Source organism: Pseudopodoces humilis, chromosome 1, assembly GCF_049639895.1.
Source record: "Pseudopodoces humilis isolate 2021_Gansu_Grassland_sample_001 chromosome 1, ASM4963989v1, whole genome shotgun sequence".
In the NCBI taxonomy this organism is placed as follows: Eukaryota; Metazoa; Chordata; class Aves; order Passeriformes; family Paridae; genus Pseudopodoces; species Pseudopodoces humilis.
Genome location: NC_142200.1, coordinates 132,008,046 through 132,122,523, shown reverse-complemented (window position 1 = coordinate 132,122,523; position 114,478 = coordinate 132,008,046). Strand labels below are relative to the sequence as shown.

The 114,478-nt window shown below is 37.8% G+C and overlaps 2 protein-coding genes across 2 annotated transcripts; both read right to left on the bottom strand.

The window, feature by feature from the left end:
- Positions 1-10,590: 10,590 nt before the first annotated feature.
- On the bottom strand, positions 10,591-42,438 carry LOC102107034 (macrophage mannose receptor 1-like). The gene is made up of 30 exons (XM_014248454.2): positions 42,245-42,438; positions 40,074-40,472; positions 38,657-38,830; positions 37,615-37,779; positions 37,202-37,318; positions 36,834-36,977; positions 35,264-35,446; positions 34,928-35,082; positions 33,990-34,103; positions 33,175-33,290; positions 32,226-32,374; positions 31,590-31,792; positions 31,087-31,208; positions 30,253-30,340; positions 29,408-29,552; positions 28,904-28,939; positions 28,644-28,813; positions 27,728-27,795; positions 25,976-26,076; positions 24,899-25,041; positions 23,239-23,353; positions 21,886-22,034; positions 20,236-20,338; positions 19,174-19,406; positions 17,513-17,678; positions 16,355-16,507; positions 15,989-16,105; positions 14,460-14,627; positions 12,511-12,552; positions 10,591-12,121 (listed from the first exon to the last, which is right to left on the bottom strand). Exons 1-30 carry the CDS (start codon positions 42,309-42,311, stop codon positions 11,883-11,885), a joined length of 4,344 nt encoding a protein of 1,447 aa, XP_014103929.1. The 5' UTR covers positions 42,312-42,438; the 3' UTR covers positions 10,591-11,882.
- A 2,050-nt stretch (positions 42,439-44,488) lies between these two features.
- Positions 44,489-99,709, bottom strand: LOC102107218 (macrophage mannose receptor 1). Its single transcript, XM_005518759.3, has 30 exons — positions 99,585-99,709; positions 95,477-95,878; positions 93,859-94,032; positions 89,915-90,076; positions 86,749-86,862; positions 84,379-84,525; positions 80,491-80,673; positions 77,424-77,581; positions 73,944-74,057; positions 72,519-72,634; positions 70,992-71,140; positions 69,362-69,561; positions 68,663-68,787; positions 67,478-67,565; positions 66,423-66,567; positions 64,785-64,826; positions 64,504-64,667; positions 63,510-63,577; positions 62,468-62,568; positions 61,799-61,941; positions 60,990-61,104; positions 58,408-58,577; positions 56,274-56,376; positions 55,168-55,397; positions 53,906-54,071; positions 53,412-53,564; positions 52,459-52,575; positions 50,800-50,967; positions 48,257-48,313; positions 44,489-47,885 (listed from the first exon to the last, which is right to left on the bottom strand). Exons 1-30 carry the CDS (start codon positions 99,643-99,645, stop codon positions 47,635-47,637), a joined length of 4,386 nt encoding a protein of 1,461 aa, XP_005518816.2. The 5' UTR covers positions 99,646-99,709; the 3' UTR covers positions 44,489-47,634.
- Between the last annotated feature and the right edge of the window lie 14,769 nt (positions 99,710-114,478).

The following is a 114,478-nucleotide window of genomic DNA, read 5'->3' as shown; positions in this document are numbered from 1 at the left end:
CAACCTTTTGTACTACCCTTTATCTGCTTCTCGTTAACTGAGCCTCGGCAATCACTGGAAATAATCAACATACATTTTTGGACTATTGTTTAAATAATTGATAGTGGAAGAAAAAAATAATTAGTCCAGTCATACTTCCTGGATAACAGTAGATAGTTTTAAAAATAACTGGAAAAATGCCTGTTCTTTATATTATCTCTATGGTTAGTCTTTAGTTTTCTTCCTTTTCTTTATCACTGTTTCCTTTCTTATAAAAAAAAGTATATACCACTTTCCCCATGGGCAAACGCTTCAAGGAGCATCTGTACAATGCTTTTAGTTGTATAGTTTAGTGTTAGGGTGTCCTGTAATGAACAAGGAATTGTCCTTGATGATTCTTATAAGTCCTTTCCAACTGAAGATATTCTATGATTTTGTGATTTTTTTTTTAATATTCTAAAGCCTTTTCCTTTTGTAAATTCCCTACCAAATTTAAATGCCAAATTTGACTTGAATACCTTAGAGAAACATGGTGAAGCAGGAAAGTTGGAATAAAAATATATTTAAAACATTTTGTTCCCCCACTGCTCATGGATTGGTGAGGTCCAGAAAGTGACTTTAAATATGGGTAACGAGGGTGTGTGAAAAATTCCAATACAGATTCATGGCCTGACCTATCTGTCAGTCTCTATGGGGAGAGTGACTGAAGTTTCTTTGCATCCACTGGCGAAGAAGACACTGGAGCTCTTCCCCTCCTCACAAACCTTCCAAACACAATTGTATCAAACCTATTTTCTGAAAGAGGAAGGAAATTTCATAATTAACAGCACATAAGGAGATAGAGAGAGCAGACATTCACATGGACTGTTACCAAAGGAATCTCTTAACTACAAAACTATAAAAAGATCTGTAGGGCTTAGTTTCTTTTCTTTTTTTTTTGCTTGTTTGTTTGTTTGATTATTTTTTTGTTTTGTTTTGCTTTTTTCTGATAAGCTGCACACTAGTTCAAATAAAACAGCAAAAGGAGTTCTGTAAATAGCTATAAGGGCTGGCTTTAATCCAAAATAGTTTCCAGATTTCTTTGTTGTAAAGGGAAGTTAATCTCTCACAGCTTACAGTCTAAGCGTTGTAATATCACTGCAGTGCATTTTCTTCTTTTTTACTTCCTTCTGTTGTTTGAATCACTTTCTGCTCTGTAGGAGAAGAAATCTTTACTTAGCCTGAACATGCCCTGGGCACACTGTTGGTCACACCATTTGTGTATAATTGCCTGTTTTGGAGAGAAAGGCACCATCCTTTCCCTGAATTAATCCCTATGTAGGAAGACAGTCAACTGAGTGGTAAAGAGCTACAAGAGTGATGGTCATGGATGGGATTTATAGTTCAGATCCCTTTTTCAGGACAGGTTTTGTTTGCCTTGTTAGTGCTGACAGTGCAAACTACACGTGCTGCAGGGAGCCAAGGCCAGGCATGTGCTAGCCCAGCCAGCAGCCAAGGGGCATCCAGCAAGACCAGCCACCCCCTAACTCCTCTCTCCCTCTTCTCTCACCTACTCCCTGTTGTATGGACACAAAAAGAGGGGTGGGGAATGATCTTTGATCTTACCTGAGGTAAACCAGGTACCACATTCACATTCACATTCATATTCACTGTTCACAGTCAGGAATTCTGAAAGAATTAGGTTCATCTTCCTTTATCCATTGCTAGTACTCCACAACACCTTGACTGCTGTGAACAGGACAGTCAGTAAACTGCAGCCACTGCTAGCACCTTAAAACCACCTTAAAAAATTCCTCATCAGAACCGAGCTCTACCCAAACCCATCCTGATTTCAAATTCATGCAGGAACAAAACGAAAATTCTAAAGGTTGGTGTATCTGTCCCTAGCTCTGCCCTTGTGCCACTTATGAGGTGCTCCTCCCCTCAAGTCAAACCATAAATCCTCTAATTTTTGCATCTGCACAAAATTATGGTGCTGTGAAGTCTGTATGACATCTAGGAAAACGTTTTTAATTCTTCAGATACAAGACCTTGTGCCATGGCACACCACACTAAAAACTGCTAGGATGGTCTGAATTGACTCTAGAAATCTGGTAAGCCTTGGCCAAGATTCAAATTCAAGTCAGAGCCGACTCCCAACTGAAGGACTATCCATTAGCCACATTCTCTGCAGCCAATGTCATTATTTTTTCAGTCACCTCTTTTCTCTAAATATTTGTCTAAGTAGGCACATCATCCATCAAAGTACATTTTTTTTTGGATGCTATTCAGATCACTGCATGTACAGAGTACTCTTAATTTAGCTGATTTTCCATATTATGAAGCCAATGTGCATTTAAAATGAGTTTGGGCTCCTGCCCACATTTTCAGTAATCTCACACTTTTACTTGGCAGCATCATAGTCTATCACACGTAAGTCTGCTCTGGAAAGCTTCAGTGCAGAATACATTTTTCTTCTCATTTTACATGAGGCAGTGTTCCTGCACCCATGAGTTTAATGTTTATGGAAACATAGCATGCACTGTTTAAAGCCTGCTCTTCATTTCCACAGCATTTTGTCAGACACTTCATTAGGAGGCATGTAAACAATGGAAGATAAGGAAGTATTTGCAAGACCATTGCCTATACCAGTAGCATTGTTTAGTTTACACAAATTGTGTCCAACTCTGCATAAAGCAACAGGATAGGTTAAAGATGAAAACCTAATGTGATGTTTGGGTTGCAAGACAACACTTTTTTTTTTTAAAGGAGATAAATTTGATAACTTTTAATTCTTAGAGACAAACTGTAATACTTGGAGAAATTTGCAGCTCTCAGTAAACATTATGGGAAGCCAGGCAAGGTTTGAACTCATCCAAACACCAAGGAATTATAAAACAGGTAGATTAACTTGAATTCCAGAAAAAGCAATAATAGTTCTTAATCACGAGATGATGATGAGATAATAAGGAATAATAGTCCTAAAAAAAGAAGAGCAATTAGTAGCTTATATTGGGTTGGTAGATGTACTGACAAGGGGTTTATGGAAAGATTTAGCGCCATTCTGTATGTTAACAGCTCAAATAATGGGAAAGTATTCTTAAGTGTACTTAATATTTTATATAAATATTTAAATATATAAATAATATTTAATTATATGTACTATATATAATATAGTATATATAATATATAAATATAAAAATAGATATATTTTATAATATATAAATAATATTTAAATCTAGAGTATATAATTTTATATATAATGTAATGTAATGTAATGCAATGCAATATAATATGATATAATATAATATAATATAATATAATATAATATAAATATATGTTTATATATTTATATAAAATGTTTCATGGTTTAAGCCCAGCTGGTAACTAGGCACATTTAATTAATTTAAATTAAATAGTACTCAGGAAAAGGCAATATTGCAGGGCTGTATTCAGCAAGTGAGTGCAGGCATGTGTCCTTTACCCTTACAGTGAACACTTCCCCAATGGGATTTCTAGGTCCAGTTTGGCATACCCAGCACTCCAGGGACCATTCCCATGAAGCAGGTTGATCACAGCTATTGCCAGCCTGCCCTGGAGCAAGCAAGAGATTATTACTGGGACACTCCAGCCCAGCTGTCCTGAGGAGCCAGTGACACACCAAAGCACTCCAACGTTTTTAGTACAGAAGCTCTGACAAGGCTGCCCAGGAAAGAAGTGAAATCACAGTTGCTGTTGGAAACTTTAAAATAGGTATTGGATCTTTCACCAGACAATCCGTTTTAGCTGACACTGCTTTTGGGCAGGACCTTTTCAGTTCCCTATCTACTATGTATATGATTATAGGTTCCTATTCACAGGATATATAAAATTCTAAGACTTTTAAGCTTTAAATTATATCATGTCTTCTATTGTTTGCTTTAGCATTTGAAAAAAAAATGGCATTCCCACTTCTCTTCCAGTGACATTCAGAACTATATAAACTTCATGCTTATTCAAGCAACTTTGAAATCCCTCCTAAATTTAAAATAAGGTATTTTGAAGTTTAAAAATAAGAACTGAACATTGTTTCACAATACAGTTAGTGTGACATGGAAGTGACACATTCCAGTGAGATAACACACTGTGTCTGTGTACTGAGGATTTATATAATATTTGTTTTTATAAGAATATGGAGCAAAGTGTAACTTGACAGTTACATCATGGCAACAGATTGGCACAATGCTCTGTGTTAAGGTGAAGCATCTTCTGTGCTTTTCTCTCCTCTGCTTCCTCTGTCTATTCACACAGACAGGAGTGATATGAAGAGATTGGCTCCATGTGTGCTCCTCCATGGCAATTTGCTTTTGCAGGGACCAGTAAGTAGTGGGTGATCATTGAGGGACCCTGCACATCTGTCTCATCATGAAGAGACTGAGGAAAGCAGACAATTGCAGGGGTTAAGGTACTAACAGGAAGCAGAGTACTGAGAGGCAGATAGAAGTCTAGGAAGAGAATCTGATACTAGGAGACAACGTAAGTGACTTCAGAAAGATAATCAGGTACCCACAGCCACTCAGAAACATGAGGATGAGGAAAATAGCTGCTTTTAGCTCCTATTTCCTTAATTTATTTCACAATTGTTTTCTTTAGATTGTTTGATTGTTGTGGTTTTATTTCACACTTGCAATATAATTGATTTCCTGAAGAATTGGGACCCCAATTTCTTGAAAGCTCACATCTGGTTTGGACCTTGATTTGAAATGCATCTTTTACAACCTTCTGGAAGCACTCATCTACTTGACAATGGGAGCTGGATATATGGGAGCATCAACCTAGCTTTCCAAGTGGGTTCATGTAGTAATCACAGCCACAGGAAGAGACTCAGGGTGAGTAACTGATATAAGACATTATCAAAAGAAAGGGCCACTGAACTATAATGAGTAAAGATACATACATTTTGAAATCATTATTGTTTTATAAGCACCTCTCTCAGTTGTTAAACAAACAAACAAAAAATTCTGTATTAAATACTTGGTAGAAACTGTATTTGACAATGGTGCCAAAAGATTTTGTGGTAACCTGATGACAAGCCTAGCACGCACCCACGCCCTGAGCAATCTCGCTGTGATGCCAGGCTCAGCTTCACTGACAAGCTGCTCTGAGCAAAATGTCACAAAGCAATTGGGGAATCCAGACTTGCACATCTGTAGACTTGTTAAGGACTCCACTCAGTGGTAAATAAAAGATGCTGCATCTCTAAAGTGCAGCAGCATGTCAGGAACATGCTTGGGGTCCACATGCAGAGCCATTGACCCGAGTTGGCCTGGGATCACCCCAGTCCTATCAGCAGCCAAAGCCTTGTGCCCAGGCTGACCTGCTTCGAAGAGCAAGAAAGATGCCAGAGAGATCCTCCTGTGCTGTTCCTTGCACCTGCCTGCCTCTGAAGAAGCTGATATTGTCCTTAACTGAACTTGTGGGCATCTTAGAGCTACAGCAAAATCACTCACTAATGAAGAGCAGAGAGACAGTTTACCTTGAACACAGTAAAAATCATGGGAATATTTCAAAGCATAGAGTAAGGAATTCCTTTCCTTCACTACCATCTCCATTCCTATTTCAGCAATTCAGGAATTTTTCTAAAGCATTACCAGTGATACAGGACCTTTAGGTCATGTCTTCTACAGATTAGTTCACAAAATAGGCTGTCACTCCCAAGCTTCTTTCATTCTTACTCTTCATCAGTAACTGTACCTAATAGTCACACCTGCATGAATGTGGTTTTCATTTCAGGCATTTTTACATACAAAAACATATGTGGACCATTTTCATGCTGTTTAGAAGACATCCAGTCCTGCAGTTTCTGGGCATGTACACTTCCTGATGAAGTCCAAATAGTGGGGCACGGAGTGGCAGCAGGAAGTATCCAAAGACTAAAATAGAGAATGAGCTTCATAAAGAATAGACGGTAACTGGCTGGGGAAATTAAATGCAAAATTCAAGATTCCAAAGTAAGGAAAGACTGAGATGTTTCTTTTGGAAGTCATCAGTTGAAAAACTATGAGTCAAACTTGGTTGGCATGAGAACAAGAGTAGAATGTCATGTTATGCTGAACACACCAAATGTGAGAAATAGGCAGAAACCATTTACGAAATTCACTCTGAATGACACTTTAGTTGTCTGAACTATCAAACACCGTATGAAAAAAACAACTTATGAATATTTGGAGTTATAGAAAAATACTAAACTTCTGGAATTGAAATTATTATAACAGCCAATGCCGTTTTAGTCAAATTATAAAAGCACACAAGAAGCAATGGAAAATTGTTAAAGGAAGAAAATTCATAGACTGTGCTTTTCTCTTATGATTCTTTAGGTGAATGCAAACATCTTTCAAGCAAAATTTAAGGATTTCCTTCCTTTTTATCTTGCATTTTCATTTATTTAAAATCCCTTCCCAATTTGTGTCACTACGATAAGTTTCTATGTCACTGAATTTCACATATTCATTGACCATAATATAGCCATTTCTTTGTGGCATAATCAATTCCTTTTCATTTGTAATCCAACTAACAGCAGACAATTTCAATGTTATGTGCACTAAATGAACCTGCTTTGGCAGAGATAAATGGCCTCTTCTTTTCCAGACTTTTGTTATCTTTGCAACACATGGAGATTGCATATTTCTAATTTCCCACTTCCTGTTAAAATTTTGTTGCAAATAGATTTCACTCTGAATAGACCCTAAATTTTGTGCGCTTTTCAATGTATCATTAAGCCAATGTACACAGCTAAGGGTGCCTTTAACAGAAGCTTACTTTCAAAAGCAGCCTGACAAGCATGAGCATCTCATGTGGTAGCTCTGAAATGAAAAGTTCTATTGCTAAGAGCAAAGGCTACTGTTTCCACTCATCAGAATTAAAAAAAAAAATACATTTTCTTGAAATATGGGGTGGAGGAGAAATCTTTGTGCAGATGGGAGTTGTGTAATCAAGCCTCATTTTTACTATTCCATTTTCCCTTTGACAGATTATTCACCCCCCTCACTGAAGGCAAATAAACCTTTCTTTTGCCTTTTGTTCTCGCTTCCCAACACCCGCTGTGAACCCCAAGGGGGACAGATCTAGCAGGATCTGATTGAAGTTTCAGCACCTTTTCTTCAAACGAAACTTGTTCCAGAGGGAACACCAGGGGGTGTTTGTTCTCTAACAAGTTGTTTAAAAACAAACCTCTCCACTTTGCACAGTGTCTTTGCAGAGAAAGTGCTTGCTGTAAGCTTTCTCCCAGTGGCTTCTTGGGTTGCAAAACAACCCACGCAGTTCCTCTGTAGCACTCTAGCAAAAACCTCTTCCTTTCCATTGTCCCAGAGGCTTCCCCACAGGTCCATTTTCTGTTCCTCTTAGGAAAACCCCGGGTTCCCTCCCACCCTCTGCACACTAGCACAATGCTCTGAAGCATCAGCCCCACCCTTTGCACACTCACCGCTCTCAAGAAAGAAACCATTTCCTCTGTACAGGCTCTGCCCTGTGAAAGACATCAGGAGCCAGGGCAAGGTGGAGAGGCAGCCTGCCTTCATCTCTGATCCCCAGCTGTGGCCTTTCCAAAGAACACAAGAATACCCAGGCAAACAGGAACATACAAATATCTTACACACTGCAGCCCTTCCCCATCCACACACAAACTCATTTTCCTGGTCTGAACAGCGCTCCTGAGGCCACAGTCCACTTTAGATACATCAGCTTTTTTCCTCAAATCTCATATGCAGAGTATATTCAACCCTCTATTCCTTCCCCACAACCTCCTGGTCTTATCCTCCTGCACGTCTCCCTGCAGCATCTGCATTTCCCAGACCTCTGTTTTGCCATGCTCAGCCTTGCCTGTCTCTCCTAGAAATGGGCAGCACTTCTGGCTCAATTCCACTCTTTCATTGCTATTTGATCCTTTCCTTTCAAGATCCTTTGTTTGGAAACTTGGCTTTGTATTTTTGTTTGCCATCCTCTTACCATCCTCAGTCAATGTTTCTCACTGAACAAACTTATTCCTCCAATTACTGAACATAATTCTCTCCTGTGTCTAGAACCTCTGTCATCAATTGCCTCTTCTGGTGGGCAACAAAACAACTGCAAGTCCTCCATATATATTCCTAATAATCAACTATAAAGCAAATTTATGCCAGCCAGTTCTGAAAGTAGGTGAGATAGATTTCAGCTAGATGTCTAGATCAATAGTCAGTGTAATGGTTGCGCTATATGAATTCTCCAGAAATGAGAGGAAATATATCCTCAGAGGAACCAGAACCACTAACCACATCCTTAAAACACAAACAAAATCCTTCAAAAGATTATATTACAGATAATGAATAGTTGTGCACAGCAAAACCTTGTGCCCAGAAAGCTGGATGTGTCAGATAAGGGCACAGCTGAGAAGAGACAAAAGGAACACTAACTCTTCCTCTGTCCAGATACAGTGACATCAGGACAATGTTATGCTTATGGAGCAGTTTACACCTTTCCTATTGACCCCGGAAAATCTGGCTCTTGCCCATTGGAATCTGGCCTAAATGCACCAGCTCATTTCACAACTATCTATCTATCTATCTATTCTCTTTGTATTTATAGAACTTCCTTACATTTTGCTCCAAATTACTCTTCATTTCCTTTTTCAGTCCCCTAGTTTCAGAAAATTAAATGACAGAAGCACAGACTTTTAATTCAACAGTTTCTTTTTAGACTTGTGTTTAGCCAGGGGCCTGAATCTAATAGGTGATATCACTGATACTGATATTAGCAAAATTTCTCTGTAAACTGGTATTATTTTGGAGAAGGAGGAGGATGTTCCATTCTTCTTTGTGTATCTGTCACAGTCTGACTTTAGAGAAAGTTACAATGGTGAATTTTTCCACAGCTTTTCCTTCCTTAAAGGCAGTTACTACTTCTTACATTATAATAAGTTCAAGTATAGCATGAACTACATTTTCATCCATGTTACAGGCTATGGAAATAATGAAAATAGTGAGAACAGGCAGGCCATTCTCTCTAAAATACTATCCTAATATAGAGACAGCAAGGGCAAGCAACTGAGAAAGTAGGTGTCAACATCTTTTCTATGTGGAGAAGTATTTTACAAACACTATTTTTTGCTTGTAAGACCAAATCCAGAATTTATGTGGAAGTGGGACAAGTTGTCACATTGTGTTTCCCACATTTCTGTTTACAGAAGTGTAACATCAAAGGTTCCTAGGCCTGGTAGAAAAATTGCTTTTACGACTGAATTCTGTGTCCAAGCATTTGATGAGTACTTGTGTGGAGGTAGGAAAGAGATAGTCTTTAAACTAGGTACTGGACCTGTCTTGTCTGATGAGCATTCTTGGAGCTGGTCTGTTAGCTAGGATTTGGTATGAAATAGTGGCAATGACATCTCTCCTTCAGAAATCTAGCTGCAGGAGATTAATCTGGAATAAAAACCTACAAGTAACCATTCAGGTTAAGAAGAAAATCCATCATATTAAGATGTACAGAAAACTCAATTTTCTTGTAAATTCCTATTTTACTGATCGGGAAGAAATGCAGACCATAAACTGCATTTCTTAAAACAAGTTGTTCTGTTTGTTTGGGTTTTTCTCTAACAAGCTGTTACTATGAATAGAATAAAGAAATAAATATTCACGTGACACATTCACTTCCTCACTCACAGAGTTCACTCACAGGCAATCACCAATATTGGTTGGAGCAATATTCTGAAAATAATCCCAGCTGTACACTCAGTTTCAAAGAGCAATACTGGCACTCCAGGGAATTCTCAGATGTCTGGAAAGTTCCTCGGAGGGTCTCACTCTTCCCCACCAGGCATCAGCCACTGCTGTCTCTGATATGGTCCAAGATACACAATCCTCTCTCTGCTCATGCCCATGGGCACTAGAAACCCTGTACAGACATGGTGAACTCTGGGTTCAGTTCTCAAAAATACAACAGGACTGCTAAGGCTTATCAGTCCTTGGAATCTTTCACTAATTGGCTTCTCATTAGGCATATTTCCTGGGTTTGGCCTATTGTTTTCTGGTAGCCACTTCTTTCTCCAAAATTATACATCCTGTGGAATGAATTCAGACAAGCCAGACAGAAGGGTCTTTTATGGAAGATGTTACAAGAATGGATTAAATCTTTTTTATCTACTCAGTGCTGCAAGGATATCAGCTGAAATACCTTATCTACTGGGGCAGTAGACTACTAGAAGTACTTACCACAGCACAGGGTCTAGGAGGGAGCAGAAAAAGGGATGAGGGATTTGGAAGACATAGCCAGTGAAATGCAAAAGGAAGAGCTAGTGTTGCTATCAGCAAATACTGAGAGGAGATATGAAAGTGCTATCAATATGTGAAATCTGTGTCAGAAACTACTGAAGCAGAACAGCACAGAAGTAGTCTTAAATTACAACACTTTCATTAGACAATTACTAGGGTAAAAATGTTATAAATAAATGTTATAGATAAAGAAGCAATGAGACACAGTTTCACAGGTTGGTAAAGACCATTTAAGAACATGCTAGACCAGGAAAAGTGGATGTTCATTTGTGTATAAAAGATTAAGAGCCCCACCCCTCCTTCCTCTTTTTACTGTTATGATAAAATTTTCTATTTAAGAAGAGACACACACTTTTCTTAGAATCAGCCTTTTAATTCCCTTTTAGTGAACCAATGCAGAATAAAAACATATTTACATGTAATTCATACACACAACAAAATATTTTAACTTAAACACATTTAAAACCTGTCAAAAGATTAAAATATCAAAAAGTATCAAATTAAATAAAGATATCCACTGTGCTAAGATCTTTGAGCCATTTGGTTGTTTGCATTTGGCATAAAAGACACCTGGAAAGTGAAAATTAAAAACACCTGTACGTGAGTCTATTTTAGGCTTTGTGAAGACTGAGATTATACCAGTAGACCAGTATGAGATGCAATGCCATCATGATGGAAGTCTAGAATGAGACTCAAAGGTTTAAAACAGACTTGGACAGGGAGAATTTGGTTAGAAATTACAAAAGACTTTCTAAAGTTAAGTTGCATTAGGCTTTGAAAAAATGGCCTAAAAATTTATGAAATCTACACTGGCATTGGAGACATCAAGAATACTTCTTATGTAAATATTCAGGTGTGAATTAAGTATAATTCCTTTCCTTCTTGCCCTTTTGCAGCATCCTGTGAGATCCCTACTTGACTGTTTAAATGACAAACCACTACTATTCACTATACATTCCCACTTCTCATCATAGTAGGTCTTTCAATGCATGTTACAGAACTCCAGCAGAAGAAATACAATTTACACTTTTCATCAGTCATAAACAGGGGAGGAAATTATGTTAATTCTGATATAATGGGCACCACAAGGAGTTTCTGTGGTACCTCAGTAGCAAAGAGAAGATGTGGATCCACAGCATTGGAGCAGGTTGCCTTGGCTGAAGCTAGGACCTGGGATCTGCACCAGGTGAGCTTGGACATCCTGCCAGCCTGTGCAGTTCTGCCAGTCTGTGCTGGAGATCAACAGGACACTTTCAGGATACCTACAGGTCTGGATATATTTTTTGGAACATGCTAAGGACCATATTCTCACATCTGAATATGGTGAACATGGTTCTTGTGCCTAAAAATGATGCTGGATGTGTGCAGAGACTGGAGCTGCCTGAGTGTTGGCTGACACAAAATAGCTCCAGGTCCATGTGAGATCTCAACAACCCTCCCAGGTACTAAAAGGCACTCCCAGGTGCCACTCTCTGAGCAGATCTCGGCATCTGCCTTACAAGTTTGTTTGTTCCTGCTAGTAGAGAAAGCAAGAAGCACCCATTTTAAGTAGAATTTCCATAGGAGAAAATTGCTTTCCTTAAGAATTCTTGTATGCCAACACTTTAATTATTTTCAAACTCAGGCCCAAGATTACCCAGTCTATTAAATTGTTTCCTGCTCATTTTCTTCAATATTGGTCACAAGACAATTTGATTCATGAGTTCCAAGGTCACCACGGTATATGGCATTGTCAAACCCAGCTGTAAACATTTGTCGATCAAGTCTTCTTTTATAGAAACAATACAATGTGAGGCCAGTGCCAGCTAGCAGAAGGAAGATCAGTATAAAAATCATCCCACCTAAACCACTTGATGATGAAGCAGCAGCTTTGTGTATTGATGCTGTAGAAGACAAAACAGAACAATTGCTACAAAGGCCCAGAGACTGCTGTTGCATACAACAAATATCCCTAAGTAAGCAACTGAGTTAAAACAAAAGTGAACAATCACAGCAGTTAAAATTGATGCATGCTCCAGATAAATAATGCAAAATTTGGCTTAATCTGTTCTAAGGAGCATTATGTTTTATATACAACTTGTAAGGAAAAAAAAAAAAAGACATCCAGTTTGAGAGAAATGTTCTCATTTTAAACAGATGTAAATTAAAATGATCATGACAGATACATGGGTATTTAAATGAATGTTTCAAGTGGAAATTACACTTGTAAATAATGAGTACCTATAAACCTCTTGAAAATTCTGTTTATTTGGCCTAGAAGAAACCAACTTACCATTATTGACAGGTGAATCATGGGTTGGCTCAACTTCAGCAACTTCAAAATTAAAAAATATGTATATTACACAGCTTGAAAGCAACAGTTCAGTGAAATAAATACTGCATACATAATTTTACTTTGTGTTAATAACAAATTTTAAATAATCATAGACTCATAGGATGGTTTGGGTTGGAAAAAGCTCTAAAGATTATCTTAGTTCCAGCTCCCCTGCCCTGGACAGGAACACCTTCCAGACACCTATTTTCTCACAAGCTCCTATCCAACCTGACCTTGAACATTTCCAGGGTATCCGCATCTTCTTTGGAAAACCTGTTCCAGTTGCCCACCACTTGCACAGTAAAGGATTTCCTCCTAGTATGTAATCTAAACTTACTCAGTGTTATTTTAAAGCCCCTTATCATCTCATGCCTTTGGAAGAAGTCACTCTCCAGCTCTCTTGTGTGTACCCATTAGGAACTGGAAAGTGATGTAAGGACTCCCTGGACTCTTCTCTCTACTCCAGACCAAACAATCCCCAGCTCTCCCAGCCTGTGCTTATATGGGAGATGCTCCAGCCCTCAGACCATCCTCAAAGTCCTCCTCTGAACCAACTTTTAAAAGTAGTTTATTCTGAATAGTTTAAAAATAACCCTGTTAAGTTTTTCTTGTGCTGGAGGCCCTAGAGCTGAACAAAGTATGTGCATATGAAAAATATATGAAAATATGTTTTAACAAATGATGCTGAATCCACGAAAAATACTTGTTAAAAACACTTGCAAAAGAAGAAAACCCCAGGACTACCTTTTATCTCACTACTCATTGCTTTGAACACTTTATATGTAAGGTAGATTGTGTTCAAAGTTTTTATTCTTCCACAGTGTAAAGCTTCACACCTCATACTAAAGAATTACGTATTTTAAACTTGCAAAAATGGAAAGCACAGCTGTACTTAGCATTTTAGCTGTATTTTTAGGCCAATTCCTTTTCCTCCCTCCATTGCTTGGGGAGTGTGATTCAGTTAATTGCTTGCAGGACCAACTGCTGGGCTGGGCCCTATAAAGTTCAAGGATGACTCCACTGCCAACATGCGAAGATCCACAGGCAGAATTGGTTCTCTGCTACATCAGCTGTAGCAGAGGACGGATCTGTTTGCCAGTGGCAAATGTGACCTATTTCAAACTGCCTCCCAGCTGATGTGTGCAGACACAGCAGGATCTCTGCAGTGACCCCTGACAGCTGCATGTGTGCAGATTTACATCCTTCATGTTTTATGCAGCACTGCTGTGCACACAAGCAGGACTTGCCCCAGCCTACGGCACTCAGATTTCTCATCAGTTGTCATCCAAAACACCACAGGGCCATGAATAACCATTACAAATTAACCACACCATGTTTAGTGGTCCTAGCATGTCTCACACTGCCCCTGTCAGCAGAGGAATTAATTGGACCCCACTGCACACCCTTCCCTTGAAGCTCATCCAGCAGATCCTAGCACATTTCACTGTGGTGGTACTGTTCCCCTCAGCAGCACCTGCCTTCTCTCTGCAGGAGCTCAGTGACTTTGTACTGCTTCCCTTCAGCTTACCTCTCAGGAGAGTATCTGCCTTTCTTCTCAGCACTCTCTAGTTCATCATTTGATTGATGAACAATCTGTTCCTTGCACTCTAACCATATTATTCATGAATGTTCTCTGCACTCTCAACAGAAGATATATCCTTCCCTACCCCACTGTCCAGTAAATGCCCAGAAATCAACGCTTTCAAACTGAGGGGAGGGAATGGTAATTCAGATTATTCTCCAACATTATTTCAAACCATTTTTAACAGGAATTACTCTTGGCTTTGATTCAGATGCATGTGCACCAGCATCAATGCATAAAGTGTACCCAATGCCTAAAAGTTTGGCCTGATGTGTATTAACCACTACTTTTAAAATAATCCAATGCACAGAAATTCAGAACTTACTTTTGGGGATTTTGCAAATAAAATTCTGGTCAACAGAGCAGTAATAGGTCCTCCAAGTTCCACTTGAGACATCCATGTCAACACAGTGTTCATCAAAAAGTACTGTAGGTTCTCCCTTCTCCCAGTTGACGTATTCTACTGCACTTCTGTCCATCCATATCCATTCTCCTAAAATGTCAGCAGATCAAATCAAATGTGTTACCTAGTGAGTGAATGAGTTGGAGAATAACTTCTAGTCTACCAGTCAGTGACTTATTAGATCAGATCTGGGATTTCTTAGTTGAATAAATTGGTATCACAGAACACCTATTTCTAACTCTAGAGCACTTATTTCTCACTCTTTTAACAGCCAGAGCTTTTCAGGTGGGAGTGTACCAAATGCAAGTGCTCACAAAGTTAATTAACTTCATTAGCATTCACAGCTGTCAGTGACATAAGGAAGTACTCAGGGACCTTCAGCTGAAGCCTGCATCCAGGACTGTGCCTGGGAGCCTGAAGAAAAGCACCTGTACAAGCCAGTATCAGCAGTGCAAGCATACAGAGAGCTCAGGAGATTTTCTTTATGTGTGTATTCAAGATCAGCTGATAACTACTTTATTAGAGATGGATTAATTAATCATCTTTGCAAATTGAATTAGCTCTGTCTTTAATCAATTCATCTTCTGCTGACAGTCAAGCATCTCCCATCAAGTAGGAATAACAGCCATCTTCTCTCCCTCAGGGTGTGCTTTTGTGGCAGCATATCCTGGCATATCCAGCTGCCTCAGTGCCACTTCCTCTGTCCCTCCCTGCAGCTGTCCCTCCTTTTTTAGTGCTCATTTTCAGCTAGAACAGATGAGCCTGGCCCACCATTGCTGGTGGTGAGAGACACAGACTTGAGCAGAAGTTGGAGGCCAGTCTAGACTCTCTCTGGAGGTTTGCCCTCAACGTCTGCCAAGAAAAACTGGATTCAGAATTATGATGATATAGACTAGACCATCACATTTGCAATTACAGCAGTTAAACAAACAAAACAAAGACACTAAAGATATTTGGATTAAAATTAAAGGTTCCACCAAAAATTTATGGAAAAAACACTGAAATTTAGATTAACAAATTCTTCTAGGCAGCTCATATGAGATGCTATGCCCTCTGTTTTCTAGTAGTAAATTTTAATTTCATTTAACTCAGCATTTAATGAAAAGATATTTTGCTTAAAATACTGCCGTGTTAAATGTCAAAATAATTTGAGTCGAAAAAGAGAATAAGAAAATTTTTTAGCCAACTACTGCACTGCTAATCTAAAACCTTTTACAGATAAATATACTCTGATTGCAACAAAGATACAGAAAGCATAGACCCTTGGTAGTTTTTTTGTTTTACATATTTTAACATAAAAGCGATTAAATATTTATTAGGATTTTTTTCACTGAGTACTTATTAAATATTTAGCATATTTGTACTATTATTTAGTATGTTAGTAGTGTTCAGTATTTGCTCGGTTTATTTAGTATCTGTTTTCTTCTCAGTATGCATTGTGAAATAATTACCATCAATATTTTTGAATAATCCTATCCAAAACTTTCTGAAGTCACTTGCAAGTGGAGACAAGTAAAGTAAGAGAAAATTCATTTCAGCTGGATCTTCTATGGAAACCAGAGAGGCACCTAAAAATATCAATTAAATATGACATACAATTTCAGTGAGATTTTTCAGTATAAATTAATTATCTCAGTAAAAAATCATTACATGCTTCATGGTCAGCATTGCCATACAGTAAAAATGCTTGATAATAAATTTCAGTTAGCTGTAGCTTATAACTGATACACACATTAGGTATTATCATTTGGTTCTGGATTAAGAAGCCAAACACACAAGGAACCTGTAAAATATCCTAATTAAAAAAGGGAACTTACCCATTTGAATACACATCATGGAAGCATCAGGCCAGCTTTCCTCAGAAATGGTGTGAACATAGTAACAATGCCCACGGAAGGGAATCCAAGATCTACCACGCTTTGGTTCAGGACACTTCCCAGGAAGCTGTGGTGGTTCACTAGGGATTAACTCTATTAAGAAGACAAACAGGTTTCAGTGGAGTTTCAAAATCCAAGTGAAATATTTGCTCCTGCACCACACATCAGCCCTACAAATATGATGTTTATTCCAGAAAAAGGAATATGGTGTAGACTTAACTAATTATAGAGTGTTGAATTAAGCTTGACAAACTAGTGATAAACTATTCTGGTTGGAGCTGGTTTTCCTGTCTGCTAAGGGAGGCTTACACCAGTCTAACTGCACTTGTCTTCAACCTGGCAATTTTTACCTAAAACTTGTGAAATGGAATGAGGAATGAGTCAGTATACACAAGGGATCACAACAACTCAAATCTGTGGCTTGTGTCTAGCCAGTTTCTAGAAAAGTCAGTCAGAGAATTTGTCTGTGCCTGCCCTTGTACTTCATACATCCTAATCAACAAAAAAGCAGAATTTATAGCCTATTGCATCACCTGATTAAAGCTAGAACATAGAAAAAGAGCTTAAATTAGTATAAAATTTACTGTCGATTATGGTGTGGAAATTATGCATTTCTTGTATAATTTGAAACACATTTGAAAATTGCATGCAATATTTGAGTGCTAAAGTATTTGAGCAGAAACAACAAACAAATTAATTGATTTTGCTCCTACACTGAGAGTAGTTTCTTGACCCACAATATTTCAAAAGATACTTTTAAATGTAAAAAATATATCATTAATATATTTATAGTTAGGGTAAAGTTGACTGATTCTGTAGCTCTTGAGAAACAAAGATGCAAAAAGCCACTATGGCATGTGGCACGAAATACTGCAGCTATCTTTATGATGTGCATGTGTTGACTGGCCTGTGAAATTAAATGTCTGGAAATCACACAAGACAGACTGGATCTGAGAGCTATTCCTTAAAAAAATAAGAGTTTATCTCAAGGCACACACTTGAGGTCTATCACAACCTTTGCATATGAGGGAAAACTAAATTAAGACATTAACTCAAATTCCAGCCTCCCAAATCACATTTGTCCTACTTAGAACTTACCATTGGATTGCTTACAGAGAGATAAAAATGTTTCGTTGCAAGATGCTGTCTTCCAAAAACCATCCAAATCTAAATAGACACAGGCTTTGTTTTTATTTGGTTCTCCACTTCCCCAGTTAAGATACCTGCTCCTCCTTCTGTCTGACCACAAGTATTGGCCTCCACTCTAAAAGCAAATCACAATTATGATTATGTCACATACAAGAATTAGATTGGAAGACCACTAAGATTGTACTTGAATGCACACAAAAATTAGGAAAAATTGAGAATCATGGTTTCTTGCACAAGATTATGTCATGAATATGTATGAAACTGGTCCACACTCCCACTCTCCACAGCAGGTAAGGCAGTGCTCTTACAGAGATTAGTTTAGCATGTAGCCTATGTTATTCAATTCACATCATTTGTCTCATGCCTTAAATGGGCAAAGGGCCTTGAGGTAAAAAATGTAAATATACAGATGAAGATTTTATTAAATGAGTCCACGTATACACACAGATCAAATAAAGACTGCAGAAAAACTTTTGTCAGCATTCCTCTAACATAGGCTTGTCCAGGTATTTAGAGAGCAAAGAGAAGAATCTGAGGTTTCACTGGAGACAGAAAAACTGATGAGGCTTTCCTTGGGGCTGAACCACAGGGTCCAGCCACCTGTGTTAACTGTGCTTGTGGTGAGTTTGTGGGTCTTGCATGGACCAGCTACCAGAGATGAGCTAAGCATGTGTTTTGCCAATGGATATCACCAGTGTTTGCAGAGAGTGACTGACATTAGTCACATCCATGGCTTTTGTCACCCCATCCTGTGCAGCCTAGATCCTTCCTCCTGTGATCTTTGGAGGCAGGCTCCCATCCTGTACTTTGTGCCATTTCCTTTCCTATCTGCTTTGAGACCCTTGGCCATGTTTCATTCCAGATTCCTGTCTAATCCCAATTTCCCAGTGCTCTCACTGAGATGCAGCTCCAGTTCCTCCCACCTGAGCACCTGTGTCCCACAAAGCTCTTGCTTTACTTCTGTCAATTTGATTTCCCCCAGCTTCAATTCCAAAAATATCCAGCTACATTTTATTTATCCATGTTCTTTTTCACATGCCTCTGTTGGTGCTTCCCATTTCAGACCTTTCCACTCTTAGCTGAGTTTGTTGGCAGTTTTAAAAAGGCACCAGCTTTAGCTACAAAAAGAAGCCTAAGGAGTCCCCATTGCCAGAGCCCTGCTCTTTCCACTAATGCCCAGCACAAGCTCTTGTACTGCTGGGCTGTATACTGGAACAAAAACTTACTCACAAAGAGATAACCTTTTATTTTACCTATTTTTAATCTATTTTTTCCCTTGGTGTGCTCTACAGTGTGCCTTCAGGAACAGCACTGCTCCACCACAGGAGCATGTGGTAGACCACGGAGGAAGTGAGAACTTTATCACCGCTTTTACCACTGAAGCCACTCATTGCTGCAGCTACATTCTTGCTGCAGTTACATCCTTTGAAGTGTGGGCTGTGGCAGTTCTTGTTTACACTGTGAATAAACATTTAGAAGTGATAATCCCCTCAAGTGGAGGGAAGTCAGGAACCTCTGCAAGGTTTGGGTTCCTGCCACACGTCTGTGGCTCTGCCCAACAGCTCATCTAAGGTATTTGTATGACTGTCACAAGCATTTGGTGAACTCACCATGTTGCTGTTAAGGCCAATCCATACAGGCTCCCCATGTTTTAATAATTGTAGCCACAGGAAAGATTCAGCATAAGGATCCAGGACGCTGGCCAGTTCTGCAGACTGGTCCCTGCAGTTCTTCTCTGCTTTTTCCCAGCTCATTTTGTAGTTGATGATTTCATAGCGGTCATCACCATAATTGTTAAAGCCAAACTCTGGAACTGTGGGTTGGGAGTGCAGTAATTTGGGATCTGTAACAAACAAAAGAACAACCAAAAATCTAACTTTATATTGGTTCAGATTTGTAACACTGAGACAAGTTCTAGTATACTGGATTTGTCATGTAAGTAAGAGAAATTGCAATAACAAATTAAGATATATCCAAAAAATCCCTGCAGTGATGAAAGCCACATTTTCAGGTACTTTGACAAAATTTTCTAATTCTGTCAGAACAATCTTTTATCATAAATATCTGTATGATCTCCAAAAATCTGCCTTGTAAGCACCAGACCTACCCAAACCATATTGTACCAATGTAGGGCATTAAAAGGAACAATTCCTTCCATTTTCCCATTATGTATGAGCATTTGTTGTACTTCTGACAAGGAACAGGGTATGATAAAAGCACCATGAGCAAGCAGAGAGATGTAACTGCCATGGCTGAAATTGTCTGAGAAAGAATTTAAAGGAAATCAAGCTGGGCAGTTTTAAAAAAAAAAAGAAGTTGCAGTGTTTTTAGTATAACATTAAAAATTCCACTTTTGAAGATGTAAAGACAGTGCATTCAACCACCTTTGATTGCCAAAAGTAGTAAATTATATGATGATACATAGATTTTTTTGTTGTTGTTTTTGTTTTTTGTTATTTACTGGTCTAGTCTTTAAAATAGAAAAAGTTAAGTGATTTTCTCCAAAAAAAATAAAATGTGTGATCATCTTGTTAAAAGGGTCCATAATGCATGTGATACTGTCATTAATTTTATTTAGGTTAGGGCAGAATTACAGGAAAGTCATTTTTAGCACAAGTTTGAAATTACCACAATAAATCAGTTCTACTAGAAAGCAGTGAAAGAAAACTCACCAGAATTTTTTTGGCAGATGTAACTTTTGCTTGCTTTACATCCCTCATCTTTCCATTTCCCTGCCTGTTCAATAGGGTTCTTCATCAAGTAGACACAGTCATCCTACAGGACAAATGAGATTAACAAGAGGAAAGATGTGGATAGGAAGGAAACATTCCTACTTCTTCTGGGCACACAGACTCATGTATCACACACAGGAACATACAGAGGAATAATATGAAGGTCATAGAATTCACACAACCAATGGTTAGGCACATCATATGGCAATAAGCCTTTGCAGCTCAGCCCTAGGAAAGTCTGCCCTTGGATGACAGAGGGAGCTGCAAAGCACAGCACAGAGGATGTGTCTGGGACTATGTGGGTGTACAGAACTCTGTGCACGGCCCTGTATGTGTGTGCATGTGTGTTGGCTGGTGTGTTGGGTCAGTGTGCTAGGTCTGGCCCACAGCTCTGCTGCTGTTTTCCCCGAAGTTATGGGGAATCTCAGCACTGAAGCTTATCTGGAGAGCTGAATCCCTCCTTCTGCCCCATTTCAGGATTAGGAAGCCAAGTGGTCACCAGAGTGCAGTAATGTAGAGGCAGTTTGTCAGAAACAACCTTTTGTGGGTAACACCTCCCCACACCCTTTCTGATGCACTTTGGACCCTTTACCTTCTGCCTTTCCTCCAACAGCATGAGAAGAATGCAGCTTGGCCTCCTGCAGGAGGAGGCAGTAGCTGTCCCTATTTCACCTCAGTATAACCTAATGCTACCTAAAACTCCCTTCTGGCACTAGCCCAGGTCTTGTCTGCAAGAGAAAGAAGTTGTATGTGAAGTGATTTCTGGAGGGGAATGGTCACAGCCTTCTGCAGAAAGCATAGAGATGTGTGAGATGGGGAAGCTCTGGATATCCCAAAACCCAGCTCTAGCCTGATGGTAGCTGGACCTCAAAGAACTGTTTTCCATTTTAACTGAATGTGAAGTAATTCTCTTACAAAAAGAGAGAAAATTGGTAGAGCTAGCACAGGAGTATAGGAATAATATTATTGGGTAGTATTCTACATTGGCCACTTAACAATTACTGAATAACGCTTTACACACAAAAAGGTATAGAGATGCCAGAAGTTTCAAAGCATAGAGGAAGTATTTTTTAAAATGAAGATTAGGGGAAGATAAAAATTAGAAAGGAAGATCCAGACTCCCTCTTTTGAGTATTTCATTCAATGCATTTATCTTGACAGGCTCAGTGCCAAGAACTGTCACTGCATGCAATTATCTGAATGTTTTCATCAAATCTAAGTAACACTAACAGCATCCCAAAATTATAGTTTATAATATATAAAAAAAACATAAAAACATATAAATATAGTTTATACTATGGTTAATTCAAATATCCTGATGAGTAAAGTGAGGGAAATTGCTCACTTGTCTGAGTTCTGCATAATTCTTCCAAACCTCTGTCTGAACTCATACAGAACCACGACAAACACAGAAGCTGAAAAATAATGTGTGTAGATATATCTCCCACACAGCTACTCTGCTGTTAAAAAGCAATGAGACTACTAAAAATCTTCATAAAGGAAAAGACAGAAATACAACAGAAGTTACATATGGTTTGTTCATCTACCAAAGTTGTAATGTTTAAGTGACAAAGAGAAATTGATGCTCACCATACTGTAGTAACTTCGGGAACCTTTTGCCCAATTTGTATAGTCTACTGGACTGCCGTCTGTCCATAAGTATGTGTGCTCCTGATTTATGTCGTTCAGTCCAATCCAAGCATCAGTTGCAGAATTTTTTAAGAGGGACATAAGGAAAGCTGCAGGGAAAAAATAAAAATTGCGAAAAGAAGGAAACAGAACATGCTCTTCTGCAATGCCGCAGACTTTAGAGAGTCTGGAAGCAGGATGATGACTTTTCTCTTTATAAAAACGATAAAAATAAAATTAATATATATTAATAGATGTTTAACATCAGTCATCTGAAGTTAAAATTGTGAAAAAAAGCATTTACAAATTCAAAGATGGGCAAATTTTTAACAAAACAGGAATTTGTACACTTTTCTATGTTGTTCATCATCTGAGGAAGCACGGAAAATATTCTAATATATTACAGAAATTAACATGAGTACACTAAGCCTTGACATGTAGAAAATTAGTCCACCAACTTCCTTTTCCTACTTTGGTTAATTCTTTGTTAACCTGACATAATAACTTCATTTCTAAACAGGTATAACACAAAAAACCCCTTACTTAGTAACCAAGTATGTATGAACCAAGTATGTATGAATTTGTGGAATGCCAGATGCTGCTCTCCTTCCTGCCTAGACTGACTTTCCAATAAAATAATCTCCTTCCTCTGCTACAGAAAAGAAGTTTAAACCACTAGCACTGATGGAGTGAGGTAGGAGATTGTCCATGTGCATCCCTCAGGACCTGAAGCAGCACATCTCCCGAGCAAACACAAAGCTTCTTAAAACATTTGCAACATTCTGAGCAGCAAGACCAGCAGGTGTTGAGGTCCAGCAGAACAAGGGGAACAGGGGGAAGCTGGGACTCAGTACTGGAGCCTTCTGCTGCCTGAGGATGTGTCCTCCACTGACACCCACAGCATTGGCTCAGCAGCAAGGTGACCAGCGATTTGGGTTTGGATATTACTCCTTTTGTGTGCTATTTTGACATAGAATCATAGATTGACCGAAGTTGGAAGTGACCTTGGATCAGCTAGTTGGACCAGCTAGTTTAATCAAATGGACATTTAATTATATGAAGAGCCTCTAATAAAAATGTTAGTATTTCAGCAGTACATCCTATATTAACCTCCAAACCATGATTCTAATAGTTAATCAAGACACTAAAGCCTATGCAAGCATTTTTCCAAAGGTGCAATTTCTCATTCAGCATAAATTTGTATTAATATGGAATAAATGACTCCATATATGGCAGAAGCTCTAACATATTTTTTAATTTTTTATCAGGAATTACATGGTGTGTCATCAGTGTCAAAACATTGGTACTTTTTACCTTGCTCTTCCTTTTTTGATATAGTAGCCAGATTTCCTCCAAGATCAATGCAGTTGTTTCGTGCAGCATGCCATGTCAATGTATCATTTTCATTAAAGCCAAAGACTTTAAAACACTGAAAAAGAGAAATGTGCAAAATCTGAATCCAGATGCTGTTTTAATTTCTGACAAAAACATCTCTGTTTTTAAAAAACAAAATAAACTGGATATTTAATGTAAAAGGGGAGATTAGTTAATTTAACAGTATTTTCTAGCTTTGTCTTTAGGTTTAAATGACAGAGAAGACCTGTACTACAAAATTAGTATAAAGCCCAATATTTTGGCATATATTTAAAAGAAGGAATATGTCAGTCTATTGATCTCAGCAGACATTGTATTAAGCCTTCTGAGCACAATTCTGAGATTCTGAGATTCTGAGATGTGACCATGATAGAAATGCTGAAGAAGATGACAGAAAAGAGTAAGATACGTTATTAAAGTAACATATCTCATCTTCTGTTGCTCTTTTTGTCAAACCAGATTTGGTTCTCACAGGATAATCACAAGAAAGAAAATGATTCTGACATTGTAAAGAAAGCCATGAATTTGTCATTTCTTGTAATGTGATCTTATAAGGTTTAAGCCATTAGACAACTTTGTCAGAGTCAAACAATCCAAAGCATTTAACTGAAACCTAAACCATGTAACTGAAAAGGTAAGCAGTCAGTTTGTGGGAAAATTGAGGAGAATGGAAGGTGATCAGAAATGGCGTATTAACACTTGGAGAAGAGTCATGGGAAGAGCCTTTGAAGTTCCTCTCCCAGGAAATGAGGAAGAGAGAGAGATTAGCTTGGGAGAGTACCATGAAATGAAAGACACTGAGTTTGTGACTTTTCCTCAGGACTGAGAGAGAATTAAATAGAAGACAACAGCCAGTGGATCTCGAAAAAGGATCTCTATCAAACCGAAATATTTTTGCTCAACCAAAGGGAAGATAGACAGAGCTAGACAAAACAATGCTAATGAGAATTATCTTCATTACTAGGTATACCCTAATTGCAAGTATTGTAGTGTACACGGTTGCTTTTTACCCTTTATAGCTTCATTTATAAAATCTATGGATTCTTATTACATACAGTCTCTTATCCTGAAGTTTTGTCTTTTGAGAAAGCGAAGAGCAATTGTACATAATAAAGTGCAGTGAGTCTTATAACTAGATTATTTAAATCCCTTAAGTTTTTTGGTTATAGAAAAAAACCTGATAAATTTACTCAAGGGAAGATGCCTTGGTGGCTTAAGAGCCATTGCATAGTAGGCAAGGGATGATTAAGTGTCCAGACAACATGCAAGAGCCAGGTAAGCTCAGCACAGTAAATGAGAACATATATTTTTGCCAGTGTTTTGTATTGTCAAAGATTGATGAGCAACTTCCCTCATGTAGAGTTGTTGTAAGATGAAGCTCTGTTCTTGTATGTCTCAAGATCTCCCTCATAATTGCTGTGGTCCCAAGAGAGGCTGCAATTTCTGTTTTAGGATTCAGAATTTTAAGGTCTTTAAGTACACACAAACAGAACATAATTTGTGATAGCTAAAAACCCTGCTACAATTGAAAAACTGATTCAAAGATTTTTTTTCATTCTGCTCTTTCACACATACAATGTATTAACATTTCATACTTCACCTTGTTATCAAAGAGGTGCCAGTCTTCCATACAGCCACCCTTTGGTGGTGGAGAAGTGGGAGTAACAGTTGGACGAACAGTATTGTTAAGCCTTTCACAGATGAATAGCTCAACACTGCCACAGTTGATATCATTCCATGTACCTGAAAGAAAATTAGAATTAAAACAAAACAAAACAAAACTGAGAGATAAAAAACGTCCTTTCCTAAAGAAAATCTATTGTAGGAAGTAAAACTGGTTACAGCATTTGGATTTTTCTTCCCCAGGAACGATAAGTAATCGTATGCCTGTTTGTTTGAAATATTCAGGTTTCCAGCAAAATTTAGAATATAAATAATTAGTCTATAAACAGAGATATTTCAATATTGCAAAACCATAGCATTGACAAAGGGGAGTTTTGGTTCAAATACTTAAATCTCTGAGATCTATAGTCACTGGAATCGTTCTGTCTATATAAGGCACACAGTCCTGGTTACTTTCCTACCTGAGCTTCTCACAATCTTAGAGTTTTCTGGTATCTTTTTTTCCTACTGGAGTGTGATTTAAGAGGATAACATTAACATCATCATCATCCCCATTTCACAGATCAGGGATGAATAGGAAAATTACATACATTTCACTGGCTGCAGACAGTTACAGGTAACTACCTACAGCAGAATTTTTCACACCTAATGTTTAATAGAGATATTGTCATTTTAATTCAAAGAAGTTGAATGACTCTTCTTATCTGAAAGAAGATTTCCAAAACAGGGCAAAATATTTACTCCCCAAAAGTGTCCATATGCTTCCATTCACCTCTAAGAGAGCCTAGGAAGATCATCTCAGCTATAGATTTTGAGACTAGAAATATTTAATGGTAGAAGATATTTACTGATCCAAAAAAAAGACTAAGTTGTTGGCTAGTATAAACACAGTTGCTTCCAGTACATAAAGAAAAGACTACATTTTATTTTCCTTTGCTTTTTGAACAGTATGAAACAGCAGCATGCTCAGTGTGATAACCCACACAGCCCTGCTCACACAGCCCTCCCAGGCCTAAGGCACAACCTGCAGATCAAATATTGCTACATCACCCACCTGTATGGGTATACATGACCACACAGTTTTCATCATTATTTGCAAAATTGGGTTCATTTGGAGCCCAGGCAACATAGTTCACTGATGTTCCATCCATCCACCTGAAAGAAGTAATTTGAGGGAATTATAATTCTAAGTTGAATGACTTAATATTTCCTTGCTAAGGATACATTTGAGTTTTGCGTTTTAAGTTTCCTGTATCTTAGCTTACAAGTACATGCTGTTCTCTGCACAAAGGAAACCAAGACCTTCCACTTGGAACTAGTAAAAAATATTGTCATATCAACTGCCTACAGTATTGACTCAGACCAGGTCTGCACAAATCATCTTGACTGGAGGGTCCCAGCTTCTCTTGGTCTCTGAGCACTGATAGTGTGCACCACTGCAGCACTGGACCTGGATTTCTCTGGAGCACAGAAAAAGACACCTGAGTTTATTTTAGCAATTTCCTGCATCAAAAGCAGTAATATAAGATCTTGTAGGGTAAGAAAGAGTCTTGAACCATATACTAGGAACCACTTGGAACCATTTTAAGCATAGGAAATCTTTAATGTTATACACCTATTTGCTTTTTCCAGTTATGCATCAAATGTTTCCTAGCTTGGTGATTCATAAATTTATTTTCAAAAAGTAGCCAAGAAAAAAGTGAAAAGTCCTCAGTGTGCTGGAAGTGGAGTGATGAATCAGACAAGACTGACAATATTCAGGCAAGAACACCTCCAGGACAATCCAATGTTTTTCCAATTTTGGCATGTTTTTGGAAGTAAATTACAGATTAGGAATTCATCAGAATGGCTAGCTGCTTGAACACCTCCTGAGTCAGACTGGAAAAACCAGTACATAATAAACCAAGAAAAAGAATATAAAGCAAATAGTGGCACCTTCATCCAACAGGGAAGAGAATGAAACTAGTGAGGGAACAAGGGAGGACTGGGAAAACAATGATTATTTGAGCAGTGAATGTGATGTAGAAAGCAGTATTTCCAGGAGCTGAGACTATAGAGCCTCTGTGGTTTGTGTTTTGTGGCCAACAAAGGCAACCTGCGACAACAGAAGAAAGATTAAAATGAGGAGGCTGAGATTCATCTGACCAAGCTTTGAATCCCAGAATAAAGTACTAGAAAAAGATGCAGTGGGAGAGAAGAACAACACAGGAGACATGTCTGCAACACATCCAAGGCTCCAGGGGATGTTTAAGATAATTCCAGGGCACTTTGTTTCCAAAAACATTTGTAGAAGAGTAATGACTCCAAGTCACCTGAAGCTGTCTTGCCCTGAACTTGGAGATGACAACCATCTAGAAATACAGACAAGGGCTCTCCAATATTGATATTTCACCTCTAAAAACCACTTTGATGCTTCCCACTGCAGGTTTCTAGGGTCTTTTTTCTTTGATAATTTCAGCATTAAGTGATGCCTGCAAGTACCATCTGGAATATGCTGGAGACCTCCAAATAATTTTTTCGTTCATCTAACAAAGAAAAGAGGATGATGCCTCGCTTACTATGATCCAAGGTCTCAGCCTCAGAACACAAAAGCAGGGTGAAGAACCAAAAGAGGTAGAAATAGGTAGTCAAAATATGATGGGAGAAGTGCTTTGTTGAGGAGCAGAATCCCATTTTAAATATTTGTGTGAGGAAAAAATCCTGCTACAGATTGTGTCAGTCATTGAATTTTGACTGTTTCCTAGAGCCAACCCTGTCAAATGTGAATGCATTATAAGTCTGACAAAATTAATTTGTTTTTACTTACCGGAATGTTCTGTCAAGGCTCACACTTAAACCAATATAGAAGTTGTTCCCCCAGTCTTTATAGAAAATCTAAAACAAACAAACCAAAAATTTAATTAGCTGTAATAAAACGGATTTCAAATAAAATTTTTAAAAGTTCAATAAAGGCTGTAGTTTCTGTTGCACAATTGCATAGTATATAATGTGCAGGGAGGAGTTGCTGGAATTATGTGCCCAAACTGCAAAATGCAAAATTTTGCTCCAATTTTCAGTATATAACTAGGGGAAAAAAATAAATGAAGCAAATTATCTGAAAAAGAAATGGAGAAAAGTGCTATGTTAAGAAGGCAAGAATGGCCTCTTAAGCAGGCTTATAGCAATATTTTTGAGAGTTTTAAGAAAACATAGTGGGAATTTGCTGAAAGTCTGCCAGTAAATTGTGGGGGTTTGTACTTAGTCATGTGGAGGAAAGAATGTAGTAAAATTTTATTTTAATAGTAGGAAACTATTTCCAAAACATTATATCATCACTAGGCCATTCTCTTCCTATAAGAAAATGTTCTAACTTCAACCTTTTGCTGCAAATATGAGATCTATTTTGACAAAGAGCTTTTATTGAATTCTGTGAAAATAATGAGTTAGGAAAAAACATAATTAGTAATTGCAGCTTTCAGCTAAACAGACCAAAGTCTTTGAAAGTTGCACCCTGAGAGCATTCTTGAAAGGAAGCTGAGAATTTGTCTACGTATATCAAGCTATTAAAATAATTATTATAATAAAACTTGTAAGTAGATAAGCCAGTGAAAGGATGAAAGGTGGAACTGGTTTGTTTTTTTTTTATGATAGGGACTACTTTATACTATTTCACAAACCAGCTGAAAAAATGTGCCCCAGTTCACAACAAAATGGTGCAATTTTCAAGCAAACATGTGTCTTACATATTTCCAAAGAAAATTTTTCTCAGTTTCACTCTCAATGACAACAAGGTCACCACCATTCTTCTTGCAAAAGCCTCGGGCTCTTTCCATAGACATCGCTTCTTTGCTGAAGTAGTATTCCTTGTGTTTATACATTATCCAGTTATCTTCACCAACAACATATTCATAATCTGCAAATTAAAACATTAATTAGCCCGCAATAGAAATTAACTTCATTACATGTTAATTAATTTTTTTTTCACTGGAAGCACAAGACTTACTGAATGTGGAATTAGGCTCTGGTTTCACTGAGGTTCCTGCAATATAAATCAATATTTGAGTATATTATGTTTCTCAGCTCTCTCTCAATTATATTTACACAGTAGTTAGAATTTTAATTCCAAGTAATAATCTTAAGGGTTACTCAGTATATGCTTATTTTTGTCATAGAATTTCTCAGAGTATCTGAAAAAAAACCTACATTCAGCAAACAGCATGTTAGAGCTTATGATAAGTTAAGCTTACAGAAACAATGCCCATCTTTAGGCTGTTGTGTTTCTCTTCCTCAACATACTGCACATACTTTCCAAACCTGCTTGTGTATTTCATGGATTAATTAATAGTTTTCAACGATTTCAACTGCCTATAGTGAAATTATATGTATTAACTGTTTTATTGTGACTGATGACACAGCTGTCTCTAATACATGCAGATAGCGTGATCTGACCTGGGAAGGATATTCTTATCTACCTCTAAAAGTCTCTAAAGGCAGAAAGTTATCTTACCTTTTTTAATTTGGCAAACAAAGTCCAGCATGTGTTCACAAAATAAATCATTCCAATTCATATTGAGATAGCCAGTAAACACACCACATTTTTCATTCCCATCATAATTGTTTGGTTCCCCATGTGACCATTTTTCAAAATTTACCTGTAGTGGAAACACAACTTTGTTACTATTTTCCTTTTAAAAGGAGACAATTGTCTTGTATCATTCTGTTAAAGAAGAATGTACTTAATTCGATTTCATGGTCCATCTTGTTCTTTAATGTCAGACCTTTTAAGGAGAAGTGCATGGCACTTGAATAGAGTAATAATTCATGTGTGTGTTTATAAGTCATGTTAATTAACCAGGAAGTCCTTGCCACATTTGTTACCAGGAGAGCTGATGTTCTCCTGTCAAGCTCTAAAAAGAAATATGTTTTCTGATTCCTGGGTTGTTTATCCTGCTCAGATGTTCCAACCCAAGACAATCCATTGGTGCTGCCATATGGCCTTGGCCTGACAGATCTTGATCTACTGAAGACAATGAGGGCAGAAAAGCTGAGCTGGTGTAGATGAACAAAATTATTTCTTGCAGCAAATCACAAATAGGAATATAGAGATTACACAATCAGACTTGCTTAAATCAGGAGCTAGATTCCATCACCTTTCTTTACTGTAAATGTTGTAATTTTATCTATAACTATGAACTATCAGAAGATTTAAGACAAATTCCTACAGAGGAATCAGATACTAAAGACTTAAGGTCATTTGCATTTCATATAGGAGTTATGAGAGCTGTCTGCCAAGAGAGATATAAAAAAAAAAAAAAAGAGTCAAAACAGTGGAATAACAAATTATTTACTCACTGGTGAGCCATCACTCCATGTAAATCCACCATCAGAGTCCAAGGCACTTAAACCCATCCAGTAAGAGTAGTGAATATAACCTCTCTCTCTGAATGATTACAAATAGAATCAGACACAGCATGAAACAGAGAAGGGGAATTTAAGCATTACATTATTATCAGCACACTTAAAACTCCAAGTACAATTTAAGACAATCATATAAAATAATCATTCAATTGTCATGTGGGGAAAAACAGCCTGGCACAGCATGTGCCAGGAAGCAATGGAACACAGAACTTTATGGGAAAGATCACAAATCCCGAAAGTCCACAAAAAACTGAGTTAAATGAAAATATATTTAAATATCTTGGTTCCACTAAGTAGCTTAGGCATTCAAATTCAGACCTGCTTGCACTCATGGACTTGGTTTAAACATTTATACAAGCACATCAATAGGTCAGGCATTTCTTAGTCTTCCAATTTTCCCCCTTACTTAAGGTAGGAAACGAGCACAAAATATTCTTTTAGTCAAGAAGATTTTACCTACTGATCAGCTACTAATGAGGTAGAAAGATCTGTTTTATCTCTTTGAATTAATTTCAGTTAAAACAAATTTTGATGATACTTCTTTCAATTTTGTGTATGTTCCGGCAACTGTAGTGCATGGCACCACCTTCGCAGAGGTGTGTCAAGAAAATGTTTTGCTCACCTCTTTTTACCCAATTTTTTTCTGCCCCTTTTACACCATCTTTGTAAAGTAGAAACTGATCAGCAGAAATCCTTTATGTCTTTCAGACAGGCAATTTTCAAAATTTTTCCTCTTATATTTAAATGATGGACTTTGCAGATACTTACAGTCTAGATATCAGGTTTTGTTCTTCTTCACTGTGGATACATGCAAGATCTCCTCCAATGGTTCTGCAAAAATCTCTTGCTTCAAACCATGTTTGCATTTTTTCCCTTCCTCCCTGAAAAATCTACAGAAAGTGGGCAATTATTTTTTTTTATTACAGTATTACAGATATTTACAAACACAAATAGGGGCTTCTATCTTTCCTCTGATCTTTTGGTCTCGTTCTATTACTGATTATTTAATTGTTCAACCATTCAGCCTGTGGTTGTCTCTCAAATTTGATTATTGCTTTTCCTATCATCTCAGGGTTCCTGTGGCTCCAAACTTCAGTTCCATACACATATAGCTGTTTCCAACATTTCCCAGCCATACCACCTGAGGATGGCTGGAGATGTTACCACAGACTGTCTGTCAGGTAGGCAGGGTAAGATCCACTTTCCATGCATGAACAAAATATATTTTTATTTAAATGGCAAACATTTGTATTCAGAAATGAAGCACCTACTTTGAAGCAGAAGCTGCTCTGGGAAATAGACTGCCATCCTTCTGGACAAAACAGGAGAGGGGATGTTGTTGGAGGAGGAGGGGGGGGTGTGACTCCCTCCACCAGCTGCTTGCAGAGAAACGTGTTTGTTTCTTCGCAGTTCAAAATATCCCATAATCCAGCTGAACTTCCTGTTGCCATGGCCACACAGCCTGACTCCTCTCCTTCATAAAACACAAAGTTGTTAAATCTTATTAATGACTACTTCTTCTCAAAATATCTGCTGCTTGTTTAAGAGCAACCTACCTGTTCCCACTGTGTTTGGATACCAGTAGCTCACAATAGCTCATATGCATGTCTATTAAATCATTAAAAGATTTTTTTTAATCTAAGATCCTTTTATTTCATGCTAGGAGTTACTTAAAAAAAAACATCAAACAACAAAAACCTAATGATACTAATAGACTCTTGCAGTCCCAAGTGATCTTCTAGAAGGAGTTACCACAATCCCTGATCCATCCCTTTAGCACAAATAGACAGTAACATTATCCTTTCTGCTGCTTTATGTCAGAAGTGTTTCTAAACCACTCTGCAGCTTTCAAACCCTCACTTTGTCACTCCCCAGGGCAGGAACTCAATGACCTCCATGGAACTTACCAGGCATTCCCACATTCCAGTGAGTGAAGGTGACAGGATCTCCATTGGCCCACCTGAATGTCCCCTCTTCTTCCACATCTGAAAGACCAATCCAGAAGTATTTTTCTGGTTTGAATCCAGTTATGGAGGTCAGAAAAGCTTGTTCATATCTGTGAAGAGTAAGCACCAAACTGTTGTATCACATTTTACCAGAATTTGTTCATTTCTTCAAAAAGTTCATGTTAGCAAATCTGGTAAAGTTAAGGTGATTTGTCAATATGTATGAAATTAAGTAAGGGTAATTATCTTACTTCTTTATTTCTAATTATCATACAAAGAAACTTTTCTGTTGCATTTTGCTAATGTAAATTATGTCTAGAATTTAGGATGATTCTATTCACTTTTTATACCGTGCAATGAACACAAGCCAAACAATACTTAAGTTAATGTGTATATATTTCTCATTCCATATAAATAAGAGCTACGGTGTTTTACTGAGCATTATGATAAGGTCTAGATCTTTAAATATTGTTACTGTGGGGGAAAAATATTACTATTATTTTAAAATTCTTCCAGATCCAGCTGTTGCAAAGAAATAAATAAAAGTCTGAAAAGTTTGAATCCAAGAGAAATAAATAGTTCTGTATTTATCTGTTTATTTTTAGTTCAAAAACTTTTAAAACAATCTGTCAATCTGGGGTTGCTGTGCAGGTGACCCAGTTTTTTAATTCCCAGAGGCAACAACAGTGCAAGTGTGTAGTAGCAATATCCTGAGTGTTTGTACTGATGATCTAAAAGCCCCTGATGTATTATGCAATACTTCATCAGCTCTGCCTTAAGTTTTCATGGGAAAGAGTGGTGTTGCACTAGATACACATTATGAATAACTGCTAAGTAAGAAGAAATTTATTTTTCACGCTTCCAATCCTTGTTGCATGCATTAGGGGAGACAAGAATTACGTTTCCATACCTGTCTCTTACAGTAGCCAGGTAACCTTTGTTTTCTTCACAAACTTTTTTTGCATCTGAAAAAGTTGTTGGCAACTGCACCAAGGAATAACAGTAAAAGCCATGCTTCATCCAGCCCTGTCGGTGAAGAAGCAGAGATGTGCGGAGAGGCTGTCAGACTGTACGGTTTTGTGCACTTCCAAAAGCCATACTAGCACCACACCCAAGTCAAAACTGGTCTCAAAGGCCATGAAAGGAACCAAGAGGATAATGAGACATAGTTTTTTGTGACCATAACTTTGTGTGTCGTCTCTTGATACAGGACACACCAGGGATCTTTGCAAACAGTGAGCCATGGTTATGACTTGGGGCTGGCAGCCACAGTCACACCACTTTGCAGCTCCCTGTGTAAAGCTTGTTCTGCCTTCTCATTGCATAAGTAGCTGTTGCAAGAGTTCACAGCCTGCAAAACAGTCAGCTCAAATATACCTGATTCCTGTGGCAGATTGATAGAACTGAGGAGGCATGCAACCCTTGACATATGGGTTACACCCTGAAAAGATTGCTCTGCAGAGTGGCTAATATGGGTGCAGGGACCAGTTCTGCAGTAGGAGAGAGCTGAGTGAAGTACACTTGTAACAAATAAAAAAAAAAATAAGTCAATCTACATTTCAATTAAAGCTTCCCTAACAGTCTAAGAAGTGTCAAATGCATATGAAATTACCAGTTTCTAGGCTCCTCCAAGAACAGTCAAAATAATTTACTTCTAGCATAGTTATTATCATGGGAGTGAAAGCAATACACAGTCATCTTTTGCTGTTTTTGTTTTACACTTACATTCTGGCAGCCTGGGTAAGTAACTTCAGCTTCCCCTGGTTCTTCAGCCAAGGGTTTCCTTTTACAGATGTAGCCAAATTTCATTTCACAAGCACTGTCAGCCCAAGATCCATCCTAAATATTGTAAGAAGAAGCCACAAGGAGAAGTGAAAGCTAGAGACAATTCAGATCCAACAAGAATATCCATCCTCAGAAAGGGCCCCTCTGTCTTCCTGTGGCTCAGATTGTTTCAGCTCTCTTCCTTGCCTTGATTTTTTTTTCCAAAACTCCCAAATACACACAGTAAAGGGCTACATTTCCTCAGAGGTGTGAAAATGAGAGCTGTATCTATTAAAGATTGGGGAACTGATGAGAGCAGGAAAGAAACATTAGGTTCCTCTCTATTCTCAGCAGCATAGCATCTACTATATAGTTCATATAACCAGTTGACTATGACAGGGAAATGCTGGATAAACCAAACACAAAATATGAAAAAATGTCTTGTGTCTTTTTCCACAACATTACACTTTTTTTTATAGTGAGTAGAAAACAAAAGGAAATCTGGTTTTGGTCCTCCAAAGTAACTCTAAAATCCATATATTTTAGTAGTTTTAGAGAAAAAATGAGAAATTCCATGCTCCAAGAATCTATTCCTCCATGATCAGTCATGTTCCCTGTGGCTGATGAGTGATTTCAACCAATTTCATATGGGAATTGTCCCAGAGAAGATGAAATCTCCATGCAGTGCACTGCTTCTGGTGCATCACACAGCTTCCTAGATCTGGTCTCAAGTATCCCTCCACACTAAGATATCCTAAATTAAACCAAGTTCATAATTTTAAAAAATATTTTAAAACTAGAACTCCTTATTTTTATTTTATTTTCTGTTTATCATGAGTGTTCTCATTTTAAGAGGCAAAAGGACAGAAGAAAGTAGAGAGTGGGGAAGGGATTTTTACCTGTCCCTTCATCAGGATGCAATCTGCCTTATTCCAAGTGTGGGTGGGCTCTCCATGGTGCCATTTGGTATAAGTCACAGGTGTGCCATCACTCCATTCAAAGTACATTTGAACCCTGAAGTCATTTAGACCAATCCAAAGCTCGTCATCTGGCTCTAGGAACACCAAGTTAATTGTAGGTATGGATATATCTTATAATGGAATAATTACATCTCACACCTACTTTTGACTGAAGAACTTTTTTTTTTAAAAAAGACCATGATTACAATGATTAAATGAATAATAGTAACACTATAATCCCAGATTAAAAAAGAAATGATCTTCAGGAATACTCACTGTACCCAAGCTGTGACACCGTAAAACTGTACTCTTCGATGTTATGAATGCTCGCCAGCTCTCCATCTTCTTTTCTACAGGAAGACTGGGCTTCTTTCCATATTTTTGGTGTTCTATAAATTCTGTAGCAATGACCTGCATAGGGCACCCATTCCCTGGGGCATTTAAAATGCTTTGAATCACCTAAAAAAATTGCATCATTAATGAGAAGTTCTATTCAGTGTTTTATTTACATCAAAAAGAAAATTGCCTGTGCTGATATGAATTTGAGATATTGGGGCACATACTGGAAGAGGAGAGAAGTCAAAGTCTGAGGGTACTAAGGTTAAAAAACAAATTTTCCCTCCTATTTGTGCTTGGAGATCCCAAAAAACTATTTTACAGGATTAAGTAAACACTGAGTAATTTGGCATGCAAATGTACAGGGCACAAGTCCACATTAAATCCCTTTCAGTGAGACTCTGGGTACAGCCATATTTTACAGAAAAGGGCCTCTTTTCCTACTCAGAGACTTTGTCTTGGTGAATTTTGCAGCTTTTTATATTTTTTCTCTGGAAACTCCAGGTGCTCAGGAGCCAGTTGGAGCTCCTGAACAGCCCAAATCATGTATCAGAGAGTCCAGACACAACCACATTATATCAGAAACGTTATACCAGAAATTTTAGGTGCGCAGAAATGCTAAATGCTTTGTTCAACACTAATTTCTTGATATAAATTCAATATGGCCAGCCCACCTTCCATTGCTTGGAGAGCTCCCATGCTCTGCACTCACAAAGCAAACTGAAGAGGGGAGGATTTGTGTCCAGAATTGATGTGTGGTCAACTGCTTTGACTGATGCTCCCTGGACCCAGGCAAATTGCATTCCCCTGAGCAACATCCAGATGTGGTTTGAAAGTTAGCAGGGTCAGAAACCTTTCCAAGTGAACTGCCTAGATACATCCAGAAAGTACAGGATATGCATGTGTCGCGCATCCCCTGAGCTATATAATCTTATATACCCATATATATTAGGGGAGAGAGGTACTGTGATGTTAGTTGCATGTTGGGAATTCCCAGTTAAGCAACTGCACACCTATTTCCTCACATAGCTAAGACCTAGTCTGCCTCAAGTAAAAAGGGAATTCAACAGGGGGAAGGTTCCAGATACACAGTCTGATTTTTTCCCTTCAGAATAGAACAAAAAGAGTCACAGAGAGCAGGGGAGCATGAACTCCAGCTCACATCTTTTAGCAGGACATAGGTTTAGAGTATATACCAGAGCAGAGGATATTTATCAGTATTTCATGGTCTGGATAACATGGCTAAACACCTAATCCTGCCTTCTTTGGTACCCTGGGCTCTTTTCCAAACAATGAACAACATTTAGACATCATCTTTAAAATGAGCCAGAAAATTAAAGTCTTCTCAGTATTTTACCCAGGTCAACAAGTGTAAGCCTTTTTATTGACAATATATTGCCTTTTTCATATATGAAATATATAAAAATATATTTCATATATGTATATTGTATAACATTTCACAATATTTCTCACTGGCTGTAAAATTAGCCTTAGCTTTTGATCAGTGTACCTGAGGCGATGGTGGAAGAATCCAAGGAGGTGTTTTTCTTTTGGCAGATATATCCCAGTTTCCGATCACAGAGCTGGTTTTCCCATTTTCCATTCCTACCTTGGAAGGTCCCACATATTTTTCCAGATTCCACAGAGGGATTTCCTTTAAAAAAGAGCAACAGAATCCTTCTGTTAACAGTGAAACTTTTCACCTTTTCACAGGAGGGAATGTGCAAGGCCTTTGCAGCTGAAAAGCTACTGGGGTATTATTCTTCAGAGTGATAAATCTCAAGAGGTGTGAAAAGGGAGCATCACTGTGATGGGGAGGAGAGAGAAGGGGAGGAAATTTTGGCCCAGATGATCATCATTTAAGAAAAGTGCATTTACCTGGAGCCCAGTTGAGGTATCTGAAAGGACTTCCTCCAGTCCACTTCCAGCCACTGTCAAGTGTATTGTAGAGACCAATCCAGAGCTTTGCATTGATGCCTAGGTCACTAGTGAGCCCTGAATGGCCAAAAGAAACAGGTTATTAAATGCCTCTGATTTTTTAAAGTTATTAAATAAAATTGGAATAATATTTTAAAGTATAAGAGATATCTTTTTTGGTGTAAATTAGATTGTTTCCAGTATTTTAATATGGATTTTTGTGAGAAAGGATCAACTCTTTTAAGAATGTCACTGAGACCTATTTTTATGAGATAAATATAAGTATCCATGTATAAGTCTTGGATCTGACTTACATTTTAAACAGTACATTATGTTTTTAATATATATTTATGGTATTTTTAATAATAACTTACCTAATAAATACATTTCTTCACGAAGGTCTGTTATACTTAATAATTCTGCATCCTGCTGCTGGCAGCTTTTTCTTGCTTGATGCCATGTCAAAAGTGACTCTGAGTTTATCTGATAGCGTGTTTCTGTCACAGGATTTGTTTTCCAAAGGTTATTGTGGGTGATGTCTATAAAAGATGACACCAGCAATTTCACAAAATAATCATGTTTATTAACCCAGAAAATGCAATCTTTTCTGCAGACAAAAAAAAACTATATAACTGTGTGATTTGATAGTTTTTACATACCTTTTGCTTCAAATATACTTTGTCCATTCAGTATTAAAAATATTTCAATCACATAAGGAATTATTTATCCTTACAAATCTATTTTTCTACATTGACCCTTTATATTTTTATTATGTAACTCATCTACTTCTCTCACATTTCAGTCCACTCACTGATATATTCTACCTCTACAAGTATGTCTCTCTTCACCATGTAGAAGTTTTGGTCTCCACACCCATTTCTTACCTTCAGATCCCTCTTATGCTCTTCCAGACCACCCAATAGAGCAGAAATTACCATTTCCACACAATCATATGTGAAGTGGGGATGAAGGGGCAGGGAAGTACTGGATCATGGAAGGCACGTGAAGGTCACTGCCTGTGACCTGCACCCTTCCCTTCACTAGAGCCCTCCTGCTCTCTCCTCCACCCTATAATGCATCACAGTATCCTGATACATCTCACCTTCCTCATCCACTGCACTTTATTATGTCTTGAAACCCAGTTCTAGGGGTTTCCTCTTCCTTAATCCATCAGTCCCAGTCACAACCCTCAGATTACTCCCTGTAAGTGCCAGCCTTGGGGACACTGTTGGACAGAGAGAGTGAAGAGCAGATGCCTCATCTCCTTGTTGCATAGCTCACCAGTGAATTAGGAGAGCCAGAATTCCGCTTAGTCTTCTGTCCAGTTCTACTTCCACATCCCAAGAATATTTTGACCATGACAGTGGATGACACTTTTGCTTAACAGCTTTCCTGAGATTTTTATAACTAAATTACCTTTCAGTGGGCAGTTTCCAAACAACCGGTCTTTGTCAAAATCTGAAGAAGTTGCACACCAGAGAGAATTTGCATCATCCCTCCTAGGGATGCATTCAGCATACCATTTCCCCATGTGCTTAAAAGGGAACACACAGGGTGCACCGAAGGCATTTCCTCCCAGTGTATAGATATCTATGGAGAAAAGCAGAGAGCAATACTCAACAGTCAGCTGCCATCAGAGGGTCACCACAGCGACACTCATAGCCAGTTTTCTGGTGACAAAGCTGAGTCATGCCAGGCTCAACACACCAGTATTTTGTTACCCTGAAACTCTAAAAGGCTGTTGTGCCAGTCAGGTATGACTATGGAAACATATTCAGAACTAAGACTCTCAAGCACATAACTGGGCCTCAAACTAATTTCTGTTTAACTTTGTCATACCATTGCTTTCTAGACTCCTGTGTCAGAGGTCCCCATGACTCAGCTTTTCCCATGGCATACATACTTCTGTCCTTAGATAAGGAATTCATTCTCTTTTTATTTTTTTTTTTTTCCCTGCATGGTTGAAAAAACTTGGAAAGGAGGTATCAAAATATTTTTATTAGTCTTCATGAGAGGAAACTACATCTTAAATTTGCAAGGACTCTGCTAGGAAGTGACCCTTCCATCACTCTCCATTCTAATTTGCTGCTGTCTGTACAAAATTATGACAACTTCATTCCTGTGCAACAGCTGTAGTATACAACAAAAATTTATTCTACTGTTGAATTCCCAGCATACCACTGTCACAGCAGAAAGGAGATTGATTACTTGATTCTGAATGCCCCCTCTACATAGCTCAAGAGCTATAAAATTGTAGGAAAAGATTTTACTTTCTAGGGGTCTTTTTCCAGGATGATAAAACATTGCATCTAAACCATTATGCACCATTTTTCCTTTTGTTTTTTTCTACTTTTTGTTTTACTAGGCCTGGGAAACACTAGGTAAATAATGTTAAAGGTGTGTTCCACCTACCTAGATTAGAAATTCAGTTCTTAGAGATAATTAGTGGTCAAACCAAATAAAATCAATAATAAAAACTCCATATAACACAATCATCTCTTCTACAAATTGACCAGACATATTTTAAAACAGTCATGGATTTCCTTTGCTGTTGTACGAACAGAATTCCCATTCTTCCTTATGTGTACATCATGCACCTTTGTCATTTTATTCTATCACTTGAAAGAATTGGATTTTACAAGTTATGCAGAAATGTATACAGCTGTATTTGCTGAAAAGTATACAGATATATTCACTTTTCATTTCTACAAGCTATTTATAATTAGCTCTCTGCTGATGTCACTCTAAGAAAATGGTTGCTGCCTCTCAAGCAGGCTTTGTAGGTAGTGGCAGTCAAGTTACCAAGAAATACAGATGGAATCTCAGTACTCACCCTCATAGCGCTGAGAGCACACACTGGCTGCACTTCCATGGATTCTCCACCTGCTCCCTTTGCTGGATACTTTGGACAGCCTGATTTTCTTCCCCTTCCCCTTGCCATAGCTCAGAAATAAATCCTTGCCATGGGTTGCAAGTGTCTCATTTCTGCATTCCCACCACTGGAGTTCATTTGTCCTGTTGCAGGATTCCAATGTGACGGCAGCCTCGTCATCCTTGGCAAGCACTCCCAGGCACAGCTTGAGTGCCATGCTCAGCAGCTGCGTGGGAGAGACCCACCTGAACTTCTGAAATTCATCATGTTCATCACAAGTGGTAGTTATCACTGAGCTAGAGTTCTGAGCTTGGGCACAGAGCTTGTTGTCTTCATTATAGATTGAAAATATTCCCCTACCTATAAAATAAAATGATAATGCAAACATTTGAGGAGAGGTTTCTTAGGAGATAAAGTCAGTTAGTTGCTATATGACAGTCTGCTACCAAAAAAAACCCAAAACCAAAGCAAAAAAACAACCAACAAAAACCAAATCAAACAAAAAAAAACCACAAACAAACCACAAAATAGTATATATAGTTCATAAAGAAAGAAATCAAGGGAACTTAATCATTGGGCTGACTTCATTGATTGGTATGAAGGGTATCTATGAAAATATTCTTAAAGTGTAAAAACAGAAAGGCTGAAAATACATCTCTTTCAAGATAAATTTCTTTTCTTCATATCCCTCCTGAAACCACAGTGGTCTCAAAATACATGTCAAAAATGACCTTCATTACATTTCATCATTTCTTCAAAGTTCCACCAAATCATATTTAAATGGGCTTTAATTCTGCAAATAAAAGGACTTTTTTTGCTTCAGAGCTATTAAAAATCGTTTACATACTCAAATAATTTTTATATTTGGCCCAAAACAACTTTGTGGTTTTCAGCTCACCAAGAAAGTGGTGTATCTTTCATTTTAGGTTAATTATTTTGGAAATTTTTTAGCAGCTGTGCAAAAAGTCATTTCTTCACAAAGTTTTATTTGTAGGTTTCTCAGGAGGGAAGCCACAACTTGCAGCATCATCAGTTCCAAGCACAGTTAAACTAAGCCAATATCCTAAGAGCTATTAATAACTACATTTGTAAAATAGAAATGTGAGACACTAGACATCAGGGTTTTGTTTCTTAAGCTCAGCTTCAACAAAAAGCCTGCTCCAAATCTTCACTCTTTTTGCAGCTCAGCTTGCATTCCTTCTCTCCCTTCTAGGTGACAGGCAACATCACCCAACTCACTCAGCAATGCCATCGAGTTTAACCCAAGATTTCTTGCCAAGGCCAGAATACTGAACTAGGCCTTCATAACCCTCCCATCTCAAAGCTGGCAGGGAGTGGTTGAACACCCATTATTGGTGTTGTTGTTCTGAGGAGCTATAAACCAGAACAAGCCAGATATTATTTTCTGTGACAGAGCTCTCTGGCTGCAGTGGTTCTTGGGAAGGTTAGCTAGCTAACCCTAGGCTTGAGCTAGCTTGGTCTCACCCAAAAGCATGCACAGAAGAAATTGTGGATGGATTAGATCCTTATTGGTGCATTGGCTGGTCTCTGCTGCCATTCAAGCAATAGTACCGGATTTCCAGAGTTTTCCAGCTGGGAACTTGCGGTGGAAAAGATACAGTGTCATTCTTTTCTCCTCTCAGCAGTAGGAGGGAGTGAAATTTAAAGGACAAGGGGGATTTTAAGGTCCTTCCTAAAGGTTTCAGCTTGGAAACAAGTTTTCAATATGCACTGATCAGCGTGCTATGGTCCTATATGAGCTGCCAAGAAACTCAAAGCACACATCAGTTCCATGCATGCTGAGAGTTCACTGCTCTGTACTGAGCTATTCCAGCCTCCAATGGAGTAAAGTGAAATCAGCTTTTGCCTGCATTCAACTATCTCAAGAGCCAGCACCACCAAGAATATGGCCACATCTGTTGGCATATTCATTTAACTCTTATACCTCGTTGAAACCTGGGTTAAGGAGAGAGAATGGCTATGCAGATACCACCAAACTTCAGAGCTGAACAAAACATATTCAAATTATATGCTGTGACTAGATCTAAATTCACTGCCCACTAAGGGAGGTAACTAGAACACATGCTAAAGAACTTGAAAACCTCCACACTCAGCAGAGGACAAAGACTTACCAGACATTTGAAGAGTTGTACTAATGGAGAGAAGAAAAATCAGGGAGAGAGACATGTAGAGAGACATGGCAAATATTTCACTCCTTTCCTCCTTCACCTCGTATTGATACTAAAGACCAAATCAGTGCCTTGCAAGAAAACCCCACTGCACTGAAGTGGATTAACAAACCCTTTTTAAGACCCAACAGATACAGGGAAGTTCTGAGCTTCAAATAAGGAACTGTGTCATGTCACATGAGTAATTTTGAAATAATACATTAATGAGTAAACTTTGCTTTCTAAGCTAGTTTTTCTACTGTATAAAACATTGCCATGGAAATATAAGATCTAACAGGTAATATTTTAGTGTGGATTTTTAAGACATAACTCAGAATCATTCATTTTACCTAAAGATGAGATTACTGATTCACATGCAGAAATAAATGAAAGAAGTAAAAAAGAGAAAGATTTGTCTGTAACAATACATGATGAAAAAAGCCAGAGTGCAGTGCAATATTGTGAAAAATCTGCTGGGACACCACACATATCAAGTAACTATGACCTTGGAATCAGAGAGAACCAGAATTTTCCATGACTGAAATTCCACAGAAAAGAAAAAAAAGCTGTAGAAAGTCAGATCTGTGTTCTTCAGGAGACACCTATTCTTTCTTTTGCTCCATTCTTGACTATATGCAGGAGTAATTACCCAACTGACAGCAACAGCTGAAGAAATTTGGGAAAGAAAACATACAATTCTGGGAAGAAGAGAACCTGTAACTGGATTTTCAATTATTGCTAGTGAGGAAAACTAAACTTATGAGGAATACTGCCTCATTTTTCATCCCACTAGTCTGTGAAAGTTGTACACCTTTTAAAGTTGTGCACCTTGTAAAGTATACACCCTACAGGCATTCTGAAAAAAAATCTGATGTTTACTTTGATAAAGTTTTCTCCATGATAGTTTAAAGAGCTCAAAAAACGTAGACCACAGGGAGGGGAAAAGGGACTCTGATGGAAGCTTTACATAAATTTTGGCATGTGGACTTTGAAAAATTGTATTTCCCATACCTCAGGTGAGTCTGGTGCGGGATACCTTCCCCAATATTGCATCTGCAGCAAAATTGCTGCTGTTGCAGGTAGTGAAAACCCTGGACACCCACTTGAAGATGTGGGATTCTGCTTCTATAACTCTGATTCAGATGAGATTAATGACCCACTAGGTCTGAAAATGCATGCAGAGAATTAGAGTAGAACAAAGCCACAACAGTGAGGGAGAGCGGTGGTAGCTCAAGGCCAGCAGACACAGCTAGAGCAAAGTCATGCAGGAAAGGGAGCCTGAAAGGATACTGAGACCTGCAGAAAATGGAAGAAATGAGGGCTGCTCTAAAAAGCAGTAAATAACTCAGTAAGTTATCATCCATATGTAAGGATGGCTGCACAGAGTCTGGAGTCAAGCATTCTGGTACTCCCCAACACCAGAGTGCTTGAACATGCAACCTCAATTTTCCAACTTTCCTTCCTTCCTTGTTCAGGAGCAAGACAAATGTATCTTGTGGTTCTGCTGTATAAAACATCTCAGAATATCCAAATCTACCAGGAGGCAACAAGGACAATCACAACAGAGAAAAAGGAAGTGGTTCTGTTCTGAACAAAGATCAGTGATTGGTGAGAGACTGGCATTGATAACTGTTGAGAGGCTGAAAAAGAGTAAAGCATACTAAAGTCAGCTTTACCTCAGTGTTTGTGTTTGTCTGAGCAGATTGCATCACAGCCCACAAAGAAAACCAGAGGGCTGCGAAGATGTGCCCCAGGATCTGCCATTTGACAAGGCACAGCCTGACATTTTAAAAGTGGCGAGGAACAAAAGCTGCTGGGGTTTGTGTGGAGTCAGCATTGTTCCTTTGGCAATCTCTGCTCTCAGGCAGGAAGTTACACTCACAGTGTGCAGATTCACCACCTTTCTTCTGAAGTCCAAACTTTTTCAGAGAAAAGGGGAAACGAGAATTAAACACAAGGGTATCAAGAAACATTGCAATGTGAAGAGATAAAACCTTACACACTACTGAATATTGCCATCAAGTCTTTGCTCAGGTGCCCACAGAAATGGATGGGTGAGGCCATCTGGGTTCAAATGGATGCTTCCCTACATTCATTTTCACAAAAACTACTTCTATTAAAATATGAAAGTAATTTTACCATCATTTAGCCTGCTATAACTTGATAAAATATTTCAGTCCAGAATCCCCACACACAGGACAATCACAGTTTCCAAGCTATAAACATTTATTTATTTCAAGAAAACATACTCTAAACCTCATTAGGAACATTCTAGTCTGGAAAAAAAAAAAGTGAACAACCTTTCCATTTTGCTATTTTCATGCTACAATAATTAATGATTTCTTTCCTTTAAATTTTGTAAACCACCTGATCAAATACAAAAAAATCTTGCAGCATCAGAGGATTATAGTTATAAACTATTAGGGATCAGCTAAAACATTTATTTGCTTTTCATACATTTATTCCCTTGTTCATTCTATTCATCATCTTGTTTTTCATGGAGTTATTTTCCTTGTTTTTACAGCAAGTATATTTCAGAAAAGCAAGAACCCATTTCCCTCTGTGAATATATATATATATATATATATATATGTATGCAAAATACAGCCTAAGACCTCCCCTAAGTAGTGTCATCTACGTGGGGATCACAAGAGCAACAATTTGGTTCTAAGGCACCTGACTAACCCAAATATGAATACCAGTCAGTAGTAGAAAATGGTTGAAAGATTTGGTGAAGGATCAGAATACATAAAATATAAAAATAGAGTGTGTCCATATGAACATGACTCATTTCCAATAAGACACATTTCTTTTTTCCATTCAAATAGGGAAGCATATTTTACCTCTCTTCCTAGGTAAAAGCTTTCCATTTGACCTTATATTAGTTAAATATTTTTTAAAGTGTTCAAGCTTGCTTGTTTCTCTACCTTCTACTTAAAAACTTCTGTTAGAGTTTGTGTATAAAGTATCAGTGCTCATCTTCTGCTTATGACATGGAACTGTAATGATTTCCTGTGCTTTAAATGCTACTCTTTCTATATTAATCTTTTTAATGAGAAATTTGCTTCAATTCTATTGTCTTGAAATTGGAGGTACTGTAATCCTTGCATCTTCAAGTTCCACCTCTTCTGAAAATCTTTCAAGTCTTTTTCTAAAATCTTTCTAAAATGAGCAGGATAAGTAGCACAATCTCCACAGTAGGGCTTCTTATTTAGAACCTTTTCTAATATTTTCTGTACCTGTTTGGACAGGAGAGCAGAACTGACACAGCATTTCACAGAAGCACCTACATCTACTGCCAGCTATTAAGTAGCATGACATTTTTAATTCTCTTCAACTCAGAGATGATGCTGGATTTCAGGAAAAGTAAATGGATGAATGAGCTCAGAATTATCCAGGCTCCAGCAGCTGGATTCCCTCCCTGACACTTTTTAGTGATGTACTTTTCTAAGCATGGCAAGGAACCAGAAGCCAGACATCCCCTCTATTTTTATCTTCTTTGCAGCCATACCTTTGCATATGTGCATAGGAATAAAGGTTATCTGGAAGAACAACTCAGTGTACAGATACCATTTTAAGATTGTGCAGGGCCCAGAAGTGGACTGAGCTTGTTTTTGGTGAGACTGCACCTGTTCATTGTTTGCTCAGCAGCCAGCACAGTGAGGCTGGGATTCCAGTCAGGCTCTCTTGGCCTTTCATTGCCTGTTTCACATAAATTTCTACCTGGCACCACTCCTCCATATAACTGAAACAACATGACCCTTAGTATCATTACTCAGTCAGTCAGAGCTTTCTGTCACAAGCCACATCAGACGGCATAAAAATCCATTAAAGATACTGATTCTTGAAAAAACATGCTTAAACAACTGTGCATTAAAAATGGAAACAGCAGTAGGAACAGAACAAGGAAATAGCTGGGAGAAAGAGAGCAGAGCCAGAGAAAAGCAGTCCCAGGACAAATTTTCCCATTTTACCTACATGTGTATGTAATTTAAAATTTTTACTACATCCCTCATCTCACACTTTTGTTTTGCCTTTAAGCAGATAATCCTGGGACAGATTCAGGAAAACATGGTTAATACAATTCTTGATTGCAACTTTTGCTGGAAAGTCTCCCCAGTGGTATCAACTCCTCTTTCACTTTATCATGTTACAGTGTCTTATATAGATGAGACTATAAAATGCAAACCTATTTTAAAAATCCAAGATAGTTATTTTTTATTTCACAGAGCAAAATCTGAAACCACAAAATCAATCCTTGCAAACTTTTGTATGCAAGTGAGGAATCATGCATGATTTATATTTTACAGGATCTAAAAAACTAGGAATATAAACTCCTTGGGGAATATAAGATGTCCATAAATAGTAGTTGATTTAACTATTTTAGAAAGTAAATAAAATCAGTAGCAACTATTACATTGGTGAAGTTAAATTGTTCTTTACTTGCAGCACACATCCCACAAACTTATTCTACTTACTGCGAAGCTGTAGAGAGCAGTACCAATATGTGATCACCACAACAGCTGTGCAGAAACCTTCTGCTCCTAGAAACCCTCAGAACCTGCACAGGCAATTTTCCTCCCTCCCCTCAGTAACTGTTGCCTGATAAGAAGGAAGTCTTGCCATGATCCTCATCATCTCTCACCAACAAACCCACTTGTGGCCAGCCAAAACTGGCAGCTAATATCAACCACACTTTTCCACTCCAGAGATCTGCCTCCAGATTTTACCTGATTAAATCCTAGAATACATAAACTACAAGTACTACATTCTTGGTTTTCTGTGTTTATGAAGTTGTAGGAAATGAAATATCATAAAGTCTTTTTCCCCACATGGTTCAAAGGGGAAATGTGCCCAAATACAGACTTATCCTGTAGTGACTATGCCTGTATTTAAGTTCATGGGAATACTTGAACGATGGTAGAAGATGTTTACTGAATAGCTTTGAGTATCTGTTCAATAGCATGGTTTGAAATAAATCTGATGCAGAAATGTCAAATCTTGTGTGCCTTCCTCAAGTGGATCTATCTACATTCTACTTTCTTTATTTTATCCATTTTTATTGTTCCATTTAACAATTAGTCAACACTATCACTTTTCTTAAGGCCCACATTCACCCGTGTGATCATCAAATCCTGAGATCTGAAATCTTTCACCTTATGTAATGACTACAAAAGAAAGTAACTGCAGTGTATGACATTACACACACACAGAAACAGGCTGTTACAGTAATTGCACATAGGAAAATACCTTTGGCTTCATTCTAATTGCATAATTTTAATAAAACAAGGCACATTTTATTTTATTACATTACATTTTATATTACATATTACATTACATTTTCTTTTGTTACGTTACAGTGTTGCATGTTCATTCTGCTCTATGTTGGTCACAAGATCCTTTGTGTCACTAATTCCAGGAACTGCATCACCATTAAAATACAAATTATTCTCAAAGCTGTCATTTGTTGGCAAGCAATTCTTTCTTCTTTTGTAGAAAAGATATCCTGCAAGACCACTTCCAACTAGGATGATGACACCAACAACAACTATAACTCCCGTTTTGCTGTGGTTTAGGGTAGAAGCCTTCTCATCTTTTTTCATTGCTGAAAACAAATAGGAAGAAATCAAGAGAATGCTACATACTCTTTATCTGATTACTGGAAACAAGTTCTTTAGAGTGCATGATCTCTTAAGAAAAAGGGGTTGATTTGTTTCAATGTAATGAGAAGAAAAGGTAGCAACATAAAATAGCTTGATTTTAAATCACTATTATTGCATGCTATATCACAAATAATTTTTTTTTAAATTTTCATTTGGAAATGCACCTTAATAGGGTATATCGTGTACTCCTAGGAAACAGGTACAGTACACGGGCATATCAGAAAATTTAAGAGACATAATACAGAATAGAATATTTTTTGTTTATGATCTTATATGGGACTAATTTTTTCAACTTGAAAGACAAGATTCTTACCCATTGTAGGTATTCCTGGTGGCATTTCAGACGCTGGTGGCATTTCAGTTGCTGGAACTTGAAAACAATAAAAAAGAACTTTATTTTTTTGTATTATTATTTATTTCTACATTATTTAGTATTTATTTCTATATTTTGGAACATACTGAAAATCATGCTCAGATAAGTATATGGTAATACAAACCACTGAATGCTGGAAACACTTGAGTTTAGTTCATATAAAATTATACACGCTTAAGGCATACCACAATGGTCTAACATGTCCTGGTCTCATATGTAGTTATTTACATAAACTAGCAAAAAAGAAGGAATATCAAAAAGCTCCATGAAGATTGATGCAGACATCAGAATGAAACCAAAAGAAAATCTATACATCATCTTGAGGATAGACATGGTCAAACATAATCCTCAATATAATTAAAAAATCTTGTAGTACTTGTTATATAAACATAGAAAGTGTAATAAATTTGGCTTGCCCAGAGACTTTGATGGCTTACCTGCGTAGACACTTGAAATCACTCATCAACTTCACAGTGTCCTAGCAGGTATCACATCTGAATTAAAGATTTGCAGTTCATTTAAATTTTAACATCTGGACCATGAAATCTGGCTTGCTGGATAAATGGGCCATCATTTAAGAGGAAGGTCTTTATTTTGCCATGTGGATATAAAGTTTATTACTAAATCTTGAATCAATGCATCATGTTCTATTCTGAAAAAGGTGAGCTCAGGAATTTAAATTCTTTTTACCAGTTCCCACTTACATCTTTTCCATAGTGCTGCCCACTGATAGAAGAGAGGGTGTGGGCACCACTGTGCAACAACCTCTGAACACCAGGAAATGCTTTTTCACTGTGAGGGTGACTGAGCACTGGAAAAGGCTGCCCAGAGAGGTTGTAAATCATTGTCACCACAGGCCCTTTTAAGAAGTCCCTCTCCAGCTGTCTCGTGAGCCCCTGTTAGGTGCTCTAAGGTCTCCCCAGAGACTTCTCCAGGCTGAGCACCTCATCACTTATGAAATAAAGTTAGATACTTTATGGTATAGACCTGCTACAGAACTCTCAAATTACAATGGTAAAAATTAGCTCAGTAAATGAAACAGATCTATGGGAAGACTTCAGTCATGTTTCTGTGTTTCAGCCTCTTCAGAAAACAACAAACACAACCAGCAATAGCCAGTGCAGCTCGGTAAAACCATGCCTCTAATGCTGCATTTATTGCTCTTTAACAATCTTTGTTGCTATTTAACAGTTTGTTTAAATTCTGCACATGGAACATTGCCACAGTTCTGAAAAACCATGCCAAGAAAAGGTGCATTTCTATGACAATGTAGGACTAGATTGTGTCCTGTTTCAGGGTGAGTGATTATATAAACCTTGCATTGACACTGGAATTAGGTTGAATCTGTGGCATTCCAGATCAGTAGGCTAGACTGGCTGAAGCTAATCCCAGAAAAAAGTAACTAACTTTCATCTGCTTCAGCTCTTTGCAGTGGCTCAGCATCAAAATAGGTGAATGCCAGTAGAAGGACAAATATTTTAATTTAATGGTCAAAAAGAAACAGTGGCAATTTATTTTAACATTTGGTACCCATATCTAAAAATTTTTGTCAATGACAATGCAAAAAAGACAGATAAATGGACTCTGAAAGGGTGGATATACTGAGATTTTGCAGTATTTCCTGTAGAAGATACAGTCATCGTTACAAGCATTGGAGTAAGTAAGAATGATTTTGCATGAGAACAAATTTACAGAAAGGATAGCAGAATTTTTCTCATTTCCAGTATTGTAGAGGAAGTGGGTATATTGCAGCTACGCATTTCAACCTTCTTAGGAAGCATAAGTAAGAGACTTTGGTATTGCAGGATATGCTGAAAGAAATTATTATGATGACTTTTAGGAATACATATGCACTAGATGCCCCTACTGCCAAATTTGCACATTCAGTTATTTCAGGACACCTTCAGTTTAGCACATTCAAACTATGCTATTTGCTTTGCTTTTCATTCACTCATCTTTTCACAACAGGACACAGAGACAAAAGATCCCAAGCTGTTAAATAATTCACACTTCAAAAATACTCAATTCATAGAAACACTATGTTCAGAAAACATGTGCACATGAGACTGGCAGAGGGAAATAAACAATTCCTACTCCAGGGGCAGAGCAGAGGGGATACCCTGAGAAATATGTTTGCATATAGTGAAGACAGATTTGTGTTTGCAAGGCATGGTCCTTACATTGTGATTTCTCAACAACTGTCGATAGAAAACATCCAAACTTTTTAAGTGTGTATGCTGGATACAGTTAAGATATGAACATAGTCTTTTAAAAGCAATTCTTGAGAGACTTGACTGCTGTCCAGAACTACTTTCTGATAAGTCATTCTATCTTTTTGTTGGCATGGAAATGTGCATCCTTGGGCATTTATAAAATCTCAGAACATCCAGCTGAAATGCATTGTGTGTAATGACCCTCTACTAATAGTAGCATGCAGAGAGCATAATCCATGCATAAAACTAATTCATAAATGCAGCACTTACTTTTTGGCTTTTTACAAATATATCCTTTGTAGGAAGAGCAATAGAAATTATTCCAATACCCAGAGTCTGCATACATTTCAACACAGTGCTCATTTTGTTGAGAAGAAGGTTCTCCTACATTCCAGTTGACAAAATTCACTGCAGTGTTGTCTAGCCACAACCATTGTCCTAATTGAAAAAACATTGAATACGGAAAAAAATATAGTATTAATTTCCATACTGACACCTTCACATGCTCCATATTTATTGCCTTTGTGAGAAAATTATTTGTCACCACTTTTGGAGGCAGACCACTAAACTGTTTACTTCTGACATACGTTGCCCCTAAGCTTTTATGCAAATGATACAATATCAATTATTGGAAAACAGCAGACAAATCTGGCTTATGGTGTTGCAAAGGCAAGACAGTTCCAAGAAGAATCCTCCACAAGTCATAGCAATGGTGCAGTGTCAATTAATTATTTCCATTTATAGAAATAAGTGATGTTAAAATATAACATAGCTTCACTAGAATTATTCACTTCTTTATTTCAATCATTTGTGGGAAGGTTTTGTGTTACTCTTTTCAAAGCCCACATTGAAGTCTTTCTAGGTCCAATTTTATTCCATTTGTTTTCCAGTGTCTGCTCATTTCCACAAACTTTATACAGACAATTTTCCTTTTTATAGGTCTCCTTCCAAAATCTTGTGATCACTGTTGCTCAGCTATGCTTGGGACTTTCTGCTTCTTCCTTCCGGTTCCTTTTTTCTTTCTTTCTTTTAATAGTGCTATTTATTTAGAATAAATGTACTCCTTGTGACTGCAAGTTGTACTCAAGCAGATTCTTAGACTCAGCATGAAAACTGTATTTTGATTTCTTATAAAAATATATTTTTATATTTCTTATAAAATATATTTTGCATTTGTTTTGGTTTTGATTTTTTTTTTTTTTATAATTCCTGACACTCTTCATGTGAGGACTTTGAAACTGAATACAATCTGGTTACATATATAAAGGTATGAAATTTAGCTATAGTTATGCTGAAGTTGCCATAATCACTAACTAGAGCTGTAATGAAGAGCTGAAGAACTCTTGTCTATGATCACCGTAAGAAGTGTGCTACACTGCTCTAGAACCACTTTAAGAAATATTTTTGTGTCTATTGACCACAAGAGTAAACCTCAGTATTCTCTATGTGTCATGCATATCAATGACTACTCTCAAACTCTTTCCATTGCCAAAAATTTTCACTATTTTAGGCCAAGATTCAAGCAATGTAATTAAAAAGTTGTCGTATCCCTAAGAAGTTTCTCATTCAAGTGCTTGGGTAGGCAATTGTAAAAATAATCTTCCAAAACTCAAGAAAACCCACCACAAGTCACCTGAACTATTTTGCAACCCTGTCACTGACTGTTATATCAGCATTTTTTTGCCTGAACAGTACAAGGCTGTGCTTTTTCTATCTAATAGCTATTAGAATATCTAATTGAATACTAATTGCTTTAATGTGAAGTCAACAATCATCAAATTTAGGATTTAATTAAAGCATCCTGTTGCCTATTCCATCTTGCTTTATCTTCCTTATTACAGAAGTATAATGTGAAATTTTCAACACTCATGTAAAATAGCTTGTGGTAATTATTCACTAAAAAAAAGACACTAAAAGTTGAGAAAGTACCATCCACATTTCTGTACATTCCTGTCCAAAATGTTGATGTTTTCCCTTCAAGTGGTTCAAGGTTGTAGGTCAAAAAGTTGGCTTCAGCTGGGTCTTCAATCGAGACCAGAGTGGCACCTGGAAGACACAGGGGAAGAAAAATCCCTTAGAGATGTTTCACAGTGGAAATCATTCCCACTGTCCTGTCAACAAACTACTTCATGAGAACCCAGGAACAAACCTGAGTGTCAGAGAAGAGAGGGAGAATCCTCTCACCCAGTACCAGAGGTCGACATTTGCCATGGGTTTCATTGTTAGGTTTTTGTTGGCCACATGTCAATATACTTCCAGTGAAGATAAAGCTATAAACAGTTCTGCTGGAGAGTGAATGAGATCTCTGCATAATCCAGTGGGAGACCAGACACCAGACACCTTGCCACCAATGCTATAAACAACAGTGCTACAGACACGTGAAGTCCAGCATAGCCAATCTTCATCCCTTTCCCAAAGAAGGAAGTTGAGAAAATGAAACTGCACAGCAGCTCTAGTTCAGTCATTTATTATCCAGACTAAAGAGCTGTAATTTTCAGTCCCATGGCATAAAACTGCAATAATCAAGTGGGAAATTAGATCAAGAACACAAAATATACAGATTCAATTAAAATAAGCTTTAGTGACTGCTATGGATGAAACTGTTTATCTCCTATCAGGGTCAAAGTACAAGTTTTCCACTTTCATGTTCTTCAGGCCTCAAAGCTCCCCTCATGCCTGGTCCCACATGCATGAGACACAGTGTGGGCCATATGCAGACAGAGGTTTTCCATCACCTCCCAAATTAAGGCAATAATTGGATGCAACTGCCTTGTCCAACTCTTGGACCATCATTGAAATCACAAAAACACATAGCACATGTTCAGCTTCCCACGGTCAGTAAAACGAGTCAGGAACATGTGCTCATAAAGTAGGATACTCACCTAGTCGAAGACATTCTAAAGATGCCTGGGCCCAGTTTCTTGAAGATGAAGATTCAATGTAGTAGCAATGTCCTCGGAAAGGGATCCAAGACCTGTGTCCTTCTGATTCAGGACACTTTCCTGGAAGCTGAGGGGGATCAGTGGGAGCTTGAACTGATTAAAAATAGTTTAAAAAAAAATGTGACTACTCACTTATATTCACTGCCTTTTGATTTTTGAGGTTTTTGATATTACAAGTTTATTCAATAGCAGAATAAACAGCAGATTAATGTGAGTCTAAACTTTGCAAAATTTATCTAACAATATTGATATAAAGTGACAGCTATTCACAGTCACGTTAGCTCTTTCTTACTATGTGTTTGCCTTAATTTTGAAGTACCCCTATTCAACCTAAGTAAATTCTAAAGGCTTCATCTATTTAGCTCTTGAAATAAGCCCCAGCATCTCTAATGAGATATTGATTGCAATTGCAATGGTCAGATTCAAATTCTTACCATCAGACTTTTTGCAAACAGAGAAGTAGCTTTCATTGCAGAATCCTGTCCTCCAGACTCCAGTAATGTCAAGATAGACACAGCCTATTTTTTGCTTTGGCTCCCCTTTAGCCCATTTCATGTACTTCATTTTCCAGTTATCAATCCATTCATAATGCCCATTGGTCTGAGGAAAAAACATCAACCAGAATGATGAAATTCCATCAATCTACTCTGTCTATATAGTATTTCATGCTTATAGGCTTGGGGCTTTTCTTAACAAATACAAGCATCTCAAACTTTGAAATTTTTGTTGTGACACACAGTTGTTTATTGAGAAATACAGCAGGGCAACAAGTACTTTTCAGCAGAAGGAAATGCCAAGTGTCATGGAGTTAATGTTGAACTTAACAATAACATTAATTTGGGACTAATAATATTTTCATTTAAAATAATTTTTGTGAGTGAAATTCTGATGACTAATTTTTGCACTAGCTGTTTCCCCAGAAGTTTCAAGACACAGATTATTTTAAGTTGAAATACATTTAAAAGTGTAATAATTTCCCACCAAAGCTGATTTAACTCAGGGATTCATCCTGGTGATTAATGTTAGAGGCATATTTTGATTTTTGGGAATCAAAAATGTTGATTTATGTGTATCACAAAAATGTGATATGTGAACATGTGTTATGTTCATATATTTGGGGTTATTTCATTTGCTCAGCCCAATGGAGTGTGTTGGATGAGGGTCTGTTCTGAAAGAAAAAAACACTGTATTTAAATATGCAGAAAGTATTAAAATACCAAACAACTGAGAAGGGGGACACAAACAAAATTAGACTACATAAACTAATTATTTTGCTAACTATCCTCAAAAATGTTAAAATATTCATAGTTATAGCACTTTCTTATATTTCTCAAAATTGAGTATCATTATTAAAATAAATGTTTTCCTCTATAAATTCTAAAATATGATGATTTCATGTCACATATTTATCATATTTATACCTGATATATATAAAGAGATATTCCAAGATGTTAGCCTAATATGCCTTATTTGGAAGTGCACAGGGATATAATAGAAAAAGTGTGAAAAGCACGTGCAATATATACAATTTAATCAGATTAACAGAAAAAGATGAATTCCTCTGACAGCACAAAGAAGTATTAAGGTCCAAGATATAAACAAATAAGCTAAAGTAAAGAGAGATGATAAGACTTTTCAGTTCCTGATTTGCCCATGAGAGAAGCAGCATCATGTTCAATCAGATTAACATTCTTACCACATTACTGTTAAGACCAATCCACACAGGCACTCCATACTTTAATATCTTCAGCCACAGGAATGAGTGACTGTAGGGGTCTAAGACACTGGAAAGGTCAAACTGATTTTGTTTGCAGTTTTTCCGTGCATCCTCCCATGTCATTTTGGTATGGATGAACAAGTAACTACTATTCCCATAATGGATAATGTTGGATGGGGATGAAGTTGTAGAAGGCAGAAATTCAGCATCTGTAAAATAAAAGATGAAAAAAGACCCATATACTTCCTCAAAAGGGGGGGGTATGATTTCACTGTGGTTATAAATAGAACTAAACAAAAGTCTTCCTTCTTTATTTCATATTCCCTGATTTATAATAAGCATGGGTTAAATGCACTATTCTTTAACCCAGCATCAGTAGTAAAATTCAATTACGAAACTGCAGAAAGGAAAAGAGCTGCTTAAAGCAACCTCTGACGAAGAGTAAAGGAGCATTCTGTATAATCATCAAGGATAGTACTATTGAAATTAGGACTAGGTCGTAACTTTAGTCATAAATTTTTTCATCTAATGAAATGGTTTGCAGAAACTTCAGTTTTTCAAGGATATTTTCCCGAGAAATAAAATGTTCACAGCCAACCAGGCCTTAAAAATTACTCAGATACTTAAACAGATGTTAGATTTAAATATTATAATCTCTTTTTTTGGAGGCAATTTTGTTCAAGTTCAGTGCAGATCAGTTACCGTCTCACTCCAGACAGTTCATGCTGTATGTACAAACCAATATTTTCCACAACATGTTTTGAAAGTCAATGTGCTCAGAAAATTAAAAAAACTATGGAACAAATGTCATATCAAGGGTCATACTAGACACAAAGATGCAGATACAAATTCCAGCTCAGGAAAATAGCAACACATCATTTGCTGGGAAGGGTCAGATGAGAGCAGTGACTAACCAGACTTCTGACACATTTGACTATTTGACCCTTTTGTTCCTGCCTGAAGAACAATTTGTGCATTTATCTTTACTAGAAGCAAAATTATGTTTAAATACACATATTTAAACAATTCCCTGGGGGAAAAAAAAAATCTAAAAAAAAGGGTTTTTTAATTAAAAAGGGAAGTACCTGCATTAATTTGGCATATATATCCTCTGCTGTTATCACAACTCTGATCAGCCCACTTCCCTGCTTCCTTAACAGGTTTGTTTTTCATGGCAACACAATCAGCCTCGAAGCAAAGAGATACAACATTAGTTAAAAATAGCTAGAAAAAGCAGATAGGAAACTTTTGTCCCCCTTTACATCTTCAGACACAAGTAATGCTGTAATTTTACTCTCATACCTTTTTAACATTTAAGAGCACAATTTCTAAATTCCACAAATGGTGTGGAAGTTCTATTCCCCTTAAACTTCACAAATTTCTTTGTTACTTTCTATTGCACTACATTGGGGTGAGAAAGAAGACCAGAGAAGTTCTAATATTCTAAGACCTCAGGCATACAGGATGGAGAGGAATCACAATTTAAAGAGAAATTAGATCAATCATTGTAGAAAAGACCAGGTAACTTTGCCCCATAAATAAAATAGAACCCTTAAAGTACAATGCAACAATTTATTGTTTCAAGCTCTAATGATACACACAGGTAAGTTAGAACAGCTCATGCCCAAAGGCACCCACTGCTCTGTCAGTACCACCCTGACTGTGACATTTCAACTTCTCTGACATGGACACAAGAGCTAGAAATTAGATTAGCACATATTAAATAAACAGTGCAAGAGCCTGCAGGGTTACAAGAGGCTTTGTGCAATAAAACATATATACTTATTTTATTCTGTTTACTTGTTTGCTTTTTTTCTGTCCACAAGAAGATGTTCTGATAATTACTTCATTTGTGGGTGAAAAGCATTGGGATTTAAATCTTTCAAACTGAACAGCTGTGTACTAATTTGTACTAATTATGATAACATTTTTGCTAAGATCAAATAAAAACAAATCTAAAATTTATGAAAAAGGGACTTAATAAGATGTCACATAAGACTTCATAAAAATCCTATTACTTAAAAAAAGAGACAAACGCTTTTTTTTTTTTTGAGAAGTAGCATTTTCAAAATATTTTCCTTTTGAACTCCAAATTCTACCTAATTTTCCTCCTCCTTTAGAAATAAGAAGTTCACAGATGCTAATTTCAAACACCTGGAAAAATATATTATATATAAGAATACAATTTCTATATTAAAAACATAATTCAAGAGAAATAGAGTTAGCACTATAAAGTGCTGTTGTTCCAGAGTACAGAATTCTCTACACACATATGATCAGAGAGAAAGGAATTCTGTGACCTATCAGATCAGTTTGACAGAGAAGCAGAGACAGTGATTTTCTAGTATTTGGGGTGTTTTCCCCTTGTATAAATTGAATGGCTGTCTTTTTATAGACTCATGTCCTTTTTGCAACTGTGACTGGCAGTATTCCCTTATTTGTTTATATGTGAGACACCTGTTTCAGAGGAATGTTTGTAAATGTCCCCTTGCAAACTACATTCCAGCTGGGAAACCTGCCAAATTCCGGCACAACTGCCACCAGAGGGTTAGGAGGATGCTCTCATTGTTCTTCTTTTGGGAAAATGCCATGGGGCAGGAGAACCACTGCCCTCTTTACACAGCTCCAGAGAGAGCACAGGCTGAGCACAAAAGCTGTGTATCCTTCACAAACACAGAGAACTGAAAACTGAAACAAGTCTTTGTATGAGCACTCCACAGGTCCTGTCACCAGCTGATGCAGCAACTGCACAAGGGCTCAAAACCATTCACTCTACCTGGATTTATATTCAACATGTGTACAAGCATGAAGGCAGTAAGTCAAGCAGCAATATGTCTAAAATCATCACAAATGCATGAATCCAGTCTTAGGCAAGGTGGGAATTGGTCTCTTTTCCTTAGTATAACAAGTGATCTGAAAGGAGGAAATGGCCTGAAATTGTGCTAAGAAATTGGCATAACTAGATTGGATATTAGGAAAAAAATTCATCACTGAAAGAGCATTCAGGCATTGGAACAGGCTGTCCAGTGGTTAAGCCACCAGCCCCAAAGGTATTTAAAAGATGTATAGATGCAGCACTTAGGGACATGGTTTAGTTGTGGCCTTGGCAGTGCTGTATTAACAGTTGAACTAAACAATCTTAGAAGCCTTTTCCAACCTAAATGATGCTGTAATTCCATAAAACCAAATTTCAGTGAACAATCTGTGATTGCTATTTACCTGGCCGCTATATGCATATAAATCCATATGTCCTGATGGGAAGCCTTTGGCCCAGTTTGTAAAGTAAACCCCTGTTCCATCTGTCCAGAGGAACCTCATTTCATGATTTATATCATTTAATCCAATCCATGTCTCAGTGACAAAATCTTTTAAATGGAAGGTAAGGAAAGCTGGAATAAAAAAATGCAAAGAGAAAGAGGAATAATATTAATTTAGGACAGTTGAAATTTTTGGCTTCACTGTCTGAGATTGGTGGTATTAAATACTTTTCCTGAAATACAGAACACTCCACTGCTGGTAACACAAGCAGGTAAGATGAAAAGGAGATGAATGTTGAGTTGCATGAACTGGAAACTAGATAGATAACTGTGGACTTGGGAAAAATCCTTCATTAAAGTGTCTAAGCTGGTACTGGAATGAACCCCAAAAACATGACGGAAATAGTTTTTATAATATCCCAAGACACTTTTGAATCCTAGTTCAAGACATTAATAGCTGTGGGGACCACATACATTTTTGATAATCCCATAAGAGTGGTTGCCCCCAGTGACATAACAGTACCACCAGGTCCTGACATCAGTGTATCTGCACAAGCAGTGCTGTTCCAGAACCAGAAGAGTGTTTCTTCCCTCCCTGGACAGCTGGGCAATAGCCTGCACTGCCTTGGCAGGCAGCAAAATGAAGGAGAAATGAGTTCAGATGAGACTTAACAGAACTATTAAACACAAGCAAGTCAATTATCACAGCTTTGCACAGTCCAGGTGGGTGCTGATGTGTCTTAGCTACAGTGGCTAGGTCAGCTGATATTCATCCATGATGAACATTATGAATTGTATTCAATCCACTAATCCATGATTCATCGAATGTGGTGATAAAATGGATATACCATGTCTTCTGCCAACCACTGCAGTTATGGTTATGAATTTTTTTCCTCTGAAAATAATAGATTAATTTCTGCCTGCTGTGTTAATCATTCACCTTCTTTTGTTTCCCTTTTCCCAACCTGGAAATGAAACTTGAGATAATTTTAGTAAGGAGGTAATATCAAAGGGCATCTTTATTTGAAGGCCTTCAGAGGCAGTTATGGAAGGATGTCCACAACAGGCCACACCTCCCCCCTCCCCCAGGGGTGAGTACATTTTTATAGGTTTTAGGAAATTAGCATAATTGATAAAAAGCACCAATCAGGAGGACAAGTAGTGATGCAATTCCCCCACCAGGTCAAGCCTGTTCTCTGGAGCCCCTCTTGTACTTGGTCGGTGAAAATGGGTTGCTCTCGGCCTTGGTTCCCAGGAAGAGCCACAAAAGCACTGAGTCTTGTACCCTCTGAGGGTTGGAGCTCTGGAATTTGTTCTGTCCTTCTGCTTAAGGAAAGGCCATGGAAAAGTACTGGGAAAACTAGCCACTAATACAATGAACTACAGAGCTAAAAATATATGTGTGAAGAATACAGAGAACATAAAAAAGAAAAAAAAGGCAAAACCTAAATGGCATCACCTTCAGCATTTTTAAATGTATGCATCTTACTCCTCGAGGAATGAAACCTGTAGGGTTTTTTGCCAAACATTAGCATTGCTGTTCTGCCAGAAGCTGAAAAGGAACTCAAGCCTTTATGCCTGCACTTCCTGCAGTGATAGTTGTGTGCTAATAGCTCCATTGCTCATTTCTCTTTTACCTAGAATTCAAGTCCTGTGCATGAACTAACCACCTGAAATTTGCACTGCAGAAATTACATAGGATAAGAATATAACTGTTTGAAAGTTTGATTCTACAGCTCTTCACAAGTGGAAAACATAATTAGTACTAAGTTCTTATCAACAGTTTAAATTAATACTATTTAATTGCTCAGACTTCAATGAATTGTTTTACAATGGTTGAGTTTTCAGTGTGCTCTCTTGAGTTCACAATGTGTGTTTTGCAGCATCTGTTTTTCATCGCATTCACACGTAGGATAAAACAGTATGCCTTAAAAAAGGGGTCTGTCTATCAAAGTCAATCTAACATCTCTCAAGGTCTTCCCCCATTTTCAGTCTGGACATGTGCCTTGTTTATTCAAGCATGAGGTAGCTTTCCCTTGCTCATCTCCCTGGGGCATGGATGCAGCTCTTAGGCTCATCTAGTTAAGCTCCTCTAGTGAAAAGAGTGGCACTGTGTGGTGAGCTCTGGGTATGTGCATGAGCACTCTAGACTGTTTCAAGTTGCCCACAGGCAAGTTCTCATTCTAAAGGTGTTCTGCTTGATTTTATAGGAGAGCCATGCAGCAAGGTAATGCCACCTCATGAAACCACATTGTTTGGAACGGAAATTGCAGCGTCCAGCTGGCATCATGTACGAGCAGGAAAAGACACTTCTTTGGCTGCCAGGACAATATACACATATATATATATCTCTGAGAGCCAACACTAAAATTTGGTAGATTCAAGTGAAGACTTCATTGTAGATTTCTAAAAGTTATATGTTTTGGGACAAAAATCAGATGTGCAATCATTATTCAAATCCGTTTGTATTCAGACAAAAACCCCAGGCATCCTGTAAGGATTAAATGTCATCTCATCTAGTTGTTACAAAACTGTGCACAGTACCTTGCACTTGTTCATTAGGGATCGAGGCCAGGTTTCCTCCTAAATTCATGCAAGCTGTTCGTGCAGCATGCCAAGTAACACGTTCCTCTTCTGTAGATCCAAATATTTTGTAACACTAAAATATGAACAAATTCTCTTTATATTATCTTTACTCCAATATGCCTCAACTGATGATCGCTGTTTTAAACAGAGCAGGATGGAGAAAAGGCAGCAAAATAATGCATTTATCTGAAAAAATACATTCAACTTTAAATGAGCTTTTTCATTACTCCTGGTCCTATATAAAATTAGAAGTCTCATTAAAATGTTTTGCTCAACAGCTAGATTTGATCTGAATTCCCTAGAATATAAGCAAATCCTGACTTTTCTATACACAGATAACAGTGCTAAGTTGTGTGTGACTGATCTTAGCCTGCCTGATTATTAATTTTATTCTACAATGTTAGTAAAGTTAAGGAAGACAAAATGTATTCAGTAAAAAGCATTACAGTTTGGTTAAAAAACACCAAGATCAAGGCATCAATACTTTAGGAACTCTGACTAAATGTGTATCAAAAGATTTGGAGAGCTGACTAGAGAATTGTCTTTCATCAGCTGCTACTGAATTTGCTTCATTAGAAGCATCAGAAAAGCACTTTTCCTGCAAAACAATGGATGGGCAAACAAAGAAAAGCATGCATATGTCATAGCTCTCTGCATAAAAATAACAGTATTTTGTATCAATAAGAAACAGTAGGATTAAAAAATTCCCTTGTTTTCTCTTTAATGCTTTGCCAAAGGTCCAGCATGGACCGTATTTGTTATGGTACCTTATTACGAAAAGAAAGCCAAGCTGGACGACATCCTCTTGGAGTTGAAAGTGTTGTTGGAGGAACAGTTGAATTAATGGAACTGTTGTGTCTTTCACATATGTAGGGATTTGGATAGCCACAGTTTATGTCATTCCAAAATCCTGGGTGTAAGATAAATGGGGAACTGTATGACACCACATCTCAAGTTGGTTAATGGAAATCAGTTTCACTCATTCTCACGTACAGTGTCTTTAGTTGAAAGATAAGATCAAAGCTGTCTCACAGTTTATTATCATTCAATATCAGTGTCTAGGAAAAATATGTCACTTTATACACACTGTAATTACAGAGTGTTAAAAGCTTTTTAGAGCCAGGTACCAGAAATTTCATAGTGACACATTAGGTCAATTTTAATAAAAAATATAAACCAGCAATCACAACCACAGACCTCTAGCCACAGACCTCTATCAGATCTTCCCCATGTTAGGCTAAAGGTAAGCACCAGAGTACAAAACTATTAAGTCCTGTAAGTAATACTATGGTCTACTTCAATAGTTTTTTGGAAAAGAGAATAAAACAAAAGGAGGAACAGGTGCTTCACAGAAGAAAAAAATATTGTTACACACACACACACACACACACACACACACAAATAATGAAATTAATGAAAGAACACACAAAACTCACCTAAATTCTTATACATAACTACACAGTTTTCATCATTATTTGCAAAGTTAGGTTCATGTGGTGCCCATGCCAAATAATTCACTGGAGTGCCATCCATCCAGCTGAAGAAAAACAATCCAACAAAATGCTTCTTTAACATAAAATAGAACTTCTTCCATGTTAAAAAAGCAATTTTTAAATATGCTTAATATAGCTGTTCATAGTAAAGTGTACAAATTGCCTCTTTACTAGTTGTATTAAACTTATTCTCTGCTCAATGACATACAAGGTAACATAGAAACATTGAAAAAGCTGAATATTCATGTAAGATTAGGCAATGAAGAACAAAATTGTTACCAGGCAAAATATTAAACATCTTTCTAGTGGTCTGCAAGTGACAGAGGTGCCCAGGTTCATCCTTCAGACACATGCATAAGGTACTTAAAAGTATATCCATCTTAGGGTCTCTACAAAACCAGAAAGGCAGAAACACCTCATTCTCAGAGGCTCACCTAACATCCTAATCATCCTCTGGAGGTCCCTCATTGTTACTGTGGACTATAAGGAGAACTGAGAACTACTAGGCATCTCTCCAGACACTTCAAACACAGACTGAACTGAATCTGAACAAATATCACATGCCAAAACCAATATGGTGCTGCATACTGTCATTCAGAAAGGCTTGCAGAAGACCTGCTTGACCTCACTGTGCAACAGCTATGATGGTTCTTGTAAAAGAAAATAGGTTTTATTTGTTCCTTTATTAGACTCTGTTCTCAAGTTAAGGATGGGAAAAAGGAACATTTTTACCTACCAGAGGCCTTATACATTTACAGCTCAGACATCAATTTATATTTTCAATATCAATCACAGAATAAACAAAACTAGAATTTCCAAATGAAAATTCAAAATACACTAGGTGCAGTGTAATTTTTCATCTGCCTTTGAGTGAATTTAGGAAATATGAAACATTTCTTCTGGATAATCTAGACCTAAATTAAGATGTAATTAAACCACTAGAGAAGGTAATCATGTTTAAGGCTCAAGACTAGCTATGACCTACCTGGTACGTTGGTCAATACTCAGTTGTAAACCAATGAAATATGCATCCTCTTTGCCATTTTTCAGTATCTAAAATGAAGAAATTAGAATTTTACAAATGTCCTCTATTGTCACATAAAATGTTACTGAAGGGTAATATACCTCTAACTGACAGAGGATATGAACTGTATATATTCTCCAGCTACATTTAAGTTAAAGCAGCTCACAGCAGTCCACAGTGAAACTTCACCATTGGTCAAAAGGTGTCGTCACTGTATCAACACTTCTCACAGTTTTACTTGAAAGCCACTGAAATCTGCACCTGTTGCACAGTCTCTGCAGTGTACTTTATCTCACTTGCAAAGTGAGAAAAAAAAAATTCTTGCAAAGACAAGCCCCTATGTTTTGGATATAAATTGATACATGTCCTGGTGTCCTCTCACTGTCACTCTTCAGCCAGCTCAGAAAATGCTTTATGTAGTTCAAATACAACTTTTAAGCATATTCCTGATTAAAAATGAGTTGTCCTCAGGCAGCATAAAAAGCAAACCATTCCAATGATATAGGAAATACGATTTCAAATTTTTTTTCTCATGGCATAATCCATGCCCCAGTTTCCTCTAGCTCCATAATTATATTTTCACAACCAAGGAGACAAAGGAGCAAACTTGAGGACCAAAAAGAGACCACTAGATAGACTATAGCCCAGATAAACATACAAGATCTAAAGTCTTGTTAACACTTGTTAAAGTGTTGCATGTAAGTCAATTGCTGCTTTCATCCACTACTTAAGAAATCCTACACAATTACGGCTCACCAGTGTAACACCTTTTGCTAAAAAGAAGCCACAGATCCCTTAAAAATTAACATTAATTTGTTCTTCATACTAATCTGACTTAGTGTAACTGCAATTTCACCATCAAAACTTGTAGGGAGAACACCTTGGTGGAAAGGATCTGTGCCCATGCTCATTTGTTTTGGATGGTTTATACCATAATATTAATGGTTTTTCTTACATATCTCCAGAGGAACTTCCTTTCACTTTCACTCTCAATGACAGAAAGGTCTCCAAAGTTCTTTTTGCAGAACTCACGACCCTCTTCCATAGGAGCAGTCTCTGTGCTGAAATAGTACTGTTTATCTTCATGTATGATCCATCCATCCTCAGTAGTCTTGTATTCTGTAAGATAATTGCCAAGCTAACTATTCAGATCCTGAGATACAAGACATCCTCCCTGATAAAATTTTAACAATGCTTTTGAACACACACACACACACAAAGAGCAGTAACACCTACCGGGTGCAGGAGATTCTGTTGGTTCAGGCTTCACACTTGCCCCTGTGAGAAAAAAAATATTTATTATGATAGCATATTTTCTGTCTGAAAATAATATATTTACTGTAACTGATAGGCATGTTTTAATGCTGACATTGACTTTTACAGTTAGCAGTGGTTTTGACACCAAAATGTAGAAGAAACTAAATAGCCAAAATCTCTTATTTTTTGTATCCTATTCAATTTTAAATACATAGCCTTGTTCCCTGAGGTTATTCCTTACATGCAAAGTATTAAAATACCTTGAACTTTACCTGAATCAAGTAAGTTTTTGTTTATTGAAAGCAGTAAACCTGAATCAAGTAAGTTTTTATTCATTGAAAGCAGTAAACCTTATGTCCCAAAGCAATAACTCTGTTAACTCAGTTGTCCTGGATCTCCCACTCTCTCTTTTCCCCTGGTCACAAGTACTTGAATTCTTGCTTAAACCAGAGGCATCAGGAATGCAGGCTGGGTTATTGTCTGATGTGGTGCCCTAACTACTACAGAGTGAGGTTCTTCCCATCTTTCTCTGGTTGACAGTAACTTCTACCTTGATCTAAAAAATTTCCCTAGATAAATTCTCACTGGAAAAGATTTTAAGAAATTAATTGGTCCTTTATGAAAAAAGAAAAAAACAAAAAACCATACAACTTTAGACTAAAGAATTCCCTTGATTGTTTTTACTATGGCATCATGAACATGGCATCTTGGATGTCATCAATGGTATCTCAGGAAAGCAATTTATTATTCAGGAAAATTCTGTCAGTTTAGGCTTAACAATTAGTTTTGTGCAAAAATATAATCTCACAATAATGACATCTATTAAAAATATCTATGCCTAAAGAATTATTTTACCAATATAAGGCAGAACTGATATTTATTGTCAGTAATCTAGTGCATCTTTATTTTGCTCCTCTCCATCCCAATGTAAAAACGTAGTAAAACACTCAAATGTGCACTTTCTAAGAAGCTCAAATTTAAATAGATGCACTTCTAGTAGAACTCAAGTGTTCCCTAAATTATAAATGTTGTCTTAATGTCTTCAGTAAATAAAAAGCATCCAAACACATATCTCATGAGAATTTAGCAAGTAATCAACATGTGAATATGGAAATAAAGTATCTCAAAACCAGGCTCCATCCTGAAACAACACATTCTTAGCAGACAAAACAGCACCTGAGGCAGGTGAAGGAGGGATTTTTTACACATTAAAAAAACAAGTATGTGAACTGATTTGCAAACTAATTTCTAATAACTTGAAACTCAACTCAGAAAAACATATCCAGAATAGGATTTGCTGAAGAAGGCATGAATTTTCTAACTGAAAAGTAAAATGTGAACATGAATATTCAAAGTAACATTCCCAATTTACCAAGTATCGCATTACCCTTTTTGAAATCATAGAGAAAGAGATACTAAAGAGGTACATAGAGAAAGGTACTAAAGGCTATGCATCTTTAAATATCTCAAAAACATGGAAATCCTTATACCACTATGATGTTTCACATTTCACAGGGAACTATTCTTATAAAGGGCTTTTGAAATCTTTTATTTCTTAAAGTAAAAATCAACTGAATATATCTTCTTATTTCATTACTGCACAGGAGTAAGCAATACCTCTTCTTATTTGGCAAATCCATCCATACATATAATCACAGTGCCTGTCATTCCAAAGCATGCTGTAATCACCACTGATCTCTGTACAAAGTTCAGCTCCTTGATAATTATTTGGCTCTCCAAAGCCCCAGTTTTCATACCTCACCTACGACAGAAGAAGTTTTGTGAAGATTCTGTTATATGGAAATAAAATAAGGGAGAGAGGGAGGAGACAGCATCAAAGCACAGACCTAAAAATTGTTCCTATTGTCAGGTTAAAAATTTAGGTAGGAGAAAACCAGAATCCTCCTGTTCAAATGGTGAAATTTCAAACTTTTTTCAGATAGCAAATGGATTGCAGCTTAAGTTCACACTGGGAAGAATATCAATATTTTCTATGGGACCTAAATTCTAAATTCTAAACCTAAAATACATTTAATAACAGTATTGTGACATGCTACATTTTCATATTAATTAAATATACAATATGAGTAAAATAGGATATTATTCAGATATAATAAAAATTTTGGCATTTGCTTCAGCAAAGTATTACTGCTATTCTAATGTTCCTATATAAAATAAAATTTCAAGTGTCTGTACTGTAAATTGCCATCAATATATATTGACCAACCTTGCATCAAGTACACCTTCAACTCCAAAGTTACTTTCGCTTCTACAGTTTTATACCTTAGTTTAAAGTGCAGTAACTCAAACTAGCATTAAAAAAGTGTCTCTATCTCCATGGAATGCAAACCATGGATACACAGATAATGAGCAAAGAGAAGAACAACTAAAGAAGAACTACTTTATACAAAAAAACCCTTGCATTTATCAGAACATCCTTTTAGTCTACATGTGTTTAGTTTCCTTGTTGATTCAATATGTATCTTCTTATCAAAAATTAGTACGTTTTAGCCAAGAAAAATCAAGCCATGAAATATAATGAATATATTCATTAGCTTTCCTAGAGAAAGCAGGATACAGAGGGTTGTGATTACACAGAAACCCATATTCTGCACACACCTGAGAAGCACAGGGAATGCAAAATAATAGCTGTAGAAAATTTAATTACTCACTGGAGATCCATCACTCCAAGCAAAGCCATCATCAGGATTCAAGTAATATAAACCCATCCAGAAAGTCTGGTGGTAATAGCCATTGTTTCTAAAAAAAACCAAAAAACAATACTAATAAGTGCATTAAGGGCATTACAATATGTTTTACTATCTATCATTTAGTACAGTTAAGAGTTCTCTTAGGATAACTTAATGCTGTTAAAAACAATAACAACCAAGGTGAAGATAAATTAAAATGCAGCTGCTTCTAGCTGTTATCATTATAAATTAACTCACACTGAAATATAGATCAAGAAAATTACCAGATACAACTCCTGTACATAAAGTGGCTTAATACTTTTGTATAATAGTTCACTGGCTACTGTTGCTCCATTTCTCAACTCTTCATTTTCTCTGTAAAGGCACTTGCAGTTTTCAGAGAGTTACTTTCTGCAGTTGAATCATTCTAAAGATATCACCTCCAACTAATGAAGACACACTTTACTGATTTACCTGAATATATTCAGTCAATTTGTGACAATGAAGCATCTGAGACCTCTTCCTTACTGTAAATACTCAGCTAGGTTTCTACTATGGTAATAGCATTTTGCAGGACCGGGATCTTTCAGTCTTGGTTAACCAGAGATGTACAAGCTCCTTGAGCCTGGTTTGTTCTTGTTGTATTGCAAGTGTCAGATTTTCATCTTATTTAGAAATCTCATGCTTGTTTTTGCAGTTCAGGGACTTACTAACCTTATTTTCCTTCCTTACGCAAGGAAAAAAATGAAGCTGAAGTTTCTTTTTGAATAGTTCATAAAAGTGACCAAAAAATCAACGTATTATCCAGATTTTATTAAACTGTTGCCATTTTTGTACACTTAACTGAAAACAACTGGCATCTGTGGTAATTTTATAGCATCAACAACTCCACAGTAAATAGCTTTACTTCAGATGATATACGTTGCATTAACTAGATACCTTGCCAATGCCATTTCAGCACTAGCTTTTGAGGTTCTTGCTGCTAGTCATACAACTCCTGCTATTTCATCACCTCTATGCTTTTTCTGTCTGTTTGACACAGACACAGATACAGAACGCAGACTGGCTTATATAGAAGTAAACACATACACCTGAGAAGAAATATTTGAGAAAGATGAGGAGGCTAATTAGAGTGAGCTGCCGACCAGCCACGCTGCGGATACTCACGCGATGGAACGCCATATCGCGTTCTGCTCCTCTTTGCCGTTAATGGAGGCCAGATCTCCTCCTATGGATCGGCAAAACTCCTGCGACTCCAGCCATGTCTTCTTGTGCTCTGCTCTTGAAAAAGGCTAAAGAAACCGTCAGACAAAACAGACCATATAGGTCACAAGATCAAGCAATATTAGCTACCCAAAAGCAATTAATTTACAGCTGTATTCTGTGAGGATTACAGAAACTCTGAGTACAGGGCTTAGGAGTGGTCTCTGTGAAACACAGGCTTGGAATGAACTTTTTAAGTCAAGTTAGTGCATTGCATTGCTGATAGGAGCAAGACAACAACCTTAAGTTTAACAGAACTGGAAATTAAGAACAGAAGGTCAAACCTGAAGATTAGTCTTTAACAGAATAAACAAACCCATGAGCATTTCAGTAGAAAGGAAGAAGACTTCTATATATAATGTGAAAAAAACATTATGAAACAGTAGGACACACAAATACCAATTTTTATTGGGATCACAGAATATTCTGAGTTGTAAGAGAACCACAAGGATCATCAAGCCCAACTCTTGAGTGAATGGCCCATAAAAGGATCAAACCTGCAACCTTGCCATTATAAGCACCATGCTCTGACAACCTGAGCTAATCACATGTATGTGAAGTAAACAGAAATTACCTTAACGCAGAAATAATGAACATACTTACTTTGAAACAGAAGCTAATATGATTGCTTGATTCCCAGCCTTCTGGACACTGGGGAATAGGAGTTGTTGTGGGAACAGGTGGAAGTGTCACTCCTTCTGCCCACACTTTGCATATGAAATTTGCCTTTTCTTCACATTTTACTACATCCCATAATCCACCTGCTATTCCAGTCCTCATGGCAACACAACCTGGCTTTCTTCCTGATTGTAAACAGGAATGCACAAAAATGCCATTTAGGGTGTTATAAGAAGCTAGAAAATTTCATATTCTATCCTGGCAGAAATAAAGTTGTTGTACATAGTCAAAAATGTTTCTAATGTTGGAGTAGGTGCCCAGGAGGATCATAAAAGTCATCAGAAGGCTGTAACACCTCTCCCACAAAGAGAGGCTGAGGGAGTGGGGCTGTTCAACCTGGAGAAGAGAAGACTCCAGGGAAACACTACCATGACTACTCAATATCTATGGAGTGCTCATAAGATGAAGAATGACTTTTTACTGGAGCTTATAGTGACAGAACAAGGGACAACCATTTTAAAATGAAAGAAGGTAGATTCAGAATGGGCATAAGGAATGAATTTCTTTATTATGAATGTAGTGAGTAACTGGAACATGTTGCCTGGAGAAGTTGTAGATGACTCGTCCATGAAAGTTCTCCAGGTCAGGCTGGGCGAGGATTTGATCAACTTGATCTAGTGGAATGTTTCCATGGCAGGGGGTGGGTAGTAGGGGATCTTTAAACGTTCTTTCAACACAAACTGCTCTGTCATTCTATGGTTCTAATTAATGAATTTTAAAAAAAGACAAAAAATCTTAGTTCATCTGCTCTGAGATACTAAATTATGCCTCATACCAAATCACCTACAGTGACTAACTCTAGCTAGATCATAGCCTTAGATCCAACAAATTCTCCCCTAAATCTGAAGATGTGGTTACAGTTACTTTCTCAATTTTTTTTTTTTTTATTTGACTTACAGTTTTCAAAATTAACTAGGTAGTTAAGCCTACTATTGGCTTCATGGTCTACATGGCCTTACCACCTCACCTGACACATTCAAATCAGCAATTAGGTACTGAAATTAAACAGAATCAGAGGACCTCCTGAAAGGCATATGCAACATTCCAGAACTTTGAACAACAACAATCACCCCCTTTCTGATGTGATCATGTCAGAGATTAAATGACCTGTATTTTGCTGTATTTTGGCCCTCTTGTCCTACCTTACATTCCCATCTTCTCTAGGACTCAGAGATGCTTCATGCATCTGTGATCCCACACATTCAGAACGTGCAGTGAACAAGTGAGCCATGAGATATGGTGGGACAGGCAGGACTCGCAAGGACGGTCACTTGAGATTGCTCCTCCAGAGCAGTGCAGACACAGACTTCCCCAGAACAGATGCAAATCAGAAACTTGATCTCAATGTAAAGTTTCTTCCCAAAGTCATACTAAAAACTCATTTCAGCACTAGGCAGCAACTTAGCAACCGTGCTGGATTCTTGGGGAAAGCAGCTGGATGTATTTGAAAGCCATTGGCCATTATGTCACCAAGACAGTGCTAAGGAAAAACTTCAAGCAGTGAGCGACTCATTTCCCTAGCTGGACTCATTAAACAACACAGAGTCATACCTACCAGGCATTTCAGAATTCCAGTGTGTAAATAAGACAGATTCACCATTAGCCCATTTGAACATTCCCTTTTCTTCTACATTTGAAAGTCCAATCCAAAAGTATCTTTCTGTTCTCAGCCCAACCAGGCTGGTCAGATAGGCTTGTTCATATCTGTTTAAAATAAATCAGTCAATAAATTAATGCTGTTAAAATTGTTTATGTTAAATTTATATTTATATTTATGTTAAAATTATTTATATTATTTATACTGTTAAAATAATTTATTTTTTAAAGTTGTGAAAGGCTTGTTATTTCCTCAGAATTACTGCTACACCTGCCTGAAAGCATAGCTTGGATGGATTTTCTTTAGCAAAGACTATAACAAAACCATTAAATAATAGATATTTTTTTAGCTTCCATATCAGTGTGTTTTGCTTTCTTCTCAGATGCCCAGTGAATAATGTGGCCTAATCATGGACCAAGAGGAAACTGGTGGTAAAGAAGAAACCTGACATGCCTTATGTTTTATACCACCGTATTTTGTGAGTTTCTAACACTCCTGTATTTTATTACTTCTTGCTTCAGACAAACTGAAAAAAGAACCTCAGCATTACTGAAGAAAGCTACAAAAAGTAGAAGCTAAAGTAGTATGATACTAAATTATAAAACAAAGGCACGCTGTAAGTTAGATCCAATGATTAAGCAAGACAAATTATATTTAGCAAACAAGTCTATGTAGAGGCAAAGTCTGTCATAGTTCACTGTGGTGTTTAGACAAACAGCTCTTAAGAAATCAGAGCAAATAAAAAAATGTCTCCCCCTAACAAGGTGTGGTCTGAAGGCTACATTAATGTTAAAACAATTTTATGGCAGCTGCAGTGCTACCTGTTTAGAGAGATACCATTCATGACAGCTGGAGCTTTCACAGTAGAACATAACTACTTTGATTATATAGAAACTAATAAGATTATGTAAAGCATCAAGACATCTGCAAGAAAAATGTTTTGTTTCTTAAACTTTCTATATTTCCTATATTTCCAATAAATTAAAGGGTACTTCTTTTACAGAAATTTTGTATATACTGAACCCTGGCTGCATTGTGACAGATTTTCAGGTACCAAGTGCTTTACATCATTTGATTTCTCACTTAATTTTTTTAAAAGTATCTCAATTCAAATACCAGATAGTTGAAAATTCTATCCTCTTGCTCATTTGTACTACCTTTTTAAAGGAATTCAGAGCCATATCTCTTTTTGAGATTAAAGCTACTTGATTTAATAATAAAAATTGGATTCTGTATTCCTCACTCAAGTTAGTGACCACAATTAAGAAGCAAAACTGATTTCACTGCCATAACCTACTTTCAGTATAAACAAGATTCCTGGATTTGAATTTACATGTAAAAACTGTGAACAGTTCTTTATTGACACATAGCTGTCCTCTGAAGCTACATTTTTGCCCAAATCAGAGACATTATTCTGATATGCAGGTGATGCTAGAAGCTGAATCCTCAAGTGACCCCCTCTCAGACAAGTAGACATTTACTTACCTGTCTTCAACAGTTGCTAAAAAAGCCTGATGCCTTCCACAGGTTTGATTTGCTTGAGAAAATGTTACAAATGTATTTCCAATGAGGTAACAATAAAAACCATGTCTTTTCCAGCCCTGTCAAAATAGATGTGATCAAAAGTAGGAAAGGGAAAGGAAAAGGGAAAGGGAACCAGCAAAACAGAAAACTGATTTATCCACCGTTACCTAACCACTAGACAAAGGACCAGTGTAACGGAGAAAGGTCAGAGTGGGAATAGGCAGGATCAAAGCTTTTTAGAATTTTGTTTCATAAAACAATTTTTCATATCTAATAATTTTTCAATCAATGTATTCCACTCAAAAAGGGATGAGAGGCTTTTCTGTGTACCTTTTGCACTCAGAACAGGATTATAACCAGCATATGGGCATCATGCAATCACAGGGATGGTCTTGAAAAGCAAACTTCAGCTTGAATTTTCAGATAGGGAATGACACCTCAAACAAGTTTGTTTATTCTTAGCTAATATTAAAAGTTTTATCATTCAAATATTGTTTACATATTTGAGGAACATGTTCTCAGAGAAGGTTGCTGTGACCAGCCACAGTTCACAAAAAATTTCTTCTGATGGTTTTTAATTTCTCACTTTTGAGAGACTTTTTTTCTACAAGCATGCACTTCATTCTGTAGACAATGGTAACATCCATAAACATGAGGAACCCTTTATTTCCTCTAACACTTGTAAGGATCCTAGATACTCTTTACAAATACTGGGAATAATCATCCAATACTTTCTCTAAGGCTGTGTAAAGCAAATTGGGAAGAAAAGGCAATTTCTTCAAGGAAAACAAATACTCAATAAGATTTCCTATCACATAATAAATATCAGTAGTTTTTTTGTAATTACTGGGTGTTATGTCATTAAAGGCTAGCAAGTAAACAATAGATCTGACAATTCAGAAGAAGCACAATAGATTCATTTGACTTGGCCACTTGGCCAATAAGTTGTTCAAAGTAGAGAGCACTGCCAGAGACCACAGCAAAGCCCTGAGAACAGTGTTTAGACAGGGACACCCTTCCTGCTGTGAACAATTCTGTAGAAAGCTGTAGCTAGAGCTTAAGTGCAGCTGATGGCACAGGCAAACCCTTTAGGGAAGATTGAATGCCAATCAAGATAAATGGTCTGCTGCATGGATAGCAGGTTTGAGATTTGGTTTAAGTCCTGGAAAAATGAAGGGAGTATCAGAGCCAAATAACTGTCTTAGATTAGCTTTAGTCATGTATATCACCTACCCCATCTGCCATAGAAATGAGCAGGCAAACTCTTCTGATTATGATGAAACAGAAAACCTATTTTTTCTGGGTTTTCTGTCACCTAGGTGACAGTTTCTCTTTTTTATCATTCTGAGCAGCCTATTCAGATCAGACAACTTTTTCTTCACTTACTTTCTGGCAGCCCATGTCAATAGTTTCCTCTTCTGTGGGAGCATCTGACATAGGTTTCCTTTTACAGATGTAGCCAATTTTCTTTTCACAAGAATGGTCTGCCCAAAATCCATCCTGAACACACAAACAGAACCTCAGTCAATTGGGATTTAATCTTCAAAAAAAACTGTCTTATACTTCTAAGTATTTAATAATTTTTTGTTAGGACTGATCAAAAGCATCAACGATGGAAACATAAATGTACTTGGGTGGGTAAACATCAACAAACTGAGAAGATCAACTTATAGTTATGCACTGTTTTGTCAGCTGACAGCTGATTCCAAGAGATAGTGAGTTAGTACAACTTCCATGGAATTTCTTCAGCCAAAACCTACATCATGTTTTCCATATTGCTTTTGGGCACTGATGCAAGTGAAAGGACGCCGAGTCTTCTAAAGCTGCAAAAAGGAACAGCAGGCTGCTACTTTTATTTATAGCTACAGCCATCAGTATATCTATGTATTGCTCTTGGAATTAAAAGGGCCTCCGAGGTTTTGATACAAGTCTTACTTAATATGTATTCAGTGCTGAAGGACACCAAGATCCTTCTGTAGTGAGTGATCCTGTGTTAGGTGTGAAGGAAGAAAAGGCCTGGACCAACAGAGGATAGAGTCCTCCCTTCCCAAAGTCAAGGACCGCCATCCAGACTGAGTATTTTCAGGTGGTTGTTGACCATTAAGCACTAAGCTTGCCACTGAAACTGTATTTCTGAGCAATGATCATGGCTTATCTGGCTGCACTGAGTGCTGCAGTTTTAGCAAGGCATATAGCACATGACCAGTGGGCCCAGATCTTAATGCTTTGATGCCTTCATCCTCAAACTAATTTTATTTTAATCCCCAACCAAATGCTGGATCTCTTTTAAAATGTCAGGTCATCTTCTGTCAACAGATTTGCCTCAACACATACACACCACTGCATATATCTGTAACTATTGTTGCCTCCTTGTAAATGAACCCAGTGCTTTGGTCTGAACTTCAAAATTTTACTGACGAAGTAACACTTTACAAAGTGAGAATGAGGACATAAATAGCAATGATTCCTATTTTTCCATCCATTTCTTTATCCAGCAGATTTCAATGGATGGCCACATGGAGGGGGAGAAAACAGTAGGGTAGAGCAACAATAGTTTTTCCCAGGTCTTGGCATTGTGGAGCAGCATGAACTGACTCCAGACCATTCTGTTGGTGCCCGGCACCAGATGATACTGCTAGGGCTAGTTGGAATCCCTACTTGCCTTGCCTTTCTCCTGAACTCTTATAGAAACTATCAAACCGTCTTTCCTCTAACTTTGAAACAGAAACTAAGGTTTCTATTTCCTAGAAAAATATAACTCATACGGGAATTCGAACCATCACAGGTGACTTACTTAGATTTGCAGAAAATTAAAATCTAGTGGATGCCAACTTCTGTACACAAATAGAAATTTTTAACCTTAATCTAAGTTCCTCAAATTCCATAACACTTGGCTTGGCCAGAAAACACCATCTCAATACTCAGAAAATGACAAAACAGGTTCTGCTCCTTCCTGTTTTTTTCTTGAAATGCTTGTTTGAAGGCAGTCAAGTAATTTTAATGAAAATCAGAGCTTTACCAGTGAATTTCAGCTTCCCTATGTGTTCTAAAAGACTGTAAAAATATATAAATGTTTAAAAATGTATCTAGGAAATATGAATATCAAGAACTATCCCAAAACTTTTTTAAAGCACTACTCAAACCACAAAATGAGGCCTGTCTGCCTCTTACTTCCTCTGATGCCTCCTGCACCAATACTTCCATGTGTAATATCATAAACCTTAACACCAACAGATGGGGTTAGCCAAAGGGCACAGGCTGGTAGGTGAGACACGACCTCAAGTGTGTGTTCCTAAAAACTCAGCACCCACATGCACCAAGGCCAGCTGCCCTGTTCACTTCCCAGGCCTGAGCAAATTCTTCAGCCTTGACCAGAATAGAAGTCCTTGAAGCAAGTGCCATTTAGAATCTCAATTGACTGACTCTCACATTGGAGCACTCAGCTTCCTTCCACTGTCTGACCTTATAACTCTGATAGGCAAATCATCTCAACCAGCACTGGCATAGCCACTGCACAGACAACACAGCACAATTCTCACACCCTTAAAAGACTGTTGGCTCAATTACCATGTGCACCATGGCATGGCTGACATGGAAGAAATATACATTTACACTCTTCTCACCAGAGTATGCCCACTAATACAGCAGAGAATATATTTTTTTAATTTATTTTTAGTAGGGACTCCTCTATGTGCCCTACTAATTTCTCCTGCTGCAGAGCTGGCTCAGCCCTCTCCTGCTGCACTCAACCTTCAGTGTTTCTGCACCAGAATTTTGGTGACACATGAGCCAGGTGCATGCATACAGGCCAAGGTTGCTGCTGATGACTTCATTGAAGTGAAGCAAGTGAGAAAACTAAGCCTACTGGAGCTTGACTGAGAGCCTGTGCTCCAGGTAGAGCTCAATAGAGTGTCTAGGAAATTGAGAAAAAGACCCTTAGCTTTCCTCTTCAATTTATAAGTGCAGTCACCAAAAGCATAGCAAAAGTACAACCATCAAGTTTTAATTTTACAAAGTAAGAAAATACGTATGGTTTGTGTACACACTTTTTCCCCTCCTGACAAAATAGGCAAACTCTAAAGGAGGTGGTAAGCTTAATATTTTTAATTATCACAAAAAAGGAAAAAAATACAGCATCAACAAAGACTGACTTTTATGCCAGGTATTACCTCTGTGTTCCTGTGATACTCCTGGGTCACTGACCATTGCCAGATTCCAGAAATCAGCCTTTTCAAAGCAGCCTTTAAACTGTAGGTATACAGTCACTCAGGAAAGGCTTTCAGTAATGCCACTGCTAAATATTTTACTACATTTCTCACAGCTCTTCATGTGCAGCGCAGATATAAGAATAAAATCTAAACCACCTACAAGATTGATAACTTTGACTAGAAAAATAAAATTAAGATTTCTATTTTCTTCTGAAGAGAGCATTTCTCTCTAGCATCAATAAAAATTCCTAGTGCAATTTTTAAATGTGAATCCCATATTCAGTCAAAACATAAGAAGCCAGACATATCCAAAATGTCTTCTTAGCTTCCTGAAGAAACACATTTATATGTTCATCTGCTTCTCAGTGTAATTATAAGATTATTTTAAAAGTCCACATGCGCAAACTGAAATCAAAAAATATGGATCTTGGGGAGCAGTTGCTACTACTTGTCTGCTTCTTGGAGGAAACAGTGAAATTTTCTGGTAACCTTAAACAGATCTTTTCTCATAAAATTAATTCCTGACTCTACAATAGGCTGCTTCAATAGGTAATATCCCCATTTTTTAAGTTATCATTATTATTTGCTCTTGCATAGGAAAAGCCCAAATGATAAATTACATTATAAGACAATTTGGTCAATAGCTATGTGACTTTACCTTTCCCTTCATAACAACACAGTCCTCTTGTCTGTTGTTTGCATGAGTGGGTTCTCCACGAAGCCACTTTGTGTAGGTGACAGGTGTTCCATCACTCCATTCAAAATACATCTGAACCTTGAGGTCATTCAACCCAATCCACAGCTCGTCAGATGGTTCTAAAACATACAATTAACATTCCTGTCATATAATGTGAATTTCTGTCTTTGTGGAAAAGAAAAAATTTATTCTCAGGAAGTTGAAAAGGCAGTCAGGAAATTAGGGTTCTCAGCCTCATAGAAGTCAGACTGATTCTCATATACCCACTCCAGTCATCAGGAAAGGTCACTCCCCAAAGTGGCAATAAAATAAGGGTGTTCTGCTTCATAGAAAATGACCACAATACTCCCTTTGCTGAATTGTATTGCAACACAACTAGGTTTCCAATTCAAAACACTTGTAACAAGATATGAAAAAATGCCTAAATAAATTAGTTCCCCTTTTCCTCCTACTTTTAGTATAGTGCAAAAAGGAATGTCCTATTTTCTAAAGCTAAGACACCCAGTGATGTCTTTTAGAGCTGAAAACCAGAGTATTTGCAAGTTTTCCCATTATGTGTGTTCCTATATTTTATTTATTTCTGAGTAAAGTGAAATGACAGTGGTTGTTGAATTTTTTTCACTTTACAGTTAAAGGAGTTAACCATTGGCTTTTGGCTTAAGGGAAACTGCAGGACTGGTCAAGGAATTTACTTCACACTGTCTGTTTCTGAGAGGTTTTCCATTCTGGCTAACCAAGATACTGCCAATATCACCCTCCCAGCCAGTCGCTTGAATGACAGAGAGTCAACCCTCTGTATTTTCTCCTTCCCTCCCTTGACTCTCCTGCCTTTACTGCATCTAAGTGTGATCAGCCCTCATAGCTCATCCATAATTCCTTACCACCTCACCCCTATTAAATTCACAAGCTCTCAGGCTCCATTTTCAAAATCACACCTTTCCCCCTTCTTGCAGACTGTGTTTTATGTTCAGAAGTCCCCCAAAATTGCATTTCAGCACCCTGTTTAAATTCTCTTCTACTAACACATTGAGTGTTCCAATTCTACTGTCCATCATGCTCTCAATTCCCCCCTTGCCCACTGTCATCCATGCTCTTTAATTTATTTCTTGTTTAGTTACCTCTTAAAATCTTTCTGTCTACTTTTACTGAGCATTTAGCACAGAGGAGGCATTGTCCATGCCCAGAGCTCCTACAGTGGTGGGCTCACACCAAGGTAATACGAACAATAAACAACATTCTTTAACAAAATAACTTCATCAAAGCCATCTAAATAAGCCAAGCAAATCTATGGAGTCTCTTCCTACATAACATTTTCTTTCCTCACTAGAACTGCTGCTTTTTTGCAGTCATCTCTACAGCTGTAAACACCAAGAGAGGTTTTTTTTTTCCAGTAAATTGTAAAGCTGCTTCCCATTCTCAGTCATGCACTGGGCCACATTTGTGCCCTATCACATGCTGGACTTCCGTGTAAACATCCAGAATGCACTTCTTTATTCTTCATGTTCCTCTCTAAAGTTCTCCTTTGTGGGTGATGCCAACAAAAGCTCAGCTATCATGACAATATTAATCTCATTGTACCCCTTCTTCCTTTGTTTTATCATGGGACTGTGAATTGTTTGCACAAAGATAAACTTTTGTTCTTTCTGTACAGCAGTGGTCTGATGCAGACAAGATTCTCTAGGCACTGCAATACACGGTGTTCTCCTCTCAGTGGTGAACAAGGGTGATGTGATACACTCATAAACTGTTGTAAAAGGCTTCTTTAGTTGTCCCAGTTTTACTCCTCTGACAAGAATGCTTCCAAAACAGTCTGTTGCAGCTAGTGTGTCATTTGTGAGAAGCCTGCTTTCCTTCAGGACTATTTGCCTTTCAAAAACACTCAATTTTACAAAAACAACAGCAGTCAGTTCAGGAAAGGACTTTGGAGGAGGTGTCAAACTATGTAATAACCTACTTCACATATATAAGGTGAAAATACAACTAGTTTCCTTTAGAATCTGATTTCTATCAAATGTCTTAATGTCTCATCAAGAAGTCCCACCTTTCCTAAGAGTATCTTTTAAAAGAGTAAAGGTTTCATGTTGTTCGTGAAAAACCAAGTCTCTCAGGAGACTTCTTTCAGGAATGTGAAGGTAAGCACAAGTTTCCATGGAGGTAGCAAGGACACAAAAGTAAAGTATGTCAACTGTTTTATTATTTCCACTCCAGGACTGCTGCTATGCTGCAGCTCAAAGTGCGTGGCTACACTTCCAGTGAAGGATAAACTCACCTTTGCCTGGCACTGAAAGCACATATAGGATCAGTCACTGCAAAGAAGCACACCTGGGTGTGAACCTGCTTCTCCCACGAAAAGCAGTTCCTCCATGCAAAAGCAGGTTCATGTAAAGCAACAGCAACCATGAAATTGCCTCAGAGTCAGCACAGCTTCATTCTCCTCATGAACACATCTTGCATCTGTAGACTAACTTGCCTTGCAGCAGCTCAAATGTGTGCTCAGAAACCAAGCACGTAAGTACTGTATTTGATATGGGGTACATCTGAATCCATGTACTGGGACAGATGGATTCTTTTTCAGGAGAAACATGACTTGAAACATAAGGACATGGCAGTGTTAATAACAGGGCACAGATCCCAAACTGTCTTGAACCAGCAGATTTTGCTTCCCCCCATCTATTTTTGAAGATCAATCATAAAATCCTTTTATCTTATGAAAAGTTTTAAATTGCTTTAACCTGTATAAAAGGAGAAAGGAAGGAGAAGCAGATCCTAAGAAACAGGAGTTTAGAGATAATGCAGTGTGCATCACCGCAGCTTTTTTGTGGAAGCAAAGTCTGTTTGGGTTTTGTGCTCCTATTCTCTGTTTTTATTACCTCTGATTTTTAAATTTAAAATTTAACTCCTTCTCCAATCTGTGATCAGGACAATTATTTTTAAACAGTCTCCTCATTTTATTAACAGGTAAGACATGTTCAAAACACCTTCTTTACTCAGTAAATATATATATATGTTATTATGAAAATATACTCACTGTACCCAAGTTGAGAAATAATAAAGCTGTATTCTTCGACATTATGGATGCTCGCCAGATCTCCATCCTCTTTCCTGCAAGATGTTAAGGCATCTTTCCATATTTTGGGTTCCCTGTGAATTATGTAACAGTTACCAGCATATGACATCCATTGATCAGGACACCTAATAGGCACATTTGTCTCTGAAAAGAAAAATTGCCATGAAAAGTTTCAGAATTCTGTTCTTAACTAAAGACTAAACATCACATCAGAAAATATTTAACAAAAAAACTTCAGTCATATATTTTCCTCAAGAAGAACAGAAGAGATGACAAATATGTATAGTGATAAAAATCTACGTGAATAATTGAAAGTTGAAACTTCCACACTGTTTTTAAAGAACAAGTGTTTGTAACTTGAGAAAATACAATTAAAATACAGTTTTATCTTTTATGCATGCATACATGCATACTAAAATGCAAAGTCTGCAGAGTGGTGCTTTATAATTTTTCTACACTGATGTCAGCACCTCTCTTTAACCCCCATGCTATATGTTAAGAACCTGATTTTACAATACATATTTATGAGATTAACTATTTTTCCCAAAAACCTAGGGACTTTATGCATTAGCCCATGTGCTAAACTACGGAAATAAATAACTGAGAATAAGAATCAGAGAACCCAAAGAAGATCACTGCTTTTAGGAATCCTTTTCAGCAGCTTAACTGAGAAAATTATGTTGTCAAATTAAATGATTTATGCTTAAAACTTGCTTTCAGAAGCTCAGTAGAAGAGCACCAGGGTATTGCCAACAAGCACATTGCTGTTCAGCAAACAATTCAGCCTTGGGAGGAGTGCCACCCGAACATATAATAAACAGAGTATTGCTGTTGTAGAAACAAATTAGGATTCTTGCAGCTCTTTATTTATAATCAGCAGATGGGTTTAGCAATATAGAGTAGAACAAGGACAGCAGGTTTTCAGAAATTCTGCTGGCAAAAAAAAATTGTATATGTCAGAAGAAGAAGCAATGTGTTTGTTTAACAGTGGGATATATTCTGTAGAAATGTTTAAATAGACACCCAAACTCATGACCAGTCAGGCCCATGCTGCAGGCATGTATCCTGTTTCAACTGGACTATACTGATGATTAATAGATACTTTGTGTCACAACACACATTTCTATTATAAACAGTACCTGCCCATTCAGATCTGAATCTAAAAAGTGCTAGCCTGCTCCCACAAAGTTCTAGCAAAACTAAACTTTTTCCCCAGGACAAGGGGCTCAATAATGCTTGGTCAGAGACCTCTCAATTCTGCCAAAGGAGAGGAAAAAGTGAAATAGAGGGTGGGGGAACCCCAGGAAAACAAACTGAATGTTTGGTGATGTTGGGAGAAACAAGAGAGCCCAGCGGTGACAAACGCTGTTGTGGAAGTTAGTCTGATGCTTCAGACAGCCGCCAAATTTGTCCTATACCTGGCCTCAGCTCTGAGCACATGCATCTTACAGTGCTTTGTCAAAAATCAGAGAACACTCAACATACCCTTCTGCAAACTGCAAACACTGCATAGAACAGAAATCACCAGTTCAGACATGGCCTCAGAGAGGCTCACAAAGGTATTCATGCCTCAGTGAGTCCGTGAACATCTCTTATTCAAGTGGATGCAGACTGTGACAATATGACTCACTAAACACTAAAACAGATAAGCAGGTATGGCAGGACAGCAAAACTTGTGCTTGTAGACCCAGTAACACCAGGGAACTTGTTGCAGGACACAAAAAAAAAAAAAGAAAGGAAAAAAAAAAAAAAAAGCTGTTGGTGGTCTACTTTCTTTGGTTTAAGTCTTACTGAATTACATTGCTGGGGATTTCTTAGTACAAGAAACTCTTCAGTTCTTCATTTCAGCTACTCAGCAAAAATTAACTTGATGCTTCCTCATTCTACTTCTAAAGAATCTACTAGACAACTCAAAGCCATCCAGTTTACTTTTTCATCCTTATGGAAACAAGTGTTACTCCCTGGACATCATTTCACTTAAACAAAAGAGGCAAAGTAAATTATCACAAATAAAAGGTAAAAGATAATATTACATTAATGTGTAAACAATATTATTCCAAATGTCAAGCTGATAAATTTGTTGGCCTGTAGCTGTAGAACAGTTATTCCTCAAATAGAGCGCAAGTACTCTTGTGAAGCTGACTTTCTTGTGAGCTTGACTTTCTGAAGTCTGCAAAATCTCGCAGTACTTGACTTGTGTGTCTAAAGCTGAAGTCAGTCTCATGATTCAGACATTCAAATTTCTCTCTTAGATCCATGCTATGTGGTCTGATAAGACAGAGATACACAGCATCTCAGCAATAACAGTAAGAGAATTTATTTCTTCTAACAGAATATTTAAAGAAACATTTGGAAACACTATTTTAAGATCATCACACTTTTTTGGTTTGGGATGAAATCTATGTTGGCAATCACTTGGTGAAGGAAGATAGACAGCCTTTCCTTTCAGCATTTAGAATTTGACCTGAATACATTTCTATTAATCTACTTTGCTGGGTTACAGAACAAGTGCTCTGTAGCCCGAAGATACTTTGATGTACAACATGATGTGGCCCCCTGCTGGAAAAATATTTTGTTACAAGAAGCAAAAAATAAAAACGCAAAACAATCCTGCTGATGTTTGCTTTGTGAAAATCCATCTGTAATGGAAACAAATATTCTGTTTTTTCCCGCCTTTGTTTCAAGTACAAGTATGATTACATTCTGTTGTAAAATGTTCCTCTGTCCCACATACTGCCCTTTTAGACACGATTACAACTTCCAGGGTTAAAATTTAAGAGGCATTTCTTTGTGCTTAGTGACAGGCGAACAACTAAGTACATGTATGAATTTGCAATTAATTTATTTCTTAACTCAGGAAAACATAATCTGTCATGAGTTTTCCTTTACACCTTTAGCAGCTGAGGGCACCTAACACCTTGCATGATTCCATGCTTACTCCTTTTATTACTTCCTCCCATGGGACATTTTGTAAAATATTTTATAAAGTAAACCACTGCCAATCTCAGGTTTATCTGCCACAGTGTTTACTCAGCAATTTATGTTTAATTGAGAACTTTTTTCTCTTCCTTCAAATTGCTGGTAAAGCAAAGGGTGGGGTTTAGGAACAAAAGCCAAATTCAAAAGGAAGTAATGATCATTAGACACACACCTCCCTCCAAAAAAAAAACCCTGAATTTAAATTTAAATAATATAAATAATATAGAAGCCAGTCTTAAACTGATAGCATATTTATAGGCATCAGTGTTTCAGAACTTATGTAAGAAACCTGAAAAGCTGAGCAGTAGTCAGCCAAACAACCTAAAACAACCTATATAAATAAAACTATTTGGATATCACCTGTACACAAATCCAAACAAAACTTACGTCTTAAATTAAGAAATTATTTAAACGTGCACTGAAGTCTTTCTCAGCTAAGACAATTAATTTACTTGATTTCAATACCAAATTATCTATTTAATTAATTAATATGTATTTCAATATCTACTTAACAACACACCAGCTCATTCTTGTGGCTTTTTCTCTTAGCAGCAAAGCCAAACAAATGGGGCAGAATCCTCTGTCCTAACTGCTTGTAACAGGACTGGCTCTATATTGGCAAAAGCAGAAAAAATATTAAAAAAACACCAACTGCTTTTTAAGGCAAATATCAAACACTGATTACACAGGAAACAGGGAGGCCAGAGCAAAAAGGAAGAACACACTGTTCACTTTTAGAGGGAATCTTGGTCAAACCACAGTCTACAGAGTCCCTTGCTTGGTTTTACCACATTCAGTAACAGCTATTCCAGTTAGAGATAAAAAACACTGTTCATTGAGAATTTGTTGAGGGTTTATTACCAAACCTACCTCTAGGAATAATGAAAGATTCTAAAGTAGCATTTCCTCGTTTACAAATATAGCCTAGTTTCTTATCACATTCCCAGCTCTCCCACTTAGCACCTTTGCCAGGATTCAATGCACCACAGATTTTTCCAGGTTCTGGAGAAGGATGGCCTTAAAAAAAAAACAACAAAATGAAAAACAGAAACCAAAAAACTACCACCACAAATCTCAGCAACAGAGTATAAGCACAACAGGGTTAGGCTCTCAACTCTCATATCCCCTTCTGGTTTATTCTTCAACCACAAAATGCATTAACACATAGACAACTGTGGTACTCCACAGTCCTTTAGCCTGAAGTGGGGAAGTTCATTCCCTTAAGAGATAATTTTTCCACAGCAGCCATAAGTTGAAAATTCATAATTTAACAGCTTCTTCACATGTTCAAAATCCTGGTAACAGTGTATGTGTTTCTTTTCTTTGAAATTTGTTCCTTTTCTAAATGGAGAATGTCTAAGGTCCAGAGGACAGTCTTTAGGCAAAAAAACTGTTCTGTAAGCTAGTCAAATTCTGTACTTGATATAAGAAAAATAATAAGTAATTATTTTGCTGATGTGAACTTCCTGCTTATTTGTCTAAACAGTATGATAATATCAGAATATTTGTATATTTTTTCTGTAGTTGATTAGCATTAACACTAACAAAAACACCTAGAAGAAAAGTAGAACCTGCAGAACAGAAGAAATTTCAGCAGTAAACCAGGTGAACTTCTCAAGATCTGACATACTGTTACTAAATTTCTGACTCTACATCACTATACTACATAACAAGCATCAGTACTACACAGAATAAACACAGCAAACTAATATTTTTAGAGTCCAAGATTGTTCACTGAAATTCTCTTATACCATTATTATTTCATTACTTTGGATTAAATACTTTTATATTTGCAGTCATAGGAGAAATAGATATGCTTACTTCAAAAATACTATTTTAAGTTGTTTAATTGCACAAAGAAGTTCAGCTATTGGCAGCTACAGCCCCAAAATATCTAAGCAAAATTGGTTTTGCTTAAACATTGATAACAGTTCAATTTTTTTCTATTTATTTAGGGCTAAAGAGATAGAAAAGTATGAAGTTCCCATAAATCCCCTTAAAATATGTTAATGGGAAAAGCCAGTTCTTTAACATCCAGTGCAAAGCAGATGAGACAGAGGGAGGCTGACCAACATAAAATCATGAAGGAGATAGCAAAAATGTAAAATATGTTATATGGACATAAGAGTAGAGTATTATTTTTGAATGAAATTAAGGAACATAAGCAGTTAAGGGTAAATGTAGTCCATTTTTGTTACATCAAGCCCCATATTAATTTAATTCTTTACAGTACATCTGAGAGTTGTCTGCAGTTTTAAGAATCGTGAACATCATCTCAGTCCTATAAATACCTTCACAGCCACTTGCAGTTCTTCTCTTTGCCCGTGTGCTCCCTCCACTGGAGAACTATTTATCAAGTAGTTCAATTCACTCCTCAGAGCTTACCTACTCAAAAAGTTTGTCCAACTAACATGTGCTTTTGGTCTTCTCTACACAAAAAAGGCCCTGGGTGATACACTGGAGCACACACTTACAGTTACTGATGATTAAATGCTCAGTGAAAATAAAGAGCATTTACAATGCAGAACTTCAGACACCTACTTTAAATCAGTCTCCAAAAGCTCCCTAAATAGCTATTGCAAAGGAACAAGGCAAGAGTCCTGGCACTCTGAATAGTCAACCAGAGATGATTTCACCATATGAACAGATGGCAGAGAAACTTTTTAATGATGACACCAGAGTTCAACTCTGCAGCCACACCTGTGGAGTAGCTGGGCTTCCATGAAAGTAGTCTAGCCTCAAATGTTCAGTTTGATATCTGCTGTTGTTGTGGGTAGGTTAATCCCAGATGAAAATGAAAAGCTGTTCCTCAAGCAAATAAAAAAATTGAACATAAACATATTGGAAAGGAATTTGAAGTAAAAAACCAAACAAACAAACAAAAAAAACCCCACTGTTGATCAGTCTAATCTCACAAATGAAGACATCTACAGCACCTGATTTCTTCTGTATCCAGAAATAAAATAGATTAGGAAGATATGCAAATGAAGCATCAACAGGTGACTTAAAATTTTCCTATGGATTTTGAGGCTACCGTTTCTATTATGAATAATAATTAAGCCTGGTGCATATCCCTAGCATAAGGGCCATTACTCACAGTGTTTATAACCACAATCAGAATCTTTCAGCATCAAAACAAGCTCAATAACTGCAGGAGAATGGAGTGCTAGGAAAAGATATCTGTTACACAATGACCAAACTTTTGCCTTTTGAACTGAGTAGCAATGAATTTAACCTTACCTGGAACCCAGTTTAAGTACCGAAAAGGAGCACCACCAACCCACTGCCATCCACTGTTGAAATTCAAACTGTTAAGACCAAACCAGAGAGCTGAGCTCAGTGTGCGAGTCAGACCTAGGCAACAGAGACAGAGAGAGATATTGCAAGTCCACAGCAAGAGCAAACACTCCTCAAAACTTGAGAGCTGAATTCTAGTTAAGCCTTCTCCTTTTTCCTTGTACAAGTTTTAACAATTTTTAACATTCTAGTTAAGGTGGTTATGCTAAACCTGAAAAACAGGTCATCTTACATTGGTCAGTTTTGTTTTAGAGTTTTGATCTATTTAGGTTTGGAGAATTTTATCACAACAGAAAACAAAATGACTCTGCTACCACTGATCACAAACATGAAACTTTTTCTTTTCAGAACTATAAAATATTAAATGGATAAAGTTGCATAAAAGGTCAGAAAACCAAAAATCAGTTTTCTAAAATGATAGATATAGTTTCCCAGCATTTATTTTCTTTTCCATAAAATTAACAAGCATGAATTTCACAGTGTAAAAAAAACTGTCCTCATTTATCAAAATACATTAAAATGCAATCATTTCAAACATCATCTTTTTAACAGTATATCTTGTGCATTTTTCAGACTGATCTGATTTCAGTTCTTTAGCCAATGATAAGTCAAGCTTCAAAAAAAAACCAGTTCAAATTTATTCCTCTAGCTCTGAACGCACTTAGAAATATCATGCTTATGTATGGCTCTGCTGAACATTATTCATAGTCATTATTAATCAACTGTCTATCTCTGCCCTCGGTGTAAGGCTTGGAAGCACAGCTGGATGCCTGCTGATTTTTTTTAATTTAAGTGTGTTTCAGCACAGTTCACAGAAAATCACTGTGCAATATGTATCATTTGTTTCTGCTTCTACTGATGGCATCGTGCCAAGATGTGGCAATTTGTAGCTGTCTTTGACACCACCATGAGGGGCAGCACTCGAAACACAGAAAAGTTAAAAGGAGAGGTTGTTGACTGGAAAGGATGGGAATCTTAGATCCGATCCTGCACCAACACATTAACATGCTTTATTATTTCTTCTGGACAATTTGTGGTTAGGACAACTGAGAACTGAGCATGACAAGAAATCCTAGTACTGCCAGGGTAGTTGCATAATGAAAAACTGATCTTCACATACATTTAGCTGCCATATCTATCAGTTTGCAATTAAAACACATCAACTAATAACTACCTTCTGCGTCAGCAACAGTTTACTCACTTGAGCACTAATTTCTACAATAATTTTCTCACAGTGATTTTAAAAACAACCCATATTTTGACCAAATCTTTAAATTGAAAACAGTTTAGACAGAAGAAATTGTTCATAGCATTAAAAATACATTTCTCATTCCTCTAAAGTGGAGAAATATGGATTTGATTGATGGACTACTAGATGGATAAGGAATTGGCTGGGTGTCTGCATCTAAAGTCAACAGCTTAGAGTCCAAATGGAAACCAGGAACAAGTGGTGTCCCTCTAGGGTCTGTATTGGGACCAATATATTTAATGTCTATGTCAGTCACACAGACCGTGGGATTGGGTACTCTCTCAGCAGGTTTGCAGATGACACTCAGCTGCGTGGTGTGTTTGACTCACATGAGGGGAGCAATGGCAGCTCCTCTGACCGGCTTGAGGAGCGGGCCCCTGCCAAACGCATCAAGTTCAACAAGGCCAAGCACCAGCTCCTAGCCCTGGGTCATGGAAATTCACAATAACAATATGGGCTAGGGAATGAATGGACTGAGAGCAGCAGTGCAGAGGACTTCAGGGTATTCATGGATGGGATTCACTGGACATGACCTGGCCATGAGTACCTGCAGCCCAGAAACCCAAACATGTCCTGGGCTGCATCCAAAGCAGCATGGCCTTCAGGGCAACGGACGGGATTCTGACCCCCAACCCTTCTCTGCTGAGACACACTTGGAGTGCTGCATTCAACTGTGGGGTCCCCAGTACAAGAAAGGCATGGAGCAAGTCCAGAGGAGGCAAGAAAATTCATCAAAGGGCTAGAACATCCCTCCTGTGAAGAACTACTGAGAGAGCCAGGGCTGTTCAGGCTGGAGATGAGAAAGCTGTGGGGAGACCTTATGATGGCTTTTCAGTATATGAAAAGGACTTCTAAGAAATTTGGAGGAAGACTTTTTACCAGGACTTGTAGTGACAGGACAAGGGGTAATAATTTAAAAATGAAAGAGGGTGGATTTAGATTGGATATCATGAAGGCATTTTTTACAATGTTGATGGAACAGGTTGCCCTGAGAAATTGTTGATCCTCATCATTGAAAGTGTCCAATGTAAGGTTAGATGGGACTTCGAGCAACCTAGTCTAATCCATGATGTCCCATACCATGGCAGAAAGGCTGGCCTAGATAATCTTTATATGTTCCTTCCAGCCCAAACCATCTTCTAATCCTCTTATTCTACAAATTTAAAAAGTACAACATATAGCTTATTGTATAGAATATTTTGTCTTTCAACTGATGTAACATATTCAAAATATTTTCTATTCTATTTAATAGCTGATCAGTGGACTGTTACATGTTTTTATACAGGCTGAGAAGGAAATAATGAAGACTTTCTCAATGTAGAATCCAAATACATTCAGGTAAAATTTAAGAATTTACTCATAGGAGAAGTGTGGAAACTCCTTCCAAAAACATTGAAGGAGATTGAAACTAAAAGAGAATATTTATAAGTCCTTTTGTTTTTTAGTTCATTTTCTTTTCATATTTTAGGACATACTGAAGATGCAATGGCTTTAGTGAAATAGGTAAAACTACTGACTAATACACACTACAAGAAGAATACAAAAAGGATGCAATCTTGGTATCTACATCTTCAGTTTACAAACTACTTTGCAATTTTCTGCATTCCAACATTTATTCTTTATTGCATGCATTACTCAATTGTTTTATTTCTTTATAGTATTATTTGTTTATGGCAATATTTAATCATGATAAAATAAATAATATCTGTCCTATATTTCCAGATGAATCATTCATTACAACAAAATCAATTTACTCATTAGAATTGAACAAATATGATCTTCAAGATGGAACATGCCATATTAGTGTCACTCTTGCAATAATACACTTTTTTAAAGAAATTATGGATAATTTTAACCTACCTGTCAGGTATGTTTGTTCATGTAACTCTGTGATGCTTAATAACTCTGCCTTCTGCTGCTGACAGCTTTTTCTTGCCTGATGCCATTTCAGAGCTGCCTCAGAGTTTATCTGGTACTGGACATTTGTTAAAGGGTCTGTGTTCCACAAATCACTACTAGTAACTATAGGGAGAAATGAAAATTCTCATGAAAACAGAGCCAGATAAAATATACCAAAAAAATTGCATAACAAAAGACACAAAATGCCTGAATGGTGACAAATGCTTAGAAAGGAATCCTGAAGTTCTCCTATGTAACAGTAGATCTAGGACAGAAGATAGGGAATGAAACAAAGTCACCATTTACTGTGGTACAACAAATCTGCTGTTTAAGGTAAATAATAAGTAGTTAAAATGTGCTAAAATAGTTGATTTGTGAATGTGGAGAAAAAGACTAAAAAATTCTAGGCTGATGCTAACTAAGGTGTATATCAAGCTGACCTTTTTTCTAAGATAAACCCCAAATTTTTTACTAATTTGGGTCACTATGTAAGGTGGCTATGGATTTTCTTACTGTGATTGTGGTAGTCAGACCCAAGTGCTGAATGCAAAGCTGACATCATCAGCATCCATCTCATATTTTCCTGCAATTCCTGATTTCTTAAGCATGTGTCTGACATTGCATGACTTTCTCCTCTGCCACAAAGCCTGACTGAACTCCTTGAGTACCCAAACTTGGCACTTTTAGGTAATTCTATTCAAAGCATCATCCAAGAACTCTCCACATTAGAAATTGCCCCAGAAGGTACCACACTCTACACTGCTGAAGTCTCTCCTGGCTCATCTCAATTGTGTCTCCATAAACAAGCAACAAAAAACCAGTGTGATCTTGATCTGCCAAAAATGGAATCTATGTGAGGTCCAAAACTGAGCTAAACACCACATAAAGAACTAAAGCAGAACACAGCAGAGATTACTAAATGTCTGACAACAAGGAGAATACAACTGAATTCCTGAAGCATTTATCAGCTTCTTAAGTTGCAAACTGAAAAAACTGAGAGAAAAATTTATGAATTCTTATCTGAATTCCGAGTGCTTAGAAAACTTCAGTCTTCAAATAAAGGAAAACAGTACAATAAACAAAAGTCAAAACAAAGCATGATACATGTTAAGTATCAAGAGGTCACTTACAAGTTCCACTTTTTTCTGTATTATATCTGATTATCTATAGGTAATATAAAGTGCTTCTTTTCACGTTATCTTTATGTTAAAAAGAAATCAAATATAACCTACTGTAATAATGACATTTCAGTAAAAATGGAAACTTCCATCTGATTATCATTATCCACAAATCGACTTCTGTCCAAAATATTCTATAACTATCAAAATCAAAACTTCTTTGCTATCTTATGCTCTAAAATACCATAAATCCCTGTGCACAAGCCTGTGATAAAATTAATATTATAAAAATAGTAAAATCCATAATTCAGTAAAGAAAACTAGCTCTGACTTGATAGTAAGGGGTTTCTAAATCTTGTGTAATTTTTACAGAGAAGAGATAAACAAGTCTTGGGCATTCATCCAACCTTCCACCTCAGTTCCCCAGTCTCATAATTTATAGCTGACTTCCATATGGTGCTCTCTTGTAGAATTTTGGCCTTTCATAAAAATCAAACTCATTTCTAAATCTTGAAAATTTGCTTATAAGATGTTTGAGTTTTAAGAGTTCAAAAGTCTTTGCAGAGCAAGATTTTGGAAAAATCTATATGCTGTTGCTAAAAGCTCAGTTCCCCAGTGAAACAAAATGATGAATCACTTTCTTGGAATAATATATTTTAGCACCTAAGCTAAATTAATATTAAATCACACCTGTCCTCAGTACATAAGTAGAAAATTAATAAAAATCCGAACTCTATCTCCACACAGATGAATTCAGCATGCATTTACTCTCTGCAGTTTTTGTTTCTGTCCTAATCATCTGCATTTTCATGCATTGGTTAGAGGGTTTTCTGAATCCTTCACTAGATATACAGCTCCTTCATCTGTCAAGAAAAAGGCCTCAATGGACTTTTTCCCACTGGAACAGAGCTATAGGTACATGTTGAGTCACTGTCCTGATGTTCTTACACTGTGCAACTTGTTTTCTTCCCCAACACCTTCTTTGAAGTGCAGCACACAGTTCAAAAATATATGGTGTAACCTATAAAGAAGCAGCATTTCCTAGGCTACTAAGAATTGTTTGCTGTAGCAACACTGCTTAGCTCCTTTCTTTGGGGTTTAAGCTTATGCTGTTACTGTCTCAGCATCTCTTTCCAAATCACCAAATAAAGGTTCATAATCACAATTATGTCACCTCCACTGATAAAATTTGTCCACCTTTATTGATTATAATAACTGTTGCCAGTACAGCCTCATGCTCTCTTCATTTTGGAGAACATTTGAGGTGGTTTTGGTGACAGTGGGAAGTAACTGGGTCAGCCACAGAAATTTCACTGAAGGTCCTGGCCCCAGCATGAGTGGCTGTAATGCTTTGCATCACATACTTTCATGCTGGCACCCTTGGTCCCCTGCACAGTTTAAGAAACTGCCCTTCATTCTTGGTGAATAAACTTTAACACACATAGACTTAAATCTTCTATTTTTAAAGGTGTTGATGAAGTTTATTAATTTATCACACTCTCATATCTCATTCATTTCTCTTTTGTAGGGATGACTAAAACTTCTGCTACCATGGCCTGTCTCTCACTAAAATATATGACCCAAACTTGAGCATTTTGTAGCCAGTACTAAAAATCAGGAAGGAAACATGCAGGCAGTCAGCATAAAGCAGATTTTTCCAAAAACAATCACTGCCATCTGAATGGATTTCCTTGAATTATGCTGAAGAATTAAACAAAATTTTAATGATGCCTCCTATTTGCTGGACTTAAATAATACTGGGCAGGGAGTATTCTTAAGTCAACTTTGCATGTGATTTATTAATGGGATTGATATTCCCAGCATGTTTTTATTAACTTGAAAATGATACTGGCATAAGAGAAACAAGAAGTCCAATTTTTATTTGTCTGAAATACTGAATGCAACATTCATGGAAATCAGGCAAGGACACGAGTATTTTGTCATCAAACCAGTTAAGATCAACCCAAACAGTTTTCTTCACATCTAAGGAAACACATATTTTTCTCCTTAGCTCTGCTTGCAGTCAGCTGGAGCTTTAGAGCAAAGCGCAATAATAAAGAAGAAAGGAGGGAGAAATACTACCCTTCTCAGCATGACAGAAGAAGCAGCTTGCAGACAGCATGTTTAGTACATATTGTACAGAGGTCCAGAGAAAGTTCATTAAAATTTAAAAGAATTAAAATGCATGCAGGCATAAACTTCTCCCATTTACTTAAAGATGAACATTTCTAAGTAAAATTCTGCATATTGATAATGCTGCATTTTAAACACCAATTATACTCAAACCAGGGAATTTAGAATACAAATACTTCTAATTGAGTTAAAAGACAGAATTAAAATACAGTACACAGATTTGGGAAACACTGGGATGTACTAAAGAGTTCATGAAAGCTTCTTCATGTCTAAAAGACATTCTCCAAAGTAATTTTAATTTTCAATTAAACTGTATTCTAGCTTTCAGTTCCACTTCACAGATTTCTACTTTTTGACCTTTTAAATATATATTACTTATCCTAATGTAACATCTTTACATCTAATTGACTTTCTATTTAAGTAAATGGTGTATGTGGAGATTCCAGACTATGATTAACATGCTTTCACAAAAAATAATTGGGCAATGCTTTTTATGCTGAGTCCTATATTTGGACATTTATGTAGCTCTTAAAAGGAATGCAGGTTAAACAGAGACAGAAACAGAACCATTTCAAACTCTAAAGCACAAGTTATGGACATATTTCCAGGCAGCTGAATAACAGCACAGCAGAACCATGAATGTAAAAAGCTTACATTTCGTTGGGCAAAATCCATACTTCTTGTCAACATCATAGTCCGAAGTGGTTCCACACCAGAACCAGCCATCTGATCTGCCAGCATCTGTGCAGTCAGCATACCATTTACCACCAAACTTAAAAGGAAATACACAAGGCGCTCCATTGTCATTTCCTTTCACTGTGTAAGTATCTAAGGAGACACAACAGTTAAAAAATGTATAAAATCATTAAGCATGGGACATATAAGAGTCCATCTTTATGATCTTATTACAAATTATTATAGCAAGGAAAGCTTGTATATAACTGTATTAGAAATGGAACATTGATCATTTTACTCTAGGTCTAAGCTGATACCCACATTCACAGTGAGGCAAATTTTTGTTGCTAAGGGAGACAATAGACCACAACTGACTGAGCCAAGACAAGTAAATTCCCATGCTAAATTTCCCACGCATAACAATCAAAAATATGAAATTCACACACTTATGCAATTTCTTAAAACAAAAGACAGTTGGGTGTTCTGTCAATAACCCAGTAAACTGCTGATCATTTTGGACATGGAAGAGCATGTACAAGTAAACTTGAAAGATACATACCATGGAGTGACTCCAATATATTATGCCCAAATAAATTTTATGTTTACATCTAAAGACACTTCTTGTTTTATCAGAAACCTGACTCAATGAAACTTAAAAAAGCAACTAAAGCAGCTTTCTGTGTGTGCACATGAGATGTACATTCACTGATGGAAGGACATACAGGGGAGCTGTACCTGACAAGGATTTTTGGAGAGGTGACATACCAGGGTCACTGTCTCACAGAGCTGCTAGAAAACAGGGGAGGAAGAAATAGCAGGACATTATTACATCTCCCCCCTGCCTTCTTTTACATAATTCACTTTGCTAGGGTTCTTCTATTCTGGCTTCTGGCCAATGATTACTACTGTAATCAGCCATGGTGTAAACCACAAAAACTGCATCCATACCTCCCTCTGTGACCATTTCTGTTTATCAAAGGATACTAAATGGGAAATCAAATTTAGTATTTCCAGATACTTATCATGAATGTATGTAGAGATATATTATACGTAACTTTTTCAAATTTAACTATTTAAAATATCTCATTTCTTTGTCTAACATTTTAGCACCAACTCTGAGACCCTTTTCAAACCCCTAGGAAGACATCTGCAATACATTGGAAATGAATATATCAACAATTAACTAATATCTTACTGCCAGTTAATATTTTCACCCCAAGGAAAAAAAAAATAAGACCAACAGACTAAACACACTACGTCTTTCTGCACACATGTAGTAAATAGTAAAAGCTGTCATCAGCTGCTCTGTAATAGTTATACACGTTTTGAATAACTGCAGAAATATTTATTCTCTCCAAATGAATTGCTACCATGCATGATTAATCATCTATCAGCACTTTGACAAGTTTGACAAAAACCAAAATGAACTACTCAAAAGACAAAAAGCACTCTCACTCAAGTATTGTTGATTTCACCTGAATTCATATTCACTGATCATTAATAAGATTAAGGAAATCCTTCTATACATATAAAATATTTTAATTATCTACACATAAAAATGAGTTTGAAATGCAGAAATTAATTTACAGAACTTTACCTTCATAGCCTCGGGAACACAGATCGTCTGTGGTTCCGTAGACTTTCCACCTACTCCATGAACCAGATCCCTTGTACAGCATAATATTCCTTTCCTGTTTGTTTCCATAGTTGAAAAACAAATCTTCCCCTTGGATTGCAAAGAGAGTCTCATTTCTGCATTCCCATCGCTGAAGTTCACTAGCCTTGTCACAAGGATACAGAGTGATCGGAACCCAGTCTTTCTTCGAAGGCACTCCCAAGCACAATTTGAATGCTATGCTCATAAGCTGGTGACCTGAGACCCACCTGAATTTTTGTGACTCATTTTCTTGAACACAAGGAGCAGTAGTCACTGAATTAGAACTTTGAGCCAGTACACAGCGCTTGTGATCTTCATTATATATTAAGAAGATGCTAGTATCTGTAAGAAAAAGAACACTGGAATGATTTGGGTTGAAGTAACCTTAGCTGCTATCTAAATTAAGTATGAATCTGGACACTCCTCCTGGTGTGAAAATCTCATCATATGCTCAGCAAAAGAAGGTGTGAACTACACCTGTTAAAGTGGCTGTATGATGCAAGTAGTTCAGATGTGAGGACATTTCAACTATTTTGTGTCAGTGAAAGCATCTACACACAAAAGCACAAGGCAACAGAGGTATAGACCTAGTGTCTGTCTCCTGTAGGTTTAAAGCATGGGTTAAACTGAAGAGAGAAAACAACACTCATGGTGCTAATCCAAGCTGCACCCATGGGAATTACTGAAATGGGGAAACATGGACACTGTAGAGAGCAGATCCTGACACTGAACCCTCCAGCAGCGCTGGCTCCCAGGCGCGGGGAGATGACAACAGTCATTAAGTCCTTCAGGCTCCATTTCCTCAGAGTGGGGGGCTCTATTCTCAAAAGTCCTGCTGAAATCTCTAAAGTATTAATGAGGAGAGGGATATGTTTTTAAGCTTTATACTCAAGCTTCTTGTAGAACATATTTATTTTTCACTTCAGTCTTCAGTGACTCCTTTCTTGCATCTCTCCATTATGAATGAAATACCAACAACCGTGGGATTTGCCATCACCAGTTATGCCTCTTCATGACTTACAAAAATATACAAAGTTCTTCATAGCTTCCCAGGTTATTTCTCCCACTTAGTAAACAGTGTTTCACAGCATGCATTTTCATGAATTCAAGGCTGATTTCAGAATTGTAGCCACTTGAAAAGTTTTTAGCATCTTTTGCACTTAGATGTGCTATGGAGTTTAACATTTCTGAGCTGATCTTCCTGAAAGACTGAAAATTTCTCCTCTCTGATCCACCTGAGATACATTTTAACACAGTAACTTAATCACGCTCTTTTGCATAAGGCAGCAGGATGCACAACATTTTAAAGCTGTATTTTAGCTCGACTAGGAAAGAGAAATATTAATGTGACTCTGGGGATTGAAGCTAATTAAAATACTACTTATTTTAAAGTATGATTACCAAACTAAACAAATTCTATAATGGAGAAATAGTAAAGGGGAAAACAGGTTAACCACAGAAAGTCTTCCCTTCTCTGCTGAGGCTTTAATGTGGAAATGATCATATTTTTCTGCAGAAGAACAATCTGGGAACAAATAAACTCTCTCAGAGAAAGAGCTGACCTAGACCTATCTCATCTATAGTTCAGCTTCCTTCTCTTGTTGTTTGGCTTCCACTTTACTGGGAAGTAATGTAAAACTGATGAGCACTGGAGGCAGAAATTGTTGTCTTTTGCCAATCTGTTTTACTCACAGACAATACAAGGAAATGTATAATTATCACTGCTGGTGACAACTTCTTTTTATTCTGCTTTTCTACTAGTATTTAGCACAAGGTTATTATGAACTGATATATGCAGTGCTTGCAACTCTCCTTTTCCTGAAATTGTGTTAAAAGTTTCTGGATAAAAGAGATGTCAATTTCACATATGTAGAAAACACTACCTGACTTTTCAAACTGCTAAAATTGTATCTGTGGCCTAAAATAACAGTCCTTATTTTCTGGTTCTTCTGGTGTTAAAGAGAAGATGCTGCACACATGAAAAAAGGGTCCCTAAGTCAAAAGGCTGGATTTCTGCATCCGTGCATGAGAGTGTGCAGAATTTTGGCTTCAGAAATGAAGTTATAAAGCTGAACAAAGTGGTGTGATCAGTGGGGATGGAGAGGGAGACAAAACTTAGTCTCTCTGCTGTTCTGATGGTGCTTTTACAAAGCATCAGAAGCATGTAAACCCAACACACCTGCTTATACGAGGGCATATTCCAAATGCAGGGAGTAGTACATATCTAAGCAGCTAAAAGGCCAGCACAGCCAAGGAGGTGTCAAAAATAAGTTGACACCAACGCAGGAGAATAGAACAAGATTCTATAAGTAGGATGCTGGAGCAATTGTGGCTGAGGTTGTAATTGCAGGATTTTCTTTCCCTCAGTGTTGCTCCTCTCTAGCCCATGGCCATGGAGCAGACTTAGTGCTGCATTGCTTAAGTTTACACCTTTAGTTCTCTTTATTCTTGGTCACCAAAGGGGATTCCCATGTAATAGTGTCTGTGTGAATAATTAGATAATCTAGAAGAAACAAGCCAGGTATTTGTGCAGCACTTCCTTTGCCCTGCCAAATCCTCTCTGTAAACACTTGATACCACTCTTGGCAACATGATGAGCTGTATCTGTAAAATGGGCTGAGCAGAATCACACATATCACTGTTAGCTGTGCTGCACTGTTCTGTAGCAACATTTGTTACAGAGCTCCGTAACAAGTGCTTTTCTTCACTACAGATGAACCGTGGGTGGAACACTGTTAATGTCCACCACAGTGTGCTCATGAGTGTTAGTACTTTGAATTAAACCTATTTCTAACAGTAATTCATATTTTGAAACTTACTCCTGTAGGGAAGGTCTTTAAGATGCATAAGAACATGCCAGGCTTAGGAAACAACTTCACCATTACCAGTGCCCAACCAGCCATTCAGGGAGATCTAGCATCTTTTCCCTCAAATGTCCCAAGTAGATCCCAAAAGAATTCTTCTAACAGGCTTTCATTTTTTTTTTTACCCACCACACTGTGACTATTTGCTTATCTATCTCTGGCCCCAGGCTGTATCTTAAGAATTGTGCCAAGTACTGCAGAATCTCACCTGACAGTATCATTTCCATAGCAGAGATTTCCAGTATGCCAAACTGGCTTCACACTCTGCAGCATTTGCAAACCATCACAGATTTTGTGAGTATAAATAAAAAAGTAATTTGTGAAGCCAGTGAAGTGCTTCAGAGAGCATCAGAAGAGCACATCCAAAGCAAAAGAGGAGGGAGCAAGGAGGCAGCAAACAGGTAGAACAGACAACTGTCTTCTCTACACAGACTCTTGCTTACCAGATGGCCTAAACTGATTGCTGCCAATTACACAAAGGAAGAAAGGTTACAAGGCAGTGTTAGGAAGATTTGCATCGCTAGATCTCAATCTAGAGAGGAGACCATGTTGAGAGGTTTTCAGGAAGGGCAGGTGCAAAACTTTCACTGAAAAATAACTGTGACCTGGCAATCATGGTAAATCTCAAAGTGGGAACAAACTCCATGCATCACCAAGCAACATAATTTTCCCATTTTGACACCTCTCTCCACATCAGCGCCTCAGCTACCTTAACATCCCCTGACAAAAGCCATCTGCCAAAAGAGGGGCCCATCCAAGAGGACTGGAGGACAGGCACAGCCCCAGTAGAAGGCATTTCTGCAAACCTCTGCGGTGAGCAGGTCTGTGAGGGAAATCTGGGTGATGCTAAAATCAATAGGGGACTGATCGGAGCGGTGGGGGAAACTGAGGCAGCGCCGGTGACAGCCCTGTTCGGCGTCCACAGTGCCGCGGGCACTCAAAAGGCCGCCCTGACAGGCAGCTTTGCCCACGGGGCACCTCTGGGTGTGGGTGAGGAAGGGGTCCCGAGGGGAGGCCGCCTCCATCAGCCGCCCGCCCGCCGCCGTGAGGGCTGAAAAGCTCTTGGGCATCACCTGCGCGAACGCGCCTTCCCCCGCAAGCCCCCGGGCAGCTTCGGCTCTGTGCCCGCCCTGACCCCTCGTTTTTTGGCTCTCCTGACCCGCACAGCCCCCGCGGGCACTTACCCAGCAGCGGAACAGCCCGGGGCAGAAGTCCGAGGAGAAGCAGGAGCAGGGAGCGAGCCATGGCCGCGGCTCCGCCCGTGGCGTCCCGCCGGGCAGCTCCGCCGCACTTGTGAAGGGCTGGTGGATCAGGGGAAAACTCTGCGCTCCGAATGATAAGGAAATATCCTGTCACATGGGGCGTTTTGAAATAACAGGAATTCGCTGTTCAAACTTTGCTTTCCTAAGCTGATTTTTTTCCCTTAGCGGAGGAAAGAGCCTCCTTCCAGGCATGTGCAGGTGATAAAGCGGTGATAGCCGAGAGGAGCGCTGCTTTTTTTGTTGTTGCCGTTGTGTGTGGTGTTTGGTTTTTTCTTGTATCCCCTTTGCGACTCTGACAGCGTTGCATCTGGGTCAGCGGTTTGTCTTCCAAGAAAATTAGCCAACCCCGCTCCGAGGGAGGAGGATATCCCTCTCCTTTTCTTCTGGGGTAAGGAAAGAAGGATAAGGGGTAAGAAACCCAAGTCTCAAAGAAAACCCCTGCTGGAACGCCCGGGTTGCTCCCCAGAGCGAGGACTGCAGAAGGAGCAGAGACCTACTTTTGGGAGCCCGGGATCTGGGCTGCGCGCCCGTCCCCATCACTCCTCCCCCGGGTGCCAGAAGGTCGCTCCGCCGGGAGCGGGGCACGGCCCGGGCTCGGGGCTGCTGAGGAGGAGCCGGAGGGCACGAGGGAGCTAAAGAGCTCTAAGAGACATTGTCTGAAGTCCAATAAATGAACTTCAGCCGATTTGTTTGTTTATTTACTCTACTGACAGTGATGGCTCTATCTGCTGTTAACAGGACTCAAATCTTGCTCGTGAACCAGTGCGAGAAAGACAAAACCTTGCCTGCTAGCTGAGCTTCACAAGCTGAAGCACCTGCCTGGAATGAAATGATATTTCTGAAAAGGTGCCTTTAGAGCACAGTCTGCCTTGATATTCTTACAGCTTCTTGCTGTCCTGGATACAGAGCAGCATGTTATTTCCTTGAGATCTCTATCAATATACAGTCTGAAGAGTCCCAAATGGATTGAAAACATCAGTCTTATTGTTGTTTCACATAGAGAGGCCTTTGTAACATATGGGACTTACTGGGTATTTTGATGGGGCATACAGGAGGCTCAGGGAGCACCTTATTGCTCTCTACAACTCCCTGGAAGGAGGGCTTAGTCAGGTGGGGGTTGGTCTCTTCTCCCAGGTAACAAGGACAGGACATGAGGAAGTGGCATGAAGTTGCACCAGGGGAGGTCTAAACTGGATATTAGGAAAAGTTTCTTTCCTGAAAGAGTGGTCAAGCACTGCAACAGGCTGCCCAGGGAAATGGTGGCATAACCATCCCTGGGAGTGTTTAAAAATGTCGAGATGTGGTGCTTAGAGGAGTGACTGTTGGTTGGTTTGGAAGTGCTGGATTAATGGTTAGACCCAACGATCTTAGGTCTTTTCCAACCTTAAAAATACTATGATTCTATGAACCTGTAAGGCATTAAACCTACCACGTGTATAAAGCCTGTTGTGCAGCAGGTTGTACCCCTGTGCTGTCATGCACTTGGAAATCTCTGATAAGGATTAAAAAATTGTCAAAATCCTTCTTGATGGAAGTTCTGGATGGGAAAGTCCAGCACATACAGGGAAACATCGATATGAGATTACTATGGAAAGAGGCAGAGCAGAGTAAAAAGGTGTTTTGACACTATTGTAAGATTGAACAATAAATGAAGAAGAAATAATAGAGATGAAAAACAAGGTCATTTGAAGTCAGTGAAACTCCTGTTAACATTGGAAAGGATTCCAGCCGGGCACTTCAGCTGTGCTGGGTCCTCTTGGGGGCTATGTGAGGGGAGTAAAGAGGAAGTGGTTCATAATTTGTCTCAACATCTGTAGAACCACAAAAAGGTCAGGAACAGCCTGGCCGAGGGACAGGAGGTGGGAAGTATTTCAGCCATAATCAGCAATGTTCTGTATTGTTGTGTTGATGAATTGTCGTGTGGGAAACTTAATCTCTTGCTGTAGTGTATGGGAGATACTTATTTTTCCCAAATTATTTGCAAAACTCAAAAGCCCAGGAAAAAATCTAGTGCTAAAAGGAACAAGTCAGATGCTGCTGCCCTAATAGAGCACTGCTATTTCTAAGATTACCACTGAAAGTTTGGGTATTTGTGCTACTCTTTTGGCTCAAGATAAACAGAGAAGGGAGATGCTGTGTGAAGTTGAGTCTTAATATAAAATAATAAAACTGCCACCAAAGTCTTTACATGGTTATGTAAAGACTGAGTATGTGATGATTATGTGCAGCAAAGGCTGCATGTAACTTAAATGAATATATGTGTTGCACAAACAGGCAGAAAAGGGGAAATAAGAAGATTAAGAATGATACCTCTTTGGCTGTCAGTGGCTGTATGAGGAATGAGCTATACTCTGAAGTGACAGGAGAAACTGTTTTAGGCTATTCTTGGAGTTCTCAAAACTCAGGGCAAGATGCTGAACAACCAGATCCAAGTCAGCCCTCCTTTACAGAGGAGGTCATGCTAGATGACCTAGGTCTCTTCCAATCAAAATGAGACTTCAGAACTACTTCCAAGAGAAGTATTCCAGCCTCCCTTCCTGATCTGAAAACTGCCTTTTTCTCATTTTCCCTTACACTCACTGGATATACTGGAGATATTAACATCTCAAAGCCATTTTGACACAGTCATATGCAATACACACACAAATGTCTATGTGTGTATACATATGTCTTCACATTCCCCCTGTCTAGAGCAGCACAGGTCTTGATGAGCTTATTCATGTAGCCTCCGCGTCTCCTCTGCAGCACACTCATCAGTAATTATATATGGATCTCTCTTTCATCATGAATCATATATTCTGATCTGATACAGTCAAAGGGAAAGATTTTCTCTCCTCTGAGACAAAAGAATTCAGCAAAGTCTCAGGCTGTAGTGATTTGTAGGCAAAAAGTTACCAAAAGCTCAATCTGCTAAATAACTAATGACAGGGTACATGTCCTAGATAGACATATGTTTTCATCTTTCCCGTGGGTAGGAAGCCAGCTGACATTTACACAGAACAGAAAGGCTTGAATTCCTCTGAGACAGGTCAGACCCCCTTTTCATCCAGTTTTTGCAACTGGTCATTCTTCCTGGCAAAATACACTGAAATCCTGAAGCCACAGTGGCCCTTGACTTTTATAGCAGACTGGAAAATGGAAAGTTCAGTCCTAAATAAAATGATATCCAGACTTGAAACATAATGCCTGTATTGTATATGTGGAAGAAAAACAAGTGGATTACTATCCATGCTTTTACATTTGCATCCAAAATGTCTTTTGATGTTTCCTGTGGGAACCTGTATCTCCCAGATATGGTTATCTACACATTATTAATATTTGCATGGGTGCTGCAGTGGGTTACCTGCAATGGGAGCCTAAAACCATTATTGTATATCATTAGTCATCCCAGAGTGTTTAAATAACATTCTCACACTACTGAATGATTTGGGAGAGAGAGCTTTCTAGAAGATTGTACTGTTATAAGAAGACAATTGAAATTAGACAGTGTACTGGTTTTGACTTGGATGGAGTTAATTTTCTTTGTAGCAGCTCAGATGGTGATATGTTTTTGGGTTTCCGGCCAAAACAGCGCTGTTTTGCACAGCCTGAAGGCCTTTCCTGCTTCTCATGCTACCCCATCAGTGAGCAGGCTAGGGTGGGCAAGAAGCTGGGAGGAGACACAGCCAGGACAGTTGATCCCAAAGGACCAAAGAGATATCCCACACTCTGTGATGTCACGCTCCACCATAAAAGCTGGGGCAATGAGAAGAAAGGGGGCACATTCAGAGTTATGGTGTCTGTCTTCTCAAGGCCCTGATTTCCTTGGGAAATAGCTGAACACCTGTCTGCTGCTGGAATGTAGTGGAAAAATTCCTTTTTCTTGTTTTGTTCATGCAGCCTTTTGCTTTCCCTATTAAAATGTCTTCATCTCAACCTATGAGTTTTCTCACTTTCACCCTTCTGTTCTCTCCCCCATCCTGCTGCAGGAGAGGGAGCAAGCAGCTCTGTGGGGTTGGGCTGCCAGCTGGGGCAGAACTACAACAGACACAGACTAAAACATTATTTATAGTTTCAAGAACTTTTACTATTCTGTACATTCTAATTAGTAATTAGGAGTGAGAGAGTTTTTTTTTTTCATTTAAACCAGAAACTTTGAGGATAAAAAGGAGTTAAAAGCTAAGAGGAAAATCACAGAAAATTGGACAGAAATCTTGAATTTTCTCAAAGAATTTTCAATGACAGTCAAACTAAATGTATCTGTCAAGATGAGGCAAAGTTGTTTAGTTCATACAGTGTTGTGTATGGACTAAAAGAGCCAGGACACAAACCTGTGAATGCTGGGTGTGGATCAACAGCCACAGCAGTTTATTTAAAGTGTAGCTGAAGCTGAATCAGACACATTTCCTCCATACAGGAGCTAGTAGAAGGAAGGTTTAGGAACACTTTGAGCATTTTTTCATCTCACTTCTTGCTTTGCAAGGCTTAAGCTCACCTTGTTGACTTCTGCAAGCACACAACACAGCTAATAGGAACAGTGAACAAAACAACACATAAGTAGGATCCAGTCCAGCACGGGTTTTACAATACCATTACCTAAACAACAAATTGTGACCACTGGTGAGAAAAATAAAAATAATGCAGTAATACACTGCCAAGAAATTAAACTCATTGCTCTGTAATCACTTTAAATCTCACCAAAAGAAGAACAAAAAAAAAAAGAAAATACACAAATGTATTCAGCTCCTACATGTCCTAGAACTGCAGTACAGTCATCCTAACCTCCCTTTGCTGTCAGTGGATGGAGCAAAGGAGGAGCAATAAGCAGAGGACCAATTTAAATGTCATGCTCTTATTCTTGGTCTTTCCTGAGCCTGCATTCCTGGACAGGATACATACATCATTGTGCTAAGTAGTACAAAAGAATAAATATTAAATCAGAATGACTTCTTTCTTTTTTTCTTTTTTTTTCTCAAGAGAACAGCTCAAACCTTTATTGTGAAACCCTACATGTCATCCCTTTTTAAAAACCCCACTTTTTAATTACATGAAATCCATACTACAAATCCCCTGTAGCCAGAATTCAGAAAGGGAATTCTACTGTAGAAGCATTTGTTGATCTTCAGTCTCTTCCACTTTCTTTCTCATTCTGCAGTAATAAATCACTCTAACTAAACACTGTGGGATGTTTTCTTTAATTACAGTGCTCTACATGTTAAAGAGCTGTACATACCCAGAGGAGTGGAACCCATGGCTCTGTTATCTACACAAGAAGCAAATACTGGACTGCCATGTCTTTTTTATCCAGGTACAATAAACCTTTTGATAAGACTACTTCTCTAAAAAAAATGAATACATATCTTTAATCCTGCTCATAACTTTATGAGTACATCGGTGGTTCTATATTCTATACCAAGCATAATAATCACAGAGAATCATCAAGTTTGGAAGAGACCCTCAAGATCATCAAGTTCAACCATCAAAGTAACACCACTATAATCTCCCCTAAACCAAATCCCCAAATCCAGATGTCTCTTTAATTCTTTTTTCATTCATTTTATACCAATGCCTAGCCACTCTTCCAGTGAATAAAATAAAATTCTAATATCTAAAATTTGGAACTCAGTGGGAGTAGAGCAGGACACATTTGAATTAAAATAATGCCATAATCTACTTACAACATTTACTGCCTTGGAGCTGTATGTTCATTTCCAGCTATTTACTGTGGTTGAAAAGAGATGGAGAAGTGTTGCAGTAAACATATGAAACAGTGTTTAATAAAGGATGAAGAGAAATATTTTTAGAAATGAATGGCAAAAGACGATACATTATAGGAAAAAGTATCAGATGATAGGAAAAGATACAGAGCTAATTTGTATTTTCTATTTGCCATATCACAATATATGTGCCAAATAAAATCTAGTTTAATTCTGAAAAAACAGTCTTCATATCCTTTGTCATTATCAATTCAAAATATAGCCACGACATGAACACAGAGGTCCTTCAAGAACTACCACCCTTTAGGAGAGAAATAAAGCAGTAGGAGAAAGCATTTAAGAGAAAAGTTCCAAGAAAGAGGTTAAGGGATCAACAGGCAGAGAGTCTGGATTAGCTTTCTTTGCAGAGAAGAGGGTTACTTAGAGGTTTGTTTGCTTGGGCTTTTTAACTTCAAATAATCAAATTTTGGATGAAGTTATAGGCTGCACTCCTTAACCACGGATTTGATCTTGTCTCACTAGAATAGGAATACTATGGTATCCCTGTAAGTATTAAGGGGATAGCAATAAATCTTTAGATCATTCTTTTGGCAAATCTTCTGTTGAGCCGTTGTTGAGCAATGTTTTAATACCCTGTGCTATAAATAAAAGTCTACAACCATGACCAGTATGCCAGTAAGTCTATGCCATCCTGGATACTCTTTCAGGATGATTGCAGTAGCAAAATACCACACACCTGGCATAAGAAAAAGGAAACAGGTTTCAGTGCGATTTCCCAAAGAAGTATGAAATCAAACAATAACATGAATTTTAGAAAGTATGTATTTTCAAAACACATAATACTATCCCTAATGTCAGTCAGATAACTTTTACAAATTGCTGCTAGCCCTAAATTTATAAACTGTTGCCCATGGTATAGGGATTACCCATATGCAGAATATCACATTTTTGAATGGTAATATACCTATTTTCATTAAACACACTGAGTTCCACATATGGTTTAATGCTCAAACCTGTCTGATTCAAGAATTCTTTAAGTTTATGCTGTCTGCATTTTATAATTTTTTGCTGAATTTTTTTTTTCAGAAAGTTAGCAAAGACTGAAATATTGTGAAGTGTTATGTAAACTAAAGAGTCACTGAGTACACATTATTGATGCTTCAACATAATAGGAGGGCAAATGATATTTCATTTCACATATCATGTTTATATTTCATTCTAATTTCAACAACTGGATTTTTATTTTGGCAATATCTCCAGCAGAACAGAATAGAATTTCCATACCTCAGTGCTGTCTGTGTCAGAACAGACTGAGCACCCTGCTCAGTGGCTTCTCTTTAGGGGAGCTCTCAGCTCCAACACCATGAAATGGGCCCTGTCCCACCACAGCTCGCCTTCTGCTTTACTCATAAACGTGCTGGGTTTGTCTCTCCTGTGACCAAGACTAACAATGATGTTTCCATTTGACATTTTTTAGTCACCAAATGATGTAATTTTGTTTAGTCCAAAATTGTTTATGCATTCAGATGCAGCTCATCAAATTCGTTGGAAGAGTGATTGTCATGCTGGCTTCACACTCAGGGGTGACTTCTTAGACCACAGCAGGCTGCATGAGGTCTGTGCAGGGACAGGAATGCCTCCCTTGGTGCATTTCAAACGTGCAGCATGAGTCCTGCCACTGCACCATCACCCAGGAACATCTCCAACCCCCAACAACACCCACAGCAGAGCATATAGCCCGTTCCAGGTATCCAACCTCCTGATCCTATGTTTCAGTCATCCTTAAAATGACACAGTTACTACCTCCCTCCACTTACTAGAGAAGCATATGGGATAAATTGTATATTGAGTACTCAATATAATTAAATTTATGAGCCAAAAAGGAGATGAGATAATCTCAAAACTGTTCTCCCCCAGTCTACTTCCAGTGAGACAAAGGCTATGTAAAAAATGGTAGATTGTAGCCTAAAGTGGTACGTGTGTAGGAGGCTGACCTGGAGACAGGGGTAGAGGGAGGGAGCCTGGTACTACCTGGTGTGTGGGAGAAGCTCTGGTAGAGGCAGGTGAGGAGGAGCTGTGGTGTTGCTGAGTGCTGCTGTGACAAGGCACATGCTGAAACATGGAGCTGGGACTGGTGTAAAGCATATTTTGGGGCTTAATTCTTCCCTGGACCTCAGGAGCCTGCTGGAGTTGCAATAATGAGCCTTTTCACTTTTTCCTCCATCTGCTCCTCTGTAACTCAACTTCAGGGCAATGTGGCTCCAAGAGATAAAGAGTTTACCACCTCTTCTTGATACAGTGTCTCTTGCACAAGGCTTAGTGGGACAAAGAAAAAGAGAAAACAGAAAATTAATTTGCTCTCCTCCTCTTATGAAGTTTTGGTAACATAGAAGGGGTGAGTCTAAGTCTACAGATAATAATTTCTGTGAAATTCAACAGTCTTGCCTTGAATTTTAAGAAGTTTTGCAAGAACTCCAAAGTTAATGTTGCAACATGTTAAATACAGGTACAGCACTAGACCACCCTGAAAAGCCTGCCACCTGAAAAGTGCTGGGTGAACAGGTACTGAAATGACTCAGGCCAGAAGCACCTGAGTAAGGGACTCAGATTCCATTTTTCTGCACATTCATGGTACATGGCACAGTCACCACGTGCCTGATTTCTGCAGTTTAAGACGTGCTGATGTAGTGTCCTGAGGAGGTCTATCAATACTTGCAGGACGATGGCCACTCCTAGGTGCAGTCGTTACATCATGATAAAACTTGATTGCAAATGGAGCAATTAAGTAAAATCATGAAAGTTTCCCTCAGAAGAGCAGGGAGACAGGGGGTGGAAATCAGTCCTCACACACGTGGATATTGACAGCAGTACAGGGCTGAGGAGCCTCATACAACCTCCCCATCTCTCCTAAAAAATAGTCCTGTACCTCCCCCTGACCAGACACCAGACTTCATCTCCTGTTTTCATACAGATATAGGTTGTCAGTTTCTGTTGGTATTTCCCCAGATTAACATTTCTTACGTAAGTCAAATTAAAAAAGTTAAATAAAAATAAAAAAAGGAAAACCAAGCCAAAACCTGAAAAAACTAAAACCTCAAAACACAACTAGGAAAGAATGTACTATAAAAGATACCTAGAGGTATCTATAAGAATAAGAATTAATTATCTATAAGCATAAGAATCCCAAACCAGACAGCGTTTGGCTTTGGTATCTGCCTTTTCTGGTGCCTTGCCTAATAACAAGAGATCAGCCACAACTGTGAAAATATGAAACCTAGATGTTATTTTAATCCTGAATGTGAAGGTTCAAGACTGATTAAATGGCAGTTAAATAAGAAAAAAAAATCAAATGGAAATAATTACTCTGATAGGCTAAGAATGGTTTCTTGAAAGGGTAGGTGTTTGTCTTTTTTTGAGACTTATTTTGTCAACATCTTTTCTACAATTTTCTATCTTTACTATTTCATAAGAAATATAAGAAATTCATAAGAAACTTTTAAATATTTCCAATTACTTCTGTTATTTAAAGCACCGTGAGAAACCCTAGATAAAACAAACTGATTTTTCACTGACTGGTAGCTAGCTATGCTATCTGCATTTAAACCCAAGTTAGGTTACCTCCACCAGAAATTAGATATCTGCAGCATTCAGTTCAGTACAAGGGAATCTTGGAGCCTGTTTCTGAAGGTACAGCAGCAACTGTGCCATTTGTTATTTCCCCAGTACAGTGTGCAGCTGCTCAGGCAGCCCCACTGTGGCAGCCTGCCAAGCAACCCAGACAGCGACGAGGCAACAGCTTCGTCCTCTCTGTGTTTCATCCTGACACTGTCACCTTATCTAAGCTTTCTGTAGAGTAATGGGTTTAAAATCATGAACAACTCAAAATATCTGTATTTTCTGAGAACAGCTTCCTTCTGCAGTATCAAAACACGACATTTGGGTTTTCTTCCCAAAATAAAAACACTCACTTCAGCTCTGTTCTGCAAGTCAGATTTTAATGGACTATTCTTAGGAGTCCCGGCAGCTCTTCCTGCCTGTTATCTATGACCAGAAGTGAGCTGATCCATCAGTTTTCACAGGAAACCAAATCAGCAAATGTCACACGGGCAATGGAGCAGGATATAGTAAAACATGCTCCACATATACATCCCGTGCTTCCTTTACACTTTTAAAGTTGAGACCAAAGTAGCAAACAGAAAACATAGGTATAGCGGGGAAAGAAAGCTAAAGAGCTTCATAAATCTTAAAACCTGATTCTCCCTACAAACCACTCAGTGCAAATGTAAACAACTGAAGGTGAACATTAAGTGCTCAAGATATTGCATACCATTGGAGTCAGAACACAATCCAAAAAGGCTTGCCTTAAACATCCTTAAATTTTGTTTGTTTTAATAATTCTCCTGGGTGAGTTGTTTAACTAATGCACCCAAAGCAGAAAACTTCTGTAAATCTCTTGAAACTACAGAACATGCCATAACTCTGATTTCACTCAGAGGCCTGGTTTACTTTTGACGCAGACTTAAAATACTGCTTGGTTTACAGAAATTGAGGGATTCTATGGATGAATCCTCTCTATACAAAGCATGTGTGACCTCCTAGAAACAAAGCTTTATTATTAAAGATTCATTTATTTGCACAAAGTCTTTTTCCTTCTTTGTCTCTACTAATTGCATCATTCACCTCCAATTCTTACTTGTTTTCTTTCAATCTCTCCACCTTTCTTAATTCCTTAAGACCTTGCCCCACATGCCATTCTCAACCAAACTGAAGCCACATTTAGCAGTGAAGCACTAAGAATAGGGATTAGAATAATTTCATTACGGCCTCTTGCTTGTCATTGCTATTGCAAAATAGAAAATTACCCCAAAATATTGACTACTATATTCTATGTTTTGCCAGAGATACCTTCAAGAGCTGCCTCTTCTGTTCATTTCTGCAAGACAAACAAATATTACAAATAAAAAAGACTGAATACTTGTAACAAGCTATGGATAACTTGTCAAGTCTAGTTTAGCTGAGAAATTCAGACAAAGAATTTCTGGGTAATAATGTCAGACTGAATCTGTAGTTAAGATCCACTTAACAGCACAACATCCCTTACAGTTTTGCAATGGGAGTCAAAATCACTGAAAGACTGAAAAATCAATGAGGGAAAGATTACTATCCATGGCAAAGCATATGCCAAAGGTGACATCTGTATCAATACCTGAATATGCATTCTCCTATCAAAGGCAAAGATCCTTTTTTACCAACTTTCTCAAATGAAATACAATCTCTTTAGTCTTGTGCTACAGACACTGATTTTATCCAGAACTGATTATTAGTCTTAATAGAAATCAATCCAAGACTATTGTACCTCAGGAGCCAAGTCCTTAATTTTCCAGAGGACTTTGTAACCCCAGTGGAAAAAGAAAATAGATAATTTTTTTTTTTTTCATATTCTAGTAAACTCTGTGTAAAAGGCAGGCTTAAATATTCTGTGAATATATATCTGTGAATATATAGACAATGCTACAGCTGTCCTGAAGGATCCCAGAGTTTAAGAGGGAATCATGAAAAGGAGACTTTTTTCTGACTTTGTTGGTAAGATTTTTAAGCCTACAGGATTTACTGTTGTGGAACATGCAGTAGGATTGCTGATAAAAATTGATCTGGCAGTGATGAGGCAGGAGATTATATTCCTTAATACAGCAGTAGAACGTTATAAAAATAAATTGAACATGTAGGAGGTCAATGCAGTTTTTACCTGACTGCTGCCTACATGTGAAACCGTATTACAATGTAATAACAACAGTTCTTAACAGCAGTTTAGAAGAGGTTGTCCAGGGAAGTTGTGGATGCCCCATCCCTGGAAGTGTTCTAGGCCAGTCTGAATATGGTTCTGAGGAATAGGAAGGTGTCCCTGTCCATGACAGGGCATTTGGAACTAGGTAATCTTTAAGGTCATTTCCAACACAGACCATTCTATAATTCTGTGAATCTAAAAAGGAACACACAGTGTATGGCAACCTACACATAAAATTTTATGATGGACTTGCCACACAAACTACAGTACCTACATTTCTGAATCCTGCAATGAATAAAATTAGCAAGCAGGATGAAACTATCAGCATGTATCACTAAACATCTTGGAACCAAACTTTGGTCCCCAAGAACAGAGGTGCTCCTTTCCTGGGTTGAAATCTGGACAACTCCCTTGGTGAAACTATACCACCAGGAAGAGAAATCTGGCCAATTCCCTTGGTGAAACTACACCATGAAGAGAAAAAGTGAGTAAGAAAGCAACAATCCCAAGTTAATGGCAAGGTGTTATGTAAAGAATACCCTATAGGCCAAAGGGATATCACAGAAACATTAAAAATACAAAGCCCAGTTACAACAATTGTGTGACTGAACCAGTGATGAGGGACACAGTACTTCAGAGGTTAAAGATTAGGACTGTCTGTACTTCAGAAAACAAGATAAAAGGCTCCATAACACACCTGCATTATGTGGAAGGACAATCTGCAGACTGGGAACATCCAGAGAGAGAAAGAGAGAGAAAGGTTTCATGTAAGTGTATATATGAAATTAATTAGATTTATGATTAACCATTAGTATTTCTGGGCATGTTTGCTACAAGGATCAACTATGAGAAAGCATATAACAGGAGATAACCATTAGGAAATACATATGCTACATGAAACTGATTGAACATATATAGAGGAGAGCTGGGATTTGGACTTCCTGCATTGTTGCTGGAGTACAGGATCCCACCGAATGCTGCTCAACTCAGTGCTGTTCACAGATATACAAAGCTGTTTCATGCTACCTACTGTCTGTCTTAAATAAAGAAAGCTTAGGATCAAATCTGGTGTCAAATTGAGACTCATGAATGGGCAAATTCAAGGAGTCTAGTTCTTGGAAGAGGCAATTAGGAACTGCTCTAAGCAAGTAGCACACACAGCTGTTCCCTGAAGTGATCAGTGGGACTCTGAAACCTTGGAAGGAACAGCTAACATTTACAGAAGGCCTTGATTATCCAGAAGAAGTGCTCAAGAGTAGAAAGCATGTCTGTTTTGAAAGAACAAGCTTACTAAAATAAACTATTAAATTAAAATCATCTACTTTATAAAGTAAGGAGGAAGAGCTTTAAAACTGCTAATGCTATATCCCAGTGGATATAGTGGAGTGTCACTAGCCACACAATCAGATAAATTTACTCATGACTGCAGAGAAACTGGCTAAAAAGTGAGAATGTGGATTTGAGTAAAGCAAAACATTCTTCACTACTTGTTTTGTCTCACCCCACAAGGAGGAAAGAGTTCTCTGAAAAAACACACCCCTAACAAGAGTTTAGACACCACCCATGATTGCTCTGAAAAAAATCCCAACCAACTTATCTGAAAATTTCAATACCACATTTCAGTGAGATGCTTTGTCCTGACCCTGTGCTCAAACTCAGGTTCAGAGAACCACGACTTCTCTTCCATTCACTGGAGATTTCCATTTGTTCTTACATAAATGAACGTATTTTTATGAAAATCATTGTGTTACCTATAAATCATCAGGCCATATGATTTTTGCTGAAGGATTTACCTAACCATTGTTCAGCATCAGCTATGACAGTATTTCACACAGCAAAGAAAAAGACTAATTTGGAGAAATTTTCACAAGTCTAAAAGCCATTAAAATCAAGGGAACTAACTGTTCACACTCCTTTAAGAAGCACAGTAAATTGGGACAGTCTGACACATAGACTGCAAAATAAAACACATCTGCATAATCCACAAATATTACGTGAGGATGCATGAGTCAACAGGAGTGAGCCATCACAACCAGCTAGAAATAGATTGCAGTGTGATTTCAGTAGCAGTCAGAGCCTCATTAGTAAATCAAGCTTCAAAACTGTGAGAGGTCCAGGTAACTACATATTGAAGGGTCCCATTCCTTGATATGTGTGCTTCCTGTAGCCAGACAGTGGTAAACAGAGACACTGGCCAGTCAGAGTTTGTGCTACTGAGCATTGTTCCAATGATGGCAGGCTCTGCCAAGCACCCCCACGTTCCTGCTGGATTCTGCTCCTCTGCGAGGGTCCGAAGCACAGCTGCTAAGGCAGTGATGTCACCAAGCTGCACTGTTTGTCAGCAATCAAAGGTGCATGCATAAGGATCAAAACCCATGCAAAGTCAAAGCAAAATATTAGCTGCTACAATCAACACATTCCTTATATATTATATCAAAATATTGTATGCTAAAAATGCTCTAAACCTTTAGCTCAAAATACGTATTTGCCTTTTTTAGCCCTATACGACTATCTGCATTACTGCATGTTGCCTGTGTACAATCCCAGGACTGATGTGAATTTTAGAAAGTGCACATCAGCCTTAATCAATGGAAGTTTTCCCACAGGTTCTCTCAGAATGGCTTAATTCCCATTTCTCACTTAAAACATGTATCACAATCAGTATCAACAAAACCAGACTTGACATAAAATAATCCAGAAACTTCAATCTACAAATATTGTGAGAGAGAAAAATCTTTATCCTACAACAGAGTAGAAAAAGATTTCAAAAACTAGCTACAGTAATAAGACAATTCATTAAGGTCTCCAGCTTCATAAATGTGATATGAAGTGAGTGCTATGAGAACTGGTTCATATTATATATGAACCAGTTCTTCAAAGGTTTAAGAGTTGTTTCCAGCTCCTTAAATACAGATTGATGCTTATATTACATCCTGCCCAGATTGATGGCAACAGATTTTACAATAAACTTTAAATACTATGAAACAAACTCTCAAAATCTATTTTCATCATAGGCATCTCAACAAAAACGCTTTCTGTCTAAAAGATAGGCAGTAAAGCAAACTCAACATTAATTGCCTCTCCCTGTTCCAAAACAGAATGTTTCATTTCTACACAAACTGTAGGACTTTTAATTCTGTCAGCTGAATAGATATTCTCTTGAAAGACACAAATTATCCTACTGAACTAACCCACAATCCACATAACCTCTTGTCCTGAGAGGTTTGGCTCACAGTTTTAGGAAAAGACCCTAAGAACAGGCCAAACAGATACTGCTGCTCACTGCTCCCAAGGTCCCATGGTGTCTATATTGGTTTAAACAAGAAATTAATGCT

What these genes read in the sequence shown, in the direction of transcription:
- LOC102107218 (XM_005518759.3), bottom strand. Translation starts at nt 99,645, where the DNA reads ATGGCTCGCTCCCTGCTCCTGCTTCTCCTCGGACTTCTGCCCCGGGCT. An exon ending in GTACTTAAACTGGGTTCCAG is followed by an intron (nt 84,526 to 86,748) that starts GTAAGGTTAAAT and finishes TTTTTTTTTAAG; the next exon opens with GCCATCCTTCTCCAGAACCT. An exon ending in ACCAGGAATACCTACAATGG is followed by an intron (nt 47,886 to 48,256) that starts GTAAGAATCTTG and finishes ATTTGTTTTCAG; the next exon opens with CAATGAAAAAAGATGAGAAG.
- LOC102107034 (XM_014248454.2), bottom strand. Translation starts at nt 42,311, where the DNA reads ATGTCTCTCTACATGTCTCTCTCCCTGATTTTTCTTCTCTCCATTAGT. An exon ending in CTGGCTACTGTAAGAGACAG is followed by an intron (nt 32,375 to 33,174) that starts GTATGGAAACGT and finishes TACTCTTCACAG; the next exon opens with ATATGAACAAGCTTTTCTGA. An exon ending in ATTATTCAAAAATATTGATG is followed by an intron (nt 14,628 to 15,988) that starts GTAATTATTTCA and finishes CTGACATTTTAG; the next exon opens with GAGAATGGATATGGATGGAC.